The sequence below is a fragment of the Phalacrocorax carbo genome, chromosome 22 (assembly GCF_963921805.1).
Source record: "Phalacrocorax carbo chromosome 22, bPhaCar2.1, whole genome shotgun sequence".
NCBI classification, from domain to species: domain Eukaryota; kingdom Metazoa; phylum Chordata; class Aves; order Suliformes; family Phalacrocoracidae; genus Phalacrocorax; species Phalacrocorax carbo.
The window spans coordinates 2,537,554-2,648,805 of NC_087534.1; the positions used below are offsets into that span (position 1 = coordinate 2,537,554).

The window sequence follows — 111,252 nt, forward strand, 5'->3', positions numbered from 1 at the left end:
AGCTGGTTGGTCTGACAGCTGTGCCTGGCAGCAAAGTCAGCAGCAGTGCCGGCTAATTGATTTATAAACGAGTCTTTTTGAAGAGGGGCCGTACAGCGTTACATATCATCACCCTCAAACGGTACAACAAAAGGAGGCTAGCTTAGAAGTTGTGAGAATTTTTTTAAAAAAAGGAAAAAACAAAAACCAACAACCTAACTGTATCATGACTTTTATTTCTCTTGGCTGCCTTGCAAGTGCCCCGAGATCATGAAGTCGCAAGACTTTCAATAAAACCACAGGAATTTGCTGCAAGATATCTCCCACTCCGGTGCCAACACGTAGTCTTCAGGGCAGCCAAGCTCTGAAGCTGCAGCGTGCGCAGAAATTTGTCCCATTTCCTACATTTGGGCAAATGTCACGCAACAGAAACCACAAGATCCAAAGTGTCTGCGTTTGCAGGATGCAGGAGGGATTTTTCTCCTCTCTTGCACAGGGTGCAGAGCCCATGCAGCGAACCGCCAGACCAGGAGCTCCACAGAAAGGGTGAGGGTGAGCGTAGCAGCTACGCGGGACCTGACTTTGCCATCTCAGGTGAAATTTAAAGCACCAGACAGGCAAATCCTCTTTCTAGTTGTAAATAGGATGCAAACGATTTGGGCACCAGAAAGACAATAAGGAGGCAAAGATGGAGACCCTTTTCAGGATGCAATTTTCATGGGAAAAATACTGAAGCGTGAGTCACGCCTCAGTGTAACGTGTCCCTGAGCCAGAAAAGCAGTCCCTGGGAAACGAGTTAGCTGGCTGAACTGGAGCACAGACTTTTGCTTGATTTGGCTCCAGCTCGGGTAGGACAGTAAGCAGAAAGTTACCCTGCGATGATAGATCAGAGGCCTGTGCGAAGGGTGTTGGACAGCTCAGGGAGGTTTAATTTGGACAGCTCTCAGGGCTGTGACAGGCAGGGCTGGAAACCTCCCTGGGTGAGCCAAGGAGCTACAGAAGAGCAACTCCTCCACCGCAGCTGGGCGGCTGGGGGATCACGGGATCCCAGAATGGCAGGGGCTGGAAGGGACCTCTGGAGCTCACCCCATCCCACCCCTGCTGGAGCAGGCACCCCCAGAGCAGGGGCACAGGGCCGCGTCCAGGCGGGGTGTGAATGTCTCCAGGGAAGGGACCCCACAGCCTCTCTGGGCAGCCTGTGCCCCTGCTCTGGCACCCGCACAGGGAAGGGGTTTGTCCTCATGTTCAGGGGGAACTTCCCGTGTTCCAGCTTGTGCCCGTGGCCCCTTGGCCTGGCGTTGGGCACCACTGAGAAGAGCCCGGCCCCATCCCCCTGACTCCCACCCTTCAGATATTTATAGGTATTTATGAAATCCCCCCCAGCCTTCTCTTCTCCAGGCTGAACAAGCCCAGGTCTCTCAGCCTTTCCTCACAAGGGAGATGCTCCAGCCCCTGATCGTCTCTGTAACTCTCTGCTGGACTCTCTCCAGCAGTTCCCTGTCCTGAAACTGGGGGGCCCAGAACTGGACACAGCACTCCTGATATGGCCTCACTGGGGCAGAGAAGAGGGGGATGATAACCTCCCTCGCCCTGCTGGCCACAAGGCCTGCTTCTCATGCAGCCCAGGCCTCCGTTACCCTTCCTGCCCACAAGGGCCCGGTGGTGGCTCAGGGTCACCTCGCTGCCCCCCAGCACCCCCAGGGCCTCTCAGCAGAGCCGCTCTCCAGCAGGTCCCCCCCAGCCTGTGCTGGTGCAGGGGGTTGTTCCTCCCCAGGGGCAGGACCCTGCACTGGCTCTTGTTGAATTCCATGAGGTTCCCCTGGGCCCAGCTCTCCAGCCTGCCCAGCTCTCATGGGGTGGCAGCACAGCCCTCCGGCGTATCAGCCGCTCCTCCCAGCTTGGTATCGTCAGAGAGAGCTCTGCCTGCGAGCCCCAGCAGCAGGGTCCTGGGAGGTCCCTTGGCCATGATCCCTGCTCAGGGAGAGCCAGAACCTGAGCCAAGGAGCTCAGGAATGGGGAGCAGCAGCGACAGCTTCCTTTAACACCCCAGGTGAGAGCGGGAGCGAGGCAGCGGGCTCCCAACCCAGGGGACAGCCCCGCACTGGCCTCGGCCCTGCTGCAGCCCAGGCCTGCTTGTCACTGAAAACCAGGAATAAAACTCCTTAACACCAGGTGTATTAAAGAGCAGGTGTTACTGTATTTGGCACCGGGTGCAAGGCGGAATATTTCCACAAATCCAGCACCCCTACTGGAGTTCACTGACACTTATACATGGCAGGTCACACACCATGCCCCTCTCACACCTCATCGTTGACCTGACTGAGCATCCCCTTCTTCCGTTGGTATCTTTTGGGCTTTAATTTAAAGCTACAGTGTGGTTATAATTCACTGCGCATGCTCACGAGGAGTGGGGGGGTGGTCCTTTCGTCCCTCAATTGAGTCAGTGGTCACAATCTTCCCCTGCCAGAACTACCTTTCCCCAGTTCCCGACTCCCACTGCCTTCATTGTTTAATGGCTGTGGCATCCCTCGATCTTCCCTGCGGGAGGGCGTTCCTTTTTGTTATCGGTTCTTGAAGTTTCTCAGCTCGTGAACCTCGAATTCCTCTCACAAGTTGGCTCACTGACTCGTCTGTACTTCTCAGGATGTGGGTTTAGGTTAATAACGGCTCAAACTGCAAGTTTAACCCTTTAGTTATTTACAATAATTCCACCCCTTTGAAACTTTCAAGATTGTCTTGGAAGTCTCACTTTTTAAATTTCATTCGTAATAATGTATTTTCCGCCTAGGATCACAGAAATTTGCTAACCATCAGGTGATTGAAGGAACACATGGTACCATAATACAACATAATATACACACTACTACTGTTATTACTATGGTTATAAACAGTACTTTGAGCCAGTGTAAATTTGGGAGCTGGGACGTAAGCCAAGCCCACCAAGACGTTTATTTTGTTTTTCCCCATTCCCGCACAGCTCTTTCAATCGATGATATTCCCGATTGTTGGATTTTAAATCCATCTTCAATGTAACTGTAATTTTCCTTCCCTATTACAGCCCAAGTGCCTCCTAACTTAGTGACTGGCTAACAGGTCATCTAAGGCCACTCTGAGCCCAGGCCGGTCTAGGCCGGGGACTTCCTGGGCCAGGCCTTGCCGCACCCAGGGGCCTGGCTCCCGTCGAGGCACGGCGGGCACCGGCGGCCCCTCACGGCGAGGCGAGGCGAGGCGAGGCGAGGCGCGGCGCGGCTCCCGCCCCTCCCGGCCTGCCGGAGCCTCCCGCCGCTCCTCAGCGGAACTCTCGCGAGATGGGCGCCGGGTCATGCGCCTGCGCCGTGGCGCAGCCCAAGGGAAAGGGGCGGAGCCTCCGCACCGCCGCCTCACGGATCCGCCGCCATCTTGTTTCTCGGCCGCTGGGCGCTCGGCTCTGCTCCGGCCGGCCCCCTCCCCCTCCTTCCCGCCTCTCGCCGGTCGGGCCGGAGGCAGCGCGGGCGCCGGGCGGAGGAGGCGGAGGTGGCGGCGCCGGCCGCCCCGGTGAGTGCGCGGTGAGCGGGAGGAGTTCGGCGGCCCGTGAGGGGGCGCGGGGCGGGGGCGGCCCGAGGGGTTCCCCCCCGCTCCCCTCCGCCTTCGGTAGCCCCGCTCCGATTGGCGGGGCCGCGGCGCACCCGCTGATTGGTCCGCGCCGGGGGAGGCGGGTGAAGGGAGCTGCGGGCTGATTGGCCGCCCGGGAGCGGACCGGGGAGAGGACAGGAAACCGAACCGTTTCCCCGCGCGGCCCGGGGTGGGGGAGGGGCGCGCTCGAAGCTCCCGCTGCGGGGAGCGGGCGGGCTCGCCCGGCCGGCAGGGAGCGAGGGAGGCCTGAGCGGCCCTTGTGCCGGCGGAGCAGCTGGGACAGGCGGGCAGCGCCTGGGGCAGGTGCTACCTGACGGCCGGCGGGCAGGGCAGGGCGCGGGAGGCCTTCCCGGTGCCGTCCCGGGCGGCGGCGGAGGCCCGGTCTGCTGGCCCCCCAGAGGGGGTTTGCTGCGGGAGGGGTCCGTTTCACCTACCGGTGATGCTATATTTTATCGATCTTTGGTGGGGTGGTTCTGCCCAGGCCGTAAGGGGCTTCTCCAGAGCCTGGCCCAGGTCACTGAGGTGCTGGAGCGTGTTCAGAGAAGGGCAGCGGGGCTGGGGCAGGGTCTGGAGCACAAGTGTGCTGGGGAGCGGCTGGGGGAGCTGGGGGGGGGGTTGCCTGGAGAAGAGGAGGCTGAGGGGAGCCCTTCTCGCTCTCTGCAGCTGCCTGAGAGGGGCTGGAGTGAGGGGGGGGTTAGTCTGTTCTCCCAAGTCACCAGTGACAGGATGAGAGGAAACGGCCTCAAGCTGCATCAGGGGAGGTTTAGACTGGATATTAGGAAAGATTTCTTCACTGCAAGAGCGGTCAGGCCCTGGCACAGGCTGCCCAGAGAGGTGGGGGAGTCACCGTCCCTGGGGGTGTTCAAAGAACATGCAGATGTGGCACTTGGGGACATGGTTTAGGAGGCCTGGGGGTGTTGGGTTGGGGGTTGGACTTGATGATCCCAGAGGTCTTTTCCAACTTTATTGACTATGAAGAGGGGTAGGACCCGAGCCAGGCTGCGAAGCCATTGGACATAATTCTTGGGTCTGTGGTGAATATCTGAGGAATTGTTTAAGCTCTGCTCCAAACCCAAGGGAACCAAGAGCTGTGAAAATAAGTGCATGTAAATACAGTCTCCCTAGATTCTGCTTTTTCCTGAGTTGGGACAATGAAACAAATGCCCCCCCCAACCCCCGAAGAAGAAACAGTAGTGCTGGCCACTTCTTCTGGAATGTGACTCTTCATATTGCCTTTTGAGACACTCATCGAGTAGAGTGTTCTCCACGTACTTAGGAATAAATACTTTTTCTCTGTCTCAATAGCTGTCTGAGTACGTGCAATTAAAAGGAAAGTCTCCACTGGCTTCACTTGTGATGCAAAGCAAACAGCCCGCAAGCATGTGGTTAACTTTTCCTCTAGTCCTACATCCAGAAAATAGATCTCCTGGGTCATCAAACATCGTTTTCTGCTGTTGCCCTTGGCAACGTCACGTGTCTTTTCTTAGACTTACCCGTGCCCTTCTTAAATTAGGTTATGTTTTTGGACTAGGCTACTCCTGCTGGATCTGTGTTTGTCTTCAGTTGAGCCATGTGCTGGTACGGGCCTAAACTTACCTGGGCCCAGCTTACCATCCCTTAGGCATTGGTCATCATGGTGACAGCCTGATACAGTCTTGCTTCTGGCATCGCATGCTCCGCTGTAACCATGTTGGTTTTCATGTTGCCGGTACGAGGGCTCGTTTGAGACGCTGGCTTGTGCGGGAGCTCGTGGCCCTCGGGCTGCTGTGACTGTGCCGAGCGGAGGATTCGGCCAGGTTTTGGGATGAACACGGAGTTCTTGGTCAAAGCAAAAAGCGGTGCCTTAAGCCAGACCTTGGAAGGCCCCACACAGTGCAGGGAGCTGTTCCCTCTGAGCGAGGATTGCAATCAGGTGTAACCGCAGCGGTGCTCAGGTTGCTGCGGGTTGGCCAGGTGACCTTGAGCCAGTGATTTATCCTGCACGGCCAACCTGTTCCCTCTCGTTATTCCATACTTTATAAAGATAAGTCGTATTTGTCAGCGTACATTCTCACGCCATACGTGAATAATGATCGGTGACGCTTTCTCAGAAGTGCCGCAACCTGCAGAATGCAGCGAGAGATGACAGCTCCTGCGTTAAGAGCGTTCCTTTCTCCTTGTGTCTTCCCAGTAGCTTTGTAGTTAAATCTTTCAAGTGGGATTTCAGCAATTCCAGAGTGTTGGCTTAACTGCCCCCTGTAATTTCAGAGCAAGAACGGCAGCAATGATTGAAATAAACCCTTATCTGCAGGGGTTCCCAAAATTCATTTGTTAGTTTGTTCCCCCCCCAGTCAGGAAGACTTATTAAATACCATGAGAGCAGTGGCTGTGCCGTGTCGTGCCCGTGTGCGGGAGGGGTTCTCGCTCTGGAGGTGATGGCGCCGTGTCTCGGGATGGGAAGGCAGTGGGGGATGAGTTTGGGCAGTCATTACCACTTGAAATACCAGCGAGGCATTCCTCTCCTCTGCAGGAAAGGCAGTGGGCTGTTTCGGGTTTGTTTTGCATACCGCCTGAAAGTACCTTGCATACCTCTAACAGTGAGCATACCACAGCTCGGAGGCCCTTGCTTTTATCTGAGGAATGACAGGGGAAGAGAACGAAGCATTGCAAAGTATTACTTTTTTAAGACACATTTTAATTAATAAATCACTGGGAAGATCTGTTTTTAAGTTAATCCCCCCATGCTATCTGATTCAAACTAAATCTGCAAGACTAGTAGAGCAATGGCCGCGCTTTGTAATATTTTTTCCCTCTGCTGTTCTGTATGTCATCCCGTGAGCACGTTATTTTCAAGCAGTAAATCCTATCTTGGAACGCGGCTTGAATTCCATTGGGGTGTTGGTGACACCTTGCTGGAAGTTGCGTGTCTGCATAGGTTAAAGTATCGTCTGCCCTTGCTAAACGCACTCTTCCCCACTTTTGGTCTGGTCTGAGAGCTACCGAAGTGTTCTTGGAGGCTCCGGGGACGGCACTGCGGGCAAAGCGAGGCTGGCGGGATGTTATATGCACAGGTACAGCTGTGAAGGGGAATCTTTGGCGGGAGCTCTGCTGGAGCTCGCTCCGCTTACGGGGGTGTTCTGCGGGGAGGAACCTGGGAGGTGTCTGGCCTGCTGAGGGGGGTCCGGGCCTGCGGCTGGAGGGCGGCCGTCTGCTAAACTGGGGAGTTTATCACTCTGAAAAGCAGGCTTTTATTCAACTCCTGGGTTATTTAATCTCACATCCGAGCACGCGCGTGTTTGATCCGGGTCACCCCGAGCGTCCTCAGCAGATTCGAGGTGGGAAGGGCCACCAGACGTTAACTGCAGGTCTTTTGGTGCGCATCCACCGTCCCCGTGTGCGGGGTGTTCCCCTCACGGGGAACGACCCTGCAAAAGCCTGCTCAGGCGAGAAGAGCTCCGCGCTCCGCCCTCCACCCCCAGGTCGCTGCGGCTGCACCAGCAGCCCCGCGCCGCCCTCCCCTCGCACCCACAGCCCGGGAGGGGAGTCCCCCGCTGCAACCGGGGTGTCCCGGCCCCGTAGAGGCTGGTGCAGGGTGTGCAAATCCCCCCCCTTTTTTTCCCCGTGTGCATCCGTGTGCAAGCACGGCCGCCCCGCGCGCACGCGCCCGCCGGCACGCGCAGCCCGGCCGCAGCCCGCGCGCTTCCCCGTGACCCGCCGGCTTGTGTGTTGGGAGGGGGAGGTATCTGGACTGACAGTTGCGCGGACCAATCGGCAGCCAGCCCACGGTCGCTCCGTCTTTTTGAATGGGACGTCAGCGGCCAATAGGAGCCGCCGAGGCGGGCGCTGAGGGACGGCCGCCGCGTTGCGGAGGGGGGCGGCGGGCGCCGCTCTGACCCCTGCGCCGCCTCTCAAGGTAACTTTAAAACAGGAAGTGGACGGCGAGGTTGCGCCGCCGGCGGCAGCCAATAGGAGCGCGGGGCCGCGCCCCCCCCAGGCGGAGCGCAGCCAATAGGCGCGGGCGGGCCGGGGAGGGCGGGCGCAGCAGGGTAGGCTGAGCGGCGGCTGTTAAAGGGGCCGGCGGCCCGGTCCGGCGGGGACGCGGAGTCCCGGCAGGCAGCGGTCAGCTCAAAGACAAAGGGATGGCGGGGAGCCCTGGGGGCCGCCGCCCCCCGCCGCAGCCGCCCCCCGGCCGGCGGGCAGAGTCTGTGGCAGCCGCAGCCCGGTGAGTTGATGGCGGTGGTTGGGGGGGGTGGCCGGGCCCGGCCCGGTGGCGGGGGAGCGGGCCCCGGCGGTGGAGGCTGACCGCCTGTCCGCGGCCTGCCCGGCCGTGGGCGGCGGGAGGATGAGGATGAGGATGGGGGGGGGGGGCGGCGCAGCCCTGGGGGGCGGCGGGAGGTGCCTGGGGGGTAGCGGCGGGGGCTTGGGGCTGAGCCCCTGCGGCGGCGGGTACGGCCGGGGACGCCACGCCCAGCCCGGGGGGCGCCGCCGGGGCCGGGAACCGGAGCGGCGGGGGGTTGCAGAAAATGGCAGCGCCTCCCACCCCCTCACCCCCCCGCCCCGGGGCCGCCGCCGAGCCGTGGGGGCTTCCCGGGGACGCGCTTGGCCGGGGCTGCCCGGCGAGCCGGGAACCGGCACCCCCCATGAAGGTGGCTCCTGGGGGGCGGCGCAGCCCCCGGCACCCCCAAACCGCCGGCCAAACTCCTGACAAGTATAAGCAGCCCTTTGTTTTCCCTTTTTATTTGCAAATAAGCACTGAAGGTCATCGGAGCCCCGCAGCCCAGCGGTGACAGGCGGAGGAACGGGGGGAGAGTCCCTCTTAGCCTGTGAGTTTCCCAGCACAAAGGGCTTTCTTGGCTCTCCCGGTGACACCCCGAGCCCCGGCCGGGCTGGGCCCCGGCACGGCTCTCGCCGTCGGAGCGGTGCTGCAGCTAAAGTTGCTGGAGCTAGGCCTTCCTTCGCTAGCACGAGTGACCTTGAAATACCACTGCTCCGAGTTTCGAGAATGAAGGACAAAGTTTGTTTATGGTGCTTTGTGCCGGGAGGGGAAAAAAAAGAGAATCAAAGTTGAAAAATGAAGCTGCTCCCCATGGCAGAGGGCATCGAGGACACGGAGAATAGTTTGTAGATTAGAATTAAAGTTAGTTTTTAGCGAGGGCTCAAATCACATTGCAGACATTCCTTCTGCTCCACTCCTACCGAGAGATGCTAAATGTTGCTATTACTGTCCCTGCCTTCTCAGCGACGAACTGGGTGACGCGGCTCAAGTGTTCTCAGCACTGCTGTTATCTTTTTTTTTTTTCCCCCTTAATTGCTAATTGTTGACCTTAAAAATTCTGTTTTGAAAATCGGAGGTAATTACATTGTGCACCTTATTTTTGTAGGGATGTTAGAGGAGCGGGCCCTGTACACGAACCTGACCTGCACACGGGTGTCAGCTGCTAACAAAAGACTGCATCTTGGGGTTGCACTCCAATCTGGATGGTCTTTGAATTATTACAGCCTTCAAGTATGATTTTGGGTATTTTTAACTGAAATTAAGGCCGGTGAATGGCATCACCTTGTCTCAAGCAAAGGTTTTTCAACTTTCTGTGGCCTCTGGCATGTCATACTAGTTTCAATCTGAGAAGGGGGCAGAATGAGAAACGTCACCATAAATCATCTACTGCTAATGGTGGCTGCTCTGGTATGTTAGTGAAATAGCAGTAACTTCTGTAGCAGGCTGTCGGCCAGAATAGGGAGATTTACAGTGAGTGTGAAGGTCATTGTTAGCATCTTTAAGCAAAAAAGAGACATTTTAAGATTTTTTTTTTGCTGCAAAATTAGGACACCTTCAGCTGCTACCTGCTTTTAGGGGGGGCAGAAGGCGAGGGAATCTGCGGCTGCTGTAAGATTAAATAAGAAATCCTGCAGAGATCTTCATTACGCCCAGTGTTTATCATATTTCATTGCTTAAGCTTGCAGGAGGCTGTAGCTGCGTACGAATAAGTGCTGCTTGATCTTTCTAGGTCAAGAGCAGCAGGAAAATCTAAAGCTTTTGGTACCACTGTAAAGGGATTTATTAACAAATTATACCAGTTCCTGGCTCGCTCTTGCAGCGCCGTAAGGGGAAGGAAGGTTCTCGGGTCCAATTTTATGCTGTTAGTTGTGTCCTCTGTGCCCTGAAGGTCCCCTGGGCTTTCCTAGTAGTTTTACCCGCTGGAAATGCAGGTTCAGAAAACAGGCTCACATTTTTGTTCAAGGGACTTTTCCGTGCTTGTTTCTGGTACTAACTTACCTGAGAGTGCAAGTGGTGAAGGCTTAAAGGCCAAGTTTATTGTGGGAAATTGCTGTCCCTGGGTTGAGCACCGTGGTGGCTGGGGGGAGGCGGAGGAGGATGTCCTTTCATGCCAGTGTGTTTGGGTTTTGTTGTTGGGTTTGGTTGGGTTTTGGGTTTGTTTTTTTTTTTTAATCAGACTGGTATCTTGCATTTATGCAATGTAGCGTGGCATCTGTATTTTAATAGTGTGGGCACACGAAGTGGTTTCTTAATTTCAGGGCTTAGTGATCCGCCCATGTTGTAAGTGAATTAAATTTGTATGGTTGCTAACTTAAACTCTTTTATTATTATGTTTTGATAAAGAAGGCGGTTTACCTTATGTTTCAGAGGGTCAAAAAAGGTAGCGACTGTTACGAGGGGCACCAACAGCAAGATCAAACTTTGGGATACCTGCCAAAGCTTCCCAGGAGTTACAGGAAGTTTTTTTTTTTGTTTTTTTTGGTTTGTGCTCAAAAACTTAAGATTTTCTACATGCTGAGAGCTTACAGGGGGATTTTCTTCCGTTGTCTATTTATAACTTGCTTTGCTATTTGGTCACTTCCTGATAAATCAAAACAGGTCACTTTCAGTTGTCTTTTTTCACTCAGTGAAGGTGACCCAGAAGGGTTTAGATTTGCATGTTTATAATACAGGATCACTTTTTGAAAAATAAAAAATTTAAATAAAAAAAAATAGAGAGAAAGCCCTGATTAGACCACCCTGTCCGCCTATTGAGTAGTACAGGTTGTGCTGCATTTAAATGAAATCTGCTGATCTCAGGAGGCGAAAGGCTTATGCTTGTTTCTATGAAAATAATTATTTTTAACTTTTGCAAGGTGCCATTTGAGAATTTAACTCATAGGAGCTAGTAAAGAAAGTAATACAAACACTGAATATTGGAATAATCCCTATAGAAAAATAACCCTGCAGCCCCCTAAAAGCCTTACATTTATGTGACTTTTCTACCCGGAATCACCAAGTTTGCAGAAGACGTGCCCAGTTATAGGCTGGTACAGCCTTTCACTCGCCTTTAAAACCGTCACAAGTTCCTGTGAATAACTTATGTTTGTCATTCACGGTTTTCTAGGTTGTGTCTGCTGCTGCTGTCCTGCTGTGGTTTGGATCAGTCCTCCTGCCTTCCCCTCTAGCGGCGCGGTGGTGGCTGAGCCTAAAAACGCAGGAGAAGAGCAAAGAAACACGCAACGCTTAAGGTTGCATTAAAATTAAGTGTAACTTTGCCCTAAATGTGCTGCAGCATCTCTGTGTTAGCGCAGGATCAGATGACGGCTGTCTGCTCCAGCTGCTGCCTGGGTCCCGGTGCAGCCAGGAGGTTAATAGCAAGCACCCAATTTTAGCTTTTTCAGCCAGTTAAATTGTGTGGCCGGCAGAAGGATGAGAAAATGTGAGGGCACTTATAGGACTTTATTTATAGAAACTCTTAAGTTAATGCGGAATTATTTATAAATAATTCAAAATATTAAGGACTAACATGAAAACAAATAATAATAGTAATTCCCCAGGCTGAATGTCCATTTAATGCATACTGTCTGAGCAGGTGCTGTGCTTGTGCCCCAGAGCAGTAAACCTGGATGTTGCAGGATTGGAACTTGTGCTGCCTAAAGTGCAAAGGAAGAGAAACAGGGAAACCAGCCCAAATGCTGGTCAGGCCCCTCTCGCTTTTGTGAGCTGCTGGGGGCAGTGGTCCGAGGTGGTCTCTGCAGTGGGTGCCCGGGTGTTGAACTATCATGGGATTTTGGAATATTTTGAAGCACTTTCTGAATAGATTGAGCCTATCACTTAGTTATCACTGCTGATGCCAAAACAGTGCCTGTGGGCCTGGAAACATCCTTGTCGGATTTCAACTTTTACTTATATTAATACACCATATACTGTGTGTACTGTCACATACCCTGAATGTACGCAAGTACTTCAGTTTTGTGAGTACCTGATGCCACTATGCTTGTGAAATTTCCTTCCCTTGCAGTACGAGTCGGGGTGAAATGCCTCCTGCCCCTGAGAGCAAGGCACCGCCCAGTGTTTCTCACTAGGTATCTTTTTCCTATAAAAGTGCAAGCACACAACTATTCAAGACTGAGACCGTGTAATTTTTTTAAGGTGTGTTTGGTATCGCTTTTTTTACCTTCTTGTTACCCTCGTTAAGGGTACTGTTAATGGGAAGCGAGTAAGGTGCGTGTGTGGCAGGACTGGGAAGTACATTGTGAGCTGTGTAGTAGGGAGAAATGTAGTTTCTTTTAAACTTATAAAGTTGCAATACATAGCATCAATTTTAGGCTGGGTTGGTTGAGATCAAAGTTTGTAAGGTGAATTACACGACATGCAGTACTGTTTTGGTATGTGCCAACTGTTTCATCATGTGAAGTAGACTTGACTAACTTGAACGCACTTTACTTAAAAGAGTTTTTCCATTTCTGCTGGGTGTTTAATTTAGGAGCTGGAGAGGCAGCACGATTCATCTTAGACACTTGTTGTTATTTGCCTGGGAATTTTCTTCCTCTACTTCTTGCTCTGTGTGCTCGCCTGCCAAAATTGCACTGCAAAGAGCCACTGTTTAATAACGTTTAACTGTTGAAACACCAAATATCAAGTGTGGCCCTTGTGCTCTCTCTTTCAAAGAAGAAAGGAAAGTAAAATAACCAGTACAAACAATGATTCAGATTATTTTGTTTGCTTTACCTTTTTGAAAAAATTAGTCCTGTGCTTTTTTGCCTTTTTTTTTTTTCCCCCTGTGATCTTCTAATATTTGCAGCCTCATTTTTGCCTTGGTGCTGCACTGCGGAGAGGTCAGTTCTCTATTCTGCAGCGTGGTTCCTGGTGCCGTGCCGTGCTTCTGGGTTTCTGATACCAGCCTCTAGCATATTTATGTGTGGTCCCAAAACCCTGCCTGGCCTCGAATAAGGTCTGCATGTATCTTCAGTCTTCCTGTGCACAAACTAATGTGGACTGCTACTAGACAGAGCACTTTTAATGGTGGTGTTAGGTATGGAAACTCAATGCTTCTGTAAAAGCAGGCACTATTCCTGGTTGGGTTTGGTTTCTTTTCTCCTGAAGAAGTAAAGGCAACTGACAACCACCTGCCTGAGGCTGCAGCGTAGCATTGCACTAGCAGTTGCCTTTAACTGCTGGGTCACGCTGTCTTCTGTGTTAAGGTACAAACTCAATGCGGTTTCTCTGGGTGCTTGTGTGTGTGTTCAGTAAAATGCCTTTGCCGTGCATTGGCTGTGCTGTTGGACGTTCCCTTGCCTTGTGCAACTGAAGCAGCTTTGGAGGCTCGGCTCTCATTCCTGCCGGGCGTGTAGCACATGCCTTCCCGCAAGGCTATTCCCAGCTCAGTGCCTGGTGAAATATACTGGCTTGCTTGCAGTTTTTTGCAGCCCTCTGCAAGATCAGGGCTGTAATTTCATAACAAACAGGGTATCAGGAAGGTTATCTGGCCAATTTCTACTTTGCATGAATGAAGTTGGGGTGGTTACTCTGGCCCTGCCACCTCCCCTCCAGAGGAGCCGGCATCAGCTCTGCTGCTTGCGCTCTCTCCCTGCTGAGCGGGCAGTGGAACGGCAGGTGTTACCCCAGCGTGCCAAAACCCAGCTGCCGAGCGTCCGGGATGGGAGAAGGGAGGAGCAGAATTCCTCCTGGAGGTACTGGGGTGGAGAAGGGGAGAGTAGGAGGCACATCTGTGTGCATGATCGAGCAAAAACAGGGATTGCAACGCTCATAGTAGCAGATCAGCAATGGGAGTGGTGCAAAGCAGATTTGGCCCTGCTGTCTGCTGAAACCAAACTTTGCTGGTTTAACGAGTTGTCTGTTGTTGGAAGCGGTAATCCAGATCCTGCTGTCTGACTTCACGGTGTAAATCAAGTGCTGTACCTCGCATGAATGGAAACAGAAGTAATGCATTAGAGGTATGAGGGAGCTAATGTTCAAACGGTGCTTTGAAGATAGAATAAACTACTGCTAAATATTCATAGAAAGAAGGGCTAGACAGCACCTGAAGAGGTCATCTTGTTTCATTTTTTCTGCCCTGAGGCAAGATCAACTCAACTTAAACACCGTTTTGCAGCCTTCTCTTAAAAAATCTTTAGCAATAAATACTCAGTATCCTCCGTAGGTAATTTAGTGCAGCATTCAACTAGCCTGACTATTGTGTTCCATTTTAATCTTATCAAACCAGAGAAATCTGCAAATACGCACCTTATCCAACAGCCTAGAATGATTCTCCCATCAGCCAAAATTGACCACTTATGGTGCCGGCTATAGGCTTAGAGGATTGTCTGTATGTAATACCGCAAGAGGGAACGGATAAAAATAAAACTGAGGAATTGCAAAAGTTTCTTATAATAGCACGTTGGAAGGAAGCGCTTGTGTTTTGAATTACACTGGTTTTACTGAAAGCCTCTTGAAATTGTTTTTAAAAAGTTGAAAGGTTATGTTCTCGTCAAGAGCAGAACTTCAGACTTTCCTAACTTTGTGGTCGTCACCTTTTTCCGCTACTTGAAAGGCTGCCTTAGATCTTATAGCACTACTTAATAGAAATTGAAGAGAGTTCCCGTATCTTTTGGATAAATAACTTCAGTATTAAACTTGGAAGTCTGAGACTTCTGATTTTGGCCTATAGTTTAGGTATAACTTTATTCATAATTTGTGCATAATGATAGAAGTTTTTATGCTTTAATAATGACAGCGTCGTTACTGCTGTGATATGCCGAAATAATTGTTCTGTGTATGTAATGCTATGGATTATATAGTCAATTATGTTTAATCTTTAAAGTGTTCCCACTTCCTTTTTATTATGAGTATTGGGTTTTGTTCAAAGTTGATCTTGTGTCCAAGAAAACATCGTATAAATCCCTTTAAATGTGGTGTTCCCCCTCCTCCCCCCGGCACTTGTGTGGGTAACGTCTTACAGGCAAAGCCTTTGCTCTCTTGTTGGCATACCAAAACGTGGAAAGGAGGCCCAACGGGATGCGTACATTGAAGCGACTCTTCCTTTCAAAGGGCGTTTGGCACACGTAGTGATGGCAGCACATGCCAGCCTGGCTCTTTCCAAGCCCTATTCCCATTCACTGTTTTTTCCTCATGGAATTGTTCAAAACATCAAGAGCCAAAGGCTTGTGTGTCGTAACCCTGATCCTTGCGGGCTACGGCTTGTGTCTTTGCTTTTGCTTCGGCAGGGCCAGGCACAAATCTTCTTAGTGGTTCTTCCATCTGCCACGGTGCTTTGTGCCGCACTGTGGCAACTTCTTATTTTTGTAGACCTCTGTAGCACTATTTCAAACTTGGTTTGTTCAGCTTTTGCCACTGGTGGCAGCTGCTGATTCTTCATCGGGTCAGAAACATGCTGTGGAGACGGACGGGTTTTGTGTACGGTTTGGATGGGGCTTGAACCGGGGTACTTCAATTCATAGCTGTGAAACCTTCTGTGGAGGATGAGCCACCAGTTGTGTGCCCATCTAAGCTTGTGCTCCCGGCGGCCGTGTGGAGACCTTCATGTGCTCTCTTGTTGCTGCGTCAGGAGCCAGGTGAGTTCCCTTGGCAAGGCTGAATAGCTCGTACCCCTGCCCTGACCACAGCTAGAGCTGTGGTGAACAGCAGGTGCAGAAAAGGGGCACAACACAAAGTCCATGGCACTGGTTCGGAAGAAATGTCTGTCTGTTTACAGTGCCAGCTCTACTGCCAACATGACTCAAGTCTCTGAATTGCATTATTGGTTTAAAAACTAAATTGAGCAGGCAAGGCCTGAATATTAAGGTAGAAGAAGAAACCGTTGATCTCAAACACAATTAAGAACTATTTTTATACCACTGCTGCCACCCCCAAAGAAAGTAAAAGTAATTCTTGGCTGCGGTTCTGGCACCTTTGTATTTCCAGCCGTGCTGTGCGCTTGTGCCGCTTGGCCTTCGCCTAGCGAATGTGTAGCTTGGAACTGTACTTGAAAGAAATTTGATGTTACTTCATGAAAGGAGATTCGACTGAAAACATCCATGTTGACTTGAGTAGATCTTGAAGGAGGGAGAATGTACAGTGAATCGAAGCGTGGCGTCTCTGTGGAAGCAATTTGAGACCATTAACATGGCTTGTCAAAGGTTTGCTTTAAAATAAGATAGCGTAGGGCATCGTGTCGTGCGAAACAGGTCTGCAGCACGGAAACAGCCCTTCAGCACGGCCTCAACCATTGCGATTGCTGCTGAGGCTGAAGATTGCAGACATAGTCCGTTTCAAACTCTGAGTATATTCTGCATTTGATATTCTGCCGCTCTCTCGAGACAGTACTGCCAATTGCTCTAATTGACGTAATGAGAGCAGCATCTCGCAAGGGGTGCTGGTACGGGGCTCTCTCTCGTACATCGAAGGCTCCTCCTTTGCTCACATTGAAGAAATGTGTTACAAAATTCATATAACACCATATTTATTCTTCTTGTGGAACTAGTTCTTGGTTGCTAGATTGTTCCTTCTGGTTCTGGCAGGATCAGGTGTCTGGCGCTTATTGCTACACAGAGCTCATTCTTTAGATATGCAAGTGCGGCTCTGCGCATTTTACTTTTAAATCAAAGGACAGGCTCCCAAAACAGAATGCCTCAGTTTTGAGAGTTAGTGCATTGGACTGGAAGCATCACAGGATTAGTATTTACTCTAAATATTTGCTTTTCAGCTCTGTGGATCTATTTTTAATTCTTCAGACTTTCAGAGTTTTTGCTGGGTGCTGTGGCATTGGGTTTTATTCTTTGCTAGTAAAGATGGGTTTGGTTTTGGTTTTTTTTTTTTTAAAAAAAAAAAGAGGAACTGCGTTGCTTGTGTTCTCCTTTTCTGTAACACTACTTCCTAATAATTATCTTGTGAGTTTTGTGGGATAGTGGATGTTGTAAAACCAACAGCATCTTAAGAGGAGGTGGGGGGGGTGGGTCTTCTAAACCCTGTCAATGTGGAGGCGTTAAATCCACGTTTGTACGGTGGTAGGATCTGGTGGGGGGATTTGTTTGGTAGTGGTAGTTTTCAGAAATATTTGTGCGTTATCATTATTTGTAGCTATAATCTGAGGGTGTCGAGGCAAAACGTTTGCCTGAGCTTCTGTCTAATTTCTTTTTAGCCTCCATCTTGGCTGTGATTTAGCTGCCTTTTAAGGTGTTTGGGTGGGATGTGCTCCTGCTGCCATGCAATCAACGCTGTGTAAAACGGGCTCTTTCCCATAACGTAAATCATGGGAATGTGTTGGTACAATATGCTAAGGACCCAATATTTCTGATATCACCTGGGTCTGTAGTACTTGATGATGTTGCCAAGTTTGTTGTGTCCTTCATCGAGAGCCTCAAGGCTTTTCAGTACTTCCCTCTGGCATTTGCTGTTTGCATATCCCCTCAGGTATTTGGATAAATCTCATTTAGATCTGCTCTCCACCCAGCTGATTTTGTTTGGTTGACTTCTTAGTCAAGGCCAGCTTGGAAGTAACTTAAAAATAGGCACGTCAGAAGCTGTGGCATGACCCTCGCTGGCTGAGCAGGTTGTCCTCCAGTTGCCGTTCCCAAGCTCACTTGGCGAGCGGCACCAACGATGCCCGGCAGTGTCCCATGGCTGCGGTGGGCGGCTGCTGCTCTGCTGGGTCTGGTGGGCTGTTCGTGGCCGTTGGTTTTCCAGCCAAAGAACTCCAGGTACCCGCTCCAGGTGGAATTGCAAGATCAGAGATCTTGGGTTTATTTGTGATTATACTGTAGCTTGTGTTTTCTATAGTAGGTTCTTGCTCAAGCGTGCAGGTTGTACGCATCCAGGGTTAGACAGCTTCATTTGACTGTTTCCCCCTTCCCACAGCATTAAAGAAAGAGCACAGACTAGCATCTGTTTTTTTTTTTTAAAAAAAAAAAAAAAGGAAAAAGAAAAAAGCAACAACAACAACAAAAAAATCCAACCGCAGACACTAGAGGTGTCTTTGTGCTCCCTTTGTGCTCCTGTGAAGTGCAGTTCCTCAGTGTTTGTCAGCTGCCACAGGATTTTGTAAGTTTAATGTTTGTAAAAGGTGTTCTGCTCCGGTGAGCAGAAAAGCTCTAATTGCAAAGTGTTGATGTCCTGGATCTCAAGATGTGCTTGCTAATCTGCTCTGTAATCACCTCCAGGCATTTTATGCAGAGGCCTCAGCTTTTTGGCCTTCAGTTTCTTTTAACTTAGTCTGGAGACAAAATGTTTGCCTTGTGGAGCATATTCCAGGAGGAGCCGTGTGGAGTGGATGGGCTGTTGCGAAGCAGGTGTGTCCTGGTCTCTCCTCTTCTTACATCCTTATTTCTTGCTGCGTGTGGTATTTTTGTTGGGTTGGTTGGTTGGTTGCTGGTATCTAATTCAGTAACGTGTCCCTGTTGTGAGTGTGTGTGTTTGTGTGTGTGAACCTCCTCATCTAGATTCTTCTGCAAGAGCATCTCTCAGTAGCATCTCTGCATCACCTGGTGTTTAGGTTGCAGGCTCCTGGGACTCATGCTGGTAGTTTAGCTAACCCTAGGTCAGCGCAACACCTCACCGGTTTGCTTTGATGCAAGATGACGGCTTTTGTGAAGTGTTGTGCAGGGCAGAAGCGTGTCAAGCTTGCAAGCTACTCGCCCAGCTTCTGCACGGAGACGCAGCTGGAATCAGCAGCTCTCTCTGGTTGCGGTTACGCTTTGTGGCAACCAGGTGACACGGGAGATGGACTTTAACTTCTGTTATTCAGCAACAAGCTGGTGTCAGAGTAGCCAGTTTACTCTTAAAACTTCTGAGAGACCCTACCCTGCGTTACGTGAGCGCACTGCAGGGAGCATGGGGATCCTCAGAGCACCTCTCCCCTTCTGCACGGGGTCGTGGAAGAAATCTTTAGAGGAGGAAAGATTATAATGAAGCTCTACAATTTCACTGCAAACTGTGTATTGATAAAGACAAACAGGTTTAGACACTGATACTATGGAATCTGAGGAACTGGCTCCCTGCTAGCTTTGTTGGGCTTATCTTCTGTTGTGTGCTTTGGTATTTTTTTGTTGTTGTTGGCACTAATCCTGATATGAGGCATTCTCAAAAGCAAGAGAACACGGCTTCCCAGCTTACCTAATTGCGCAGTAATGGTTTCATTAGGAAAGTTTGTCTCACGGAGCCAACGCTGTAGGTTGGCGTGGCAGTTTGGGTTTTTTCTCTCTCCCTTACAATCCTCCTCCAATGCTTGCAAGCACCTTCAGCGCCGCATATGTATTTTAGTAGGAAGAAATTGCTGTAGTGATGTTCTGAGCAGTTTTAACCTGCTTAGGCTTTTATTTTGGAGTGTATAGTGATTTCATTCTGCACGTTTTTCAGAAAATCAGCCTCTCGGTGGCTCTACTCTTACTCAGTTTCCTCACAATTAGCCTAAACAGTCACTTAAAGTTCCAGTTGTCCCTTGGGTCGGGCATCGGGCTGTTCATTTTGCATTCTGAAATCAGTCCTATGTTTACCTTGAAGATAGGAATTTTTTTGTAGTCATCAACAGGACTTTTTAAATTCAAGATGGCTGGAGGAAACCAGTTCTACCTCTTCCTGAAATTTGGATGAATACCACAGAGGCAAATACAAGACATTTTGCATGTGGTAGGGGTGAAGCGGTGGTGGTGGAATTTTCTTCCTCTTTGCTTCTTTAGCTTTTTTCTTATTTATCTTTTTTAACCTGTTGTTTCTTAGGGTTATGCAGAGCATTATATTCCAGTAGAGCATTTAAGTGGGTTGAGTGCAAGTAATTTGTATTTTTAAATAAAGCCTTGAAAAGTGATTTGGCTTGTCTTCAAGATTAATTGCATCTCCAGTTGCAGAAAAGACCCTGTTTAGTGTTCGTGTTGAAGTATTGCCAGTACAGAGCAGATCTTAAGGATTAGCTTTTGTTGATGTGCCTAAACTATTTTTTGTCTAGATTTGACAACGCAGATCAAGGACGGGAGAATCAAATGCCAATTTAAGACTCTCATTAGAATATTTATGTCTCTGTATTTTCTTATAAATACTTGAAATATCTCAGTTTGTAGGCGGATAGTATTATAATGCAAATAGTTGTTGGAGGGTCATCAAGTAACTTGTCAGTCGCTTATTTCCGTAGGTTCCTTACCTGGAGTTCCTCCTGTCTTGAACTCTTGCTTTGAGACTGAAAATGTGATCTTCTGACCTCCTCTTTGTCATCCCCTGTCAAAATCCCCTTCGGCTCTTCCCACACCTCCCGTGTCCCCTTCTCAGGCTGATGAAAGAAAAATACAGCTGTTCAGAGTCTGCCTTGGAAAGCGTAGGCTGCAGGAGGTAACGAGCGAACGTTCATCTCTTTGATCTGTTAGTAAGATTTTAACGGATCGTCGTTGCTTTGGAGCGGTAGATTTTGAAAGTACCGGCAACCGGCTGCTGCTTCCCCTCGGTATTTCGGTGCGTTGCATGGTGTTACTGCGCTTCCCTGTAGCTTAAGGAGGGACTGAAATAAACCTTTACGTGGCAGATCAAAAGCGAACGGGGATTGTGCCCGTCTGTTGGAGCTAATTCAACTCTTGTGTCTTTTTCCATTACATGACGATGCACAAATATCTCTGTGTATTTTGAGATTTTTTTCCCTACAGAAAATATAACACCCTTTTTTTCTCTTGCTCTAAGCTGAGAGGCACAGAGACTCTGTTTGTACATGGTGTGTGCGTGTCATTCATGGAAACTTCAAAGCTACTCTGGGTGACCCCGGGAGTGTTTAACGTCAGTAACTCGCTGGCATCCTCCGCTTCGCTCACTTGAGAAGCGAGCAGTGACTCTTCTGGTGTTCACCAAGGTGCTTTCGGCGCATGGGAAGCACTGAGTCCCATCCTGCCGGGTTGTGTCTCGGCAGGTCCTACGTGTGCATGTGCTTTTGGCATGTCTCCCCTCGCCCTCCCAGGGCGCGATCCCTGTTGGGAATCCTGCCGGAGCCACGCATTCCTGTCGCGCGGAGGAAGCCAGCAAGGCTGGTCTTGGTGTTGCGAGGGATTCTCAAGTTATGCATCTGACTTTATTTTAATATTAACTAGAGCTGTCTTTAGAGTTCCTCATCAAAAAGGCAGGGCTTGATCTAGGAAAGTTTATGGGGGGGAAAGAGTTGTGTGAGCTGGAATGTGGGGCGTGCCTGGATAGTGCCGCGCGGGCTGGCACCGTCTCGGTCACCCGAGGATGAGGTTGATCGATGCTGCGTGTCCTGACCTCTTCACCATCCTCACTGCGGTGCAGCAGGGCTATAGGGGAAAGTCTGAACCCAGTTATTGTCCCTTTGTTTTCTCCATATAAGCTCTTGATGACTGTTGGTTCATACTGTAAATAAAGCCATTTGCAAAGATACAAGTCTTACTGAATGCATAGTCAGTGTCCAGTATAAATTTAATAATAGCCAGATTTGCTTAACATCCTGCAGTTGCAGAATACTAAATGACAGGTGTGGGGCTCTTTTAATAATAGTTTCAATTAAAAGATTTGAATTTTAAATCTTACTTTGTGCTTTTGACATTCTGCGTTACACAGACTGTTAAGTTCTCCTGCTGGTTATACCCAAGGAGGAGAGGTGTTTTAAAGAGTGTAAAGCCACAAACCCCGACGCCTTTCAAATAGGCACAGAAACAACTGTTTCATTACACTTTTTAGAAATAATACTGGGCTGACATTGACATTCTGGTTTCAGCTTGGGGGGGGGGGGGTTGCTGCCATAACCGGCACTGTTGTTGGCTGTAACAAGCAAGAGGAAAAAAAATGGTTTTATAATAGGTGTGCATGGGACTGGTCATCGGTTACGTTTTGGAACTCCGTGTGAAAAGGCAGAGCTCTAATAGGGGAATGAGGAGGCTGGTTTTGCTTTCAATTATTTTTTTTAATGTTCTTTTTCAGTCTTTGGAGAAATAAATAAAATGGTAAGAAACAATTCCAGAGGCTGTGAGTCTATCTACATTGTTCCTGTGAGACCCGGACTGGCGTATCTTATTTTGACAGTTCTCCAGAGCCATTAGCCAGGCTGGCCCCTTCCTGTATTCCTGGGACTTTGAGGGAACCTCTGGGAGCCTTTGACTCTGCCTCCCTCCCTCCTTCACTCATTCCTAACGCTTGTTTCTGTTTCTTCCAGCTACCAGAATGTCCACAGATGGTGGCTTCGGCACAGCCAGCAACAGCGATGCCCAGCAAAGCCTCCAGTCTTTCTGGCCGCGGGTCATGGAGGAGATACGCAATCTCACAGTGGTGAGTGTCCTCATCGGTCGTGTTATTTCTGAAGAACTGGCAGTGAAAAGTGCCTGGTAATGTCTGGTAGCAAGATAAACCTCAGCTTGAACACGCTCCTGCTGCTTACGGGATCCAGCCCGGTTGGCTATTTACACACTGCGAGGTGGCCTGAAGAGCTGGTAAATAATCATTCAGCCAGGCTTTTCGCTGTTGGCTACAAGTGCCAGAACTTGAGATATAGATTGAGTGCGGCTGATTCATAGCACAATGAGATGCAACAGTCACGCCTTCAGCTCCTTCTGGATTAAACAAGAGACAAAGTTGATTCCAGGGTCCTTTTAACAGGCTAAACGATGACCATGGCTGCTTTCTAGAGAATTGCAGAGGAATTACCTTCTGTTTGGCGGGGGAAAGGGGGTGATTTCAAAATAGCCACAGGTATAAGTGTAGCTGCCATAAGCTGTTTTAGCTAACGGAAGACTGAAGGATTTGAGAATATATGTCACATTGTACTTCATGGGCTGTTTAACTACTGTTCAACTTCTGTAACATAAAACGCGTGACCAGCACGTGAGGGAGCCCTTACCCGCACCAAAGGACAGACCCCACCAGTACACCCTGGGAGACGTTACTGTTCAAAATGCAGCTCTCAGCCTTTTCCTCCCCCTTCATAAATTCAAACACCTGCCTGTTGGCACACAGTTACAATTTTGTGAATGAAATTTTGGGTTCAGACTTTTGTATAGAACTATTATGGCCTCTTTCAGAACCATCTCCTTTGGTAAGCCTGAAGTTCTGAAAAGCACTTGAATGCCAAGTGCATCATTATCACATGCTTTATTAATTTAAAGACATTTGATTAAAAAAAATCATGCGCAGACTGAGAATAAGAATTGGACTAAGTAGCTTCTATTTTTTTCCGTCCCCAAAAGAGATGTGCCTGAGAACAAGGGCATATAATAAAAATGACTTTTCAAGAGGGATTGATAGATTAGCGTGATACAGTGGTCCTGAAAGCACGCTCCTGTGCTGCTTAATGTAACTGAAAACAAAAGAACTCCAGTCAAAGACGGGCTGTTCAAAGTGAAAACCCCAATCCAGTAGTCTGACGATAAGCTGCTTTTTTTCAGCCTGTGTGCAGATAGTTGATTAAAGAAACAGATGTAGAAATTTGTATGCATAACCAGAATTAATTACTTTCCTCTTTCAGCGCAGTGAATTCTTGTGTTCAAGAGCTGTAGTTTGTCTTCATCTCCACATGAAAGGGGTTTATTCTGCAGCTTAATTTTTAACTGTCGTATGAAGCTATTTATTGCATTGCAAGCTAGTAAGTCATTGAAAATTTAACTGAGGACAGCGAAGGGGAGTTGGAAAGGAAAAGGCATACTTGCAAAACATTCCTATGCACTTGTGCCCTGCGCAATCAAATCCTGAAATTTATCGTGCATCTTACTGAAAGTGCTCCCATGGATGTGGACGTAAGTAAACTTAAAGCTCACCTGCACATACTGCATAGAGGAGGTCAGGGCAGCTGTTTGATGCAAAGCCTGCTTTGGTTGCCTGCTTCTCAGGGCTATCTCTGCCTGGTTTTGTGCGTTTGCCAGGTGCCACCAGTAGCTAAAATTCAAGGGGAAGAACAAGGGAGCTGCTTTAGAGAAACAAAGCAGAGCTGCCTGTTCTCGGCCCCGTACACAGAAAGGACTGCAGCCTAGTCTTGGGGAAATAGGAAACAGGACGAGGCTGGAACTTGCATTTCAGCTCCACAGTGAGTTAGAAGAGGTCTGTGAAAACATTGAGACCTAATTTGGGAAAAAGAAAAGATGAAGAATTGGTGCCTAAAGTTTGTTCTGCTGGGTAGTAGCCAGCAGTGGTCATGCTTCCCTTCGCCATGGTACTTGCGTATTAATTTTGATTTATGTGACATCTGCCTGTCTGCCTTAAAGGAATAACAGAGCTTTAATTTTTTTCTAATTTCTCTCACTGACTCTCTTCTCTAAAGATTTTAATAGCGTGTACCTATGCATGCCTGCTTGCAGTTCTGCTCTTCATAGAAGTTAATATACTTAAGACTGTTAAGAGTTTCACAAATGGGGAATTTTGTCCTCATCCTTCTTTGAGGCTTGCTGAAAGCTCACGAGGCTCTCTAAAAAGGAGCAAGCTTGTTTTTTTCTTTTGAAAAATGTTTTGGTTTTTTTTTTTTTAAAACCTCTGGGATATTTTTCCATGCCCCGGCAGCCCCTTAACTTGTTTATGTGGCGGTTACTGGTTGAAAATGCCACCCTGAGCACACTGCGTGCTCAAGCACAGGTCCCAGCACCGGCTGCCCTCTTCTCCCATCACCCCAAACACCGCGTTTGCCAGCGGGATGCGACAGCCCTCGGCACTCCTTGCAAGGACACCCCCGACCCCCAAATTACTTCTGATTTGCAGCATATTACTAGGAGCACCACATTCACGTTTCCAGAATGAGGGCACAGAATGCTTTGTAAATATATACACTTATAAAATAATGCATATAAATGTACATAAAATGTCTATATATGAATTAAATAACATGCCCCCTGCTGGAGTGCTGGCTGGACCACGCACAACCTCCGTATTTTGCTTCAATAGGAAACAACATTTTCAGCATTTTTTTTCCCCTCTTTTGTTTCACTAACATGTCTTGCAGTGCCTTCTTCCCTAGAGAAATGAGTTTCCTTTTATTTTCTATGACATTTGTGTTAAGAAGGGAAGACTTTTTTTTAGAAGCCCTTTGTGGGTAGGGGTTCTGCATTCCTGATGCACTGGTACGTAGCCTCAACCTTCCTTTTTAAGAGGCTCCTGGTAGAAACACACTGTGGATTTTCTTTTTTTTTGGTTTGTGTTATAATTTTTTATAATTCCTCTTTCTATCTTCAGAGACGGGAGGCCACTGTTTGTAGCGCAGCTCAGCAGTTTCCCTAAGGCCAGGAGCTCTCTGCCGAGAGGGTCTCTCCCAGGGACGCCTTGGTGCCTCCTCTCGTGCAGACAGCGGCTCGGTGGTGTCTCTGCTGCTGCTCACGCTGGGTATGTGCTAACGCTGAGCGGAGCAGGATGAGCCAGTACGACACCGCTCGCTCTCTCCAAAACCATCGCTACACCATTTTGAGTCAGCAATTCTCTTTGCTGGAAAATAGTGAGAAATCCATCTCAAAACAGGAATAGAAGAGATTTTTAATAAGATTCTTGCAAGGTTTTTAACACCAAAATTGGTATTGGGCAACAGGGAAGTACAAATAAAGCAAAGAAGTTTCATCCTGCGGCCCCACGTAGCTCTTGTTTGCCTTCCTTTTCTCTTGTGACTTTTTGTAAATTCCAATGGTTTCTGGGTCCCAAGACACCTAATTGAATTAGTAGCTTCAAATATAAATAGATGCAGAAATGTGTAACATTTGAAACATTCTGTTCTGCAGAACAACTTCAACTTTGAGGTGAAATAGTAGGTACAAGTGTCTGACGGAAGATTTAAGTAGAATTATATCAGTATAAAATACAGAAAAGCAGATAAGCATTCCCGGGCCTGAGGAGAAGCTGCCATACCTCAAAGCAAAAAAGTTATTTTTATAAATCTAATTTTAGCCAGTTTAGTTCTAGACAATACCGACTTGATTTAACATTTCTTATACCTTTGTTTTCAGTTAAGTATCAGTAAAGAGTCTCTCAAATGTGAATCTCTCTGCAGAAAGACTTCAGAGTTCAAGAACTCCCTCTGGCTCGTATTAAGAAGATAATGAAACTAGATGAAGATGTGAAGGTACATCTGTGGGTTCTTTTTTTTTCTTAAGTATTTATGATATTGTAGCTATAATTCCTTGCAATTCATTACTTCTAATCATCATTATTTATTTTTAAAGCACATTTTAATACTTGCCTTGAATGCAATATTAGCTGGCCTGGTATAATTGAACTGACCTGGGAAGGCGAAACCATTTGGGATCTTTGCTGAAGACTTCTGCAGTCTTGCTTTCTCCGCTAAATACCAATCTACTGTATAATTCTGGATGTTTCCTGATTTTTCTAGTGCTTAAAGGTCTCATGTTTCCTCCTTGTCACTCTTGACTCTTCCTTTCACAAAGCTATAGGGTGTTTAGTACAAAGAGTGATATCACTTAAACGTGCCCTACGCTGTTTCAAGTTTTCTGGAGAAAATAAGTAGTCATTTAGGTGGATGATGTGGGTTTGATACCAGTATTTCAGCTGAACGCTTGACGTGTGACTGACTGTAGCATGTGAAATGACTGATGAAAACTTACGGACATAAAAGGAAGGAGAAAGGAGTCACCCGCAGGGTTTGACTCTTGCGCTGCTCCAGTCCTCCATGGTTTTTAAGCTGGAAAACTGTCAGACACTTAACTCCTAAGAGAAAAGAGAATGGTTTGCACTTGCTTCTTGTTTTTCTCAATGTGACACCATCCTTCTGTTAGGACGACCTTTAACATTTAAATGAGATCCTGAAAAAGGTGCGTGTTGGCTCCCTGTACAAGGGAGCTATTCATTCAGCCTGGAAAGGGAATGAACCCAGGTCCCGGTTCAGTGTCTGAACCAGCTGAGTGCCAGATTTTTGATGATGAAGGGGAAGAGGAGATTTTAGGAAAGGGCAGGGGGGGAAGTCTCTGGCCTGCCTGGAACATTATTTAACAAGAAGACTATACTAGGGAGTAAGCATTAATGCCAAGCCAGCTAATAATGAAACTGGTTAATTTGAGTAAAACTTAAGCTAGATATTTTTTAAGGAAAAGGAATTTGGTGAGACGGTGTCTTTACTCAGGCCTCCAAACCTCCTTTGCAATTTCAGCATTCATTTCAAATGATATAAATGTTACAACTATAAAGTAAGGGCTGGGTTTTAAAATGACCCCCCAACCTGTCCTTTTTGGTTTCCAAATGGTTTATGCACATGCCAGGGCACTGCCAGGAGAAGCTGCCGGTTGAGACCTGCTAGGTCGATGTGCACTGATGCCATTTGCTGGCCTACCATAATCCAGCACGATAGGGAGCTGACTTCTGACTAGTCATAGAGGAATCAGGCTTTTGAGACAAATTTTACATGCTAAATACTCTTAACACTGCGTTTAACTTGAGGCTGATTTGCTCTTCAGACTGTCAGACCCATAGATACTCTAATATGGAAATTCCCCCAACTTCACTGTTAAACAATGCAACCATTCAGGTTCCACTAACGTGACAGAGTTACTCTGACTGCCACTTTGCAGTACTAGAATGCTAATGGTAAACTTTGCAATTAAATTCACAATTTTGGTGTTTTAGATGATCAGTGCGGAAGCTCCCGTGTTGTTCGCCAAGGCAGCTCAGATATTCATAACAGAATTGACTTTGCGAGCGTGGATACACACAGAAGATAACAAGCGCAGGACTCTGCAGGTAACGGAGCTGCTCCTACCTCACCTTCAGCTGCTTCTTAAACTGTTTCCAACTCTTTGTTTCCATAATATGAGGCATGTTTTGTAGACAGTAACTTGAGTACCTGTGTTTATTGCTACAAACCTGTGTACAAAGCACAGCATGCAGTGTAACTGTGTGACCGAAACCCTTTTTTCTTAATGTTTTTAAAAGCAAAATGACAACAACAAAAACCAAAGCAGCAGCTGTCAGCTAATTGTGACCTGCTGTAACGACTTGGGGTAGCTGTAGCTGTTGAACTTCTGGCTGATTTCTTTTTCAGTAGTAGTTCTAACGTAAGCTTTGTAGACATTTGTGTTGATAAATGTGTAGAGATTAAAACAAAAATGCCCTCCTCCAGAACAGATTACTGTTTCTTCTGGATTGAGAGGCCCTCAATAATATTAATTTTTTAGTGGTTCAAGAGTAAATTGCAACTCTTAAGGATCTTTTTGAGGGGAGGAAAAAAAAAACAACTGGCATTCACTTTTAGTCTTACATCTTGACCGGAGCTGCTTGAAACTGTAACGACCATCAGTTCAGCCCCTCAGCTCAGAGATGGGGGGTTGTGATACTGAGGACCACGTCAGCCCTACCGTACCCTGGCGCAGAGATTGCTGTAGCAGCAAGGAGACGTGTCTGTTTTCAGTCCAAAGCTGTCCTGTTGAATGGGTATCCAGCCACTCAGTCACCACTGAATTGGGTTAATGCTACATGCTTAACCCAGCTTTTAATGCAGTTTCTGTGGGAAGGATGTGTTTGATATACATTCCATGAACAAGATGCTTCCTAAGTACAAGTGCTGACTGGGGCGTGTCCTCTTAACAGTTTTCAAGCTTGGATGGATCCATTTATTTCAGAATCGTACTTAAATCCTGATCCTAATGTATAAGACCTTGAATCGACTCAGGTTTTATTTCTGACTGCCTTGCCTTCCACAGCAGCTGCCACCCTGGAACAGCTGCTCTCCGCATGGGCAGTGCAGCTGGAGAAGTGCGGTCTCTGCTTATCAAGTATTTGGGAAGAAAATTTGGAGTGGAGAGGTCTGAGTTATGGAAGGCTATTCCTGAGGAAATTGGATTGAACCCAGTCCTCAGCATGGAGAATGAAATATGTGATACATCTGTTCAGTAGAAGTTTTCTTCCTGGTGGAGATAATACACGCTGCCTGCAGAACAAAAGAAATGTCTCTTGCACTTCCTACGTGATCGTTGTTCGGCAATTAAATGCCAAAACAGTATAAGGTTTAGAAATGCCAACTAGCCTGAAATGAGAGGATTGATAGTCTTCTAAATTTCACCTGCTCATTAGGCAGTGTGGGCATCTTTGTCTCAAATCGTGGTCATATATATGCTTTACAAATTTAACTTCAGCTAATGAGAATGAGACTTGTAATAGCTTTTTAAGCTGGCTTGCAAGAACTTCAAAATGACAGAGTAAACTTTTTTTTTGTCTTTTTTTTTTGCCTTTAAAGAAATTCAGCTCCTTTTATCTTTGGGGGTTGTTGCAAATACATTGAAGTGCTGACTTACTGCTGGGTAACTGACCTAATGCTATTCTTTGGATTTCTTTTTCAGGCAAGGTATAAAAGTAAAGTTATAAGCCATTTTGAGAAGATACTTACCTTGCCAGTTTTTCATAGAAGCTCGTTGGCTCTTGCACATCCTTTTTCTGATACATGTTTGGCCAGTTTGCTGAGTATATGTTTTAATCTTCACACTTTCTTTTAACCATTTTGCCCTTCCACATGCTGCAGCTTGTTCTTTCAACATCTCCTGGGATTCCCCTGCCCTGAATAAGATCCTGTGATACTTTCTCTTTTTTTTTAATCCCATCCCCAGCTCCTAGATTCTGCATATGTTGCTATGAATACATGGAGCAGGCATCCTGGTCTTTCTGCAAAGCTTCTTTTCAGATATCTTTGGGATTTAAAAATTATTTTTTAGAAGAATTCCCGTTTTTTTTTTTTAATGTGCTAAAAAGGTTATGGTGGTTACCGTGAGCCCTCTGTAATGAATGACAGTGGTACCATTGCGGAGAGCCTGATTAGGCCGGGTGGGTGAGTAGATGACTGTAAAAGCCTGAGTTTGATAAGCATGTTCTTATCACACGTCCTGGAGGCAAAACTCAGCACGAGACAGGGGTGTTGGTGCTGAAACAGGAGTTCTCGCCCCCTGGCTTGGGATCTTGACCACTTGGCATCTGGAGAAGACATCCTCATTTGACTCAGTTAAAAAGCTCTAGTTTTATTTATCCAGTGACAAAACAGGCTTATAAAGCTGAAGAATGGTTTTCTCTTTTTGTTCTCATAGAGGAATGACATTGCCATGGCAATTACCAAGTTTGATCAATTTGACTTTCTTATCGACATTGTTCCAAGAGATGAACTGAAGCCTCCAAAGCGGCAGGTGAGACATAAAAGTAGTTGCCTTTATTGTCTGTCCTTTCCTTGGTGTGATTTCAGTCTCTAATTGACAGAGTTGACAAAACAATGCAGAATCAGATTTAAACATGAGGTTTCTGCGTGTCTCTATTGCATGTTTATTTACAGTAGTTTTCAGGTTCTTAAATATTTTATGCAAATTGAGCTTGAGTGGAGATCTACCAAAGTCTCACTCGGGGGTTTACTTCAGTGACAAAAACACTACTAAATAGCTCTGATACAAAGTGTTGCCGATGTTAAACATTTAATTTAAAAAAATGTGCTGAGTCTGCATCCTTTGATTTGCAAAGGGAGAAGCGGACTTCTTTGCTTAGAAGTGCCACCTCCTGCATCCTTTGGGGCAGTCATTGCTACTGTAAACATCCTTGACTGGAAGCTGTAAGGTGTTGGAAGGAGCTTTCAGTCGGATGTTTACAGCAGCAGGCTGCTGCGGTCCTCTGAGGGCAAGGTCTTTGAAACTTAACAGGCTTGTGTTTTACAAAGCACTTGGTTCCCTCCATGTTTGAGACGGTGCTGAACGTGCAGTGGGGTGGGGTTGAAGCTGAGTCTTGCTGCTTCAAATGCACAAAGAAACCGATCCAGCTCCTAATCCTGGTAGAGTAATTTATCTCCTTCACCTGAAAGTTTGGTCTTTTGCTGCTAAATTTACCAGTTCAGTAATTGCTCATCTCTTTTTTGTTGCAAGTTGCCTCGTAGATAAAACGCTGGGCTACCATCAGTACACCTCGTGTAGGGAACAGCTCTGTTTGGGTAGTGCTGTGCCTTGTTCAGCCACTCCTGGAATCATTGCCCAGGTCTCAACTGGAGCAATTTCTTCTCTGAACAGTAACTTTCAGTAGTTGGTAACAATTCCTTCAGCCGGTTTTCTGATACTTTTGAAGGTTCGCAGTGTGTTAGTTAGCCTGTGAAAAAATCCAAGGTGGTCGTTAAAGTAGCTCTCTAGTGAGTGCCACTGGCATACTTTAAAACATCTTTCTGGCAAGTGTTTTACTCGAAAGTTTTTCTTTTATGTGTTTGGGGGGGGTGGGGGTGTTTGTATTCCACTATGAATCTGGATAACATGCAAAAAGATACCTGCTTTGAGTGTAGAGACCAGCGGTTCCATGTGGACCTGAATTTTGGAGGTTGCTTTTTTACTTTTTGTCTTGGTCCTCGTGGTGTTTCTGAAGTGATGGCCAAAGGGAGAAAAGACACGCTTCATCCTTTCTGATGATGTCCTGAGTCAACCTTAACCTTGCATTCTGATTTTCAGAAGCAGCATGACTTTCTAGTAAATGAAGAAAATACCTTTCCTGCCACAACATACGCAGGAGAGTCCATCCTACTGCTGCAGTCAGCTGTGGTTAAAATTAGCAGCATCCCACGGCTCCATTGCAGGTGTGCTGGGAACTCTGTGCGCATGGCGAGCGTCACATGTGGGAGCGTGGCACAGCCTCTTCCATTCCTTCACTGAGTTCCCAGCTTTATCGCAGCAGCAGTGCAGCAGAGGTGATTTATCCAAAGATCATTAGTTCAGTGTTAAATAAAAAGGCGAAGCAGCAGCCTGCACAGCTGCTCTCGATGCTTTGCTTGACTAGGGGAAAGAAAACCCACGTTTCAGTTTGTTCAGCCTGGTAAGCTGAAACGAGTTGGCCGCAGCCTGAAGTAACACAGGTTCATTCTGGCATTGCAAATTCAGTTCTCTGTTAGGTGCCTCGTGCAGTTACTCCTCTTTGTAGTGCTATTTTTAGACATACTCCATGTTTGGGAGGGAGAATATCGCCCATGTCTTTTCCTTGCTGGAGCCTTTTGATTCACATCAGAATGTTCTGATTACAGAACCCTCAAGTTCTATAATCAAATGAATGCCTGAAGTATTTTAGCAGCGTGTCAGATGCATGTAGGTTGCTAGGTTAGTGTGTCTGGATGATACATCACACCAGAGCTGTGTCTTTTGGATTGCACAGCATCAGCAGTGAAACCACGTCGATGTTTGGTTTGAAATAGGCTTTAGAGATCTGTCTCTCGCTGATATATCCACTGCCTGAGCCCTGCTGAATCACTGGAAATACTTCTTATGGCACGAGAAATTTAATGGAGAAATAGCTGCCTGATAAGAGCGTAGGTTAGGACTTTGCAGTGGAAAATACTCCTTTGATTCAACAGTGTTGAAAAGTGGCTGCCTGTAGGCTGACAGGCTGCACCTTTTGGCTGGGGATACAATCTGTATTTCATCTCTACTGTGGAAAAGACTGTTTGACAAGTTGGTGTTGGTTACATGGAAGAGCTGGGAATGAAACCACGACTGTTACGTTGCTCTAGTAACTAAAGCTATGGATTGAAAATAAAAGATGGCAAACAATGTGATAAAACGTAGTTCAAGCAGATTTGGATTTAAAGCCATTTTTGCCCATAGCAAATGCAACTTAACCTGGAGTAGATACTTACTGAAGTACTTAGTTGCCCTAATTCTGCTCAGAATTGGGGATCAGAGTGCTCTAGAAATAACGTATCTAAGGACTGGCCTCTACAGAAACAGCCACAGCTCTTCTATGCATGCAGTTTTATGGCTAACTGAAGACATGTCCTGTTGAACATGTATTTTAAATTCATTATTAATCCCCCCCCAAAGCATCTGATGAAGTAAGTAGGAATAATCAGCGAACTACCGTGTGTAGGAAGTATTTGATTGCAGTGGTTTGCAGTACTGTGGGATAGTGCTAACGTTTGCTCCGAGAGCCAGGCTTAGAAGTTGCTTCTTGATTACAGGCAACTGTGAACAGCTTAATCTTTGGGGGGTAGTTGTCTGGTAGGTTATGTAGAAACCTCACAGTAGTAAATCTTTTCTTTAGTTGCTGTCCCTCTGAGAGGCTAGCATCTGAGCGAAAGGGCTCTCTTCAGATGGGCCTGATGCCCGTCTAGGCAGCGTACATTGATCTTCTTTAATGTGAATTTTTCTTCTCCTGTTCAGTTGGATGCACTGAAGGTGATCCATGGGCAAGCCTCATTTAATGCAGGGGAGTCAAGCAGACTTGTGTATGTGGGAATCTACCATGTTGTAGCACGTGTAAACATCCTACACTCTCAGCTGTGAACTCGAGGTGGCTGGGAGAGGATTGTTTACGCCTTCTGCCATGGAGTGAACATCTGGTGAGCTGCATCTTCTGTAAGGTGAAGATCCAACTGCCCCTCTGGGGAGCTTAAGAATTTTGATTCTGGACTGTTAACGGCTTGCCACTTAACATAATCTCTGAAAATCTACTTCTGTGCCTAAAATATCATTAATCATAAGGGACTTTTCTCTCCTGAAGACACGCTTAGATAAAACAAAACAGCAGTATTACAGCCTGTGCTTCTGACAGTGATCTAGAGCAGAGCCTTTTGTTTCTTCACGCTGTTGAGGTATTCCTGCTACCAGCAGAATCAGGCTGTTAAGCCACGGTACAAGATGAAATTGTTAATTCTGGAAGAGCTGGATTTAAATAAATAAATAAAGGCGCGCAGTATACATCAAGTCCGTGACTTTCATTCCCAGGACTTTAATATCGGAGCTAGGCTGAGATTCGTGTTGGATACGTAGGCTAAGAGGGTTTTGTTGACAGATGAGGCTTTGCAAGTCTTCCTGGTGCATTTGCAATTCATTCCATATTAAGATAACAGGCGATGATGGAATTCACTGATGAGGACTTGCGTGGTTTTCAACTATGGTAATTTTATTCCTTTGCGTCTCATAACGAAATTGGTGACTGCTTTATTTTACGTAAGGTACTGGAAATGTTTTTGATTTCCACATAGCTGAATAAATGAGGAAACCCGTTCTGATTTATCACTTCAGATTTAGGTATTAAAGACAGTTTCCCATGGAGCATTCTTATGGAGGGGATGTTTCAGCTGTGGTGGGTGTTTGGATGTTGGTCTCTTCCCTCCCTGTTTACCTGTCTTTCACCTGTGCTGCAGGAAGAGGTGCGTCAGGCTGTGACCCCAGCTGAGCCTGTACAGTATTATTTCACACTTGCTCAGCAGCCTGCTGCAGTGCAGGTCCAGGGGCAGCAGCAAGGACAACAGACCACCACGTCTACAACTACGATCCAGCCAGGACAGATCATCATCGCCCAGCCTCAGCAAGGGCAGGTGAGCGGCGAGCAGCGTTCGGGGCTTTGCGGTTCGGTGGAGCCAGTGAAACCCTCAACCTGCCTCTGCGTAACGTATTGCAGTAACCTGTTCCCACTGCTCAGAACAGTCAATAACAATACAGAAATGTGTTTTCCGGTCATGACCAGGTGTTCAGATACCTTAGTAGCAAGGGTCATCTAGGTCCTGGGTTCCCTCTGTGATGATTGAAGCATCAATAAGCAGCAGTGGGTCTAGGACGCAGTCTGTCATTACAGTCTTTGTATCTTGTGGCTGTTTCACTGGTGTTCAGCCCTTGCTCGGTCCTTGTCCCTGTTTTGAATGCAGAGCACCCCCGTGACGATGCAGGTTGGAGAAGGCCAGCAGGTACAGATAGTGCAGGCCCAGCCGCAAGGACAGACCCAGCAGGCTCAGAGTGGAACTGGGCAGACCATGCAAGTGATGCAGCAGATCATCACCAATACAGGAGAAATCCAGCAAATACCGGTAAGACTTTACCAGTAGAAACGTGTAACGGTGCTGTGAGCAAACTGTCCGCTGGTGTTCTGGCATGAGACTGTATATGTATGCTTTTTTAACTGTAAGAGGAAGTTTGGATTGAGTGGTGTGTTTCCTGCACTTAGAGAGCAAAACTAACCAGCTGTGACATGAAGGAGGAAATAAATCTAACCCATCTAGCGTAGACTCATTGCCCACCCCCAGCACTTTCCCCTGAATTGAAATAGTTATGATTAGGAAGCAATAAATAAAATATTTCCTGGATAAACCTTAGTTCTTCGCTACAGCGTGGTTTCAGTAAAGGATAGTGAGCTTCTTTTGCCTTTACTTGGTTCTGTCTCAGCAACCTGAAGTCATGACCGGGCAGACTTGAGCGGGAAAGGTGCCGCCTGTGAGTTGATTAATCAACTTTTATGTTCTAAGAAATATTTCTACAAAACACTTTGCAGAATCAGAAAAAAAATCTCCTCACTTTCACACCAGTATAGACCTGCCGTGCCCTGAAGAATGGGATTTTGAGTACCCAGCATCAGCATTGCTATTCTGGCACGTGTCCTAGGTAAACATGGGTGTCAATAAAATGTCACCTTTCCCCCCTTCTCTGTATGATTATAACAGAGCTGGGTCTTCTGGTTCCCATCTGGAAAATTTCACACCTCTTCAAGAAGAAAAAAAAAATAAAAAAAAAATCTGTCCAGTTCTGTGTACTTAACCGGCAGCCCAAAGGTCAGACCAAGTGACCAAGACAAGCATTTCACTTTGTCTTTGATTTCTGTTATAAAAAGTGTACCCACAGCTGTGGCCAGACTGATCTTTCACACAAGTTTTGCTTTTCAAGATTGGCTAAGCTTCCCTCTGTATGTCTGGCAAATATTCGTGCTTTGACCTAGAATCTTGAAAAAGGTTTAGATTGTGGGTGTTGCCAGATTTTTTTCCAACTTGCTTCCAAATTCTTTTCACCTCTTAAGTCTTCAGCTGATTCCTACCGCTTGGCTTAAGGTGTTGGTCAGAAAGGAAGCGAATTGCTTGCCAAACACGGTGGTTTACTACAAGCAACCTCTTTTCTTCTCTGCATTCCCCACTACCTTTCTTTTACATTCTTTCTTTTATTTTTATTTTTTCCCCTTCCTTTCCATATAAAAGTCTCTCCAAGATACTTGTTCTCCAAAGCATTTTGGAAGGAGATCTCCACTTCTCGCCTCAGTGAGTCCGTTACAACAGTACTGAATGTTGCACCATTCTCCTTTGCTTCAGCAATAAAAGAACAGTTCAGACTCATTTTCAGATTGTCTCCAGTGAATGCTGTAATCCCCTACAAGAAGGGGGCTCGGAGATGTGCTGGGAGAAGGAATTCTTTATAAAGTAGCTGTGAGGGGCCATAACCTTCTGCAGAACGTACTGTTCTCCACATAGGCGGATCCTGTTGGAAGGGGTCCCGCGTTTTAGGAGTGTTGAGGCTGGAGGCATTTTAATTAGTGTCTGGTTTTGGCCAAGCGTATGCTTCTACCTTCCTCTTGCCGGGGAGCACCTCAGAACGGGTATCTGTGACAGGTCCTCAGACACTTCTTATGCTGCAGAGGTAAGACAGAAGCTGCCAAGTGCCAGAGCGTGGTATCTTCTGTCTTTGGGAGCACTTGGGTCTCTGACAGTTTTAAGACTGCAAAACAGAGCAACTTAGGAACAGTGGCTTTGATGAAGTAGTCACAGTTTGTGCCTCTGTATTTAGCAGAGGTACTGTTTTGACTGTAATTAAGAGGATTCTCCTTGATCACGGTGTGTTGAAGAACCACAGTTTGTGCTAAAGGAAGCATCTTTCCCCTTGCTCGCTTCCAGCAAGTGGAGTAAAGTAGAACATGGAGCCACGCACTCACTGCAAGAGCTGTTTAGTGCCCTAACCTGGAAAGGGCTTTTTGTTTGCTTCCACAGAGCTACAGTCCTTGGTCTCTTCGGTGCTGCTGTCTGTTCTGCTCTCTCTGCTGTGCTTTTGTTTTCCCTTGAATTTCCTTTCTCTGTTGGTATAGTTAGCGCTGTCTTCTGATAGCGCCTTTTCACTCTGGTATCTGTTAGGGTTCAGCAAAGAATCTTTCGTAACACAAATAGGACAGTTCAAAACACTCTCATAAAACTGGAAGTGCTTCTGGCGATCGCAGGAGTGTTGAGAGAATCTTATTAATGTTCTCTGCTGGTTTTCCATGTGCTCCTGATACTGCGCACTCTCCTCTTCTGCCATTTACTGCTTACTCTAGAGCTGCCCGTGGAAAGGTGACTTCTATCTTTTATAAACTGAGAAAAACTGGAGGGAAGTGTATACACCAATTTAATGGTAATCACTTGTTTGTCCACATTAATCTTGTGTTAAATTTAATCTGTGCCTTAGCTAGACCTCATTAGGCAGGTTCCTTGGTGCTTACTCTCATTTCTGGAAGAATGCTCTTTCTAAATTGCTTTCACCCATTCAGTTAGTAATGTAGTTAAAATCTAAGCAGGAAGCCCCCAGCATGGAAAACATGATCTGCTGGCAGATCTCAGTGCAGAAACAAATTCTTTATTGAAATGTTTATGCTCATGTGGAGTTTATTTGCTCTTGAAATAATATTGGAGCTTTTAGACACAGCTGGTGAAGTCAGCGGCGTTTGTGTAAATGCCAAGACCGTGTTCTAGGCACTTGAGCCTCTGTCAGTGAGCAGTTTTTAAAGTATTTTGTGTCCTCCTTTCCCCTCTTTAATAAGAAGAAAACTCAAAACATTTTTTTACGTATAATTAGCCGTAGGACTGTGAATCTAAATGTTCCAAAGTTAAATAACACAAAATGAAAAATTCAACAGTAGCATGGATCATACTGTGACCTTTTTATTGCTTCTCAGATGTGTATCAGTTGTTTATATCACAGGTTACGATGATGACGTTGTCTTCGTATCCCGCACCCCCAGGCACCTAACCTGCAACATCAGGGTTGTAGGAAATAAATTTGCATTTGAATGTTATACGCTGAGTATTGACAGGGAAGGTGTTGGCCTTTGCCAGGTGGGGGTTGACATATATCGGCAGAGAGTTGCATTAAAACCTTCCAAACGTTACCTCTCAATATTCCTGGGTGTTGTCATCTCTGCCGTCTTCATGTGAAAAATTTCCCATATATTCCTGTATTATTTTTTGGCAGGGTACGGTAGGAGCGTCATTATGTGCAGCTAGCTCATAAGAATTGTCTTTCATGTGAAATGATACATCAAAGTAGCAACTCGATTCTCCTAACCAAAAAGGAAAATAAGTGTTCCCAAAGCTTAGCGATTAATATGCTTAAGCTACTAACTGACCGCCCCCGTTCTGGAGAAAGAAGTAATGTTGAGCTTCCTCGGGGTTCTACTTCAGGAACCTGCAGGAGTTCTGTGGACTTGGTTCTTGCTTTGGCAGGGTCTGTGATAGTTACTCATCTCAACCGGTAATCAGCTGAAGCTTCCCGGTGTCATCTATTATTCTGGCTTCTGTTGTGGAAACAAGAAGGCAAGTTTGTGTGTTTCAGGTTACACAGTTACCTGTTTAATTTTCTTTCCCTGCCCCCTCCGCTTGTCTCCAGGTTCAGTTGAATGCTGGCCAGCTGCAGTATATCCGCTTAGCCCAACCTGTGTCAGGCACCCAGGTAGTCCAGGGGCAGATCCAGACGCTTGCAACCAATGCACAGCAGGTACGCACTATAACAGCAGGGCTGACATTAACTGGTAAAGTGTTGTTCCCTAGCTCCTGAAACTGCAAATTCCAGTCGAGTTTACCAACTCTTGTGCTAGGATTCCTGCGTTTCTTTTCTTCCTGTTACTTTCATCAGAATGATAAAGCAAGGAGCATAGCGGAAGCCTCCTTTACCTATACGTGAAAGGTGCATGCATATATGTATGTGTGTGTGTGTCTTGCTGTATAAAGCTCATGCTGCTTCTGAGCTGACTGCAGGTAAAACTTCATCAACCTTCTCTTTACTTCTGCTCCTTCTGGCTGGGTGAGGGAGGAGCAGCCGTGCAACCTCTCAGGAAGGCTGTTGCAGAGGTGAAACGTCAAGACCGGCGTTGCTGCCAGCAGGTTGCCGCGTGTTCTTGTTGAGACTGGTCGCTAAGGGATTGTTCTCTGCCTTCAGAGGAGAGGAAGGCCGCTGCTTTTCTGTGATCCTGGAGGCCGCATTCTTCTCATGAAAGTCAGGGAGGACATGCTTGTTTGGTTTGGAACACCTGAATCCCATGTCCTTTGTTCTTGACTTGCGGTTAGCACCAGCATGACTGTGGGCCGGCGGCATGAGCCGTGTCTTGCCACATGGTGGGGTAAGGAAGTTTGGAGGAGTCTAAAAGCTCTTGAAAGGCAGCAGCAGAATGTTTAGTGGGATCTGGACCCCTTCCGAAGTGCTGTCAGTGATCATCCTTCTCTTATCCTTGTAGATAACGCAGACAGAAGTCCAGCAAGGGCAGCAGCAGTTCAGCCAGTTCACAGACGGACAGGTAAGAACTTGGACTTTGTTGATCCTACATCCCTTTGAAGTCCAGGGCTAGAAAGACCGTCTTAAAGTCTGCTTTAAGACCGATAAAGCACTGCTACCGACCCTTAACCAGGAGCAGGATAAGCGGGCGTTGTGCCGCTTCTAATTCAGGTGGATTCTTTGTAGTCTGCTGCGCTCACTCCAAATTAATCCAGTCCCCTGTGCTCTGGGTGGGATCCATTTTAGTCTGAACCAGTTTAGGAATTAAGGTCTTAACACCTAGCGACTGACTGTTGCATAGGTAGCCTGAGCTCGATTTGGGCATCAGAAATTCACAGAATTACTTACTTACGATTTAGCAACAAATGTCTAGTTTGGGGGCAGATTTCATTTGCAGCTGAGAGGTGCTGCATCACCACTGAACTTGCAGGGTTAACGTCCCGCGTCGTGCTTAGCGGGAGCTGGTGCTGAGCGGGATGAGAACTGACAGTCGTTTCTTTCCCCTGCTTCCGTCTCTGCCAGCAACTTTATCAGATCCAGCAAGTGACCATGCCTGCAGGCCAGGACATCACCCAGCCCATGTTCATCCAGTCCACGAACCAAACCTCAGACGGCCAAGCCACGCAAGTGACGGGGGACTGAACGGGGACGTCGCAGCGAGTCTTCTCCCTGCGTGGAAACCAACACGTCCCAGCTTGACGTTTGCCGTACCAACCTGGTCTGATGAATACATCTGCTTCTGTGTATCTGTACTTGATACTAAGCCTATAGTAGGCTGCAATCTCTGGTGCACTATACACCTTCCTCTGGTGGGTATGAGAGTATACCCAACAGACACTGACACAAATGCAATATTTTTATTTTTATTTTTTAGAAATCAATATTTCAGTGTATTCAGCTGCTTGTTCAAACCCATAAAACTGAGAGAGAACTAATCGAAAGGAATTTGTAGCGTCTCATTGAACAATGTATAAAACGTTTTTATCTAGTAAAATTATTAAAGGGTACTGCATCTGGTTTGTTGTAAGAGCTTTATTCCTGGTATTCTGTTTGTATTTTTCCCCCCCCTCTAAATAGAGCTAGATTCAGTCCTCCCGTCTCAATGGTTTATTAGGGATGTATGGGGGGAGTGGGTGGGTGTTAGATTTTTCCTCTCCTGCCTCCTTTTTTGGTAAGCCGGAGCATTGGCTATATGCAGCTTAAGGGTGGAGTAGGGGAGGAGTAATTAAAGTGAAAACAAAGCGGAAAAAACCCATTCCTTGTATGATGACTGTATTTTCTAAGCGCAAAAGATTCTTTAATTTGGCCTGGTTTATTCCAGAAACACTAATGGAAGTCTGGACAAACCCCAGCCCTGCTGTTAACTGTTGTACTAGCTTCAGTCGATGCATGTAATATAAGCTTCGTAAAATGAAATAAATTTCCTTTGTAAGATAATGCGTGTGCTTTCTTTGCGATCCAATGCCCAGTCTCAGCCTGCCAAGCAAAGAGCATCCTGAATCCCTGAGAAAAACGTTGCACCCAAAGTAGTGAAATGGCAGCGGAGCTTAAGGGTGGCCTGGATGAGGGCTTGGACGAGCGACGTGAGTGGTGAGACCGGAGGTGTGCGGATGCCAAGGCCTCCACGCAGGCGGCGTGCAGCGACGGCTTCCACAGAGCGCAGCCTTCAGCTGCGGGTGCCGGGGCTGCGCCGCCTCTCCCTGCAGCGTCTGTGTCCGGGATCCAGCTGAACTAGCAGGGCAGGGGTTTGAGGCAGGCTTAAGCGAACTCCAGGGGTCAGGTTTAATTGAACGTGCTGCCCCGATCCTGGCAGCGTTAGGCTGAGTTTAGGTCTTGGCTAAAAGTGGGGGTGTGAGTTTGTAACCGAGAACCTTTGTGCATCGAACGCCAAGTTTGACGTAGTTGCCGCTCTGTCCAGGAGAGGCTCCGTGGCTGCGTGCGGTGTTTGACGCGCCGGGGACGGTGCCAGCGCCGCCGCTTGTTTTTCACTGTCAGAAGCACCGACTTCGCCACGGTTTTGCCGTGAGGAGAGGCTGGCCGCTCCCACGCGTGGCGTGTACCCCGGTGCCCGGGTGCAGGTTATGTGAGTGCTTTCCCTGGCGGTGCCCAGCCCGGCCGCGTGGGACGCGGGGTGAGAAGCACCCCGGTGCTGGTGCCTGCCTTGCCCTGCCCACATGAGAGCTGCGGGGGGCAGCTGCTGCTGGGGAAGGAAAACTCCACTTCAGCATTTAGCTGCTGCAAACCACTAAATCTGGGCCAGGTTGTTCCAGTCAGACAAGGGAGCTTGCTGCGTTACAGGCACCTCCTGGGCTTTCTAAATGTCAATTTTCTTTTTTTCCTTTTAATTCTGCAGCGCCGGGGGGCCAGCGGCACGCTGCGGCAGCTGAGCGATGCATCAGCCCTCGGGTGCCGCCGCCTTGTGCGGGCAGAGCCGAGGTCTCGTTGGCAGAGCCGGGGCTGTGCCCTGGAGGAGCATCTCCTGTGCACAGGAAAAATGAAGTCGGGGTTGAAAAGTCCCTCGTGTGAAAGCTCCGTGCGTGGGACTGGCCACGAGAGGGCACCCATGGGTGGTCGCTGCCCGGGAGCGGGGCTGGGGGAGCCGGGGAGAGCTCCCCCGGAGCCAGGGGCCAGCATGCGGCCGGTGGCTCTGGTCCCCCGCAGCCTGGTCCTCCCCATCCTCTGCTCCAAGCTGTCGGACCCCGGCAGGCGGATCCCATCGCAGCAAAGGTGCCGCGGCCGGGCTGGTGCTTCCCTCCGGCCCGCAGCGAGGGGAGGCGGATTGCTTCCCAGCAGCTCTCCTGGGAAAGCACCCTTTTTTGCTTACGGCAGGGAGCGGAGCCGGGGAATCGGCTTGTACGGATGGAGAGGGGGACATGCGGCTCCGGGGAGGGGAGCCCGAGCAGGCAGCTGCCTTGCCTTATCAGCCCCTGGCAGAGGTAGGAAGTGAGGCTCTTCCGAAGGAAAGCTCTTTACCCAAAGCAGTTGTGTTTGCTTGAAATAGTTTAAATTTGAATGGGGGTAAGTTGCTTGAAGGACAGAAAATGAGAGCGAGATGCTGCTCGTGAAAGGAGAGTGGTTTCCAGTGAAAGTCTCTACCTCTCATTGAAGGGGATGCTGCTTTCGATGTGCTCAGTATCGCCTCAATGGTGGCCCAAAGTCTGATCTCCAGGAGCATGGGAACTTAACAGACAGTTAAATATTAACATGATCAGCTTCAATATTACCTAATAACGGAGATCAGGCCTCGCGTGCGCTCCCAAGAGCGCCCAAGCTGACTTGAACAGGAAAGGTATTTTGAAGAGCGCTGACATCGTTTGTCTGTCACAGGTACTGTAAACCTCGGGCTCTAATAAGAGCCAAATCTTCCGTATAAGGACACGCGCCTTCGTTTGATCTTCTGAGGAAGCGTGATGACAAATCGAGCAGCGTGAGGCCGTGCAGAAGGAAACACACGTTACCCGAGAGGCTCAGCGAGCTGCGGCACCCCCGGGGAGGGACGCCGGACCCTCTGCGGGCAGCTCGGGTGATGGTGTACGAAGGTGGCGGAGCTAATCGCACCTCCGGGGCCCCGGGGGATGAAAGCCGATGAGGAAGCAGCACTTTCCTCCTAAGGAGCGGTTTGAGTTTCTGTTTCTCCTCGGGGTTGATGAGCTAAGCACAACCCCTGTGCGGGCGAGCGCCGGCTGCTGATGCCCAGGAGCTGGCGCGCTCGGTTTACTGCGGGGTTTGCTGCTGACGGCTGCCCTTCCCCGGGGCTGCCGCGTCCAGCCGCCCTCTTCCAAGGAAGAACTCGCTGCAGTGAAGGTCACGCTGCCGTGGTGGGGATCAGGAGCCCCGAGAGCCACCGGGCACGTAGGGAAAAGTGCTTGGGTGAAGCTGCCCCACGAGCAGCCTCTCCCGGCACGGGCTCTGTGTTCGCCACCGGCAGTGAGTGCTGGCAAAGCGTGTTTCCTCGGGGAGTGGCGCTGCCTCTTCTCCGCTGCCACCACTGTGGGACTCTCCTCCATCTTCACAGGGACCTGATGCTGCTGGAGGGATTTGGTTGTGACCCAGCCAGAGGCTGCTGAGCCAGCACCAGAAAGCGTGGGGGTGCACAGCTCTCTTGAAGTCCTCGTCCGTTCTTCCTTCCTTGCCTTCGGAGCTGGGAAAAGGAGATGGGTCCCTGACCCATCCCACTCCCTGCGTAGGCGGTGCTGCAGCAGAGCAGGGCAGAAGTGTCCCTGCTCCTCCCATGGGGCCGCTTCAGGACATGCCCCAGCTCCCAGCAATGCTGGCGTCGCTCCGAGCTCGGGGTCAGGGCAGGTGAGCGCTGATGCAGCCCCACAGCAGCACCGGGACCTGGACCAGGGCTTTTCCCTGGCTTTGTGGCAGTGCAGCCCCACAGCCCCCAGACCAGAGGGGTCCCCATCCCGTGCCCAGCGGCAGGACGGAGGGAGGCCTCTGAAGCGAGGCTGGGCGTCCCAGCCCCTTGTTTGTCAGAGTGTGTGCAAGCAGCAAAGCCAGGAGCTAACTGCCCTGGGCCGAGGCCAAGCCTCCAGCACAAGCAGGTGCTCTGCAGCTCTCCCCGCGCTGCTGCCGGTGCTGCCGGCTGTCCCCAGTGCTCGCCCAGTTCCCGGGGCAATGCCAGGCCTGGGTCCCCTGAGGCCACGGGCCCCCAGCTTTGCCTGTCCCGGCCTCCAAGCACCAAATAGGGCTCCCTCACTCAGAGGGAGCATCCACGGTTGCATCCACCTCTCCGTGATGCCACCTGAGCTCTGCCTAGGACTCCCCATGCAGGGAGACAGGCTGCAACTTTGCTCCGGTCCTCATGCCTGGGCAAGGAGTTCCAGCTCCCCCTGGTCCCGCCTGCCCCTCTCCCCACTCTGCAGTCCTGCAGCTGCATACCAGGGCTGCAAAACTTACTGGAAATCCCATAGATGCAAATCCTGGCCTCCCGTCCGTGCCAGGAACTTGAGCTGCAATCCCAAGAGGGCAGCAGGCTCCAAGCACGCAGGCCTCCCCACTCGCCATCATCCAGCCTTGGAAATCCTCTTTAAAGGTTCATCAGGGCTGGAGAATGCGTGTGGTTCTGTGGGACTCCCACGGCTGTGGGGCAAAGCCAGCAGAGCCCAGGACTGCTCCCTGAAACCTCTGCTGGTCAGTACCATGTTGATTCAGACTCCCTGGCTCCATCCCAAACCCTCCCAGCTCCAGGATCAACGGAGGTTCCCAGGGTCTGGGCAGGTGACGAGGTGTGGATGGGACCTGCTCCTTCCCCACGTGTGATGACCCACAGCACCAGCTCAGCGCCAGCGCCGTGTCCCCATTAACCCAGCCCCAACCGCTCAGCCCAGCGGGAGCGACGGGCGTCACTGGCCCTGGACGGCTGCGCCTGCAACCTTCCTTCCCCAGGGCTGGTTGGGGTCTAACCTGCAAAAGCAAAACTGCAGGAGGCCAGAAAGCAACAGCAAGGGAGGGGGCGGCTGGTGGGTGATGGTAGCACACCTTCTCCCCTAATTTATTTGCAGCTCACTGATTCCAGCAAGCAATTACAAAAAATCAGTGGCTCTTCATCACTTCCAAACACAGCTCTGCCGAGGCTTCCCTGGCAAGCCTGGAACATCAGCCTGGATATTCCCCATCCAGCTGCAAAGCAGCGGCAGGAATAAAACAACTCCCCACCTCCCCCGACTCCTCTCAAGCGAGTGCCCGCCTTGGCTGAAGTCCTTTCCAGGTCACCTTAACTCTGCCCCTGCCGCAGCCTGGAGGCTTTAATCAATCGCTAGGTGAAACCTAAACCTTGCAACCGAGGGGAATACGCTGAACCAAACAGCAGCGGATGAAGGTCAGGGTGCTCCCGCTGCAGCACCTGGCTGTGGGGAGTGTCTGCTGGGGGGGGTGAGAGGTGCTGGGGGGACCCTGTGCATGGCCGGGCCATGCTCCAGGGTCTGGGTCCCCTTGGGGAGCACATTCAGAGGGGCTGTGGGGGGGTTGAGCTGGAGGGGAGCATGGAGGAGACACCGTGGGGAGAATTTGGTTCAGATTTACAGGATTTCAGCCTCCATGGACATGGCTCTCATCCCCATCTTGCTGCTGTAGGGTTTGCGTGGGGGCAGGAGGGAAAGGCATCCTCAGAGGAGGGGTTCGCAGGCTGGCTCCTGGGGGGGTGCGTTTACCAGCACCATTTCCCCCGTGTCCACGTAAATAAAATTGTCTATTTATTGTGTGTGTTTCCTGAGACCAACCAAATACCGCAGTGCTCATGAGGGCCCGCGCCGGTGCCAGGATCTCCAACCGCCACGTAAATAATTTACTGACCAAAGCCTTTAACTTGCTGTCCTCTCCAGGAGCAGGGGCCCTGGGCACCTGTGTGGGGTGGGAGGACCCAGCTCCTGCAAAGGTGCAGAGAGCAAGTGCTGGCTGCTGGGATGGGGCACCTCTGACCCCAGCTTGCTTGGGAAAGGGGATTCCCAGCAGAGTGCCTTAGTTTCCCAATCTGTTGGTGGGAGGTTGTGTGGAGATGAGGGGAATAAGGTGGAAGAGCAAAAAGCTGTGGGTGTTGGCTGGGAAATGCACTTTCTGTCTGCAGAGGATGGTGAGGTACGGGTTGGGTGAGCTGTGCCTGTTGCAGGACCCTGCAAGGAACGGGCTCCGGCGGGGCTCCTGGCCTGGGAGAGGGAGGACGAGGATGTGCCCTTCCCTTCCCAAGCAGTGTGAAGTCTCTCTGTAGGCATTTGGTGTCCCTCTAAACTTTGGTGCCTCCAGCAATTCCTGGACCTAGAGCTAAAGGAGAGGAAGGGGGGATGGCCTGGCCTGGGATGCTCGCTGCCAGGCAGCCAGGGAGGTTTGATGCTGGCTGGCTTGGGACGCTTGTGCCCAGGATGCTCCATGCCTGGTGGCCAGGGATGCTCCATGCTTGGTAGCCTAGGGCGCTTGATGCCATGTTGTTTGGGATGCTCTCTCCCAGGGTGCTCCATGCTTGGCAGCCTGGGATGCTCCACACCCCATGGTTTGGGAATGCTCCCCCACGGGACGCCCCGCACCCCATGGTTTGGGATGCTCCCCCGCGGGACGCCCCACACCCCATGGTTTGGGATGCTCCCCCGCGGGACGCCCCGCACCCCGTGGTTTGGGATGCTCCCCCACGGGACTCCCTGCACCCCGTGGTTTGGGATGCTCCCCCGCGGGACGCCCCGCACCCCGTGGCCAGGCCGCTCTCTGTCCGCTGCTGTGGGCAGCAGGGGGTCCCCAGGGACCTCGCGGGGAAGGGTCCCCCCAGCCGGGCCGGGGATGACGGCGGGGGAGCCAGCAGCCCCCCTGTCCATCCGCCCCCGGAGGGGGTGGGGGAGCTGCTGCTGCCCCTGCGGGCGGCTCCGCGTCCCCCCTTCCCCATCCGCCCCGTCCCGGGGGCGGGGGCCAGGTACGGCGGGGCGGGGCGGGCCGGGCCCGGGGCGGGGGGAGGGCCCGGCGGCGGCGGGCAGCTAAAGGCAGGTGGCGGCGGGGTACCGGTTTGCTCGGGGCGCGGTGCGAGCCGCCGTCCAGCGGAGCGGGAGCAGGAGCCGGGGCGGAGGGGAGGGGGGGGTCCGGCGGCGGCGGGGCCATGCGGCGGGCGGCGGTGCCCTGAGCGGGGGCGGCGAGCCATGGCCGGGGCGGCGGCGCTGGCGGCGGTGCGCACCGAGGACGCGGGGCCGCCCGGCGGGACCCCCCCGCCCCCGCCCCGCCGCTGGGGGCTGCTGACGGGATCGCGCCCCGCGGCCGCCCCCCGCCCCGCCGGGCCCCGGCGCTGCTGCCGCCGCCGTTTGCAAAACTGCCTTTACGACGTGCTGGAACGGCCCCGCGGGTGGGCCTTCGTCTACCACGTCTTTATGTGAGTACCGGTGTCCCCCCGGGGAGGGGGAGCGGGGCGGCTACCGGCTGGAGCATCCCGACGGCCGGGGGCCGGTCCCGGGGGTCCCGGGGCGGCTGGGGCCGGTGGGACGGCGGGGGCCGGGCGGTGGGGGGAGCGGGCTCGGGGTATCGAGGGGCACCGGTGGCGAGCCCGGGCACCGCCGGAGAAGTTTCTCCGTGAGCGTTTTGGGACCGTGGTGGGGGGGGGGGGGGGGGCGCGGCGGTGCTCGGGGCCGGTGCAATGGGAGCACCGCGCTGGGGGAGCTCCGCCACCGGGAGCGGGGACCTCGGCGAGGGGGCGAGCGGTGGGGGCGGATTCGTGCCCCTGTGCGCATCCCCCGCGGGTGGGGCCCGGTCTCCCGGTGGCCCGGGGTGCGGTGAGCCCCTTCGTGGTGGGACCAGGGAGCCTGTCCTGTTGTGCACCTGTAGCGGCGTTGGGACGTAGCAGAAGCGCCAGTCCGGCACCGGAGCTGTGCCCGGGTGGGATGGGAGGCGGGGAGCGGGTGCTCTTGTCCCGGCAGGCCAGCAGCAGCTGCTCTAGCCCGAAAGCTGTGTCGCTGTTGATCCCCCACACACCCCTTTCCAGAGTTGGAGCCTGGGATGCTCCCAGGAGCACGTTAAGCCTGGCTCAGCACGGTTTCCCAGGCAGTGTGGTGCTGCTCCGGCTTTCCTCACTGGCCTGGGTGTCCGACGGCTTTTGCGCAGCGGTAGCTTCTCCAAGACGTGTGCGGGCTCAGCTTGGGGCTGAGTAACAAATTGAGCCCCTTGAGGTTGTTTGCTCAGGGGGCTGTAACGGGGCTGCAGAGCTGGGGTGCCTGTAACACACCTGGAGGCTGCGGGCAGAGAGGGGGGTTCCCTGCTTGGGTGCTGCTTGGCTGCCCCGACCCAGGACCCCGGCTCTGCTCCGGCTGTGCTGCCGGGACAGCGCTGCTCCCGGCCCGGCTGTAGCCATGGGGAAGGAGGTGGTTTTCCCCTCTGCCTCATGTGTGCTTGCCGTGTTCTGTGCCCCACGGCCCAGCTGGGCACAGACCACCTCAGAGAGCATGAGCTGAAAAACTGCCTCTCCCTCGGCTTTCGGGAGCCGTAACGCGGTGCTGAGTCGTTAGCAGGGCGTGCGAGCTGGAGCTCGTTAAGAGGCAGGAAAATGGGTCTTGCCTAAGCTAGCACATTGAGATGGCAGGATGAATTTGTCACTGGATAAGAGGGCACCTGAACTCCCTAGGGAGCTGGGAGAGGAGCCCAGGGCCTATTTGTAACGCCTGCTGACACCTCCGCAGTGTGCTTCGGCAATAATACCTACGCTGCAAATACTGCCCTCGAAAGAGCTTTTCCTGCAAGGAATTAACAATGGTGGCCAAAACCTCCTGCTACTGGAGGAGGATCAGACTTTTTTGTGTAGGTACTCGCAGGCCTCTGGAAGAGAGATGCCCCAGCTCATCTCACAGCTGAGATGGGTGTGCTCAAGCGTCCTTCACCAGTTCTTCCTCCCAGCTGGCCTGTGTTTTGCCCCAGAAACAACCGCATCAGACCGAGCAGCTCCCCTTGCAGAGCCCACCAAGCCCTGGGTCCTTCCTCTGCCCAGCCACGCCCGGCCCCCAGCTCTTGGAAGATGGGCTTTTACCTGTATGGACAAGATGTGCAGCAGTTAACAGCAGGAGCGAAGCATCTTAAGCATTTATCGGGGTGGGGAGGGTTTGTGTCCATTTGCTCACTTAGTTTTACGCCGAGGTACGGTGCAGGGCAGTCAGTCCTGCTGGGGACCCTCCGAAGCCTGCAGGAAGATGCCGCAGTGGGTGCAAGGTGCGGATGTCTGTTCCATGAAGCCTTTTCTATAAATCTTGCTCCTTTGACTTCTTCAAAGTTTTTTCTTCTCTCCCGCAGCAGATGGGAGCTGCTAAGCTGTTGCAGTGCTGGGTATTGAAGTTCTCGGGGATGATTTCTGTGTGTCAATAGCTGAGGACTGGTTTTTAAATAGGAAGAGGAAGGTGTTACCCCTACTTTGGGGGAGGCTGAGGCACAGGGGAGATGGAGCCCAAGGTCGGGGCAGTGCTGGTCACAGGACCCATCCTCTGAGTCACGGCTGTGCGCTGCCTCCCCCTGAGCAGCCTGGCTCCGAGACAGGGCTGAAAACTGCTAAAATGGAAATACCCGTTGAGAAGTGAAGCACTTCCCTCCCCTGAGCAGTTTAGTGTCTGGGAGCATGTAGCAGGGCTGAGCTGACACCGTATTGGGCAAGTTCAGTCTCTTTCTTTTGGCAAATTGATCCCAAATAGCTTCCTGTCCCCCATGTCTGCTCTGGGCTGGGCTGGTGCTGCTCCGCCTTGCAGGATGGTTTGGTGGCTGCCCTGTCTCTGCAGCCCCTGAGCCGTGCCTGCAGCCCTGCCCCACAGGCAGCAGGGTCTTGGAGCCACTGGTGGGCTCTGTTGGAGCTTCGCAGCCCCTTGGAGCGCCCTGTGCTGGGTGTCCCTGTGGGTTCCTGTGCTCCAGCATTTGCAGGAAGGGGATGGTGTGAAAGCAGGTGCCCACGCAGGTGTGAAGGCAGGGCTGAGGTGTGCAGTGTTGGCCAGCCGACCCCATCCCCTCTAACCCTGTGCTGACCATGGCAGGACCGTGGAGGCATGCGTTTGGGCTCAGCAAGCTCACTGGGCTTGCAAAGCTCTGCCTTGCCCTCTTGAAATGAGAGTTTCTAGTCCTGGAGCTTACAGAGCAAATCTGGGAGTGTGACCAGAGCGTTAACCTAAAGTCTTTACAGCCAGAAGGCAAATAAAAACTTCCTTTTCCAATCTCCACCTCTTAAGCAAATGGGAAGGCTGTTCTCATACCCAGCTTGTGCCTTTAGCTATGTATTGCTGTCAGCGACTGCCCTGCTCCCCGGGAGAGCTGCTGTAGGCTCCTGCGCTTGGCACGGGCACCGCTGTCAGCCCAGCCCAGCTCGGGGGGCTGCCCCCCAAGGGGTCTCCTGCAGCCTGGAGCTGCACTGGGGAGGTTTCCAGTTCAAGCTGTTCCTCCCCATCTGCCAGCCCTCACCAGCCCCTGCACGTGGTCAGTGGCTCTGTGTTGCTGCCCCGATGGCAGCCGGGGTCTGGGAGCTCCTGTCAATGGTTATGAAACTGCTGGGTGCACCAGAAGCTCAGCTCAGCACTTTTCCATTTCCTAGAGGAATGCTTTAATAAAGAACAGTTTGACCTGGAGCAAATTAGGGAAGACGGAGCCAGCAGCAGCAGTAACAACCCACAACCCCCTGCCTGAAACAACATCCCCAGTGCTGGGCTGGCCGGACGCCCCCCCTGCCTGCTGCTCTTGGCAGCATCTCACCGGGATGCTGTTGAGTTGATGGGCTTTTATTTACCTTGTGAAAGTGTTTATTTACTTGTGAAAGTGTTGCCCTGCACCTGAGGCAAGGAGGAGATGGGAGTGCAGAGCTCGAGGGTGCCCATCGCTCGGGCACATAGGGTGGCTGTCCCATGGCACCCCTGCCCTGGCCCTGCATTTGGTGCCATTGGGTCCCAAAGTAGGTTGGGGGGGCAGAGGGGTGGCAGCTCCCAGCAGAGCCCCGGGACAATCAGAGCACTGGGTGAGCAATGCCAGGCGTGGGCTCTCCTTGGCTCGGGGATGGCCAGGCGCTGCGGGGCCATGGGAAATCCCCGCTGGCTCGGGGCAGCGGGATGGTGGGGGTGTGATGGGCACAGGGCAGCAGCTGGCGGGTCCCCCCCCATGCAGTGGCCAGCTCCTGGCCAGGGACCAGGCTGCTGACAGCCAGTCCCTCCCGGAGCTTCCCACTGCTCTGATCCTGCTATAGAAGAGGGCTGTGGTGGGCAGGATGGGTCCTGGCGCCGCTGCGGGGCGGGCGGCTCCGCTGTGCTCCCCTATCCTGCCGCATCCCTCCATCTCTGCTTTCCCTGCCACGGTGGGGATTGCTGCCATGGTCGGTGCCTGCGGCAGCCCAAGCCCTTGCCAGCCCACCCCGGGGCCATTTGATGGCTGGGACCCCAGAGGGTTTGCAGGGAAATTGCTTCACCCCCTGCTTGGTGCTGGCTCTCCACGGCCTGCTTGGTAAAAACCTCTTGTATTAAGCTCCAGGGTTTTAACTTGCTGTCACTGGCATCCCCCACAGGGGCTGGTGGGGTGGTTTTGTATCTGGCTGCTGCAATTGCATGGCCAGAATAAAAGGGGCTGGGGAGGCTGAGCCCCCTGGCTCTGTTCCCGGGGCCGGCCCCGATCACCTTGCCCCAGCTTGAAACAGGAGCTGTATTTGGGGGAAATGCTGGTGGGAAGAGAAGCTGGCGCAGCGGTTTCCCCAGCCCGATGTGGTGTCACCAGGGCATAAAATTAAGCGACTTTGGCACAACATGAAACTGTGCATTGATTTTTCTTCTTTTTTTTTTTTTCTTCCTTCTTTTTCCTTTCCCCTCTTGCTGCTGCCGTTGGACCCCCCAGCCCAGAGCACGAGGCACCAGTTTGGGTGTCCCCTAAAAAAGGACAGAGGTTAGCCCCACTGCCAGGGGGTGCAGAGGCGATGCTCGGCTGCCCTGGCAAGGCTTTGGTTATTTACCTCTCAAAGCAGCCACCCCTGGGGTGAGGGTCAGAGTGGGGCTGAGTGAGCACCCACACCTGACCCCCTGCCTGTGGGTGCTGCTGGCACCTGTGCAACGTGTTTGGGGGCTCAGCCTGTCTCACCTTCTCAGGGCCACTCGTGTCCCTGTGCCCCAAAGGTCCCTGTCCCCTGGGGAGCCTCCAGGTGCTGGAGGGTGGGGGCGGCCCCAGTCCCTCTCCTGGGATGAAAGGCCCGTCGGACACGGGAAGTGCATCTGAAAACATGCTGGTTTTCTTTTCCCCCTCCTAAGCCGGCTCTGTGCCAGATGATTCAAGAGCAAAAGCATCTCGGCTGCTCTGTGTGAGCGTCTTGGCACTGTCCGCAGGAGCCTTGTGACCGTGCTCCCTGTGGGGACTGCGGGGCCGGGGGGGCGGTGGGTGACGCAGGGGTGCAGACGTGTGCAGCACAAGGGTGATGGGTGATGCTGTCTGCAGGCTTTGGCTCCTGCTCACCAAAGCACAAAGGTGTTGGGGCCATTGGCTCCCATGCGGTGTCGGACGTCATCTGGAGCTGCTGCCGTGGGTGCTGCTGGGTCCGGGCCGTGGGTGTCCCCAGGCTGCAGGAGGAGGCATGCAGCCTGCAGATGAGCTCCTCATCCCAGCCCTGCTTGCAGCCTGTGTCAGGGTGCTGGAAACACCCTGTCCTGCCTTAACCTGCTGGTACCCCCGGGTCTGGCGGTAAGGAGGGCTCTTGGAGCAGCACCTTTCCTCTCCCAGTGCTGATAACCGGGTCTGGGCCAGGCTCTGAGCGTGTGCTGGTGTTTGCGGTGCTGCTGCTGCAGCCGGGCTGGCCCCGTGCCCGACTGGCTCCAGCTCCGGCCCGACTGGGTGACCATGGGGAAGTGCTCAGTGCTTTTCTGCTTCTCTTCTCTGCAGCGCGGGATGGACCCTGCCATGGTTACGGGTGCAAACAGGCCCGCTACACCCCTGGTTATTTATATCCCCTGGAACAGACAGGCCGCCTGCTCCACCTCTCCTAAAGGGCTGCTGGGGCGAGGGATGGGGGATTTTTAAGACACACTGTTTATACAGCTGCAGTCGGTGCGCAGGGAGCTGAACCTCACAGGCTGGGGAGGCTGGAGAGCGAAGCACCGTCCCTATCCCTGTCCCCATCCCTACTGGAGCTAGGCTCAGGCAGTTTTGGCCCAAACGGCCGTTTCCTATGGTGGCACAGCCCAGCCGGGCTCCCAGCGCTCCTGCCCAGCACCGCGGGGACCAGGCAGTGCCGCGATGGGGCCAGGTTTGGCTGGAGGAGGGAGCTGTGCCATTCAGCAGAGGCTGTTTGCTCACTCGTCCCCTGGCTGAGCTGTTTATCCTACGGCGCGTGGTATTTTCCTTCCGCTGAGTTATTGCCGAGCTGCCAGCACAAGCCTCCCTGACGCTGCCTGCGCCTCCGCCTCGGCGCTTCCTTGCAGGGGGAAGCGCAGAGCTGGGTCTGGGTCAGCCCTGCCGATGCACGGGGGTACCCCAGCATCACCCCCCTGCCTTTCCAAGCCCACACACCGCCTGCTCGCTGGGGCTGGGGGACGCAGCCCGGCTGGGCTGGTGTGTCCCGCTGCTCAGGCTCTCAGCATCACAGTCCCGTGGGCACCAGCAGCACCAGGGTGCCGCAGCACAGCTTTGCCCAGGCTACGCCGGGGTGCAGCCCGTGTGCCTGGGGCTGCTCGGGCAGGCACTGGGTGCCGGCTGGTGCCCCCTCGCCAGGCGCTGCTCTGCACCAGCCGGGGCTGACCTGGCCCCGCTTCCCCTGAGCTCAGCAGCTTTCCCGGCTCACCTGTTCCTCCGCCGGCACCGTGCTGCTGGTGCGGGCAGGAGCATATGGCAAAGTCCGCTCTAATGAAGATTAATGTGAGGAGATTCACCTTCTCCAACCCGGACCCCCTCCAGGTTTTAATTACTGCTTTGGGGAGGAGTGTTCCTGCGGACAGGCGTGCTCCTGTGGGGGTGAGAGCAGCCGGAGGGGTCCCGTCCATGCGTCCAGGCTGCCAGCAGTGTGTCCCCTCCTGCACTGGGATGGATGCTGGCAGGGGGGTGTGCAGGCAGCAGTTGGAGCCCCTTGGGGAGGGGGCTGCCGGTTGGTGGGGGCTGGCAATGGAAAGTTTATTGGGGAGAGCTGATGCATCGGCTCAGCAACAACAGCATCTGCTCCCTCTGTCCCCTGGGAAAGGGGAGCAGGGAGGCAATGAGGCTCTGGTGAGGTCCTGCCCCGCCGTCTCTTCCCCATCCCCATGTTCCCTGGCAGCATTCCTTGGGTTTTTCTGGCCCTGCTTGGTGGGTGGGAAAAGCAGTGAATTCGGCAGTGGGGATGCACCAGTGGGGAGTCTGGCAGTGCCGGCACCAAGTGGCATTTGATAGAGGGATCAGCCAAGCCCTCGGTGCGGGGCAGAGCTGCTGAAAGCAGCACTTCTGCCCCAGGGGGCTGCTGCCCCAAGCGGGGCTGGGGGAGACAGCTGGTTCCTGGCTCGCCAAGCTGCCTTCAGGCATCTGACCCTTTCCCTAAGCTGCTTAGGCGCTGCTGGCAGCTGGGACGGGGCGTTTGCCCAGGCTTTACAAGTTAATTCCTAGCAGGTGATGTGTTCCCAGAAAGTTTCTTTCCCAGCCAGCTCTGTGGGGCCTCGCATGTCTGTATCCTTCACCAAATCCTGCAGGATGCTGGCAGGGCTGGGCAGGAGGCATCCCCACCCTGGGGGTGGAGGTTTCCATCACTGCTCCTGTGGCTTGGCTTTACAGTCTGGCCCCGTTGCTTTCGGTGCTGCTGCGGGGACGGGTGACGAGCGGGGCTCTGGCTCGGTGTAAAGGCACTGTGACTCGCCGCTGCCCAAGGCAGGGCCACCTACAGCGCGTCCCGTGGGAACAGCGTGTGCCCAGGCACCGGAGACCCCCCTCCCCACTCCCCAGCCGGGGCAAGAGGCACAAATCTTTGCAGGCTGGGAGATTTCTGCCTTCTCTTCTGCTTTGTGCTTCGCTGCCCATGTAATTGCCTGCTAAATCCTGATTGTATAATCTTTATTGCTGATGATGCACAATGCAGAAAGGCTCTGCCCTGGGCTGCTCAGCCAGGGCTTGTTTTTTTCTCCTCAGGCCAAGTGCTGTGGCCAGGAGGCCAGCGACCTGCCCGGTGCTCCCTGCCCACAGCACCGCTGGCCTCTGTGCCGGCAGTACCGCCGTGCCTGGCTGCGCCGTCGGCTGCCGGAGGAGTTAAGGGCAGAACTGCTGTGCTGGAGGAAAGGGGCTCAATTAATAATTCAGAGGGAGAAGGAGCTGGCTCCAGCCTTCTGCCTTGCAGACGGGGAGTGCCTGGGAGAGGAGCATCATCCTCTGCAGTGAGGGCAGGGTGGTGTGGAGGCTGCGACACCCCCGGCCCCTTCGTTCCTGTAGCTGGCATGTGGTGTGTTGCTCCAGCTCTCCCTTCTCCCCTTCCCTGGGGTTTCTGTGCCATCGGCCCCATCTCCAGTTTCCCATCACGGTGGTTTTGGGGAAGGGGACCTGCCTGTCCCCTTTAGGCTGGGTTTTGAGCTGGGTGCTACCCACAGCACCCTCTTGGTGGGCATGGGGCGCTTGGCAGCCTCCTCATGCCGTGACCAGGTTTGAGAGCCCCCAGCCCTACCCGGCACAAACTGTGGGTTTGTGGGTGGGTGGGTGTCACAGGATCATGCTTAGCCTTGGGGGAGGGGCCCTTGGCTCCCCCCACCCCTAGTGTTCAGTGTCTCTGCCGAGTCCCCTTGGCTTGGGTGGTCCCACAGAGGGCACAGAGCATCGTCCCCTCTCCCTGGTGTGGCCTGGTGCCTCCCCACCGGCGCTGGGGCAGGCGTGTGGGTTGGGTCTGGTTTCACTCCTCAGCCGCCCTGGGGCAGCCGGTTCGGCTCTAAAGCTCCACATCAGCAACAAGAGGAGACCAGAAAGTGCTCCCAAGCGGGTGTCAGGCAGCATCTCCCCAAGCCAAGCACCCCGTGCTCTCTGGAGCACCATTGACAGGTCTCACGGGCATTGCTCACCATGAGGAGATGGTGCTGGGGGAGCGAGATGGATGCCCACCAGCTCAGGGACAGGGTGCCAGGGCCACCTCGCTTGCACTGCTGGCCTCAGCCTGGCTGACCCGGTGCTGCTGGCGGTGCCTCCCCGCAGTGCCGTGGGGCCGTGCGCCCAGTGGGTGCCCGGAACCCCCCGTGCTGTTACGGAGCCGGCTCCGGCAGAGCAGTGGCCCTTTGCACGCCGTCACATGGGCCGGTGGCACAAGCCCTCTGCTTTCCATTTTTAGAATCGCTGGATCAGGGGAAAAAATGTATTTTTGGAATTTCATTTGCTTCAGCTTCAGAGTCTATTTTTTCCCCCCTCCTTATTTTAAATGGGCCAAAGCCCCTTGTGTCTTAACCCAGCTCTTGGGGACAAACAGCCCCAGAGCAACTCCCTGTTCACTCGTCCCTGGGTTGGCTGTTCCCAGATGGCCCCCGTGTCCCCGGCAGGTCCCCACAGTAGCGGCGATGCTGGGGACAGTCAGGAGAAGTTCTGGTCCGCTTCCTGTAGCAGCAGCGCCCTGCCACAGTGCAGGACCCTTCCCCCCTGCCAGCCCCATCTCCCTGCCTGCCTTTAATTAGCAGTTGTTTTGCCCTGGCAGAGGCTGCAGGGCTGCAGTGGAGCCTGGCACTGAGCCCCATGGCTGCTGGAGCCTGGTTCTCCTCCTCGGTGCCTGCAGGGCAGCCCGGGGATGTGCTGTGCCTCCAGCCCAGGCTGGCACAGGGGTGCTGTGCAGGGCTGGTTCCCATCGCAGCAGGACCAGTGGGAGCAATGTCCCCTCTGGGCACGGAGCTTGGGGGACTCCACGCCACCGCGAGCCCTGCCCGAGGCTGGGGATGGACAGGGTACAGAGGGGTCCTGCTGCGGGCTCAGTGCCCTGGCACAGAGAGGTGCTGCCTGCACTGGGCATCCCAGTGCCACCAGCAACCTCGGGGCAGGCAGGCTTTAGGCACAATCCTGCCTCTGCACCCACAGGCAGCTGCTCCTGGGCTCCCAGATTGCTCCATGCCACCATCTAGGGGCAAACTGTGTCCCGGGTGGCTCAGCCACAGCAGTGGAGGTCTCAGTTTGGGGGGGCCAGGCTGCGAGCGGGGGCCAGGACTGCAGGCTGGGCTCCCCCTGGCCAGCCCCGATGCCCGCACTGACACACTCTCGTTCCAGATTCCTCCTTGTCTTCAGCTGCCTGGTGCTGTCAGTCTTCTCCACCATCCAGGAGCATCAGAAACTGGCCAACGAGTGCCTCTTCATCCTGGTAAGTGGGGAGCAGGGCTGTCACTTGGACTCCCCCTCCCTGTATTACACCCCAAGAGACTTGGACAAGACCATGGACAAAACCCTTCCAAGCCCTTCCCCAGCCCAGATGTCACGATTGATCATTGATGTTAACGATGGCAGCCTCTCCAGCACGGCGGGGAAAAGCTGCAGGGTGGCCTCACTGCTGCGGGTGTCCCTGGGGCTCAGGGTGGCCCATCACCACAGCCAGACCTCCGTGGTGTGGGCAGGCATGAACCACTGGAAAAGGCAGGGCAGGAGGGGCTAAAAAAGGCAACTTTCCCCCAAACTGTCAGAAACGGCTGACGCTGGAGTTCTTCCGAGTGATGGGGACTAAATTGGGAAGGTCCTTGTGACTTTCCCGCGAGTAAGCAGAACGGGGGCTTGTTTGTGCGAGAGGTAGGAGGACAATGCTGACGGCGGAGGAAAAGGACCCAGCTTGGTGTGAGCTTGGCACAGGTAGGAGAGCCGGGCTGCTCAGACAGGCTCGACGGCTGCCGCTCCCGTCTCGCTGCCCTGATTCCCCTGGGATGGCTCCAGCCTCGGCTGTGTCGGGGGTGGCCTTGGGAGGACACCGTGCTCCCTCCTCCACCATCGTCAGCACCAACATTTCATTTTGCCCTGCCCAAAGCTGCCCACCCAGCTGACACCCCCACACCGACCTGCCCCTGCCTTCCCTCCCTCACCCTCTTGTGCCCCCCCTCTCCCCCCGGCAGGAATTCGTCATGATCGTGGTGTTCGGCATGGAGTACGTCATCCGTGTCTGGGCGGCCGGCTGCTGCTGCCGCTACCGGGGCTGGAGAGGACGCTTACGTTTTGCCAGGAAACCCTTCTGCGTTATAGGTACTGGGGGGCTTTGCGGGGAGCGCAGGGACTTTGGGACTTGCGGTGTCACCCACGCCACGGGTGTTCAAGGAAAGCCCGTGCCCCTGACCCTCCCTGCCCCCTAGATTTCATCGTCTTCGTCGCCTCGGTGGCCGTCATTGCCGCCGGCACCCAGGGCAACATCTTCGCCACCTCGGCGCTGCGCAGCATGCGCTTCCTGCAGATCCTGCGCATGGTGCGCATGGACCGTCGCGGCGGCACCTGGAAGCTGCTGGGCTCCGTCGTCTACGCCCACAGCAAGGTGAGGATGCGGGGTCCTGGCAGAGTCCCCCACACCCCCTCCGGAGCCCCTCTCACCCGCCCTGCCCCAGCAGGAGCTCATCACCGCCTGGTACATTGGCTTCCTGGTGCTCATCTTCGCCTCCTTCCTCGTCTACCTGGCTGAGAAGGATGCCAATGTCCAGTTTGCCACCTACGCCGACTCCCTATGGTGGGGCACGGTAAGCTCGGCCACCGCGGCCCCCCAGCCCCGGGAGGGGATGAGGAGGGTGGGATGGGGCCGTGGCGGGGGAGCTCCCTCCAGGCCTCCCCCTGCTCTGCCCCCGGGCAGGTCACCCTCACCACCATCGGCTACGGGGACAAGGCACCGCAGACGTGGCTGGGACGGATGCTGGCGGCCGGCTTTGCCCTGCTCGGCATCTCCTTCTTCGCGCTGCCCGCCGTGAGTAGGGCCGGGGAGAGGGTCCCTGCACCTCCTGCCCCACAGAAATCGGGGAGAAAGGGGCCAAATCCACCCCTGTGGTGGGAGGGTCCCTGTCTCTGCTGGCTGGCAGTGGCAATGTGGCCGGCACCCATGGACACCGTCCCCTCCCGTCTCCAGGGGATCCTGGGCTCTGGCTTCGCCCTCAAAGTGCAGGAGCAGCATCGGCAGAAGCACTTTGAGAAGAGGCGGTCTCCGGCAGCAAACCTGATCCAGGTAGCGCAGGGCTGGTGCGTCCTGCCCCGTTCCTTCCTGGGGATGCTCCGCTGTCTCCCTGCCTGCTCTGCCTGTCCCTGCTGCAGGCAGGACCCAAATGCCTGACCCCAAATCCGGCAGCTGGCTCCTTTGGGCCAGACTCTGCTCGTGGTGGCCAAGGGGGATGGAGGGGGCGGGCATGGGGGGGGGGTCTCGTTTCCTGACCCCACGGGCTGATCCCGATGCCGGTGGGTTCTCGCTCCCATGCAGGCCGCCTGGCGCCTGTACTCGACGGACAGCAGCCGGCTGTACCTGACGGCCACGTGGTGTTACTACGACAGCCTCCTGCCCCCCCTCAGGTAGGCTGGGTGCGGGTGAGGGCTGTGGGGCTCCCCAGGGGGTCACTGTCGGGTCCTGGGCTAGTGAGTGACCTGGGCAGCCCCTGCCACAAGGGGCCGTGTGGATCCACTGAGGGTTCGGTGGGGCTGAGCACCACGGCTGCCTTGCTCAGCCCCGGGACACTGGAGCCCCAGCACAGCATCTGCCGAAATGCCCAACACCCTCCTCCATCCTCACCATCCCCCCAGCCCACAGCACTCAGCACCGTCCCACCCTGTCTCCGCTCGCCCCATCCATAGCCTTCCTCCAGCACCACCGTGGGGAAGAGGATGGTGCTGCCGGCCGTGGGGACCTCGTGGCCAGGGCGGTGGAGCTGCAGCTGGCCGGGAACTGACTCTCAGTGTAACGGCAGAGCGGATGGACTCAGGGGGTCCGGCAGGGAGCCCCGTGCCCTGTCCCTGCAGCGCTCTCTCCTCCCATGGCCTCAGGGATGTTGCCACCATGGGTGGATCAAGGACTCTCCGAAGCTTTTCCGGACACCCTGTGTGTTCCCATCACACCGAGCGCACCGGCGTCTGCCGTGTGGCCCCAGGGCCAGCCGTATGGCCTGTCACAGCCCTGCCCTCCTCCCTGCCTCTGCCTGTGTGTCCTGCCCCTGCTCTGGCCATGTGTTTCTTTGCAGTGACAAATTTCACTCTTCTGTTTCACTCTTTTATTATTTTCAAAGACGGGTCTCTTAACAGCCGTGGCAGCACATCCCTCTGGTCCCAGAGGAGATCCGGCTTCCTGTGCATCGCTGCCGAGCGCAGCGCTGGGCAATCCCAGCATGGGCATCACAGGGGGCTCCGCCAGGCCTCCTGCTGTGCTGGGAGCTGTGTCTCCTGCAGCAGGGAGCTGAGATAGGGCCAGGCTCGATCCCTGCCAGGTCTGAGCTTCCCCCCTGCTCCAGCAGTGCCCAGACCCCGAGTTCAGACGGTGGCAGGTTCCCATGTCCCCACCCCACAGCAAGGGTGATCGTCCTGCCTGAAACATCCCTCTCATCATGGGTCCAAACCCTCTGCCCCTGGCTGGCCTCCATGCGACCCTTTCCCAACACCCCTGTCCCCAGCAGTCCAGCACTGTCACCCTCAGGTGCCAGCAGTGCCATTCAGAGCTGTTAAGAAACTGTCTTTTGAAAGAAAGTGCTGGTTTTTGCTTTTTGTTTTGCTCTGGTTTTGCTTTGGTTTGCACAGAGGAGAACCCAGCTCTGCTCAGCCATGGTTTGCTCATCTTGTTTGCTTTGGAAAGTTTAATTTCTCCATGTTTTTATTTAACCCCAACCCCAGAGAGCTGGTCCTAATGTTTGAGCATTTGCACCGAGTCCGCAACGGAGGATTTAGGAATTCAGAGGTGAAAAAATTGCCTGACGGAGCCCCACCGCCTTATCACTCCTTCACCCCTGGCCTGAAAAGCATCAGCCTTGCTGTTTTTTCAGGGGAAAGGTAGGAGGGTGCAGCCCCACGGCACCGCGGTCTCCCTCCTCTCTGCCCTCTCTCCTCTGCTCGTCTTTGTCTGCCTGTGGTGCCACCGTGGTGCCCGTCACCACCAGCCTGGAGCCCAGGGGAGCAGCCCCCAGCCCCACTCCCCAGCCAGCGCCGTGCCGGGGCACCCGTCCCGCTCTGCAGCTGGCTGCCGGGATCGCTGCTGACTTGCAGCTCCAGCGGGGGCAGGTTTGGTCCCTGCAGACACGCTCTGGGCTGTTGTACCAATGTGAAGCCCCTTGCAATGTTCAGCTCCACCTCGCTTCCCTTTTTGCTGTGGATACGGCACCGGGACCTTGCACGGGGGAACCAAGCGTGGCTGAAAATGACCCCGTGAAGGCAGCGCCGCAAGCCCGGTGGGGCGGGAGCTGCGCAGCCCTGCCGTAGGTCTGGGCAAGGAGCAAAACCCAGTTCTTGCAGTCTGAGATGGGCTTCCCGTGCCCGTGGCAGTGGGGAGCAGCAATGCTGAGCCTCCCCGGTGCTGCCAAGAAGAGAGAAGAGGGTTCGGCCGCTCCGTGCGGGGCTGCCGTACTGCTGGTGGCCGCTGTTTGTGCACTGTGGCCCCGGTCCCCTCCGGCTGAAGAGCATCCCGGAGACCCCGGTGTGGCCACCATGGCTGCTGGCCTGCCACCCAGGGCACCGGCACGGCACGTGGCCCTGGGCCAGCGTCAGGGCTAGGCAAGGGAGAGGGAGCGCTGCTCCTTTGCGTCGTGCCTCACATCTCCTGTGATGCCAGAGATGGGGCTGCGGGAGGTCTGGCGCGGTGCAGGGATGTGCTGGGCTGCGGCTGTCCCACTGCGGGCATGGGGCTGAGGGGGTCCTGCTCCCCACACTGGCCCCGAGGTGAGTATGGGCTTGGGGGGCTCCTCCCTGCAGTAGCACCGGCCTGTGCTCACCCGGTTTCCCAGTGAACAGTGGGGAGCTGATGGGAGGGGCTGCAATCCCCTGGCCATCCCACCCAGGGGGGTCCCGAGCCTCCCCCCATCTCCTCTGCAAGCATCACCGCTCATAACATCTCACGTTCTCTCTCTCCTCCCCTCTCCTGTTCACCCTCCTCCTCTCCATCCCCCCCAACCTCCCCCCAAACCTGTGCCCCCCATTCACCCCCAAGCTGGAAGGAGGAGGATGTGCAGCCCCACAAGTGCTTACGCCTCAGGTAATGTTTGCCCCTGGCAGCCACTCGCCACCTGTCCCGTCCCATCCCATCCTCCCACAGCGAGTGGGCAGGGGCCGGGGGTCCGCAGAGCCCTGTTTTTGCAGGGTCACCACCGTTCAGCTGCTCGGCACCACGTGCCATCACCAAATTGCTTTTTTGCAGAGCTCCGCCACTCAGAAACCGGACTTGCCTCTGCGGGGCAGGCGTTAGTGTTTATGCAGGACCTACGCAAACAACTTTGCTCGCGCTTCTTGCCTCCACAGCAGAGAAGGGGTACCATGGTTGGGTCCGGTGCGGCGGGAGATGCTCACCAGCAGCGGGCAGGGACCCTGTGCCCACACCCTGGGGTGCTGGCATGCCCAGGGGGTCGGGGATGCGGTGGCCCTGGGTGCTCCACTCCCTCCCAGCCACAGGCTAACTCGTTTTCTCCTGTGTCTCTGCCCTGACCCTCCAGCCCGATCTTTAGTGGTAAGAGGAGGCTCTTGTGGACATGGGGCATGTGGAGACGGAGGTACTGCGTCCCGGCTGCCTGCCCGCCCCGGCTGCCTGCGCTGGGCAGCCACGCAGCGTTGGGGAGCACCGGGGGTGCATGGTGCTCTGTGTCGGGCTGCCTGCTGGCTGTGGGGTTGGAGGGGGCTGGGGTGTGAGGCAGAAGGGGTAGAGGCCCAAGGGTGGCCCTTCTGCAGGGCAGGGGGGTCTGTGCATGCCCTGGGCTGAGCCGGCTGGCCCTGCTGCCCCTCGCCGGCTCCCACGGTGGGCCCTGCCTCGGTTTCCCCCCCGGTTCAGCACAGATGAGCCCAGTGCCTTGGCCTTGCTGGGCTTGCCGAGTCCAACCACAGCAAACTGAGGCACTTGGATAAATCCTGTCCCACATCTGTCCTGCAGACTGGTACCCCCCGAGCACAGCCCTCCATGGTCCTCCATCACAGCCCGACAGCACCGCATGCCACCGGCTGCAGGGGCTTATGGCAGCCCTGCCTGCCCAGGACGAGCTCGCCAGCAGCCTGCATGGGGAGGGGCTGGCAGCCCCGTGCCCTGCCTGAACCCCTGCCTTGCCCTGTGACTCCTGGCCTGGGATACCAAAGAGGGGTTTTGTGGAGCCTGTTGTGTAGCAGGTGTGGGGTTTGCTCTGCATCCTCTGTGGCTTTGGCTTCCTCTGCTCACAGAGCTGTGCATCTGCTTGGCCTCCTTGCATGTCCCAAGGCGTGCTTGTGATCCCATGTCACATAAAAGGCAGCACCAGATGATGTTTTTGTGTAGGTCCTACGTAAATGATGCCTGTTGTTCCCCCCCCAGCCCAGCAGAGCAGCTCCTTTCAGGAGCAGAGCTCATGTTAGGGCAGGAGGGTGGCTGCTCCGCTCACCCATGGGAGCAGAGCCTGAATTAGGTGGTGCAGCCTGGAGGAGGAGGAGGATGAAGGGTCCTGGCTGGCCAGGTGCCCCAGGACACCCCGTGCCAGCAGGGATGGGGCAGGAGCAGTGCTGCTCCCTGCGGGACTGGGGCCGGTTGCTCTGCCAGCGGCTCCGCTGTGTGTCCTGCCTGCCGCCGTACCTGTCTCTCCCTGCTCTCCCTGTCTGTCTCCTCCTTTCTCTGCTCTCGGGGGAGAAAAAGGGTGTTTAAAGGAGTAACCCCAGAGCTGCTCCTGCACGGGCACTGCCTGCTCCTGGCCTGGCCCGCATGCGAGCTTGTGTCTATCGCACGCCGGGAGCTCTCGGCACGGCCACCCCGTCCTCACCCAACTGCGGTGGGCACCGTGTGTGCCTGAAGTGGGGATCCGCTCCCGTCCCTGTCCCCGTCCCTGTCCCCCCAGCTCGCCTCTGACGCCGCCCACCCCGCTCTCCCACGCAGCAACAAGATGGGCATCAAGGACCGCATCCGGCTGAGCAACCCGCAGCGACAGGGCAGCCGGGGCAGGCAGCACCTGGGGCCCCCCCTGCACCGCTCCCCCAGCACCGAGGACATCCCCGAGGCCTCCACCCCCACCAAGGTGCAGAAGAGCTGGAGCTTCAATGACCGGACCCGCTTCCGCGCATCCCTGAGGCTCAAGCCACGGACCCCGGTTGAAGGTAAGCCCCAGGGACTGGTGGGGTCTGGGTCCGGCTGTGGGGTCATGCTGGGGGCTGCAGGCATTTTGGGGGGTACAGGGGGGCAGCCCTTGGTCACTGCCACTCACCCACTCTTGCACCCATAGCTGATTGCCCACTGGAGGACAGTGGTGAGGAGAAGAGCTCCCACTGCGACCTGACCTTTGAGGACATCATGCCAGCGGTGAAGACCCTTATCCGGGCGGTCAGGTGAGACCGTTACCTCCTGCATTCCCCAACACACGCTCCCGTCCCCAGCTCCTCCACAGCTCTCAGCCCTTGGGGATGAGCAGATGTGCCCAAATAGCCCTGGTCCCCACTCCAGCCCATGGCAATGGCCGAGCTGGGCAGGGAGCAGGGACAGCACCCGGCTCAGCCCCGCCGTGGGGACAGTGACCAGGACCTTGGTGCTTTGCACATGCACATCACTCACCCCAACAGCATGGAGCTCCTGGGCACCCCCAGACCTCCCCAGTGCTCTGCAGCCAGCCCGGGTGTCCCTACAGGATCCTGAAGTTCCTGGTGGCCAAGAGGAAGTTCAAGGAGACCTTGCGTCCCTACGACGTCAAGGACGTCATCGAGCAGTACTCGGCCGGCCACCTGGACATGCTGGGCAGGATCAAGAGCCTGCAGATGCGGTGAGCTGCCCTGAAGGTGGGGGGGGGCTCTGGGCTCCCCTGGGTCTCCCACCACTAGCCGTGCCCTCTGGGAGGGGCGCTGGCCCATCGCGATGGGTGGCTCTCTCCCCAGAGCCCTGTTCCCATCCCCTGGGTCTCATGTGTCCCTTCTCTCCCCGCCAGCGTGGACCAGATCGTGGGCAGAGGAGCGCTCACTGCGGACAAGAAGATGCGGGAGAAGGGGGAGAAGCTGGCACTGGAGACGGAGCTGGTGGACGAGCTCAGCATGATGGGTCGCGTGGTCAAAGTGGAGAGGCAGGTCAGGAGGGGACAGCCATGGGGGAGCAGGTCACCGTCCCTTCAGTGCCTGCAGGATGGGGGAGCCGGGACCCCCAGGTCCCCTCCCCACAGGGAGGGACCCACTCAGCCCCACCAACCCTTGCAGGTGCAGTCCATCGAGCACAAGCTGGACCTGCTGCTTGGCCTCTACTCCCAGTGCCTCCACAAGGGCTCCACGAACTCCTTCAGCCTGGCCGCTGTGCAGGTGCCCCCCTGCGAGCCCGACATCACCTCTGACTACCACAGCCCTGTGGACCACGAGGACATCTCGGTCTCTGCCCAGACCCTGAACATCTCCAGGTCGGCCAGCGCCAACATGGACTGAGCGAGGAGGCAGCAGGACGGATCCTGCCAGCACGCAGCCAGTGGGACGGGATGCCAGGACGTGGGAGCAGCGTGGCGGCATCTGGCCCCGTCTAGCCATGTCCCTCACCCTGTTACTTGAACTGAATCTTCCTTTGTGGGGGTGTACCTCCAGCGGGGTGCCTGCTCTGGGGATGAGGTGGGAGCCTGTGGCACTGCGGCATGGCCAGACCACGTTCCTGGGCTGCTCCTGTCCTTCCCAGGGGAGTGAGACTCTCCAGCTCCTGGGGCCCTGAGTGCTCCCCAGCTATGGCAGGGATACTCGAGGCTGGCCCCATCCCCTGGGGTTTGGCTTGTACCCCCAGCCCTCAGGACATGTCCAGCTCCCCAGCAGGGTCCTGCCCAGTCCCCTGGAGCCAAGCCAGGGCCACCGCCAGCTATGCAAGGCTCCATCTCCCTTCTGCTGCTGGTGCCAAGCAGGGGCGTTGGGGCACAGCCCAGTGTGGTTTTACCTGCATCACTCCAGGTCAGGGCAGCAGTGGGGGTCCCCCTGGGCAGGGAAGCAGGGGTCCGTTTCCCCTCACCCTCCTCTGCCTGGGTTGTTTCCCTGCTCACGGGGCTGCAGCACTGCAGCCGCGGCTGCACCTCTAGAAGCACAGCAGAGCCTCCTGCCTGCCCGTGCATGCTCCCAGGGCAATATATATATAGGAGAGATATATATATATTTATGCAATAATGTCTTAATATGCAACAACCCCGGGATGAAGAACCCGTGGGGACATAGGCAATAAGCAAACCCCCTACCAGCACACAGGGCTGGATCCTGCTGCCTGTGGGGGCCCACCTGGGTGCCCTGGGGGCTTGGGGCTGGGTGACAAACCTCCACCCGATGGTGGCCCTGGGGCCATGGGGCTGGGCTGGGGCTGCAGAGGAGGGAGGGATGCAGGTATAGGCAATGGGGACAGTGGTCCCCAAGAAGCATCCCTCCCTCTCATGCCCCAGCCGCCGCTCCTGCTTAGAGGACTTCTTCCCTGCCACGTCCTGCAGTGCTCGGTTTGTCCTTCCCCATGTCCCCACCCCCCCACCATGGTCCAGGGACCATGAGCTGGGCCGGGGGGTGACAGCCTGGTGGGGACAGAGCGTGCCGCTCATGACAGAGCCATGGCAGCTCCCATGCTCCCCCATTGCCCTTTGCTGCCCGACCCCAGTCCTGGGGCTGGTTTCCAGTCCCACAGCACTGGGCTGAGCCAGGCTGGAAGTGATCGTGGTAGTGCCAAAGTCTGCCAAGCTGGGGGTTCCAGGGGTCTCAGTGCCCTGTGGGGCTCAGCAGCAACACCTGCATGGCCATGGTGCTGGGATCTGACCTGGGCTGGTGAGGACCCACTGAGCCCTTGCTGCTGGCACGGCCCTTCTCCGGGCTTCGGGCTGTGGGATTTGCACCCCCCCCTTCCCAAGCCCCCCTGTGCCTCTGCTCCCAGCAGCGGGGACCCCTGACCCTGCTTGGTTTTCTTGCCTTGTTAGTGCATGTAGCCAGCACAGGCCATGCCAGAGCCACTCGCAGCCTCCCCACTGCTCCTGCACCACTGCGGCCCCCTCCCCTCACCCTGGGGGCGCCTGTGCCCCCGGCCGGGCCATGGGGCAGTGGTGCCATGGGGGCACGAGGGCACGGCTGGGTGTAGTGGGTTGGTACATGGGTGCCATGGGTGCCCGGCCGTGGGGCAAGGGTGCATGCGAGAGCTTTGCCCGCAGCCGCACGCAGGCACTAACTCGTAGGACCCTCCCCAAGGCTGGCTGGTCCCCGCAGACCTCCCGGTAGTTACCTCACTTGATTAAATTATTAACTTATTTGTTTCATTAAAATGTGGAGTAGAGGCTGCCTGCCTGCCTGCCGTCTCTCTCCCGGCTCTCCCGAGAGGTGGCACTCCAGCCCTGCCGCCAAGCATCTGGCCGGTGGACCCGGGCATCCAGCCAGGGGGCCCAGGCGTCCGGCCACCTCCCTGCCCCCCCCTCGAGCCGTGGTCACCCCCCAACGTGGGAGCAGCGTCCCAGCTCTGGCTCCATCACCCTCCCCAGCTCCATGGTGTTGTGTGCCACGGAGCGCAGGCCTGGTGCCGCTGCAGAGGGGCCCCTGCCCTGCGTTTGGAGCTTGGGGCTGGTGGGGAGAGTTGCTGTCCCGGGAAGGGCCGTGCCCCATCTGCCTCTTGAGAAGTGTCACGGTGTGTCCCCAAGCAGGGATGGTGCTGCGATGGCCCTGGGGCCATCCCAGGGAAGGCGGGGGTGTAAGCCCCCTTCCCCAGGAGACTGCAACCCCTCGAGGGACGGCAGAGCTTTTGCCCCAGCCCCTACGGGGTTGAGGTGTCCCCCAGCCTGCAAACATCGGGGGGCAGGGGGTGGGCACTTTCCACACTGCCGTGCCTCAGCACTGGCTGGGGAGGAGAGGCTTGCCACAGGTCAGCCCTGCCTTTCCTGGCGGCCTCTTGCCAACAAACCCATTCCTGGCTGTTGGACTGTGCCAAGCACCGCGGAGGCCAGCTCCTCCCTGCACCGGCTGCACCGGCCTTGTTGCCCCCCCAGCTGCCCCAACCTGATGGGACTGGGGTCTTGGGGTGACTCTGGTCCCCTGGCCCCACCAAGTGCCTGGCGTGCGGGGCACAATACTGGGGATGCCTCGGCCACCCCTGGCACTGTGCATGTCCGGCTCGCATGCAGCCCTGGGGCTGCTTTGAAGCAGTGGCTTTGAAGGGGAGCCGAGGATGCGGCAGCACCCGGAAAGCCCTGCGTGAGCAAGCGGTGCCGGGGCAGCACTGCCCCAGCCTCTGCCCGCTCCCCCAGCCGGCTGGGTGGCTTTCCGGAGTGGGTTTGGAGGGATGCATCTCCACAACAGCAGGGTCTTTGCCTTGCTGTGGGCTTGTGCATCACCAACGGTGCTCACACTGCACCCCACGGGGATGGCAGCACTGTGCAATGGGTGCAGCTCAGCAGAGCCCGTGCATGTCCCTGCTGTGCTGGGGGGCATCTGGGGATGACCCACCAGGGTCTGGGCTCTTTGCACGACTCCATGCAGTGGAGCACAGGGGTACTGGGACCTCCTCCCTCCCCCAGAGCAGCCTCAGGTGGTGGCGGTGAGGGCAGGGCAGGCATGCGTGCCAGCCCATGGGACGCCACTCTGCTTCCCGTGGCCACGTGAGCCCAAGGTGCCCCGGCTGGACTTTGCCCTCCTCCACCTTGGCTCCCCGACGTGTGTGAGAGGCTGCCACTCCCTGGAGCGGGGACAGGCCTGGCTGGTGAGGAAAGGGGGGGGAGAGGACACGCCAACGTCAGATGGACTCAGCGAGGTATGACGCCGCTGTGCCGGCTCGCTGCATCCCACCGAGAGCGACGCTTGGCACACTGAGCTCAGCCGCTGGAAGGGGTTGGGGGGGAGGCTTGCAAGCGCTAGGGCTGTCACTGCTCCTGCCTCTGCACATGAGCCCTTATCAGTCGGGGGGGGGGGGCTGGGGGCTGTGACGGGAACGGGAACGGGAAGGGGCCAGCTCTGCCAGCAGCGTCCCACGGTACCCTCAACCGCTGCCAGGGAGCTGCCTGGCAGGAGCACAAGGATGGGGAGCAGAAGCTGGGGATGCCCTTTTCACCAGTGGCTTTGCTTTGTCCCCTGAGGGTCTTGAGGAATTTGTGACTCACTCCGGATTTCTGTTGGTCCCGTCATGAGGAAAGTACGTGTAGTTGGAGACAGTCGGACTCCAGGCTGGACCCAGTTCCTTCCTGAGGCGCTCAGCAGCCCTCAAACTCGGCATGCTCTGCCCAAGGCCACGCTTGCAGGAAAAGGCCCTTCCAAGAGCATTGGCTGAGCAGCCAGGCGGGGGTCCCAGAGGACGGGGCTCTTGCAGGACCCTTGTTTGGGCACCTAGAGCTCCCTAGGGTCCCAGGGAGCAGGCAACCCTCATGCCCAGTGGGACGCTTTGCTCCCCACGCGCGGGCACCGGGGTGCAAGCACACCTTGACAGGCTTCAGCATCCTCCCCGTGGGCTGCAGCTGGGAGCCAGGAGCCCTCCAGCCCGTGGCACTGGGCTCAGCCCCTGCCCTGGCTCCCACGGCCGCCCAGGGAGCCCTGCTCCCTCCCGCCGCCCGTGGTGCCTCCCGTCCTGGCTGCCATGAGGCATCTTCGAGGAATCCTTTGGCAGCGGCTGGGAGATGCTCCTCATGGGTCAGAGGCAGGCAGGAGCCCCCAGGGCAGGCAGCCAAAACCCTACAACGAGTACAGCTGCTACAGGGGGAGCAGGGGCCTGTGGGGTGGCCAAGACCCCCCCTCCCCGGGTCCTGAGTGCCTGTCTGGGCGCTGGCAGTGGGGCCACGGGGCTGAGTCCAAGCGACAGTGGCTCCGTTGTGATGGGATGTCCATGTGTCACTTGCATCCAGCTGCCCACCTTGCAGCCGGGGTGCTGGGAGGGGGCAAGTCACACAGTCCCCCTCTCCTCTCCCTACACCTTGCCCCGGGCAGCAGCGGGGAACTCCCTGGATGGAGCTGGTGGGGGGTGCCGGCAGGGCTGCCGGACCCCCCCCAGTTTGCGAGGGGACGGGGTGGGGGTCACGGGGAGCAGGAGCCCGGAGAACCCCCGGGGGAGAAGGTGCCACCGGGGAGCCCGACCGGGGGGCGTCGGGACCGCAGTTCTCCCGCCCGCCCCGACGGGAGCCCCGGGCCCGACCCCCGTCCCGCTCCGCTCCGCTCCGCTCCGCCCGGGGAGGGGCAGCGCGGCCCGGCCGGATCGCGGCTGCCCCCGGCGCCTCCCCGCGCCCCCCCGGCCGGGGCGCGGCTATAAGGAGCGGCGGGGCCGGGGGAGGCGCTCGGCGGCAGCGGCGGCGCGGAGCGGAGCGGCGGGCGCGGCAGGTACGGGGCAGGGGTGCACGGGCGGGGGTCGGACTCTCGTGGGTTCCCCGTGGTTCCGTGGCCCAGCGTCCCCCCCTCGTTCCCTTCCTCCGCGGTCCCCAACTCCCTCCCCGGCACCGCGGGCTGAGAACTGGGAACTCATCACACTGCCGGCGGGGACCAGGGCCCGGGCAGCACCCACCGGGTGCCCTGGGGGGCCCCGTCCCGCTGGGGTTTTGCTTCTGGAGCAGCGGGTTAAGGATTGGGTGGGCACGGGGCCCCTCGGCCACCCAGGGGGTGAGCACCCGGGGGGCGCCGGTGTTTCGGGGGCATCGTGCCGCGGCTGCGGGTCCCTGGAGCCGGGGTGGTGGCAAGGGGATTTAAGAAACCTGAAGATTTTGAGCATCCCAAGGGAGGGCACGGAGGGGCCGAGGTGGCCCGGGACGTGGCCCGGGGCTCGGCGGGCGGCGTGCTGGGTGCTGGCTGGGGTGGGCAACCCAGCAGGACGGGGCTGGCGTAGGGTGCGGCGCTGCCCTGTGCCCGCAGGACCCCTGACTCCGGGCTGCCCCCCACCCCACGCTCACTGCCCTCCCTCTGCAGCGGCTGCAGGTCTGGGGACGTTGCCGACAACATGCGCCTGCTGCGGGCCCTGCTTTGCCTCTGGCTGCTGGCCGAGGCGGCCCTGGCTTCCCGGGTGCGCACCCGCCGGGAGCTGGGCCCCGGCTTGTACGAGCACGGGGTCTACGATGCTGGTGGGTCCTACTGCCAGCGAGGGGATGTCTGCTGCCACGGCCGCAACGACGGCTGCACCGTGCCCTACCACGACACCCTCTGCTACTGCGACCTCTTCTGCAACCGCACCATCTCCGACTGCTGCCCTGACTTCTGGGAGTACTGCCTGGGCATCCCGCCCCCCTTCCCCAAGGCTCCAGGTGAGGCAGCACCCAGCCCAGCTGGGAGCGGGTCTGTGGGTGCCAGGGGTGGCCCTGAGGTGCCCAACATGCTGTGTGATGCTGCTGGTGCCCCTACAGATAATGGATGCAGCTGGCGCGACCCCCCCCAGCCCTGCCCTTGCTCAGAGCCGCTCTGGACCCCTCGGAGCTGCGGAAACTTGTGGAAAGTGGCTGGGCTGGAGCTGGGCTCCCAAAAACAGGGCTGGGAGCAGCCCCCACAGCCTGTCCCCAGCACCTCCCCACAGATGGCGCGGCAGGGCGCCGAGGGGCAGCTCCAGTGGCATGTACTGGTGGGACAAAGCAGGGGTGGATGGTGCCCTGACTTCCCCGGTCATGTCTGGGGCAGGCAGATGCTGGCTCTGACTTAAGCCACCCAGCAGCTGTGGTGGGAAGGGCGGCCGGGGGCGAACGGGGGGCACGGGCAGCCCCCGCTGCACAGGACAAGGCTGTCTAAGAAGTCCCTGCAGAGCAGAGCCAGCTCCTGGGTACAACTGGCCTCTTTATCCCAGTCCCGCCAGCCTGTGCCTTCGAGGCCGGCTCTGCTCTGGCAGCCCCACACGCAACCCCATAATTAACCCTCCCAGTGCCGAGCCAGCCCTGCTCCCACCCTGCGCTGTGGGGCACAAACTGGTCCCCATCGTGCCCCAGCTAGATGGGCACACTGGTCTGGAGGTGCCAAGCTGCAGCAGAGCACCTGCCTGGCTTTAAGGACTGGATTTATTTTTCCCTTGGTATTTACCCCCTGGAGCCATGGGGGTGCTGGTGGGACCCCTGATGCTGCTGGGTGCTCACCAGGGCTCTCCCTTCTCCCATCCAGGCTGTGCCCGCGCCGGCCTTAACTTCCCCACTGGAGCCACGTACCGGGAGAACTGCAACCTGTGGTGAGTGCCTCCGCGCTCCCCGTGCCATGCGGGTACCACCGGCACGGCGTCGGGGGGCCTGCGAGTGCCAGGGCTGCCCGCAGCCGGCTCTGGGGGAGTGGGAGCGCAGGGCCCGAGCTGGGTGGTGGGGGCCAGTGCCAAATCCCTTTGCTCTGGCATATTTGAAGCAGAGAGCCTGGGGCCTTGAGCCGCTCCCAAGTTTCAGCACATGCCTTTGTGGGAGTTGCTCGCTCCTCCGGGGGAACGCGCAGCCGGGCTGGCTGCGGGCTGCCGACGCGGGCCCGGCGCTGCAGGGGTTTTTCTGGCCGCGCTGGTCCAAGCCCAGCTTGCCCAAGCCTGACGGGACGCGTCTGCAGCTGGCAGCTGCCACAGCTCCGTGCCAGGCGGCCAGAGTCCAGCCCTGCTGCCTGCTTGGGTGCAAGCAGCCCGTCTGTGCTGCACGCCAGGAGCCCGCGGCTTGCATCAGCGAGCAGCGTGGGGTTTATCTGGAAACGGCTGCGGTGGTATTAATGGCATTCCGGAGGTGGGGGATAGGGGAACCTGCGGGTGCAGATCTGCCCGTAGACGAGGAGCAAACACAGCGGGGCTGGCTGGAGCACAACGATGAGGCAGATAAGGGAAATCAAAGGCTCCGTCTAGGGTATGCGCAAGGGCATGAGCACATGTGTGCGCATGTGTGTGCAGGCGTGTGCGTTGGAGCTGGAAGTGAAAAGCCAGCCTGACCCCTCCCTGAAGCCCCGATGCTGCCTGGCGTTTCTCTGGGACCGTGACAGGGAGGCACCCAGGGCTGGAGGATGTTCCCGAGCCCTGGGGAAAGGTCGATGTCCCCAAGCCGTGCCCTTGGATGACTGTTCCCTGCTGCTGGGAAAGCATCCCTTCCCCAACAGCGCTGGCCTTCGGGGGCTGAGGGTCTTCTGCCAAAACCCTCTTCCCCCACACTTGGCACCTGGAGAGCAGCAATTCCCACAGTGCTTCACCCAGACCTTGTCCCTGCCTGGCTCCCGGGGGGTCTGGAGGGGTGTGGCAGGGGGCAAATGTAATGCCTGGGTGAGGCAGAGGGGGCTGCTGTGGGCACCCAACCAGCTGCACCCTGAGGTGCTCCTGTGGGAGTCCCTCAGGAGTTAACAGCCAGATGCGGGTCACCAGCACAGCGCCGGGAGCGCTCAGGGGTGGGGATGGGGCAAGGGCTGGGGGTGCAGGTGCCACCGGCGGGATCGGGGCCAGGCTGGCAGGACGCGGCTCCAGCCTTACATGGCTCCTTAAAAGGGAAGAGTGTGCCGGGAGCTCGGCCGGCAGGCAGGAGGGAGCATGCCAAGCATTGCTCGCTGGGCGGGGGGAGCACAGCCCAGGGCTCCCCAGGGGGACCTAGACCCGGCACATCTCCCCCAGCCACCCCTGCCCCAGGTCTCCCCGAGCGTGCTGCAGGGCTCCCAGCTAACGTGGCCAGAGTGGCTTGCCCTGGGAGGGGTACAGCCAGCCCCGAATCCCCTCCCTGGGCTGGCGTCCAAGCCCCGCTCTGAACTCTGCAGGCCTGGCTGCTTTTCAGCTAATTTTCTGTCCCATGCTCTGCCTGCCCTCCGGGCTCCTGCGGGGACCGGGGAGGGGGGGGGACAACACAGCCCCCAGGGCCATGCAGAGGGCTGCCTGCCAGCTCCTGGCCCAGCTTCACCCTGTCCTGAGGTGCTGAGCCCCAGTGTGACCCCCACACCCTGGTGCAGAAGCAGCCCTAGCCCCACGCTGGCTGCCCACAACAGCAGCGGGTCACCAGCTGGGTGGGGGCAGCACCCACACGGGGTTCCCCTGGTCATCCCAAGGGCACCGTCCCTCCCTGGCTGACTGTCCCCTTCGGTGCCATTCCCCTGCAGCACCTGTGGCCCCGGCGGGCAGTGGCAGTGCGAGGACCATGCCTGCCTGATGGATGGGGAGCTGATCGACGCTGTCAACAGGGGCAATTTTGGGTAAGGACCGAGCACCAGGAGGATGGGAGAGGGATGCTTTGCCCCTCAGTGCTTTTTGGGGCGCCCCTGACCCATGCCCCCTCCTGCCGCACAGCTGGAGAGCCGCCAACTACAGCCAGTTTTGGGGCATGACGCTGGAGGACGGGATCCGGCACCGCCTGGGCACCTTCTGGCCCTCTCCCACCGTCATGAACATGAACGAGATGCACGTGAGTCACCCCCAGGCAACCCCCCCAGGCCCCTCGGATGCAAGGGGAAACTGAGGCATGCTGAGGGTTGACCCTGCCTGTCCCATGGCTTAGCCCAATGCTTCACCATCCCCTCGCTAGTGAGGTCCCCGCAGTGTTGCTGACCCCTGGGAAGGGGCTCTGCTGCCGGGGGGAGGCAGGAAAGGGGCCGTGTCGGGTGGGTGCCGTGGGCTGCCCTTGTGTTTGGAGACAGCAGCTCAGCAAATTCCCCCTGACAATCCCCGGGCTGCCAGTGTTGTTTTTTCCCCCACTCCTCCATGCCGGTTTCCCATCGGAAAGTGGGCCCCGCAACTGCTGAGTCGGCAGAGCCGGCTGCGCCAGCGCTTTGTGAGCGGGGTGCCTCCACCTGCCCCCGGTCTGCACCCGAAAGTGGTCCCCATTCAGGGTGGACAGCGGCCGGGGGTCCCATGGGTGCTGGTGGGGAGCGAGCGTCACACGTGGTGCACGCCCAGCGCTGTGGCCTTGACTCCCGGTGCGGTTTAATTTTAGAGGAGCTTCCTGCGTTGGGATAAGCCGGGTGTTGTGGCTGTGTCCTCCCCAGGAAGGCTGAGCTGTGTGCGGCCGGGGTGGGAGCACTGTCCTCCCCCGCCAAAGCGGAAAGGCTGGGCGTGATTCAGAGGCCGGGCAAGGGCCGGCCAGAGGCCACAATGAGGGGCTTGAGGCACCCGGTGCTGTGCACTTGTGGCCGGGCAGCGCCGCCCTTGCTGGTGTCTGAGACCAGGCACTTGGTGCTTGTTATTGCCTGAGCATGCACCGAGGCTGAGGAGCCCAAATTTAGGGAAGGTTGAGGGATCCGGCCCCTCTGGGACAAGGGGACACCCGAATCCCGGTCATGCTCAGCCAGGGCTGCAGGTGTCCCCGTCCCGAGGGGCTCTGCAGTGGGGCTGGGGGATGTTAACGCTGGCTGGGGACCGTAGCTCCGAGGATGCCCCGGGAGCTGCTGGGGATGGGGTGCTGCAGCGGGTCCCTGTGCCGTGAGCACCCCTCATGCCTCAGCTCTGCCTCCGCAGATGAACATGGACTCCAACGAGGTGCTGCCCCGACACTTCGACGCAGCCGCAAAGTGGCCCGGGATGATCCACGAGCCCCTGGACCAGGGCAACTGCGCCGGGTCCTGGGCCTTCTCCACGGCAGGTGAGACGGGACGGGACGGGACGGGGCGGGATGGGGCGGCCAGTGGGCACAGGGGCTAAACCTGCTGCCGCAGGGCTGGGGAGCAGGGCAGGACCCAGGGGGGCAGGCATTGCTCCCTGACCCCCTGCTCGCTCCCAGCTGTCGCCTCGGACCGCATCTCCATCCACTCCATGGGACACATGACGCCTGCCCTGTCACCCCAAAACCTCCTGTCCTGCGATACCCGCAACCAGCGGGGCTGCAGCGGGGGCCGGCTGGACGGCGCCTGGTGGTACCTCCGCAGGCGAGGGTGAGTGGGGATGGGATGGGGGGCAGAGGCTGCCCTGGTGCTGAGTGGGATAAGGGGGTTCAAGGCTCCAATTACCCGGGGAGAGCCTGGGATCGGCACCCCAGGTGTCCCGTGCACAACCCCAGGGCTGTCCCTTGGGCAGGTGGGGACTGAGGGCTGCCAGCCCAGGTGGGATGGAGAGTGGGGTTTTAGAGAGGGGGTTTTGGGGAGGGATGGAGCCAGGTGGCCATCCTCATGTCCTTGTCCCTCTACCCAGGGTGGTGACGGACGAGTGCTACCCCTTCACCAGCCAGGAGAGCCAGCCGGCGGCACAGCCCTGCATGATGCACAGCCGCTCCATGGGCAGGGGCAAGCGGCAGGCGACGGCACGCTGCCCCAACCCCCAGACCCACGCCAACGAGATCTACCAGTCCACCCCTGCCTACCGCCTCTCCTCCAGCGTGAGTGCCTGCGGGATGGGGCTGGGCCGGGCAGAGCCGCCAGCGTGGGCGAAGCAGGAGCCGTTTGGTGTGGGAAGCGGGAAGGGGCTTGGCTCGGGATGGTTTGCCTGGGAAAGCCAAGTTTGGAAATGAAGCCGGGGAAAAACCCGCCACGGCGCCCCCAGGGGAGCTGCTCCTCCACCCGGCATCTCCACAACACCCACCTGTGGGTGCCGAAACGTCCCTGGGGGATGGGGAGGGCGGTTCTGGGGGTCTCAGCCCTGGTACCACCCAGCTCTGCCCTTGCAGGAGAAGGAGATCATGAAGGAGCTGCTGGAGAATGGCCCTGTGCAAGGTAGGGAGCCAGAATGGGCACCCCACCTGCGTACCCCAAAGCTGGGTGTTGCAATGGCTGGGGGATGAGGTGGGTGGGGGAAGCTGCCCTGCTGGGGGCTGGTGTGGGAGCCAGGACCCCCCTCCCTGCCGGCTCCTCTCCCTGCTTCATGTTTAGCCATGTGCCCAGGCAGTGCTAAACCAGCCCCAGGGTGCCCGTCACGCTGCCCACACCAGTGGGCACTTGTTGCTCATTAACTCCTGAGCTTTAACCTCCATCTCAGGCGGTTGGTTTTGTTTTACTTTATTTTTTTCAATCCTCTCTGAGTCTTGTCAGATCACCTGGGGGAGGATCTGGCTACCCCTTCCCCATCCCAGGCGATGCCCCGTGTCCCTGGTGCCTATATCCTCCAGTGGGGGGGGGGGGGGGGGGCGAGGAGCCCCGGGAGCTCGGTGTCCCGTCCCCTGGGGCATGGCCAGTGTCCCCAGACCCTCTCCCCCTGCCCGCAGCCATCCTGGAGGTGCACGAGGATTTCTTCATGTACAAGAGTGGGATCTATCAGCACACACCAGTGGCCGAGGGGAAGGGGCCGAAGCACCAGCGACACGGGACCCACTCAGTCAAGATCACTGGGTAGGTGGGGGGTGGTGTGGGGGCCTCAGGGGGTGCAGGGAGCCCCGCACTGGGCAGGAAAAATGTATTCTTCAGGTGAGGAAAGGCGTCCCCTTCCTCTGGGCAGGGAGAGGAAGTGGGGAAGGAAGGAGGGTGCGGGGTGCGATGGGGGGAGCTGTGCCGGGGGCGATGCTTGCCCCCGGGGCTGCAGCCACAAGGGACGTGAGTGTGCAGTGCTCACCCTGCCGCAATGGAGGGAGGCAGGTTGGAGGTGCAGAGCCTGAGGAGGGGAGCGGGGCTGGCTGCCCTGTGCCAGCAGCTTCCTTCCCCCTCCCCAAGTCTAAATATACCTGCTGTATTTTGGGACTGGACGTAAACACCTCGGCCTGGCCCTTGGGGTGGGGCCGGGACCAGCAAACGAGCGGGGGTCAGCGCAGCATCTTGCTATCGCAGTGCCAGGTGGGGTGATGCCTGCAGTACGGGGTGCAGCTCAAGGGGGTGCCTTGGGACCCCGCTCACTGCCCTTGCCCTTCCAACGCAGGTGGGGAGAAGAGCAGCTGCCTGATGGCCGGATTCAAAAATACTGGGTGAGTGTTGGCAGGTGTCACGAGTTTATTGGGGCTCAGCCACTGGGGTGGGTGGGTGCGAGTGCTGCTTTCCCATGCCCAGGTGGGATCCAGCACAGGGATTGAGGCGTGCAGCTGGGCCACCCAGCACTGAGCCGTGTCCCTTGTCCCCTCCGCAGACGGCGGCCAACTCCTGGGGCACAGCATGGGGCGAGGGCGGCCACTTCCGAATCGCCCGCGGCGTCAACGAGTGCGAGGTGGAGAGCTTCGTGGTGGGCGTCTGGGGCCGCGTCAGCATGGAGGACATGACCCACAAGTGAGCGCCCCGCTGCCCACGGGGCCCCCCCCACCCAGGGGCCCCACCGCCCCGCAGATGTCCTTGTCCCCACGATGGCCCTGCCCAGCACCGCAGCCCCTCCGTCCCCTCCTGGGGGCACCTGTGGGGTGGCACCCCCACGCAGCCCCGTGCCACCGGGCAGGGAAATGGGACAGTCCCCTGCGTTCCCATCCCCGGGGGACACGGGCCCCCCCTGTGCTGACGCGGCGGCTGGGTGCAGTGGTGCATGCACAGGGCTTGTGGCTGGGGGTGCCCCGGGGCCCCATCCCCCATCCCGTGGGATTTACCCGTTAATCCCCCCGCCCGGGGCTCGGCTGGGCTTTGGTGGCACCCGGGGACTCTTCAAAGGCGGCCACCCCCCCGCTCCAGCCAGCGCTGGCGGCTTCACCCCCCCCCGCGTGCTGGTTGGGCACGGGGTGGGGGAGCGCTGCAGTGGGACCCCAGGGCTCCTGCACCCCCATATCTTCCCCACCCCCCTGCCCCACTTCCCGGGAGCTGGAGTTGGGGAGGAGGGGGTTATCTTTAACCCAGCAGTGCCTGGGAGGTTTGTCTATGCCCCTGGAGCTGGAGGAGCCCCAAGGCTGAGTGTTGGCAGCTGGGGATGAGGATGGGGTCCCCGCCATCCCCACTGCCTGTCCCTATGGTGCTATGGCTCCTGCCACCCCCCCCAGGGGACTGCGGGGACAGGGAAGGGCTCAGCACCCTGGTGTCCCTGTCCTGGTGGGACCACAATCAGGGACCACACATCAGCACACCCCAGGTCTCCCTTCACCTTCGTCCCCAAGGCTGTACTTTTAAGGATTTTTGTATTTATTATGCTTTTTATTATTTGTAAATAAAATTATTGAAGCCTCAGTCCATGAGGGTCTGCTCCTTCCCCAGCCCCGCTCGGTGGCCCCTCTGTCCCCTGCCTGCCCCATCCCAGGGGGGGACCCAGCCGTGGCCTCGCGTGTGGCTCAGCCCCGGGAAGGGCTGCGGGGTGAGATAAGCCCCGCTCATTGTGCGCCTTCCGGCCCCGCCACCTCCCCGTGACCTCGGCCAGCAGCGGCGGCCAGCGCCGGACCCGCCACGGGCACACGTGGCCACACGGGCTGCTGCAGCTGCCACGCGTGCCACCACAGCAACCTGTGCCACGGCGGCCACGCGTGCCATGAGTGTCACCACAGCAATGCGTGTCACTGCGGCCACGAGTGCTACCACGAGCGACGAATGCCACCGCGGCCACGAGAGCCACCACAGCAACCTGTGCCACGGCGGCCACGCGTGCCATGAGTGTCACCACAGCAATGCGTGTCACTGTGGCCACGAGTGCTACCACAAGCAACGAATGCCACCGCGGCCACGTGTGCCGTGAGTGTCACCACAGCAATGCGTGTCACTGTGGCCACGAGAGCTACCACGAGCGACGAATGTCACCGCGGCCACAAGAGCCACCACAGCAACGAGTGTCACTGCGGCCATGAGAGCTACCATGAGTGACGAATGCCACTGCGGCCACGAGTGCCACACAACAACGTGTGCCACAGCAGCAAGCTGTGCCACCACAGCCAGGAGTGCCACCATAGCGAGGTATGCCACCGTGGCCACCCCGCAGCCAGGTGTGCCACCACAGCCAGATGTGCCACCACGGTGACCTATGCCACTGCAGCGATGTGTGCCACCACAGCCACCCTGGCCACCGCAGCGAGGTGTGCCACCCCGGACAAGCGTGCCCCCAGAGCCAGGAGTGCCACCAGAGCCACCCCGGCCACTGCAGCGGGGCCACGGGAGGGGTGGGGAAGCTGAGCCGGCCCGGGGGGGTGGCGGGCGGGGGTGGGCTGGGGGTGGGGACGGGGTGGGACAGTGTTGCTTTTTAAAAACTTTATTTATTCTTCGCGTTTCCTCCCTCTTTCCCGCCCCCCCCCCAGCCCCGCAGCACCCGGGGGGGTGAGTGGGGGGCACCCACAGGGTGGCGTTGGTCGCCACCTGGTGGTGACAGCCTGCACCTGCGCGCGGACAGACGCCGTGGACGGACAGACACACGGCCGCAGAGGCAGGCACGGGGAGGGCGAGCCACCCACGGGCGTAGGCTGTAGGAGCGGTGTGCGGTGCCGCTGCCGCTCGCACACCGGGCCCTGCGCCCGCCCGCGCCCGCGGGGACCCGGCCCGCCACTGCGGGGGTGCGGGGTCTCTGTATAGCTATGTACCTGGCGAGATAGATACACACACAGATATATAAATATAGTTAGATATAGATATACAGACACACCCCCACCCAACAGACCGTATTGTGTATATACGTCGTTTTCACACGCAACCACCCCTCTATATGCAGGTAAAATTCTTCCCCCCCCCCCGCCTTGTGTATTGTATCTATACTCACACACACCCACACACCAACCTCCACCCACCCCAACGCTCCCCACCCCTATGTATGTCCATGTCCCTATACACGCCCCTATATATAGACACACGCATTATATACACATGGGGGTGTCAGAGTGCGCGGGGGTTTGTGTAACTCTTGTACATACACAGGGTTATCTCTGTGTGCGTTTGTATATTTATATATTGTTGTGGTTTAACCCCAACCAGCAACTCAGCCCCACGCAGCGTGGGGCTGGCTCGCTCATGCCTCCCCCTCCGGGGTGGGATGGGGCAAAGAATCGGAAGAGTAAAAGTGAGAAGACTTGTGGGCTGAGACAAAGGCGGTTTAACAGGTAAGGCAAAAGCCATGCATGCAAGCAAAGCAACCCAAGGCATTCACTCGCCCCTTCCCACGGGCAGGCGGGTGTTCAGCCACCCCCAGGAAAGCAGGGCTCCATCATGCGCAACGGTGGCTTGGGAAGACAAACGCCATCACTCCCAACATCCCCCCCCTTCCTTCTTCCCCCAGCTCTATATGCTGAGCATGACGCCATGTGGTGTGGGACATCCCTGGGGTCAGTTTGGATCAGCTGTCCTGGCTGTGCCCTGGCAGAGCAGGGGAGGCTGGAAAAGTCCTTGCCTAGCGTAAGCACTGCTCAGCAGCAACTAAAACATCTCCACGTTATCGACACTGTAGCACAAATCCAGAACACAGCCCCACACTAGCTACTAGGAAGAAAATTATCTCTATCTCAGCTGAAACCAGGACATATATGCACAGGCATGTCTTACTGGGTGCACATGTATGTACACAGGGCTGTCTGCATACACAGACACACTCCTGTGTGCACGCACACACACACCCTGACAGACTTCCCTGGCTGTTATCTGTATGTACACACTCTCACTCACCCCCAGCTGGGGTCACACCCCCAGTCACCCCCGCCACTGTGCAACAGCCCCGGCCAGGAGGGGCAACAACTGGCCCAGGCAGTGACAGCCACAGCGTGGGTGACAGCCACTGCTTTACACCCCTCTGAAAGGCTGGGCAGCTCTGGCTCAACAGAAGACAAGAAAAATTGTTAGAATTAATGATGCTCTAGAACAAAAAGCCTTGCCTTTGGCTGAAGCTGAGGAAAACACCAACAGCTGGTTATTGCTTCTGAAAGCATCAGTAAGTTACCTGGCATGTAAAATATTTTCTTCTATAAAAATTCCTTCAAATATGTAATAACAACGTGCCTCTCACAAAGCATCTTGGAGATTTCCCATCAAGGTCATCACTTTAAAACCACAGGAAAGAAAACCTTAGCAGGAGACCCCAGCGCCTTATTTGCTGTAAGTGGACACAAAATGTACAAGAACTAACCTCTGGAATGTGTACTGAGCCTTGGGAGGAGCACCCAGAGCAGGGCTGCAGGCACCAGAGGACACGTCCCCTCCCTGCACCCAGAGCTGCTGCTGACCCCGCAGAGGGTGACATGGGGCAGGGCAGCGTCCCCGTGAGCCGCTCCGCAGACACAAACCACCCAGCGACCAGTGCACGTTGCCTTTTATTCAAAAGCTGTAAAAATAAGCTCTAAACCGTTTCTGAGTTTGGCTTCAGCAGACAGAGGTGAATCGAGACAGACATTGGCAACAAGGGGGTGATTGCAGCAACATGGCCCGTTCCAGCAGCCCAGAGAGAAACGGGGCTCAGACCCCCAGGAAAGGCGGAGCGTCTCCAGCACAGCCAAGGGGTTGGAAGTGCTCCCACTGAGGAAGGGCAGTCTGCAAAGCAAGGAAAAACGAGCTCTGCCATCACTTGAGCCCTTCCTGCTGCTTATCAAATGAAGGTTCAGCTCTTGGTCACCAGAAAGTCCCCAGAAGCGTACCGAGGCAGGGATGTTCCACCACAGACACCCCACCAAGCAGAGGGATAGAGCAGATGGGGTTTAAGCATGATTTTGTGTCTGGCGAAGGAAAATCTAAGCGCTCCCTGGGAGGCATGGCACAGGTTTGCTACTGGTTTGGCTGCCCACCCGATGGCATGGCCCCAGAACTGGGCTCCAGTTTGGCATGGGGCACCCACTGCCATTGAGTGGGGCAAGGAATTGAAGCCAAGAGGGCCCCAGCAGGACTTGGGGCTCCTCAGGCTGGAAAACAGTGCCTGGGGAACAGCTTGTTCTTCAGGAGGAGGCTCAGCCACATCCCAGCGTGAGGCCAAGGATGGCTGCTGCTCCCGGAGAGACCCGCAGAGCTCCCAGTCAGCTCACAGCCCTCGGCCAAGGGCGTCACATCATGCGAGTCACGACCATTGTGAGGAAATCCTCATAGCTCAGCCGCACGTTGCCCACCAGCCCTGTGTCCTTCTCACGGAAGGCATCGGTCGTGCTCTGGAGCTGCATGCAGATCTGAATGAAGCGGTCGAGCTGGATGCTGGGGTTGGAGGATCGCTGGGCGTAGCGGGCCAGCAGCAGCTGGCTAAACTGGGGGCTCAGGTTATAGCCCATCTGGGAGAAAGCTGGGAGCAAGAAACACTCAGATTAAACCTCCCCAACAAGAGGGAGAGTGACTGTGCCCTCCCTCCCCTGCGCTGGCACACACCCATTTCCCACTGCCCCGTGGTGTTCACTTCCGACAGCGGGTGTGCACGGGCAGGGCTCTCCTGAGGGAGGAACCAAACCAAGGCACTAATTCCAGACATTCTTCCCCTCCATCAGACACACACGCCCAAGAGCTCCTTCCAGAAAACAGGATTTAGCCACATAGCTTTGGTGGGGGGGGGGGCATTTTGCGTTTCCTTAAGGAAGGAAGTTCACACCACAGCCCTGCTGCGGCTCCTCATCTCCTGCCCCATGGGAAGGCTCAGCACCAGCTCTGCCACAACTGGTTTAGCCAGCCCAGTGTGCCCCAGCTCAGGAACAGGTGTGGACTGCAGCCATGGCTGCATGGGAGGCACCCTGGGAGCTCAGAGACACCCAGCCCCGCTGCAGGGATGGCAACAGGAGGGGTCACTGGGCTGGGCTGGAAATAAACACCAGGCAGAGCCAGACAGCGGTCCCCAGGGAGCTCGGTAAGGGCCAGGTTCATGTCTGTGCCCCTCACCCACCTTGCTGGAGCTCACTGAAGCTGATGGAGCCCGACTGATCCCTGTCGTACTGCTGGAAGAGGTTCTTCCACTGACGGATGAAGTTCAGCAAGGCTGAGAAGCCATACAGGTCTATGCGTCCTGACCTGGTCTTATCAAACATGTCTGGGGAGAAAAGAGCAAAGAGCAGGAGCAGGGCAGTGAGGAGCAGAGCAAGGACACGCTGCAGGAACTCCCAGAGACCTCAGGATCCCAAAAGCCCTCCCTCACCAGGGCTGTGATCAACCAGAACCATTCAGTTCCTATGAGGCCAGTGGGAAACAGCATCAAAACCTGATGCTGGGGCAAGCAGGGGAATTGGGCGATTCTGGCTCGCTACTGGAGCTTTCCCTCCCTTATCTCCCTGGTTTTCCAGGAGCAGGGGCTCACTTGGCCTCCGGCAGAGCTGAGTTCCCTTTCCCAAGCAATGTTTTGGGCCCCTGACTCATGTCCTCCTCCAAAAGGGCGCTCGGAGCTGCTCAGTTTGCCCAGCTCTCGCTCCAGAGAGCCCTTACAGGCCAGCTACTCAGGTAAGTGATGCTCATGTAATGGGGGAAAGCCGGCTGGGCCGGGCTTCACCCCGACAGAGGCTTGTCTCAAAGCAATTAGACTCACTTATCATCAGCAGGCAGGTCTCGTCATTGAACGTCGACCAGTTGGAGTTGACCAGCGCCTGCTTCAGCTCCTTCACGGAGATGTACCCGCTGCGATCGGCATCGACCGCCTGGAACCAGGAGAAGGCTTCGGGGTCCACACCCGGTGGGGCATTACCTGCACGGGGAGAGGCCATCAGCGGCTCTCGCCTCCCCTCAGAGAGGGGCCGCCGGCTCGTCCGCCCCCGGGGGTGGCTCACGGAGACGCAGCCAGTGCCCAGGGACCTGTCGGCACTTCTGCTCCGAGCGGCTTTTTACAGCTACGTGATTCTGGGAAAGCAGGTGAGCAAGGCCCGGGGCCTGGCACGTAGCATCTGGCCGCAGAGAAGGGGAGTACATCAGACCCCCCGCCGCGTAGCTCGGGATGGGAGAGCGAACCAGGGGGCTGCGCCCCGAGAGCCTGGCGGCGCCGGGACAGGGATGCGGGGCCACGGAGCCGTACGGCCGGTGCTGGGGGCTGCGGCCTCTCCGGTGCTTTCCTCCTCAGGGCTTTTAAAATAATAAACTAGGGGGGTTGTGATTTCGTTCACACGGTAAGTTCAGCTGCGCTGGGCGAGGGGCGCCGAGCCCACCCCTCCCGGCACGGAGCGGGGCCGGGACGCGGGCTGGAACCCCCCCGACCCGGCAGTACTGACCCGGGGGGACGCGGGGCGCCGGGCACCGGCCGCAGGAGGGACTCGCGGCCCCACTCACCTCCGTAGGGCCCGCCGCCAGGCTGTCCGTAGGGACCCCCGGGCGGGGGGTGTCCGTAGGGAGCCCCGGAGTAGGGGCCGGCCGAGGGCGCGCCGGGAGCCTGTCCTGCACCGGGAAAGCCCTGGGGAAAGGGGCAGAGCTCGGTGTGCGGCCGGCCCCGGGCCGCCGCCGCCCCCCGGCCCCACCTGCCCCGGCCCCCCCCCGCCGCCGCCGCCGCCGCCGCCGCCCCCCGACCCCACCTGCCCCGGGTACGCCGCCATGACACCCGCGACCGACCCCGCCGCCCCGCTGACGTCACAGCCGGCGCGCCCGCCCATTGGCTGCGGTGCGCAGTGGAGCGGAGGCCTCGCCCACTGGGAGGGGAGGTGAGGCGAGGGAAGGGGCGCGTCCGGAGCGGCCTTAAGGCGGCAACGGCACCGGACAGGGGTGGGGCCCACAGAGCCCCGCAGGGTACCCCTGGGGGCAGAGTCGGGATCTACACGGGAGCAGGGCTGGATTTTCCCAGGAGCGGGTCCGGGATCAGCCCAGGAGCAGAGCCGGAATCCCGCAGGAGCAGGGCCAGCCTGGGAGTGGGGGTGGTACCCCCTCCCAAGATCAGGGCTGGGATCGCCCTGGGAGCAGGACCAGGATCCATGGAGGAGCAGGACGGGGATCTCCCTGGGAGCTGGTCCAGGATCATCCCAAGAGCAGGACCAGGATCAGCTTGGGAACAGGGCTAGGGTACCCCCAAGATCAGAGCTGGGATCTCCCCAGAGGCAGGGCTGGGATCATGGCTGGGATCTCCTGGGATCAGGGCCAGCATCTCCTGGAATCAGGGGTGGCAGCTCCCCAGGACCTGGTCTGGGCTTCCCCCTGGGGCAGAGCTGGAATGCCCCAGGATCAGGGCCAGGATGCCCTGGGAGCAGGACTGGGACCCCCCTCAGTATCTCCCCCATCAGGCCCAGGGCTACGGGGGCTCAGGGACATGGTGCTCCCAGCCGGGGTGGCCTCAGCTCCAGGTACTGGGCTGGGGCTGCAGGACTGGGCAGAGCAGCATTCCTCGGGGACAGGGATGGAGGCAGGGATGGGGATGAGGTGGAGATCAAGGAGGCGGGAGGCGTGGAGGCACCAGCACGGGTGTATTTGGCCGGGCAGGATCCACCTGCCCACACGATCGTGACGGAGTTGTACAACACCCGCGTCCCCCCGCCCGCCCCGCCGCGGGACAGGCACAGCCCCCGGCACAGCGGGGAAACAATATTAACAGCAAAGGCGTGGGGCGCAGTGGGCATGGGGGTCCCCTCAGCCAAAGGGTCCCTTGACGTTTTTGGGCTGGAAGAGGGGCTGCTCCAGGGGCACGGCACCCAGGCACTCCGCTGGGCTGCAGTGCCCTGTCTTGCCCGGCTGCCCCGTGGCACCCGGGGGGCCAGGGATGCCGGGGATGCCCTGCTGTCCCACAGGGCCTGGGGGGCCCATCTTCCCATAGCCTGGTGGCCCTTGGGGACCTGGAAGAGACAGAGGGAGGTGGCAGGGTGCAGCACTGGCAGTGAGACCCAGCGTCCCCCCACCTGCCCTGCCGCGGGATGGGGCTCACCTGGGGGTCCCGGGGGGCCGCTGTCCCCCATCATCCCCACGCCTTTCTCCCCTTTCTCTCCTTTGGCGCCTGGCTCACCTGGAGGAGAGGTGGATGAAAAGGAGTGAGACCAAGGCGCAACCGCGGTGCTTGGGGACCCCGGGAATGCCCCAGGGAGCAGCACCTACCCCGCATGCCCGGGACACCCTGCCGCCCCTCTCTGCCAATCTGCCCTGGCATCCCTGGGGAGCCGGGGGGTCCTGGCCGGCCAGGCAGCCCGTCCTTCCCGGGGGGACCAGGTCTCCCTGGGGATGCCACCATCTCCACTGGGAAGTGCAGCCGGGAGGTGTAATACGCCATCCGCTCTGCAGGGAGAGGCGGCCACACTCAGCACCGGTGGGGACGAGGTGATGCTGGGGTGCAACCAGCCCCCGCCCCCGCCCCCCCATTACCGTCAAACATCTTGCTCAGCTCTTGCTGGATGAATCTCTTGATCTCATCGTAATTCACCACGTCTCCCTGGGGACACACACCAAGGGCCATTGCCACCAGGCCCTGTGGGGGGACAGGGTCCTGCACCCTGTCTTCCCCCCCTTACCATCATCCCTGGGGGTCCTGGCAGCCCAGGGCTGCCTGCAGGTCCTGGTGAGCCAGGGGGGCCCCTCTCTCCTGCAGGTCCCCGTGGCCCCACAAGGCCCATGGAGCCGCTCTTCCCTGGCCCCCCAGGCATGCCTGCTCTGCCCTTCTCCCCGGGGTAGCCTCTCTCGCCTGGGGATCCAGCTTCGCCCTGCAGAGATGTGGAGATGCAGGGCTCAGCCCTGGCATCCCCAGCCCCACACGGGGCTGCGGGGCACCAGGATGGCCATGATGGCACAGCTGGGCTCTCCCCTCACCTTCTGGCCAGCCGGTCCTGCCATGCCAGGTTTTCCTGGGGGGCCCTGGGGAGACACAGAGGAGCGGGGTGGCAGCAACGTCTCCTGCACAGGCACCCTGGGGCCACCATGGCCAGGCCAGAAGATGCCACGGTTCAGCCCTGGATCCCACCAGGCAGGAAAGCTGCAGAGCCCCTGCTCGTACCTCTTTACCAATGGGTCCATCTGGCCCCTGCTCCCCCTGCAAAATCAAAGAGGGGCAGTGTGAGAGGGTGACCATCATGGTACTGGTCTCAGTACACCCACTGCTCTGGGGTGCAGGGGTCTGCACCCCCTTACACACACCCTGCTGCACTCACCGGCGGTCCTGGGTGGCCTGGGGGTCCCGGCTGTCCTGGCATCCCTGGTAGACCTCGCTCCCCTGTGGAGCCCCGCTCGCCCTTCAGCCCCTGTGGGGAGGCAGGAGAGAGCCTGGAGCATCAGAGTCAGCGCAGGATGGGGACGGTGACACCCAAGCCCACCCTCTGAGGCACCCACCTGGCCCCCACATCCCCTAGCTGGGGATGCGGCTGGGCAAGGTCCAGCCCCAGGCAGTACTCACCACTCCGGCGAGGCCAGCGGGACCTGGCTGCCCCGGGCTGCCGGGGGGTCCCTGGGGGGCAGAGAGAGGGGTGTCAGATGGAGGGGGCCGTGGAGATGCCCCCACTCCCTGTGCCAGAGGGAGGCCCTGCCATGCTCCCTGCCATGGGCACCGTCCTAGTGTGCTGTGGGGAGCACATCCAACTTACGATGAGCCCTGGGGGTCCCTGCCGGCCTTGGGGTCCCATGGGTCCAGGGTCACCCTGAGGAAGGCAGCGTGATGAGGGCCAGCACAGGGCTCACCTAGCTCAGGGCTCCCATGCCCACCCATCCCTTGCCTCACCTCTGCTCCCGGCTGGCCCGTGCTCCCTGGGGGTCCGGGTTTGCCGCAGTCACCCTGAAAGTAGGAAGGGACGCTGCTGGCAGCGCAGTGCGTGGAGACCCTGGCCCAGGACTGAGGTCCTCGGGGCTGTCACCACCAAGCGTCTCCCATCGCCACCATCACTAACCTTTGGTCCTGGGAGACCCGGGTGCCCCGTCTTCCCCTTGAAGCCCTGAAGGGAAAAAAGAGCTGGGTGGGGGTCCCAGCTCCCATGAGCAGACCAAGGCAGTCCAAGGTCTCTGCGGGGACCCCGACTTGCAGCACCACGCTGGAGGGGGATGCCCACCCACCCCCTCGGGCTCAGTGTCCCTGGCAGCACACAGTGGGGCAGTCCTAGCTCAGGGGACACCCGGTCCTGGCTGCAGGGACATGCCAGGCACCAAGCACCAGAGAGGGGTGACAAGGAGGGCTGTCACTCACCGGAGGACCCATCATCCCTGGTGGCCCAGGGGGGCCGGGGTCACCCTGAGAAGAAAGAGATGGGGGTTAAGGGTGTCCTGGGTGGGTTGCAGGGTGGCAGCCCCCCTGACAGCAACCGGGAGAGCCCCAGAACCTCACCCGCAACCCTGGCTTGCCATCCTTGCCGTCCAGTCCTTCCAAGCCAGCAGGGCCCTGCAGGGACAAGAGGGGGTGTCAGAGGGTGGTTTGCACCAAGGGGCTCTGGGGGGTCCCCAAGGGACCCACTCTGGGCACCCCAGGCCATGGAAACAGGTCCCCAGGGACAGGGTCCAGGCAGCAGCGGTCGCCCAAGAGCACGATGATACTGGTGGTCCTGTCACCTCTGCCCCCAGGGGTGGCATGGGGGAATCTTACCTGGATGCCCGGTGGTCCAGGGGGTCCGGGGGGCCCTGGCATCCCTGTGGGCCCACGCATGCCCTCGCTGCCCTGCAAGAGCCAGAGAAGGTCACGGGAGCAGCCTGGGCTGGGTGCCCCTCAGCCACCCTGCAGAGCAGGGGCCAAACCCAGCCACCAGCCCGAGGGATGAGCAGTGCCACCACCCAGCCTCGTCCCAGTGGCACTCACCCATGGCACTCACCTTCTCAGCTGCAGGTCCCGGTGGTCCAGCTGGACCGACCTTCCCTGGAAAGCCAGGGGGCCCCTAAAGAGAAGTGGGGTGTTAAGTGAGGGAGGGGGCATCATGGTGGGAGAACCCAGCCCCGCACAGCCTGATGTCTCCAAACTAATTTTAATGGGTTTGCTCTGGGGCTGCTCTCCACACCCTGTCCCATGGGACATGCCCGTGTCTGTCTCGGAGAAACCCCTGTCCCCATCACTGGCTGGCTCCCCTGCCCCATGGGGACATGGGGGCGCACAGCCAGGGCTGAGCATCGTCTCCTGGGGATACCCCACTGTGCTGGAGCATTGCACCCCACAGCCCTGGTGGGATGTACTCACCGGTGGCCCTGGGAAGCCAGGCTGGCCCTGGAAACCCTGCAGAGAGAGGAGAGCTGAGCGGGACCCCGACGGCCACATCCTACCCGACAGGGGTCCCGGGGATCCCTGTCCCCGTGGGCCCCTCGGGGATGCTCACCTGGTCCCCCTTCTCACCAGCACTGCCCGGGAGCCCACGTTCGCCCCTCGGCCCCTACGGAGAGAGGAGCTGAGGTGGGTGGGAAGCACCTTGCTGCACCCGCAGCCACTCCCTGGTACCCTGCCACCACAGACCCCCAGGAGCCGATCCGGGTGGGCACTTACCGCTGGTCCCGTGGGACCGGGGAGGCCATCCAAGCCAGGGGGTCCCTGAGAAGGGGAGGAGTGGAGTCAGATAGATGTGGCGAAGGACCTCAGCTCCAGTGCCCATGGCAAGGGGGGCACCTGGGAGAGCCCCCAGCCCCTCTGCCCCCAGCAGCATGGCCTCAAGAGACTCACCAGTTCCCCCTTCTCCCCAGGGGGACCCACGTAGCCTCGCTCGCCTTTGATGCCCTGGGGAAGGAAGAAGATGAAGGCCCCGCACAGCAAAGGGGACAAGCTGGGACACGGGGCACAGCCAGGTGGTGGGGGGACAGATGGGGCATGGATGGGGTGTGGGGGTGGACGGGGAAGGATGGGGCAAAGACAGGGCATGCACGGGGCACAGATGGATGGAGTGGACAGATGGGCAATGGATAGGGCATGGGGGATGTGTGGGACTGGGATGAGCCCCGCGGGGGCACGGTGCTTGGTGCCTGCTGGGGTCCCCGGGCCGCCTGCCCATGCCTGGCAGCATGGGGGGCCTCAGTGAGCACCAGGGAGGGATGTGGGTACACACAAGGTGGCTGGGGACTGGCAGGTACTCACAGGAAGGCCGGGGGGACCCGTTGCACCGGGGTAGCCGGGCTGCCCTGGAGGTCCCTGTGCAGGAGGAAGATGATGCTGAGCCACCTCCAATGCCCCAAGCCAGGTGCCCAAAGCCCATGGGGCACCAGTGTCCCCCCATCCCCTCCTCCACCACCACTCACCGGCTCCCCTTTGGCTCCAGCAAGCCCAGCAGGGCCACGTTCCCCCTGGAGACCCTTCAGAGGGAGAATAGAGCAGCTGCAGGGGGTCTGCTGCGGCCCCTGCCCAGGGCCGTGCCCACCTGGCAGCACAGCCAGGCAGAGCGCAGGGGCCAAGGACCCGGGCACAGCCCATGGGGTCTGTGATCACCACCAGCCTGCGCTGGCCCCAGCCTGCCCAGCACCTCCAGGCACCGGGGAGGACTCGCTCGGCACCCAGCTGGGCTCCCTCCAGGCACGGCGCCAGCCAGGTGCACCGGGCTCAACGCCCACACGTAGCCAGCTACACCTACACCCAGACACAGGTCACTGCTGCCTGTGCCCCCCAGGTTGTGGCCGGCGGGTAGGACCCACAGGCAGCCCCGGTGCCACGGAGCCGTGGAAAGCTCAGCCTTGGGTGGGGGCTGCGTGGGGTGCCCAGCTCCTGGCACCCCGGCCACTGCCCAGGACATGCTTCAGACCAGAGCTCCGGCCTGGTGGCACCCGCTGCCTCCCCGTCCTCCCAGGCACGGGTGACTCGGGTGACAGCCGGGAGCCCCCGGGCTCCGTGTCACGGGACCGCTGGGGCGGGTTAGTGGGGTGACATGGTACCGAGGCGGTGGAGGCTGGACAGGACACACTGGCACACCGCAGAGCGATGACCCACACAGACCCACAGAGACCCACACAGACTGTGGTGTTACGGTGACATTAGTGGATGAGGGGACAGGAGCAGGACACGGCTGGCACGGGTGAGGGAGGGCAGGATCCTCTGAGTGCCGCTGGCATAGCCCCACCTCGTGCTACGAGGGAGCACGAGTGGGAGCAGGAGGATGAAGATGAGGATGAAAATGAAGATGGAGATGACGATCAAGATGGAGATGATGATCAAGATGGAGATGATGATCAAGATGGGGATGGTGGTGGAGGCTGGCTGACCCCAGAGGAGCTGGGGACCAGGGGAAGAAGAGGGTGAATCCCAGGCAGCACCAGCTGCACGGGGGGATCTCCCAGCACACACGAGGGTATAGTCCCCGGGGGCAGCTGGGGAAGGGGCAGCAGCCAGGTGCCATCTGGTGCACCCAGTGCACCCCATGGGAGCTGTGATGAGCCACGGGCCCCAAGCTGGGGCAGCAGGTCCCCAGCACACCGAGCACAGCCGAGCCGGGCCAGCCAGGGGCTGCAGCCAGCCCTGGCACACCTGGGTCCCGCAGCGGTGAAGGGCCCCAACACAGGGCACCGTGGGCAGCCGCACCGGGGCTGGCGAGTGCCAGCACCAGGTCCCTGAGCTCAGAAAGAGCATTCCAGAGCCTGCAGACCCCAGGTCCGCTGAGACCCCCTGCATGGGGATGGAAGAGGTGGAAATGGGAGGATGGAGATGGGGTGGAAGGGGAGGGAAGCAGCTGGGCTGCGGCTGCTCCCAGGGGGGACAGGGACAGGGCACACAGCCAAACCAAGCGGCAGCGACAGAGAGCACAGAGCAGAGCCGTGCTGGGTCCTTACGGGCAGTCCGGGTGCGCCAGGCGTTCCAGGAAAGCCTGGGGGGCCCTGAGGGGAGAAACAGGGAGGTCACAGCCTGGAAACGGCACCCAGGAGCCTGGGCTGAGCCCTCGGGGCGCTGCAGAGTGGCTGGGCATGGGCCAGCTCAGCCTCGGCCTCCCACCAAGCCGGGCTCCTGCTCCGTCTCTGGGCTGGCAGCACCTTCGCCTCTATCTTCAGACTTGCTGGGGGACAACCGTGCCATGCTACACCTCTGCCTCACCATGGCCCCGGCCCTCTGCCCATCACCACGGCCTTGGGGCAGGGTGCTGGGCCCCCTTGGCAACTTGCAGTGAGGGGCTCCAAGCTCCCCAGGACCATAACATGATGCCCGTGCAGCCCAGCAGCCCCCCGCCCCGTGCAGGGGTACTTACGATGGGCCCAGGTGGCCCTGGGGGTCCTCGAAGTCCCGGTGAGCCCTGGGGAGAGATGGGTACAGTAGGCATGACCGCCATGTGGGGACAGGGACCTGGCACTGCTCCAGCTCCGAGGGGCACCGAGGGACCAGTCATGGCCCCTGCGCCCACCGGGAAGGGCTGGGACGGCGGGACAACGGGAGGAACAAGGCAGCGCTGCGGATGGGGAGTGTACTCACCTGCTCGCCTCTCTCGCCGGGGATGCCCGGGGTGCCTGGCAGCCCGGGATTGCCCACGCAGTCCGGGTCAGGGTTGTCACCCTGCAGGGAGCGGGAACACATGAGTGCCCCCCAAAGCAACCTCTGCTCCCCAAAGCTCCAGCTGCTCCCACAACGGGGGTACAGTGCCAGCTCCTGCCCCAGCACGGACCACCCCTGCAGCACCCTGGGGACTGGGGAGCCAGACTAGGGTAGCAGCTCTGTCCCAGGGGCAGGGAGAGGGTGCAGGGCAGCATGGTTCACTCACCCGCGCCTCCTCGGCTCTCGGGAACTGGGCGAAGCACTGGAAGAAAACCCAGGAGTCACCTGGGGATCCCCTGCAGGGATGCACTGGAGGAGCCATGGGGCACAGCAGGGCATAGAGCCCCACATCCCACACCCCTCGGGTGCTCAGCACCCACTCCTCCAGCCTGACCAGCCCTTGAACAGGACAACCCCATCACCCTCCCTGGGGACCCCATCCCGGCAGGTGGGAGCTGTGCGTGGGAGCCTGCCTGCACACCGGGCAGGACCAGCGTGCCCAGAGCGTGCCTGGAGCGTGCCCAGCCCTGCAAACGCCTGCGGCTTTGCACGACTGCCACACCGGGCAGGACCAGCGTGCCCAGAGCGTGGCCAAAGTGTGCCCAGAGCATGGCCAGCCCAGCAAGTGCCTGCTGCTTTGCACAGCTGCCTTGTGAGCTGATGCCCAGGAGCTCAGGAGCATCTCTGCACTTCACACCAAGACCCACCAGGACCAGGTGATTTTGGGCACCGGGATTCCCACCCAGAGGTGGGCAAATACTCACATGGGCGCAGCTCTCGCTGCCGGGGGCGCCTGGCATGCCCCTGTCCCCCTTCTCCCCCTTGACGCTGCTGGGTGCTCTGAAGGCTGCCTGCAGCTGGACGCAGTCACCACAGAGGGTCTGGGAGGAGGCAGGGAGTCAGAGGCACCCTGAGGGGCTCGGAGTCCCCCAGGCATGACCCATGGCGGCAAGGTGCCCGATCTGCATGCTCTCACCTTCAGCACCTCGATGTTCCTCTCGGCCACGAGGGCCAGTGGCCCCTGGAAGAGATGCAGGAGGGAAGGGGATGGTCCCCGAGCTGAGGGGAGCAGGATGGGCAGCCACGGCGGGCACAGCCACTACCTACCAGGTCTCCAGCTGGTCCAGGCAGTCCTGGTAAACCGTTGTGTCCTGGCATCCCCTAAAGCCAGGGAGAGAGCTTGACTATTTAAACCTTGCGCTAAATGCCAGGCAGGAGCTCCTCCTCCCATCTCCCATTGCTCACCTGGCGGCCTGGGGCTCCGGGGGGGCCAGGGGGCCCGGGGGCTCCTGGGGGACCCTGCAACACCCCAAAACACAAATGCAGAGAGGCAGGGGGTGAGGCGGTGGGGGGTAGGGGCCGGTGGGCACAGCGCAGTGGGGGCAGCACCCACCTGAGGGCCTGGCTGCGGCTGCCAGGACATCCCGGTCCACAGTCCTGGGGCTCCCTGGGGCCAAGAGAAGGGGGAAAACGTTCAGTGGGTGTGAATCATAGCCGGGGGGTGCCCATGGGCATTGCGGTGCTTACCGGCATCCCAGTGTAGCTGGGGTCCTGGCGGGGACCGGGTGGGCAGGCGCACTCCCCGGGGTCTCCCTGCAGACAGAGAAGGTGATGGCAGAGAGGATGGGTGGGTGGCAAGGGGGTACGGCTCGACCCCAACCCCAACTCACCTTCTCACCCTGGGCACCCTTCTCTCCCTGCAAGGAGGAAAACCAGAGATGTGCATTAGCAGGCGGCCAGCGGCCCCCGCCATGCCCCCCCCCCCACGGCAGGGTGAGCACCGGGACACAGCAGCTCAGCACCGCGCTCGCAGGCACGGCCCCTCCGCCACCCCCTGTACGTACCGGCTGCCCGCTGGACCCGGGCACCCCGGGGAGGCCCCGCTGCCCTTCAGGGCCCTGCGAGGAAGAGGAGGGTGAGGAAGCTCAGCTCCACGCTCAGACCGCGGCACGGCGATTTTAAGCCAGTGTCAAGGGGCTGGGGGAGGACGGCGATGCCCGTCCTGGAGGACAGGACTTACTGGTGACCCTGTGACGGTCATCCCTGGTGGCCCAGGGGGTCCCACGGCACCTTTGGGGCCCGGAGATCCCTGCAGAGGAAGGACAGCAGGAGTGGGGGGGCAGGATGGGGAGGGAGGGCTGGGGGATGCTCCCTTACCTTAGCACCTTTCTCTGCCACCATTCCTGGGGGGCCCTGGGGTCCGGGGGGGCCCTGGGGGCAGAAGAGGGCATTAGCTCCCCCTGCCAGCTCCAGCCAGCCCTGCTTCCCACCCATCAAGCTGTGGTGACAGTGCTGTCCCCAGGGTGGTCTGCCCAGGACCCCCACTGCCACTGCCCACACTGCGGGGTTGATGCTGCAGGGGTGCAGTCCAGCCGCTCGCAGGAACCGGGGGGCTGGCGGCTGCCCCATCTCCCATGGCTGGGCAGCCCAAAATGCTACTTACGGGTGTCCCGGGTGGTCCAGTGCTCCCAGGCTCTCCCTGGGAAAAATAGTGCATGAGAGCTGGCAGAGTGGCACGGCACGGCACGGCACGGCACAGGCGCCCCACACACCCACCTGCGGTCCTGGCTGGCCGATCCCCCGCGGTCCTGGCTCTCCCTAGGGAGACAGAGGGGCAGTGAGCGGCCCCAAAGCCCCACGCCCCTGGCTCCCCACAGCCCTACTCACCTGCAGCCCCTTCAGCCCAGCAGGGCCCTGAACCCCCGGCAGTCCCGGCTTCCCCTAAAACACACCGAGGTCAGCCCCGAGGGCACGATGCCACCTGGCACCCGCGGCACTGTGGGGAGGGGGCACTCACGGGTCTGCCCGGCTGGCCGATGCCCGGGGGGCCCTGGTCCCCTTTGGCCCCTGGTTTTCCTGGGATGCCGACCACATCTGAGAAGTCCCCATGTGGAGAGGGACTGGGCTCGCAGGCATCTCCCTGCAGAGGAGGGAGCACAGGAGGGGAGGTCAGGATGGGTGAGGGATGAAAGGGGTGGATGACACTGTGTTGATGAGATGCGCATCCCCATGCAAGGGTGGGGGGGTCTCACCTTCTCGCCTTTAGGGCCGGCTGGACCCCTGATGCCGGGCTCACCCGACAGCCCCGGGACACCGGCCATTCCTGGGGTGCCTGGGTCCCCGGGGCTGCCTGCGTCCCCCTGGCAAAGAGAGGGGACAAGGCTGGCACAGGGCAGGGGGGCACACAGCACTCCTCCAGCCCCACATTCTTGGTGGGGTCACAGTCCCCTCTGCCACCCCCAGCCCTGCCGGAGCTCCCCACCCACTCCCTCTCACCTTCTGTCCTTTCTGGCCAGCATCACCAGGTCTGCCCTGGGGGAACGGAGGAACGGGTCAGTCCAGAGCATCCCCCAAAATGGGGACCTGCGATCTTGGCGGGGGGGACTCACCGCTCTGCCCGGGGGGCCGCCCTGGCCCCTCTCCCCCGGCGGTCCAGGCACAGCCAGCACCGTCGCTGCCCCTTCGAGGGCCTGTGGTGCGGGAGGGCACTGCCCGCACGGCTCGCCCTGTGGAGGGGACATCCCAGTCGGAGCGTGGCTTTGGGGGCCGGAGCACTGCAGGGCGGGGGGTCCGCAGCCCCTGCTGCCCTCCCCATCTCACGGCTGTCCCATGCAATGAGTTGCATGGGTCTCAGCCGCGGAGGTTTGAGGGATGGGGCAGGGAGCGGGGTTCCAGGGGGTCCCCACTGCAGAGCTCACCTTCTCTCCTTTGAGCCCCTGAACGCCTGGATCACCCTTGTCTCCTGGGAGCCCCTGCACAGAGAAGCCATGGCAGAGGTGGAACTGTGGCCCCCAGTGCCCGGCTCCTGCACATGCCGGGCTCCCAGCACCCACCCTGCACCCCTACTCACTGGTCTGCCCATGGGTCCCTCCTGGCCGCCATCTCCCTGCAAGACATGCGGGTCAGGGACAGGCCCCAGAGGAAGCCGAGGCTGCCCCGACCCCATGGGGCGACGCAGCCATTGCTGCTCCCTCGGGGGGCGCAGAAAGCAGGGTGGGTGTTGAGGTCACTCACCTTCTCGCCTTTGACGCCGGCCAGCGCAGGAAGCCCTGCTTCACCCTGCCAAAAGCCCCCCATGGTTACACACCCAGCACCTGCGCAGCCCCAGGGCAGCCGGGGCACCCCTCCAGCACGGGAGAGGGGTGCTCAGCCCTCCCTGTGTACTCACCGGCAGCGCCGGCGGCAGCGGCGCCGGCTCACCCTCGACCCCCTCGGTGGGACCCCGCAGCAGCGCGGCGAGGACGCGGGCATCGCAGGACAGGCAGGAGTCCCCCTGCGAGGGTAGGGAGAGGGCACGGCTCAGGGGGACCACAGGGGCTGCCTGCTGAGCAGGTGGGTGGGATGGAAGGACAGACACTCACCTTCTCTCCTTTTATCCCCTGGATGCCGGGATCTCCCTGGGGATGAAACAGAGGAGCTGGGCCCCCGCTCCGGCTGGGGATGAGCCAGCCCACCCCTCAGCCCCACGTCACCTACCCTGTCCCCTTTGGGTCCTGCGGGGCCGGGTCTGTCCTGGGGAGGGGGAAACAAAGGGGAAGCATTAGGGATGCCGACATGAGACCCGGCTCTGCCCTCCACCCTGCGTGCCCACCCACAAGCCACTGGGTTCAGACTCACCGAGACCCCGTCCTTGCCGGGTGCTCCGGGTGCTCCTCTGGGTCCCGGCTTGCCAGGTAGGCCAGTGGCACTGAGCATCCCCTCGGAGACGGTGGGACATACTTCGCATGGCTCGCCCTGCCCGCAGGGACAGTGAGATGCAACCCCAGGCTGGGGAGTCCTTGGGGTGGCCCCCGAGATGCCCCAAGCAGCCCCGAGTCCAGGCGATGGGCACCACGGTGGAGCTGGGCTGGCAGGGGCTGCCGTGGCCGTGGCACAGCGAGGCATGGCACAGCCCCCCCTTGGGCCACCTTGCCGCTGCACCTACCTTGTCTCCTTTTGGCCCCAGGACGCCGGGGGGTCCCTGTGGGAAGAAGGCAGGGATGGGGCTGCTTCAGGGAGCCCTGAGACCAAGGTTTGCCCTGGCAATGCCACCCAGCCCCCCTCAACCCCTGCCACCAGCCACGGCACAGGACGGTCCCAGCCTCAAACGAGGCTGCCGACTCTCCCAAACCCCTCTCCGCGCCTGGGCTTGGATCCCGCTGTTACTCTGGCCAAGCAGCCCTGATCCCGAGCCAAGAAAGCCATCCCTGACCCCGGGCTTTGGCTCCAGGCTCACGATACTCACGGGTGTCCCAGGCGATCCTCCAGGTCCAGGAGCTCCGGAGCTGCCCTGGAGCCAGAGATGGGAGAGCCTGAGCCCAGCAAGGGAGAAAGCCATGGCCCTTGGCACCCCCAGCACCCTTCTCCCCCCAGGGGGGCTTGCTGCCCCACCAAGCCAAGCCCTGGGCCACCCAGCTGGGTCTTGCCCAGCCAGCGGCACCGTGAGCCAGCACTGACTCAGCTGCGGCAGATCCGGCTCCAGCTGGGGATCCCCGGCACAACCCACCGCCTGCGCTCTGAGCTGCCCTCAGGCAGGACGGGGTCGGGACCCCTTTCCCCCCCACTCACCTTTTCTCCCTTTGGACCCGGGGGGCCACCTGGGTCACCCTGAAGGGGAGAGAGGACGGAGTTAGCCATGCCTGAGCACCCCAGCCAACCAGCCCCATCGCAGAGCCCTGGCGGGGGGCACCTCACCCCCTCCTAAGCCAGGGATACTGCTCGGGCGCAGCCCCACAGCATGGGAGTCCTTACCGGCTTCCCTGGAAAGCCGATGCCCGGCGAGCCTGGCTTCCCTGGGGGCCCCGGCTCACCAGCCAGCCCCTCGGGTCCCACGAGGCCAGGGTCACCCTGCAAGGCAAAGGGGGTGTCAGTGCCAGTGCTGCTGCTGGCTGCCCCCACCCTCCCACCCACCCAAGCTCCTACCTACCTTCTGGCCCTTGGGACCCACTACGCAAATCTCTCCAGGCCGGCCCTGCCGGGAGGGGAGCAGAACATGAAAGCTCGGCAAGTGCAGCGCCGTGCACGCCACAGGGCTGGTCCAGCGGACAGACCCCGCCGGTCCAAGGGGTGCCCCAGGGGATGCCCAGATACCACCCAGCACTACTCACATCGCGCCCTGGGCGCCCCGGCTTGCCCTGCAGTCCCCCGTCGCCCTTCTCACCCTTCTGACCCTGTGGGACAGAAGGACATCACCCATGCCATCTCCCATGCTACCCGGGTTGGCACCGGCAGGTCCTGGCACCTCTGCCACTGTCCCAGGACCCACAGAGCAGTCGTCCTCGCTGCAATACCAGGACCCACGGGTAGGCTGGACTTACCTTCTGCCCATCAGCACCAGCTGCCCCCGGGAGCCCCTGCGTGGGAACAGCAGGGGAAAGTGGGTGCCCATGGGTGGGCTCATGCAGGTGCCCATGGGTGGGCTCGTGCGGGGCTTCCCTCCTGCTCACACCACCGCTCCTTTCATCCCACCACCACCCACTGAGCTGCCTCCTTGGGGTCGGAGCCCCACGCCCCAGCCTGGGGTACGCACGAGACGCGGCAGGGGAAGCACCGCCAGGTCCCCGCACCACGGCCCCATCTGCTGAGCATCACTTACCGCCTCTCCACGCTGTCCCTTCTCGCCCTGTGGCCCCTCGGCGCACTGGGGAGGATGAGGAGGGAGTGGGTGAGGGGAGTCAGCAGAGCCAGGGTGGGGATATGCAGATGATGGGGGGGTCTTACCTGCATGGGGCCACCAGGGTGGGTGCGCACGCAGTCAGCGCCCTGTGGGAGGAGGGGAGGTGGCTCAGGGGCTCTGCCTGCACTGCCCATGGCCAAGGACGGGGGGCCATGGGGGGCAGGAGTGCTCCCCAGAGCAGCAGGACCCCTGTGTGCTACAGACCCCCACAGGGAGCAGCCCCGCAACAGGAGGGGTCCCTGCTTGGGACACGGCCAGGGACACTCACGCGGTCGCCTTTCTCCCCCTTGCTGCCAGCAGTGCCGGGAAGGCCGCGCTCGCCCTTCCCACCCTGCAAGAGAGGGGAGGTGCGGGTGACGAGGTGGGGAAGGGTGTCCCCATGTCCACACGTGTGCTCACAGCAGGGCCCACGGCTCCCGGGCAGGGATGCTCCGGTCACAGTCGAGGGTCTGCGTGGCCACGTCCCTGCCAGAGCTAGACTCTGCATGTCCTGGGGGGTGACAAACCTACCTTTGGACCTGGGGGACCAAGCGTGACCTAGGGAGAGAGGAGAGAGGTGTCCCGCAGTGCCAGAGCCCTGCAGGGGCAAGCTGCCTCCAAACAGCAGCAGGAGAGAGCCCCCGTCCCGTTGCAGTCCGCACCCTCCCAACACCCTCTCCCCAAGTGCCACCCTGGGAGTCCCATAGGGCACACAGGGTCCCAAACATCCACCGTCCCCCCTGCCATCGGCCCCACGCCTCCAGCCAGAGGTTGCCACAAGAATGGGGCCGCAGCTGGAAGGGATCAGAGACCTTCCCCACAGCCAGATGTTGCCAGGCCCTGGGCTGGGAGGAGCCATGGGTCACAGGGGGCTGGCAGCGATGGCAGAGCATCAGGTGACACCCCCAGCCCTGTGACACTCACCCTGGTGGCTTTTGCCTGCCCCAGCTCACAGCCCAGCCCCAGCAAATGGGGTCAGGGACCCCATCTCCTCCCACCAGCACAGCCCGGCGCTGCCCGGTTGCACACTCACGTTTGCCGAGGCTGTCTGCGGCGAGCACGGTGGGCACTGGGAAAGACAGGGGTGGAGGCTTGCACTGACTCCATGCACTGCCCATGGCACCCACAACCCTACAGCACCCACAACCCCGCAGCCACTGCCCTGCTCCCCTGGGCACCCCAAACCCGCTGGGCTCACCCAGTGCCATCTCCCCCCACCAGCCCTGGGTGCTCGTGGGCACAGAGGGATGCCTGGGGCAGAGGAGGGAGAAGCCAGGAGAGTATTTCCCCCGCCTGCATCCCCAGGGAGGTGAGGAGAGCGGCTGGCCTGGTACCCGGCTCTCCCTGCGGCTTTGGGGCTTGACCACAGCTCCGCTGGGCCAAACCCACCACTCCAGCGTGCTCCCATGGGACCGGGGCCAGGCAGGATGGGGCTGCCCACATCCCATGCCTGGGTGCTGGCAGAGCTGAGCACAGCCTCCCTAGGCTCCCATCCCCCAGCTGAGGCCAGCCCCACACCTCACCCCCTCGCTGGGTGCCCCCAGATGCTGGGGGGTGGGATCCCTGTCACCCTGTGGGGAAGTGACACAGAGCAGAGGGTGAAAAGCCAGGCAGGTCCATAGCCCCTGCAGCTGCACAGCCTCCAGCCCATGCTGTGGGACCTGGTTTGCATCCTGGGGATCCCCAGCAGAATCCCACCATTGGGATGCAACAACCCCGGGGGGATGGGGCCACGCAAGGACGGGGCATGGAGCACGCTGGTGATGCTTCCCAGTTCCAGCAGCGCTCTGGAGATGCTTGGAGGGAACAAAGAGGCCCTTGGCCATGGCTGGGATCGCTCCAGCAGCGGCGGAGAGTTAAGTGGGGCCTCAATTCCTGCTCGGGGGAGCAGAGCAGCCGCTTCTGCAGGCATCCCTGCAGCTCTGGCAGCAGCCAAAAGTTCCTGAACAGAGCAGGGACAGACCCAGACTGGGGTGCAGACGGGCCCCGGCACGGCGCCGGCAGGAGGAAGGGGAGCAGAGCCAGGCATGCTGGCACTGACACAGCCAGGCTGGGACACCCTTTTCCACCTGCCCTCACCTTCTCCCCGTGATCTCCCCTCAGGCCAGTCCTCCCCGAGGTCCTAACTGGCTCCTGTGGAGAGAGCAGAGCACCCGTGGGTGCTACCTGCCTGTGCACCCCTGGGTGATACCTCCCCATGCACCCTGGATTATGCTGCCTGTGCACCCCCAGGTGCTACCTGCCCGTGCACCCTTAGGTTATCCTGCCTGGGGCACCCATGGGTGCGATCTGCCCCAGGCTGAGCCCCGAGCCAGCAGCTCAGCCAGTGCGGACCGGCAGCGGGGCGGCAGGAGCCCTCCCCTCCCTCGCTCCCTGGCGTCTGGCCGCCGCCAGCTCCCTCCCTCCCCTCGCACCGAGCCTGGCGTGGTGGAAAATGTGAGACAGGGCTTTTCCAGGGGCTGAATCAACGTGGCTGCCGGCCCGGCAGCACCAGGCACCCGCACAGCAGCCGAGTGCTGCCCGCCCTGTGGCGCCGGGAGCATCCCACGCCGGGACGGGGACCTAGGCCAAGCTGCCGGAGGGATGCAGGAGCTCACCGCGCCCAGCGGCTCCTCCAGGCAGAAGCAGCGGGTGTACACCCGGCCCTCGGGCTGCGGCGAGATCTCGATGAGGTTGCTGCTCTGCATCAGCTCTGCTTGACGACGGGTCTTGGGCACTTCCACAAGGCACTGACAGGAAAGAGGGGAGGGTCATGGGGGGCTGCTGGGGTGAGAGCTGGGAGCCCCAGCCCTGCCCGAGCACCCAGTGTGATTTGGGAGAGGGATGCATCCTGCACCGTGCCCTGCACCGGCCATGGGGACGGGCATCGAGTGATGTCCCAGGACTGGAGAAAGCTGCCCTGTGTCCCCTGCCACTGCGGGCAGGAGGTGACCCCCAGGGGAGCTCTGGCTGGGAGACCTGCCCTCACCATGCCTGCTTCCCCTCTGGGGAAAACCCCAGTCATGCAGGGCAATGCCAGGGCCCAGCCGGGACCCGGATGGGGGCTTGGGGGTAACTCACCCCGCTGGCTGAGATCTCGCAGCACCCCTCCTGCCTGGCCAGCTCGGCGTCGCAGTAGATCTGAGCTTGCTGGAGGTCAAACTGCAGTGGGAAGGGGGGCAGCAGGTCAGGGGCATGCAGGGACAGATCCTGCATCACAGGCAGAGCGTGCCGGCACCCCCATGGGGACTCACCCGGATTGGGGTGCCACGCGTGGCATCCAGCCCCAGGAAGGTGTTGCCCTCCGGGGTGAGTGCCCGCCAGGGTGCCAGAGGCTTGGAGGAGATGGAGGCGCAGTCGAGGTGGATGGAGATGGCGCGGCTCTGCACGGCCACCACCACCTTGTGCCACCGCCCGTCGAAGAGGGACGCCACGGCCTTCCCCGCGAAGATGGCGCTGACGAATGCAGCTCCCGGGGACCTGGCCTGAAACTCCAGGCTCTTCTCGGGGCCGTGCACAGCCAGGGAGAGCTGGGCAGAGAGGGGGACAACACCGTGCTCAGGGATGGCTTCCAGCTGTCCCCTCGCTGATGGCATGTCCTGCTGCCCTGGGGCCCTACCTGGGGGTAGCCCTGCCGGTCGGTGACCTGGAAGAGGTACCAGTGCTCCCCGGTGCTGTTCTTCTTCAGCAGCAAGGTGAGGACAAGGGTGAAGGCGGGGGGCAGCCCATGGGGAAACACCTGCCTGTGGGGACAGGCGTCAGGGGCAGCCAGACCCCGCACCGAGCTCCGACGCTGGTGTTCGCAATGGCCCCGACACCCCCACCCACATGGCACTTTCTGGCAGCATCACCGCAACGGCCCCCATGGGTCCCGCTTGGGGTCTGTCCCCATCAGTGGCACCACAGATGCCATCGGGGAGGATCCAGTCCCGGCCCCACGTGGCAGCGCCTGGACCCGGAGCTGTTTGTGTCTCAGCCGGACGCGCGGGCTGTGGCTGCCGGAGACGCCAGCACTTATGCAACAGGAGCTGAACACGAGGCAGACGGCAGAGACGCTTCCTCCCGTCCTGGCACAGCACGGGGAGCTCAGACCATCCCCTCAAAGCGCAGACCTGCATCCCTAGTGCCGGCTGGACATGCATGCAGTGGAGGGGACTGAGCCCAGCCTGCCCCAGGCACCCTCAACCACCATCCCTATCCCTGCCCCAAGGCACAGATGCCATCTCCACCGTGCACCCCCAAACACAGCCCTCCTGGGGCAGCTGCAGCACCCGGAGCCATGCACTTATCACCACAATACAGAATTTTGGCCTCAGGCAGCCGGGAAATGTGTCCCTGACCCCATGGGCTCCATGGGACGGATGCTCCCACGCAGGCGGTGGGCAGTGGGCAGCCGTGGCGCCAGCCTCCCGCCAGCAGCCTGGTCCCCACTCGCATGGCGAGGAGCAGGGCAGCCGTTCCCCAGTGGGACCATGCCCACAGCCTGCTCAACCGCTGGAAATACTTGCTTCGGGCTCCACTCAGCTCCTGGCCTCAGCTCCACCACACCAGCGACTTTCCAAGCCACCGCTCTGGAGCGGGATCAAGGCATGGGAAGCAAGCCAGACCCATCAGTCCCCTCTGCTCCCTGCAGGGCGTGGGGCTGTCCTTGTGGGGCACCCAAGGGCAGGTCCAGGGCAGAGGAGCACCCATGGGTGCCCACCCGGGACTCACACGTCAGCTGCTGGGGCCACCCTCACGCTGTGCGCTCCCCAGGGCTTGCTCTGGGCTGCCACAGGCACCTGGCCAAGAACAACCCCAGCCCAGAGAATCTGCCATCTCGAAGTCATCTAAGGACATGTCTGCCCAGGTCAGGAGCCAAGGCTGGGCCTCCTTTGCCCTTGGGAGAGCCCCGTGCCCGGTGTAGCGGTGTGCCAGCCCTGGGGCGATGTGTGGACAGGCAGGCTGGAGGAGGCAGGCGTGCAAACCACAGCAGCTTCCTCTAGGAACAGCTCCCGAGGACGCGGACCTGATCCCATCTTGCCACGCTGCAGCATTCCTGCCAGCCTCTGCCCCTCGGGCACGGCTGTGCAGGACGTGCTGGAGACGATGGGGCTGAGGGCTGGCCTCTGTGTGCCTCCCTCAGCAAACCTGTGGCCCCAGCAAACCCGGCAGTGCCTGCTCGGAGCTGTGCGGCATTTCAAGCTTGTCTAGACCCCAGAGAGTGCCTGCCAAGGTGAGGAGAGCAGCCACAGAGCAGCCACAGAGCAGCGATTGCATAAGGGCTGGCCACGACCCAGCCGAGCTGCTGCAGCCCATGATTTACTTTCTAGGATGAAGGTGGCTTGGGCAGCCCCAGGGCTGCACCACCAGCACCTCTGCATCCCCCCGGGTGCCACAGAGCTGCCTGGCCTCTCCAGCACCAGTTAAGGGCAAAGCCTAATGAGCTTCACTCGGGCCCCATTCTTAAAACACATGGGGACGGTGCTCGGCAGCACTCTGGCCACTAAAGGCGAGCCCACGAGCCGCCCGCACTCACCGCGTGGGCTGGACCAGCGGCACGGCACCCAGTCGCAGCACCACCGGCCCCCTCGGGTTGTGGACTTTCTTGATGGAGGAGATCTTCAGCAGGTCGAACCTTTTAATCAGGTTAAAACCTGCAGGACAGAGCGGAGGGGGTGAGATCTGGCCCTGGCATGGGTGCCGAGGGCTGATGCTCTCCAGGCAGGGTACGGAGCCCATCCCCGGGGAGTCAGGGCTGTGCAGAGCCCCCGTCTGTGCGGCAAGAGGGGCTTTCCTTACCCGTTATGTTCTCATACTTGTCCCCAACCAGATCCTCATCCCAGAGCTGTGGGCATGGCTCCCCTGCAAGGCAAATCAGCGCATCACCGTGGTGTCCCCGGGGGCATGGGGAGGCTGTATTAGCAGGGTCAGACCGTGCGGAGCCCCCCAGGCCCCAGCGGGTCTCGGGGTGCTGCTGGGAGCTCGCCCTGGCCCCCCGGCACGCCGAGGCCGCTGGCAGCCACCGGGCAGCAAATACAGCTCCCACGGCAGCACTGGCTCCTTGCAAACAGCCCTCCAGGAGCAAAGCAGCGGGTTTGGAAGGGACAGAGGGTGAGCTCAGAGCTGGCCCCAGCCACCTCCCACAGCAAGTTCACCAGGTGAAATGCTTTTCCCAGTTGCTGCGTGTTTTGCCTCAAAACAGCCCCGTGGCTGAAATCAGCATCAGGAGACTCGGACAGGCGCCATGAGCACCCAAGGTGGGGAGATGGCACCCAGAGCTGACCGCTGGCCTTCCTGTCCCATCCTGGTGACATCTTCAGACCTGGTGGCCCCAGGGGACAGGAGTAAGGGCCAGGCCGGGGGATGGCAAGAGGCTGAGCTGCAGGGAATGCCGTGTCAGTCGCGATCACACCGGCGCTGTTTGCAACTGCGTTGATATATTATTCCTTTAGCAGCGTTAATCCATCTCCACTGGATGCAACCAGATGTTGGGAGGTGTGAGATAGGCAAGGAAACAAGGGGGTATTGGAGGAGGAATTTGTTTTGTCTCCATTCTGTGAAGCAGGGATGGCCCTTGATGATTCACCCGCCTCCTTCCCGGTCCTCACTGTTCCAGGGTGCAGCTCTGGCCCCTGTGGCCCCACTGCCCACCTCCACCTCCGCCTGAGAACCGGGCACCACCACAGCGCTTCTCCCACAGGCTGACCACTCGCTCGCACGCAGCCAGCAGCGGTGCAGGGAGGTGCCCCTCGCCCTCGGGACCCCCGGCACTGCGGCAGCAGCAGGGGCTGCAGTACCGGAGCTGGCCCCGCAGGCACATGTCGCAGCCAGGGGCAGATCTCCCTCCTGCTGGCAGTGAGATCATCCAAGCAAGGCATAAATCACCCCCAGGCTGATCTGCTTTGAAGCCTCTCCCAGCCCCAGCGCTGCCCCTAAAGTAAAAACTCATCGCCCCAGCCCTCATTTCCCTAACGAAGGGCCCAGAGCCAGGCGTGCCGCACTGGACAGCGGGTGCTGGTGCCAGCCATGGAGTCCCTTGCATGGGCAAAGCCCCCGGGCCCTGCCGGGACGAGCCACCGCTCCACCCCCGCAAAGACTGATGCAACCACAGCTTCGCTGCCAGCAGCTCCTCCCCGCCATCCGCCTCGAGCTCACCCTGAGCTGCGGCCGGCCCCACACTGGGATCCAAGCGCAGCGGCCCCACAGCCAGGGAGGCCTTGGCGGGGACCCTGTGGGCTCAGTCATCGTCTCCCTGACCCCAGCTGCATGGGGACAGCCCCGAGCCCTCCATCGTTGGCGTACACCATGGCCAAACCTCTTCCCACCTCGCAGCCAGAGGCCGAAAGCCCCTCAGGAGCTCTGTGCATCCTCGCCGCTGCCCCGAGCGGTCCTGGCTCACCTACAGAGCAGTCCTCGCTCGCTTCTGCCCGGATCCGGCTCCTGCATACGCTGCCGGACGGCGCTGCCTTCGCCGCCAGCTGGCAGCAAGCGCCCCATGGCCGTGAGCACGGCCTGGGCCACGGGGCGTTCCCGGTGCTCGGCCGCTGCGGGGGCGATGGTGGGGTGTCCCCGGGCTGGCTCCCCGCAGCAAGGCTCGCTCAGCTCTCCCTGGCCCCCTGCCCGCCCGGGATGCTGAGCAAAGTCCCAAAGCCAGGACAGCCGGGGCTCAGCAGAGAGCTGATGTCCGCAGCTGCTTCTCCGGCCGCCAGCGTGCCTCTGCATGTGGTCCGGGCACGTGGGGACCTGGCATGGCTCACGGTGTCCCCTGGCCACCTCTACCCCGTGATCCCTGGATGTGACCAGCCCTCCTCTTCCTGGGAGCAGGCAAGGAGGGGGCTGCCCCTGTGCAGACCCCAAGCCTTCGCTCCCAGTGCCCCTTACCTTCTGCCAGTGGCAGCTCCTTCCCCTCGCAGGCGCTGATGAGCCCTGCGAGCGCGAGGGCCCAGAGACCCCTCATGGTCCCCGCTGCAGCAGCTCGGGGCCGACACGGCTGCCTGCAAGGGAGAGGGATCAGGCAGCAGCGGTACAGGCACATGGTGGGCACCATCCCGCAACCCCCGGAGCTTGCCCACACTGGGACACTGCCAGCAAAGCCACCAGCAGAGAGTTGATGCTGACCCACTCAGCCATGTCTTGGTCAAGTTTTGGGGGTCAGTGTGGCCTCCATCCACTGCTGGATCCCCCATCTGCTCTGTACCCAGCCCAAGCACACTGGGCGAGCCCCAGCATCCCGGCATTCACCGGTTCAGTCCAACCCCAGCACCCAGTTTTACTCCAAACATCTGGAAATGCAGAAGCTGGGGCACCCCAGAGCAGAACCGGGTGCCTCAAGAGCAGGACCCCCAGGAGAAGGTCTCACTCCCTCCTGTTTTATCCCGCGGTCCCGTGTGGATCCCCAGGGTGGCCCAGGCCCTGCAGGTCACCCCAACCTGGCCTCCCTCCTGCCTGCTTCCTGCCACGAGGCAAGGCAGGGCTGCAGGCAGCCGGAGCCGGGCGTTGTGACAGACCCAACACGCTCGGCTTCGCTCGCCGCCGCAAGAGCGGGACACGCATCCCTTCGTCCCAGCGGTCCGGGACCCCCGCGACCAGCGGTCCTACCTCTGCCCTGCCCGCACCCAGCTCTTCGGCACCCCCCGGCTCTTCCCTGCCTGCGCCCCAGCTCCCCTGCCCCGAACCTCCCGCACCTCCCGGCTCCCCTCTCCTGCCAACTGGCTCCCCTGGCCTGGCACCCCCTGCCCACCATGCACCCACCTCTGCTCCCCCCGCACCCCCTGCACCCACCGCTGCCCCCCGTGCGCCCCCGCCTGCACCCCGCCTCTCCTACCCCCGCACCCTCCGCACCGGCGGGTCCCCACGGCTCCGGGACGCCGTCCCCGGCCCGCCCTCCCCGGGGCGGTGATTAATTACCATTAACTAGGGGGAGCCCCCCGTTCGGCGCCCGCCCGACGGCGGGGCCGGGCTCTGCCCCGCTCCCCGTGCCCGGGGGCGCAGGGCGGGCCCGGGGCTCACCTGCGCGGTGCTCGGCGGGACCCGGGGCCGGCGGGGAGGGAGCGGGCGGTGCCGCGGGTCCGGCCGGGCCGGGGCGGTGGGAGAGCCGCGGGACACCGGGAGCTCCGCCGCGCCGCCCCCGCCGCCTTCCCCGCCTCCCTCTGGGGGGGGCCCGAGCCGTCCCCCCGGCGGCTGCCCGCCCTCCGCCTCCCCAGCCCGGGGGGAACCGAACCACCGCCCGCCTTCGCATCCCCGCCCTCCTCCTCCTCCTCTTCCTCCCCCCTGGGCGCCTCCTCCTGCAGCGCCCTCCCCACCCCACCTTCCCCCCTCCCCCGGGGGCTGGACCCCCGCCCGGAGGAGGGAACCCCCTGCGGGGGGCGAGCGGGGCACCCCATTCCCCGGGATGGGGGTGAACCCCACCCCGTGGCTGCCATCTCTGTGGATGGCATCCCATCCTCCCCCCAGGGACCAGAGGGGACCCGGGTGCTGGCACCTGTGATGGCGTCGCTGGCCAGAATGAGTGCCACTGTGGGGAGGAGGGTGTCCCTCCAGGGATGCTCCTTCGCCGGCGCAGCACCGGACCGCAGCGCCCGGCCATGCCAGGAGCAGCCCTGGGCAGACCCTGCGGCATCGGGGCACCCAGCCCCTACCATGCCGCAGAGCTGATGCATCGTCCCCAGTGCCCTGATGGCTTCGTGACAGTCTGGCCCAGGACGTGGTGCCTGGGGTCAGAGCCCTGGGATGGGGTCTCTGCCAACATCTCTCATGCTGGCACTGCTGCTGGTGGCAGGAACGCTGCCCACACCTGGCAGGGCTCTCCCCTCATCCCCAGTAACAGAGCCGCCGACTTTCCAGAGCTGAACCAGCACCGACGAGCCCTGGAGGGATCCAGCACCCATCCTGGCTCACACCACCTCAGCACGGTGTCCGGCTCTGCGCCGCAGAGACTTTCCAGCCTCAAACGCTGCCCTGCTGCCCCCCAGGCCTGGCTGCCCAGCTCTGCTCCAGCATCCTCTGCCCGCACAAGCCAGACCACCCCAAGCCCCCGCAGGCAGGGAGCAGGCAGGGAGTGGGCCCACACAGGGCAGCAGCCGGCCCACACAGCTTTGGGTCTGGGGGGTGCGAAGCAGCTGCACATGTTCCCAGGTCCTCATCCCCACACCCCGTCTCCGAGAGATGCCCAGCACGGCACAGCACCGCCGGGCCCCTTGCTCAGCTGCTTTCCTCCCAAATTATGATGAATCTATTTACACTGAAGCTTTACAAATGTGTGTTAGGGACGCATGCATCTCAATAAACGCGCTCTAATTAACAACTGATATTTATTCAGCCCACAGTAAATAAGCTGTCGCGGGCAAACCAAGCGATGCTGCTTTTGAAGAGCGGCTCGACTCTGCCATTTATTCAGCCGACAGCCCCCAAGATGCAGTGACAGAGCACTCGATCCTCCTGTGAGTTGCCTACTGTAGTAATTAAGGGTAATTAAAGCAAGTGGGTACGAAATATAACAAAACTTTTCTAATTTCTGTTTATTGGACAATTATTCATCCCGAGCTGTTCTTTGTTTGTGGCCACCCAGCAGCGACGGACCCCACGTGTGAGCACGAGCGGGGTTTGTGCATCTTGTGGGTGGGGGGAGCTGGGGCTGGTGGGACCTGCCGTGGCCCCCAACAACAGGCACAGCCCCACAACCCACCCTGCAGTGGAGCAGGGACAAAGGGCAGCCTCGTCCCTTCTTCTCCAGGCTCCTCGCTAATACCAGCATGGCCAGCGGCTCCCAGGGCCCTCAAATTCAGCTGTGAATTGCTTTGGGGAGTTGCACCTATCCCTCCCGCTGTTCTTCCCGTGCCTCAGTTTCCCTCATTTGCCAAGCTGCTCCCACGGGCAGGTTGTCCCCAGTCCAGTGGCACAAGGGACCCCGCTGGCCACGGGAACATGGGGACAGCCACGGTGTGGAAACGTCTGCTCCATGCAGCTCCTGCTTCCCCTCGCTGTGCCAGCACATGGGATCGGTGTCACTGGGGGAAGGAGGCCGGATCCTGCTCCCCCCAACACTCTGCTAAGGGGGGAGCCGTTTGTCTCCAGCCAGTGCCGGCATCCCCTGGAGCGATGCTGAGCTGGGGGATGGAAAGCAGGATCCAGCAGCCCCTGCCCACCGACCCAGCACGGAAAAAGCAGAGGCAAGCTGCACTTCCAAGAAACAGCCGCGTCGGCTGCCAAGAAACACGAGCCGGAGCAGAGCCTGGCAATTTTCAGGCTGGAGACAATTTGCCTCCGACCCCGAGCGTCATGCGGCGGCTGCGGCGGTTGGGTTACCGCAGGGCTCCCCGCCTCCCGTGCCGAGCTCAGCGCCGGTGCTGCCGGCACGGCCCCCCCCAGGGCCCCCCACTGCCAGGGCGTGAGGGCTGGGGTAACGCCGGCCGGACCCTGCCAGCTCACAGGCAGCTGCCGGCACGCTGGCCCGGGCAGCGCGCGGGAGGGAATTCCTGTGGCAATGATTTTGGCGGTTCAGCATTTATTCCTGCACCGATTTGGGCACAAACCCCCAGGTTCCAGTGTTCGCTGGGAAGGAAAGAGCCTGCGGGGATTCCTTCCAGCTTGATGGGGCCCATTTGTTTCCGCAGTGTTAAAACAGCAGTTTTGCCTCTTTTGGAGGAAACACTTTGCCGAAACATGAAGGGAGAAGCGGCTGGGGAGCCAAGCGGTGGAGCTCACAGCCCCCCTGCGCCGCCGTGGGCTGCGCAGCCTCAGAGTGGTTTCTCCATCATTTCCGCCCGCCCCAAACTGAATGTTTTTGGCATGGGGGAGAGTGGCTTGGCTCAGATGGAAGCTGCAAGATAGAAAATGGCTCCAGAGCTCTCTGACCTGCTTGGACCCCCCTGCACCCCCTCAGCTGCTGACCAGACCCACACACCCTCGGCACGCCGCAGGATTGGGGGCTAGCCCCCCATCTCCCCTTGCCAGAGCACGCCATGAGCCTGCACCTCTTGCCTGGGCTCCGTTCCCTCACCGCATATGGTGTCTCCATGAGTAATAAAAGCTGCTAATTGCCAACAGATGCCCCAGGAAACCTTGATGCTTCCTCTCATGGCTGCATTTGGCTGGGAAGGGAGAGGAGAGGAGGTGCCCCTGGGTCCCCCAAAGTGCAGGGTGGGGGGACCCCAGAGCGTGGCGGCTCCCAGAAACTGGAGCGAAAGGGCACGGCTGCTATTAGTAAAATTAGCAGCCAGGCCAAGGCAGCGGGTGAGCATCCCCGGGGAGGGGCCGGTGCCCCTGACCCACAGCATTGCCCCTGGAGCACCGCCCCAGCCTCCCACCCCATGCCCTCTGTGGGGCCAGGGAGCCACAGCCGAGCCCCACCGCAGCCCCTCAC

General features: G+C 58.5%; 5 protein-coding genes across 11 annotated transcripts; 3 read left to right on the forward strand and 2 right to left on the reverse strand.

Annotated features, from left to right (window-relative positions):
* Window positions 1–3,341: 3,341 nt before the first annotated feature.
* On the forward strand, window positions 3,342–40,002 carry NFYC (nuclear transcription factor Y subunit gamma). Of its 4 annotated transcripts, none has more exons than XM_064471592.1 (10): window positions 3,343–3,513; window positions 21,963–22,075; window positions 25,761–25,832; window positions 27,347–27,460; window positions 29,791–29,886; window positions 33,858–34,031; window positions 34,359–34,517; window positions 38,104–38,211; window positions 38,948–39,007; window positions 39,508–40,002. In XM_064471592.1, the coding sequence occupies exons 2-10, from the start codon at window positions 21,971–21,973 to the stop codon at window positions 39,625–39,627; spliced, it is 1,008 nt and encodes a 335-aa protein (XP_064327662.1). In that variant the 5' UTR covers window positions 3,343–3,513; window positions 21,963–21,970; the 3' UTR covers window positions 39,628–40,002. The 4 variants fall into 4 exon arrangements, with proteins under 4 accessions (XP_064327663.1, XP_064327662.1, XP_064327665.1 ...); XM_064471595.1 differs by having other exon boundaries at window positions 3,395–3,524; XM_064471594.1 differs by lacking the exon at window positions 3,343–3,513 and adding an exon at window positions 7,597–7,792.
* Window positions 40,003–46,604: 6,602 nt separating this feature from the next.
* Window positions 46,605–66,682, forward strand: KCNQ4 (potassium voltage-gated channel subfamily Q member 4). Its single transcript, XM_064471605.1, has 14 exons — window positions 46,605–46,831; window positions 56,620–56,710; window positions 57,447–57,573; window positions 57,681–57,856; window positions 57,930–58,055; window positions 58,166–58,276; window positions 58,436–58,531; window positions 58,781–58,869; window positions 60,175–60,330; window positions 63,374–63,591; window positions 63,717–63,819; window positions 64,116–64,247; window positions 64,410–64,545; window positions 64,672–66,682. Exons 1-14 carry the CDS (start codon window positions 46,605–46,607, stop codon window positions 64,888–64,890), a joined length of 2,007 nt encoding a protein of 668 aa, XP_064327675.1. The 3' UTR covers window positions 64,891–66,682.
* Window positions 66,683–69,661: 2,979 nt separating this feature from the next.
* On the forward strand, window positions 69,662–78,318 carry TINAGL1 (tubulointerstitial nephritis antigen like 1). The gene is made up of 12 exons (XM_064471216.1): window positions 69,662–69,753; window positions 70,333–70,664; window positions 71,503–71,566; window positions 73,432–73,524; window positions 73,619–73,733; window positions 74,783–74,906; window positions 75,045–75,195; window positions 75,452–75,635; window positions 75,924–75,969; window positions 76,458–76,581; window positions 77,102–77,147; window positions 77,306–78,318. Exons 2-12 carry the CDS (start codon window positions 70,364–70,366, stop codon window positions 77,444–77,446), a joined length of 1,389 nt encoding a protein of 462 aa, XP_064327286.1. The 5' UTR covers window positions 69,662–69,753; window positions 70,333–70,363; the 3' UTR covers window positions 77,447–78,318.
* Window positions 78,319–81,344: 3,026 nt separating this feature from the next.
* On the reverse strand, window positions 81,345–84,598 carry PEF1 (penta-EF-hand domain containing 1). The gene is made up of 5 exons (XM_064471244.1): window positions 84,504–84,598; window positions 84,265–84,385; window positions 83,534–83,689; window positions 82,901–83,044; window positions 81,345–82,312 (listed from the first exon to the last, which is right to left on the reverse strand). The coding sequence occupies exons 1-5, from the start codon at window positions 84,579–84,581 to the stop codon at window positions 82,083–82,085; spliced, it is 729 nt and encodes a 242-aa protein (XP_064327314.1). The 5' UTR covers window positions 84,582–84,598; the 3' UTR covers window positions 81,345–82,082.
* Window positions 84,599–85,367: 769 nt separating this feature from the next.
* On the reverse strand, window positions 85,368–108,096 carry COL16A1 (collagen type XVI alpha 1 chain). Of its 4 annotated transcripts, none has more exons than XM_064471141.1 (71): window positions 107,901–108,096; window positions 106,773–106,885; window positions 104,691–104,753; window positions 104,428–104,545; window positions 102,529–102,652; window positions 102,164–102,439; window positions 101,991–102,071; window positions 101,528–101,659; window positions 101,010–101,063; window positions 99,964–99,999; window positions 99,462–99,488; window positions 99,220–99,282; window positions 98,996–99,037; window positions 98,871–98,915; window positions 98,593–98,628; window positions 98,383–98,445; window positions 98,202–98,246; window positions 98,027–98,122; window positions 97,844–97,882; window positions 97,521–97,565; window positions 97,221–97,256; window positions 96,914–97,030; window positions 96,773–96,808; window positions 96,658–96,693; window positions 96,465–96,569; window positions 96,311–96,355; window positions 96,147–96,182; window positions 95,995–96,048; window positions 95,686–95,802; window positions 95,573–95,608; window positions 95,329–95,436; window positions 95,094–95,216; window positions 94,964–95,017; window positions 94,853–94,894; window positions 94,740–94,775; window positions 94,454–94,507; window positions 94,317–94,385; window positions 94,141–94,194; window positions 93,967–93,993; window positions 93,824–93,889; window positions 93,690–93,743; window positions 93,542–93,595; window positions 93,404–93,457; window positions 93,273–93,317; window positions 93,061–93,177; window positions 92,523–92,558; window positions 92,237–92,317; window positions 92,016–92,060; window positions 91,606–91,650; window positions 90,088–90,141; window positions 89,927–89,980; window positions 89,519–89,572; window positions 89,345–89,389; window positions 89,181–89,234; window positions 89,045–89,080; window positions 88,686–88,748; window positions 88,463–88,534; window positions 88,208–88,261; window positions 88,070–88,114; window positions 87,777–87,821; window positions 87,611–87,664; window positions 87,477–87,530; window positions 87,290–87,340; window positions 87,048–87,137; window positions 86,894–86,929; window positions 86,710–86,754; window positions 86,415–86,603; window positions 86,269–86,335; window positions 86,005–86,181; window positions 85,838–85,915; window positions 85,368–85,748 (listed from the first exon to the last, which is right to left on the reverse strand). In XM_064471141.1, the coding sequence occupies exons 2-71, from the start codon at window positions 106,846–106,848 to the stop codon at window positions 85,546–85,548; spliced, it is 4,863 nt and encodes a 1,620-aa protein (XP_064327211.1). In that variant the 5' UTR covers window positions 106,849–106,885; window positions 107,901–108,096; the 3' UTR covers window positions 85,368–85,545. The 4 variants fall into 4 exon arrangements, with proteins under 4 accessions (XP_064327211.1, XP_064327213.1, XP_064327212.1 ...); XM_064471143.1 differs by lacking the exon at window positions 107,901–108,096 and adding an exon at window positions 107,799–107,870; XM_064471142.1 differs by lacking the exon at window positions 107,901–108,096 and adding an exon at window positions 107,716–107,773.
* Between the last annotated feature and the right edge of the window lie 3,156 nt (window positions 108,097–111,252).

Bases quoted from the DNA above. Each gene is read 5' to 3' on its own strand.
- NFYC (XM_064471592.1), top strand. From the start codon at position 21,971: ATGTCCACAGATGGTGGCTTCGGCACAGCCAGCAACAGCGATGCCCAG. The intron at 34,518-38,103 runs GTAAGACTTTAC...GCTTGTCTCCAG, and splicing joins GAGAAATCCAGCAAATACCG to GTTCAGTTGAATGCTGGCCA. The intron at 39,008-39,507 runs GTAAGAACTTGG...CGTCTCTGCCAG, and splicing joins GCCAGTTCACAGACGGACAG to CAACTTTATCAGATCCAGCA.
- KCNQ4 (XM_064471605.1), top strand. From the start codon at position 46,605: ATGGCCGGGGCGGCGGCGCTGGCGGCGGTGCGCACCGAGGACGCGGGG. The intron at 46,832-56,619 runs GTGAGTACCGGT...CTCTCGTTCCAG, and splicing joins TTCGTCTACCACGTCTTTAT to ATTCCTCCTTGTCTTCAGCT. The intron at 58,277-58,435 runs GTGAGTAGGGCC...TCCCGTCTCCAG, and splicing joins CCTTCTTCGCGCTGCCCGCC to GGGATCCTGGGCTCTGGCTT.
- TINAGL1 (XM_064471216.1), top strand. From the start codon at position 70,364: ATGCGCCTGCTGCGGGCCCTGCTTTGCCTCTGGCTGCTGGCCGAGGCG. The intron at 73,525-73,618 runs GTAAGGACCGAG...CCTGCCGCACAG, and splicing joins GTCAACAGGGGCAATTTTGG to CTGGAGAGCCGCCAACTACA. The intron at 74,907-75,044 runs GTGAGACGGGAC...GCTCGCTCCCAG, and splicing joins CTGGGCCTTCTCCACGGCAG to CTGTCGCCTCGGACCGCATC.
- PEF1 (XM_064471244.1), bottom strand. From the start codon at position 84,581: ATGGGCGGGCGCGCCGGCTGTGACGTCAGCGGGGCGGCGGGGTCGGTC. The intron at 83,690-84,264 runs GTGAGTGGGGCC...CTCCCCGTGCAG, and splicing joins TGGCGGCGGGCCCTACGGAG to GTAATGCCCCACCGGGTGTG. The intron at 83,045-83,533 runs GTGAGTCTAATT...TTTTCTCCCCAG, and splicing joins GACCTGCCTGCTGATGATAA to ACATGTTTGATAAGACCAGG.
- COL16A1 (XM_064471141.1), bottom strand. From the start codon at position 106,848: ATGAGGGGTCTCTGGGCCCTCGCGCTCGCAGGGCTCATCAGCGCCTGC. The intron at 101,660-101,990 runs GTGAGTTACCCC...CTTTCCTGTCAG, and splicing joins GCGAGATCTCAGCCAGCGGG to TGCCTTGTGGAAGTGCCCAA. The intron at 85,749-85,837 runs GTGAGCCCCATC...TGTCTCTTCCAG, and splicing joins CGGCCCCCCGGGACCCCCAG to GTCCCCAAGGGCCACCAGGC.